The 144,179-nt window shown below is 38.2% G+C and overlaps 1 protein-coding gene and 1 long non-coding RNA gene across 5 annotated transcripts; one reads left to right on the top strand and one right to left on the bottom strand.

Moving 5' to 3' along the window:
* Positions 1 to 65,334: 65,334 nt before the first annotated feature.
* FOXG1 (forkhead box G1) lies at positions 65,335 to 91,351 on the bottom strand. Of its 3 annotated transcripts, none has more exons than XM_045450586.1 (5): positions 90,983 to 91,351; positions 83,983 to 89,837; positions 83,429 to 83,499; positions 75,681 to 75,824; positions 65,335 to 65,682 (listed from the first exon to the last, which is right to left on the bottom strand). In XM_045450586.1, the coding sequence occupies exon 2, from the start codon at positions 89,662 to 89,664 to the stop codon at positions 88,198 to 88,200; it is 1,467 nt and encodes a 488-aa protein (XP_045306542.1). In that variant the 5' UTR covers positions 89,665 to 89,837; positions 90,983 to 91,351; the 3' UTR covers positions 65,335 to 65,682; positions 75,681 to 75,824; positions 83,429 to 83,499; positions 83,983 to 88,197. The 3 variants fall into 3 exon arrangements, with proteins under 3 accessions (XP_045306542.1, XP_045306543.1, XP_045306544.1); XM_045450587.1 differs by lacking the exon at positions 90,983 to 91,351 and adding an exon at positions 82,782 to 82,906 and having other exon boundaries at positions 83,983 to 90,329; XM_045450588.1 differs by lacking the exons at positions 75,681 to 75,824; positions 90,983 to 91,351 and having other exon boundaries at positions 83,983 to 90,329.
* A 620-nt stretch (positions 91,352 to 91,971) lies between these two features.
* LOC123583494 lies at positions 91,972 to 141,361 on the top strand. 2 transcript variants are annotated; one of them, XR_006704901.1, is made up of 5 exons: positions 91,972 to 92,676; positions 94,534 to 94,648; positions 106,660 to 106,784; positions 118,640 to 118,680; positions 140,796 to 141,361. It is a non-coding gene; the product is annotated as an uncharacterized LOC123583494 (long non-coding RNA). The 2 variants fall into 2 exon arrangements; XR_006704902.1 differs by lacking the exons at positions 91,972 to 92,676; positions 94,534 to 94,648 and adding an exon at positions 105,180 to 105,660.
* The last annotated feature ends 2,818 nt before the right edge of the window (positions 141,362 to 144,179 follow it).

Below are 144,179 nucleotides of genomic sequence, written 5' to 3'. Positions count from 1 at the left end.
GGAAACGTAGCCTATGCGGGAATGTAGTGGTGTGCCCTGCAAGGGACGTGGAAAATAGCACATGTCACTGCTGCACAGCACACAACAGACAATTATGATTCAACTGTCCAAATTATAATCAGGTTGACAAATGTCCACAAGCGTCTTCATTCTATTTTATATTTTCCCTAAGACAAGGCAATCACACAACCAGACAATTCCATCAGGGAAGCTTGTTAGCTGCTTAGTCTGTTAAACCCTGGTTGCCATAGCATCTAGAGTTGAAAAAGCTGCAGATTGGCATGAAAAAGCATGTCGACAATTGCCCTGTCACAGCATGCAAGCCAGGTCTGCTCAAAGGCAGCACACTACAAGTTTTCTTTCCCAGTTTGCACTACCCCATGCTGTTTAATAATATCCATTTACTGGTATTGGGATTGATCTAGCACAGTGTAAAATTCACATCTAGTGAGACTTTGCTTTTCACGTGGAGTGAAATTCTTTAACAAATGGGACTATGGCAATTAATTTAGAAATGTAATACTGTATATACTATAAGAAGTATATTTAGATTTAATAGAGAAAGTGTCCAAAATTTTAATGCACAGTTCTTTAAAGAGCCAAACAGTTTTACTTGGCAATTTTTCAGTTGACTTTCTAGTCATTTCTTAAGCCTAGTTAGTCATACTTTGGGGATGACAGACAGCATGCAAAATTCAGTGGTACATTTTTAAACATGTTTTAATAGTGCCATAGTCATTTCTTCCTTAAGTGCATGGTGTAATTTAATTAAAGATATAGATTTCTAAAATAACTGTAATTTAATTAAAGATTAATATCATGAACACTGAAATTATAGTCTAGAGAGCAATGTGCATCAATTTTTTTTTCCAGAGGGATCATATACTTAATGGTGATAAATTACCATGTATTAAGAAAAAGTGGGTTTGTACCAAAGGGTATTCAAACCCTTGCCAACTTTCAGATTCGTACAGTGCGTGGACTTGAAATAAAGTAAAGCATGTTTACAAAACAACCATTTGTTAGCTTATTGGAACTACAAAGATGTGAAAATATCTACAGAAACTGTGAGACTTAGAAAATAATTTTTGCTCAGAAGTTTATACTTGCATCATTCAGTCTGTCCATTATCTCCTGCTCTTCTGTCACTTCAATGTAGTTTTCCTTCACTGCCACCAGGAAAGAAAAATCTTAAAATACATACTCAAGGGCACAATCAACCTAGCATACCGATATGTGTAGCAAACACAAGTATTGTTCTATATTTTCTAAAATACTTGCTCTTTCTACTGGTACCCATTGCTTTATTCTCCCAATGTCACAAAATCATGATTATTTAAGTAGAAATGATCTCTGCTTTTGATACTGACTTGTGAAACAAGTTGACCACTTCCCACAATACGAAAAAAGTAAGTTAATGTTTACATTACAGTGACGATACTGAAATAATGATTATTTTTCATACTCCTGAAATCCTGATGGCCCCTTTTTTTTCCTAAGCAAGATTACCAAAGATTTTTAAATAGAATAATCAAAATATGACACCTTGAGTTTTATATATACATATAAATCAGTATGAGTCAGTATAAGTCATACACATATATCAGTATGAAAATAGTGTCACTGAGTGAGCCTCTTCAGACTATAAATTTAAATCTCTCATTTTCTAGGAATTCTCAAAAATCTCAAAATCTTGGGATGGAACTTGGTTCACATATGGTGTCCATGAATGTGTTTTCTTATACCACATCTTCCAGTTAAAAAAAAAAAAAAAGAGAAAAGCTGTTTACTTGTTAAAGGTCTTTTTATAAGCTTTGATGACTCAAAAACACCTTCATTTTAACACATGGGATTTGGCAAAGAACTTAACCATGTTACCATTTGAAAGACTTTGATATTTTGAAAAAGAGAGAATTAAAAACAACAGAGATTGAAACTTAAGTTGGCTTTTGTGTATGGAACATAATTTTCTCGAGTATATTTTTCAGTATAAGGATTTACTACTGAAATTTATCTGCCAGGATACCATAACATATCAAAGCTATAGGTTTCCTGAATGAACAATAGTAAGGGGAGGCATAAATTCTACCCTAGTTTATCTATTTGGAAAAGAAAAAAACATCTTGCAATAGCATCACAATACTCTAAATAGATAAATGTGTATGCCAAGTAAAAAAGCATAACAAGAGGTTGAAACAAAATTTCTTCTATGACACTCTCTCAGAAAGATTGTATTTAAACTTTTGTTTGTTTGTTTCTCATTTCCTTACTTTACATGCGGTACGGTACAGCGTGTACTTCTTCAAGTTGGATTAAAGTAGGTACCACCTCTTACGCAGTCTTTGGGATAAGCTTATTATCCTACAGTCTTCAAAGTATTTGGTTTGCAGAGCCCAAGAATTGGATAGCATGGAAATGAAAGTTTATGCTTTAACCCAGGGTACCTTTGCCTTCGCCAGGATACCTTAGTTCTTCCCTGTAACCCTAATGCTGCCTTTGTGACGTACAAACAACTGTTGGCCTTTCCAACTATGTTGTGTTAAGATTATCTATTCCCAACACATTAAGAAAATTAATTATGTATGAACTGAATCCCCTGTTTATGCCTGATTTATTTCATGTTTATTCTTCTACTCTAAAATTGGAAATTAGGTGATTCTTTTTGAATTGCTTAGAATATTTTCATCGGAGATCATTGCTACTTTGGACAACCTCTACAAAGAATCCACCTTTCAGTCATTTCTATTGTTGTCGAATTGAAAATTACGCAAGAAAACATTGATTAAAACCTACTATTTCATAAAAAGAAAAACCAAATATTTGACTTGTAGCTAATAGGTGGTATCTTGCAATGGCATTAGGTCTTTTCGTAACACAAAGGGTAAATGTCATAATATAGATGCCACACTGCTTTATTTCACAAAATAAATATGTCCTCTTTATTCCTCAAGTGAAATACTACTTGACACAAAATGTAGGTTTCATATAAGCACACACATTCTTGTGTTAGGTAGTTCTTGTTTTTCTGAGTGATTTTGCCTTATTCTGAAATTTTCTTCACCTGACTGAAAGCACATTAACTGCTAGATAGGCATCACACTGATGTCTCCATGCTGTAGCATACAGCCGTGAATTTGCTACGATCTGTTTAATCAGCAGTGTATTGATTTTCCGCAGCTTTCCTTCATTTTAGCCCCATAGCAGGCTTCTGTAATTTCCTTTGGACAAAGTGTAACCAAACTGTGCTAAGTGATGTTGATTTGCAGGCAAAAGTAAAGGGGTAAATATAAATTAACAAGCTATAAACATTTTACAAGTGGGGAGTCAATAAAAACAGTGTCTGCAGTTTCTTTTAAAAAAATGATCTGAAGCAGATTGTTAACAAACGTGTCCAAAGAAACTGACATGAGTCTGAGAATAATTTTTGCGCTTTGTGATTAAGAATTGATCAGTCTAAAAGCCTCGGATGCAACTGAATCACCCATAAGCTGCTGGCCTGAAAAGGCTCAGCAGGGGCTGGTATTTGTTTGTTAAACTCCCATGATTCCAAGTAGATAATTGGTCTGTGAAGTTCATGGCAGAATCTGAATTTGCTTTCTTGCTTCCCAGCTGGCTGAGCACTGGTTTATAGACTTCTGTGTACAAATTTAGCCAGCAGCAAACCTCACATCTTTAATATAAAAGGTGTTTTGTTGTGTTTTTCAGGTGCTGAGTGGAAAGCCCACACTCCAGAAGCTCATTAAAAGGGCCAAGTTACAGTACAGGTTTATTTCTGTCACAGCGTTTCTGAAAACAGTGACAAGGATTAATATGTTTCTTTAGTACTGGAAAAAGCCTGACACAATCCCTTGTGAATTTGATCATCTGTTTCATTGCCTGTATAAGATTCAATCTCTTATTATATCCTGAAGTTACAGCTGTAAACTAATGCTGGTAAGAATTCATAAGCTATTGCAGAAGCCTGGGGCAAAACTAATTGTTTTATTCAGCAGTCACTTATTTATTTATTATTTATTTCATACCCCTCTCTATCATCTTTTCTACTCTTCCTCTTCAAAGTCAAAATTGTCTTGCTTTGTCTGAAAGTACAGAGCAAATATACAGACATGGGGAATTCATGTTTCCGGGAGCTTTCAAAAAAGTTGTTACAGGTCGGTGGATCGTGAAAATAAGGTCCACTCTAAATCTTTTATAAAACTATTCTTGCTTTCCTTTCCTTGACATGGAGATTCTTTATTAAAAAGCATTATCTGCACAAACATTAGAACCTTTGTGTTCTGTGTAATCATGTGACATTAGGCTTTCTCCGCTAGTGGTTGCTATGTTTCTAGGACATGATTTGACATGTGGTACATGCAAATCCTAGTAAAGTGTAAACTATATCATAAAATGATTCCATTTTGCATCACATTCGATAGGCAAATAGCTATTTGCTGTTTAAAAAAATTAAAAGTTGTAACAATATGCTGTATGGATTCCATAACACAAATCATCATTTAAACTAAGGAATCGCTCTCTTCTTCTCTTTCTCAAGTTAGTTGTAGATGAATATTCATTTCTTAACTACCAGTTTTTGTCATTATGGCAAATTTTATGCTATATTAGAATTTTAGATACAAAAATATATGTTCAAAATTTCAAACATTGTGCAAGTATGAAATAATCCATTTGTGTTCACTTTATAAGAGTTGGTGGAAATTATTACAAGATTAGGTAGAAGCAGTATGTTCATGCAATGTCTGAAATTAGATCGTAAGCTTCCCTCGTTCTTAACAGAAGTTGTGTGCCTAATTCCCTATGCACTACAGACATTTTAACCCACAATAACTGATTGTAAATACAGTATGAAACTAGCTACAGCCTTATTTACACCTGCCAATTTGCTGCCCTCCAGCACTAAAAACAAAAACAAAATGGTAGCAAAAGAACTGCCAAGCAAAACACACTCTGCCCCTCATGTACATTCCTTTCCATTTCCGCAAACAGAACCTTTTGCTTCTTGGTTTTCATCAACAAATTCAATTGGGGAATTTAAAATAAAGTTACAGAACAAGGCATTTGCATGACATGGCCATAACAAAATAATTTTTAAAATGGCCAGCTCTTCCAAATGTGTGTCCCCTTAAAATAATGTAAATGCTGTAAGTGCTTCATGGCACTTTTAATTAAGAATAACACATGGAGGGGCGCCTGGGTGGCGCAGTCGGTTAAGCGTCCGACTTCAGCCAGGTCACGATCTCGCGGTCCGTGAGTTCGAGCCCCGCGTCGGGCTCTGGGCTGATGGCTCAGAGCCTGGAGCCTGTTTCCGATTCTGTGTCTCCCTCTCTCTCTGCCCCTCCCCCATTCATGCTCTGTCTCTCTCTGTCCCAAAAATAAATAAACGTTGAAAAAAAAAAAAAGAATAACACATGGAAAAAGAAAATAAGGAAATCACACATGTGCCACTCAATGTATATGTTGCAATGGCAGCCACCTATTTTTACTCAATAACTACAAGATTTGCACTCAGTTTTGTTCATATAATAAAACTCCATGTTATTCATTAGAAAGAATGTATCACAGATATTTGGTTGATAAGGTTGCATTCCCTGTTGCTTTTTTGTGCTTCCCTGTCATATCTCATTTACATAATGGCAGCCCAATTATTTCCATTTCTATTTTTTCGGAAACTTAAAGCGTTTGTCAACATTTTTGTGAAGATTCCCTACAAACTTGATTCAATGAAAATAACTACTGCTAAATGCTAGACAGTGGTTTACCCTTCCAGTGTGGATAGCAATGATTTGCATTATTGCATATATTACTTGACTTGCATGTATTAAAATAGTAACATAAGGCATACAATAATATTGCATACATAATGATATGAATAATTTGTGTATCAATATTCTCTTTTTCCTGTGAGTCGATTCATGTTATTTGATGTTGAACTCTATCCTTAAACATTCAATACATTGATTAACTTTTTTAAGGATGTTGAGGACAAATATTATGTTTATTACATGCAAGAAAATTGAATATTACTTTTTAGACAAATAATTGATGACTGAGCCAAAGTTAGAACTCAATACTCTTTAGACTAGATCTTAACGTTTCATTTTAAAAGAGTATTCTTTACAGGGCTTGTAAACACATATGTGGGGATCTATGTTTGATTGGCTAGATCGTGGGATCCTGAAAACAAGATAAATGTCTCATTTAACCTTTAACCAACATTAAACATATATTTGGTATTCAGTAAATATTCATTAAATTAAATAAACTGACACTTTCAGTATATAAATTGCCAATACATGGTATAACAACATACCAATTCTTGTCATTTATGGTAATGATATTTATTGGTTTTTCAGGTCAGTGTATTGCAATTACAAATTGTTGCACATGGGGGCACCTGGGTGGCTCAGTCAGTTAAGCGTCCAACTCTTGATTTCAGCTCAGGTCATGATCTCACAGTTGGTAATATCGAGCCCCTCTTTGGGCACTGAGCTGACTACACAGAGCCTGCTTGGAATTCTCTCTCTTCCTCTCTCTCTCTCTTCCCCTCCCCCACTAGCACTCACACTCTCACTCTCTCGCTCCCTCAAAATAATTTTTTTCATTTTAAAAATCTTAAAAAAACACAAATTGTTGCACGTGGTATATTTATTATGCCTTTTAATGGGAAATGAGGTGAATAGGAATAAAAAACAAAACAAAACCTTAACCGGCATTGGATGCCAGATATTTGGATGTTGCATGCTGCTGTTCTTAAAAAGAGATTTGATATTTTAGGAGAGAAAAAAAGGTAAAATCCCAAGAATTGCCTTTTTCTTTTTTGGTAAGCCTATGAAGGATAGAATTCTATGAAACATTAGGAAACATGAAAATAAATATAAGAAGAATGCTATAAAAGGCATGATTGCTATAAATTTATGGGAGAGTACTAATCAACTCATGTCATTCAGAAATTGCCTAAAATATAAAGTTTCAATTCTGTGACTGATTTGAGTAAGCAAATAGCATGCCCTTATATTTACCATGGAAATCTATACTAAGAAATAGGCTAAGATATAATTTGTTAAAACAAACTTTGAAACTAATTATATGTAGCATTAGTTAAAAATAACCAAATATTTCAAATTTCTAGGAACTCATTAATAGATTAAAAAAAAATTCACACTGAAACTAGGAGAAAGTCCACACATGGCTGCTTTGGTCTCTTCTTAGATTCAGAATCTGTTTTTACCAATGTCTGTTCTCATTTTAAATCCTAGAGTGGTCAGGCATTGAATTAAGCTATGTAGGTATATGGTAGAAATCTGAGGCGTATTTCTAAGGACAGAATGTATGCCTACAATGCCAATCAGACACTTTAAAAGTACTGTTTATTTAGGATGATTAATGACTATCTAATGTCTTGTTGACTTTTCTTTGCAGTTAAGTGGTCATCTCAAGTTTATTTTGGTAAGAAGGCACTGTTCTGGGAAGTGAATTCAAATCTTTAGTTCTCATCTATTTAACCTTTAGATTTTCGTTAAGTGGAAATTATGTTTTGTTCCCTCAATTTCCTTTTTTCTGCATTATACTGCACCTTTTTCTTTAAAAATGTTCAAACCAGTGAATTAGATGTATCCTGTACTGTGCTGAAATTTGTATCTGCCCTTAGTTCAAGTGACTTCAGAAAATTGAAGTAAGTTAATGATCAATTGTCTGTGAATAAAGAGTATTACAGACCATAATGTATTTGTGATCATACTGAGCAAAGTGAATGATTTGTGCCTTTTCAGCTTATTCTCATTCATTCAATAATGTTTTCAAAAATGATTTTATTCCTGAATATCAAACACATAATTCTATTTAGTTGTTTTAGTCTTCATGCAAAGAATATACCTTCCAATTAATATAGGTGTCATCAGTGTGGGTGATGTATCCTACAGAATTTTATAACAAACTAACGAGAATAATAAATATTTACATAGGGTATACATATATTTATCTCATTCAAAGCATAATAATACCATAGTTGTCACTTAGAATGAAATTAATTCTTAATTCCCAAGTCATATTGAGCTAGTTGTTTGTAAATTTTAATTACGGTATCTGATTCTAGACGTATCTGATTCTTTTTATAGGAAGCTATTCCTTTGGATGGGGACAGATTTATAATACCTGGGAGGAGATTGGCCCAAGTGAATTTCCAGTTTAGTCAACACTTTTTATTAGGTTCTGTATAACAGAACACAAATCAGATTTTATATGGGAATAGTCCAAATGGGAAGGGAGAGTACAAGATTCCTGTCCACAGAGCACTTTAGTATATATTGGAAAACCAGGACATACATCGAGAAGGCTCGGGTATACACTTTTATCAGCCAGAGTTGCATATGTACCAAGAAAATTCCAAGTGGAGGTGTAATCACAATCAGGTGGGATTAATCATGAAAACCTTTCCAGAGAAAATTAGTTTTAAGCCAGACTTTTAAGTAATTGAGAATTATTTAATAGAAAGAAGAGGGACTAAATAAGCTCACCAGAAGGGAATTAAATGTCATTCAACACATATTGAATGCCTTCTGTGTGCAAGGCACTATACACAGTACAGAACTCTGTTGATATGCAAAGGATTCCAACCCTGTGCCTGCCCTTATGAGGTCTCCATCCAACGTTGGCTACATAGATGCAAACAACAATGGCATGTGCCGAGACTCAGGAACAGACACAAACATAAAATGTGCAGCGAATAGAAAGACTTGTTTTCCTACAGTAAAGATTCCACACAGAAGAATAAAAGTTTGTTTATGAGAAGAGCTGGAGGAGATCATCAGGTGGCAGGTGATCTTGAAGGCATATGTATCAGCTAGAAAGAGTTACAGTCCTGAGAGCTATGAATCTGAAACTCCAAAACATCATTGATGTATCAGGTCTTCCTTCTTTCTACTCCATGATTTGTAATCTGAAACTCTAGAACTCATAATCACAATGTATCTTCAGCCAAAGGTATTGGGACTGTATTCCAAGCCAAAAGAAACAGAAATAATTGGTTGGGCCATTTTCCCTGTCCCTTTGGAGGAACTTTTAAGAAAGACTCACCCTATGACTTCCATTTATACCTTTTTGAACCATACTGTGCTCCTAACTATAAGAAGGTCCACTCCTGTAGTCTTTTACTAATCACATCACCACACACAACTAGTCAGATATCAATAAAGAAGGTGAGAATGATTATGGCATAGGCAATCAATAGTCCTAATAGTCAATCAAGAGTGAGGTTGAGACATTCTTGTTTGGAAAGCCCTGAACACGAGCAGGAAAGTGCTGAGGAAGTATTGTGGAAACAAATGACAGAGATTGTGTTAACAATTATATGTAAGATGAGCGTTTATTTAAAAAAAAAAAAAGGAATAGACACCTTATTCTAGGCTATTGAATTAAAGAACTGAGGTATCTTCAATTCAAATAGTTTAAATAGACTTTGGAAATGGTAAACATAAGGGATTATCTGAGCAAATAATCCTGAACATTTGTTAATAAAAAATATGAGTCAAAAGATTCTGTGTGGGGGGGGGGGGTGTGCATGAGGGAGAAAGAGAGAGAAAGAGAGACTAGATTTGCATTGAGTTAGCAATTATTTAGCTGTTCAAATTTCAAAGACTGTGGTGCAATTGTAAAAAATGAAGAAATTCCAAATCTTTGAAACAGGATGCCGGCAAAGTTGCTTATGAGGGAAAGACATGTGGATGGTAGTTTCTTCTTTTTTATATATAATAAGTTTTGTAACAGAGATTAGAATGGGTACATCTCCTCTAAGTCTACAAAGATAGATGCAGAAGTGGAAACATAGTAGGCCTGGATTTCCCTCTAGTGTGAGCACATGTGCTTGTTCACACACACACACACACACACACACACGCACGCTTCCCTGTCTTAGTTAACTGGCATTTCATTCACCCATACTGAAAATGTAGCTGTCATCTTTCCTTCCACTTCTCACCACTTGTACCTGTAAGCATTACATCCAAAATATTTCCTCAATTGGGCCATTTTTACCATCTTCATTACTACCATCCTAGTTTAAACTTCCAATCTCTTACTAGGGTTACTACATAGTAGGTTTTTTTTTTTAACATTTTATTTTATGAGAAAGAGCGTGAGCAGGGGAGGGGCAGAGAGAGAGGGAGACACAGAATCCAGAAAGGCTCCAGGTTCTAAGCTGTCAGCACAGAGCCCACCATGGGGCTCAAATCCACAAACACGAGATCATGACCTGAGCTAAAGTCAGACGCTCAACTGACTGAGCCACCCAGTACTTTTTTTCAAGTATAATTAACATACAGTGTGATGTTAGTTTCAGGTGTGCAATATGATTCAACAATTCTGTACATTACTCAGTGCTCATCAGGTTAAGTGTACTCCTTAATCCCCATCACCCATCCTCCCCCAACCCCCTCCCCTCCTGGCAACCCATGGTTTGTTTTCTGTCTGTATTTAAGAGTCTGTATTTTACCTGATCACCCTGAACTTTTATGTCTCACAATGTATCTCTTCCTGAAAACCAGAGTGATCTTTCAAAGAGTAAAACCAGATAATGCCACTCACATGCTTAAAACTTTTCAATAGTTTTTTTGTTTTTGGTTTTTTTTTTTCAACTGAAATTAGAACAAAGACCTCAAATCCGGGGCTCCTGGGTGGCTCGGTTGGTTAAGTGTCCAACTTCAGCTCAGGTCATAATCTCACAGCTCATGGGTTCGAGCTCCACATTGGGCACTGTGCTGAGCTCAGAGCCTGGAGCCTGCTTCCAGTTCTGTGTCTCCCTCTCTCTCTGCCCCTCCCCCGCTAGTTCTCTCTCTCTCTCTCTCTCTCTCTCTCTCTCTCAAAAATAAATAAATAAACATTAAACAATTTTTTTTAAGACCTCAGAACCTATAACCTGGCCTGCCTACATAGCCAGAAATTATCTGACCCTCAGCATTCTTCTACTCACTCTCTTTACCTTGACATACTGATCGCCGTAGCACATTTTAAGATTATGCTTACTTGGGTATGTTTACACTTACTGTTCGTTTTTCCTCTAGATGATTCCTCTTCCCTCTATATGATTGCATCTGTATACCTGGCTCCTTATCTTTCAGGTCTCAGAGGCCCTCAGAGTTCAACCTATCTAAAATGGTCTCCTTTCACACAGATAACCCTATCTGTTTTATGTTCTTCATTGTAATTTTCACTACCTAAAATATGTATCTTATTACTGGTCATGTATTGTGTCTGTCCAATTGAACGTACACTCTATAAGGCAGGCACTTTATCACTCCTGTGCATTATTTCCCTACACGTTAAATAGCCCCTACTTCAAAATCAGCACTCAATAAAATACCTGTGAAATGAACAAATACATGTCTATTGGAAGATATCCAAAGCATTGTCTTTGAAATGAGGCAAGTTTTGGGTAAGCTGATGAGAACCAAGGAGAAATATTAATACTCTCTTGCAGTAGCAAAAGCAATACTGTAGCAGGGAAACAAAAACTAGTTACAAGCTATTTGGGGACATTCTTCCACAGTTCACAGCAGGCAGAGGAACAGGGCTATTCAGGTTTGGAACTGAACTAAAAAAGAACAGGATCAGAGACTGTGGAGTCCAACAGAGTGTCCACACAACACCATTCACTCAGAATAGGCCCGTTTTACATTTGTTGTCCCATCTTAATTATTAACTGTGTCCCCTTTCACTCTCAAGAGTGTTCCTTGGATGAAAAATTATATGGTCAACCTAAGTCTAGGATGCTAAAGAACTTTCTGTGGGGTTCCTAAAAGCCAATGAAGAACAAATGGAGAGTCCCTGGTAGTTTTGTACCATGTTACTTGCTCCGTGAAATGCAGAACAACTTAGAATGTTTTCCAAAGGCACAGGTCTCAAAGGGATCGACATGGACTTTTCCACCAGCTGCTTCAGTGACTCTGCAATAAGCAATCATACAGGGAAGTCAGGCTGAGCTACTGTGAAAGTATTTGGCATAATAGAATTAACACTGCTACTTCTGATGCAAGAACAGTATGTACTTCACTGAATCATCAAGTCAAACCAAAGATGGAAGGAGTCCCAGAATGCCAGCTGGGCTAGGTTGCTGCTTTAAGAAGATAAATGCAAAAATTTGATCTGGTCTTTAAGAGCCTTTCTTTCACATACAGGTAAAATAAACCATATAGAGACTATATTACCTGAAAAAACCACATAACTCTACAGCAGCTCTTCTATTGGATTTGTAGATATGGGTGTAACAATTGTTCATTCAGTTTTGTATAGTTATCTTCCAGCTCTGAGTTTAGAGATAAGTTTTTAAAAACAGATTTAACAGGTTTTCTCTGATAAACTCTGTTACAATTTTTGTCATTAGCTGAATTAGTGTAGTAGTTGACACACAGCTACTTGGTTGGAACTTTACATATGTTATATAAATTCCTATAAAGAATCCAGGAAGTTGATTCTGTTACTAATCCTCTTTTATAGATGAGAAACACAGGTCTTCGTGAGGTGAAACAACTCATCCCAAATTACCTAAATTTTAGAATTTTTTTAATGTTTTATTTATTTTTGAGAAGGGAGGAGGGGCAGAGAGAGAGAGACAGACAGAATCTGAAGCAGGCTCCAGGTTCCACACTGTCAACACAGAGCCCTACACGGGGCTCAAATCGCAAATTGTGAGATCATGACCTGAGCCGAGTCGGATGCTTAACCACCTGAGCCACCCAGATGCCCCTTTAAATTTTAAAATTTAAGTAGAATTAAAATCCAGGCCTGCAAACTACAAAGCCTATACTGAATCACTGTACTGTACTCTTTAAATAATGCTATTATTTAGTATAGGATGGTATAATCATATTATGTGCAGTCTGTTCTAAGTGCTTCACAGAGATTCACTCAAACTAATTTAATCCTCTTAAATTATCCCCATTTTTCAGATGAGAAAATTGAGGTACAAATAAATAACTGGTTTGAGATCATACATATTGTGAGTGGCATACCTTCTATGTCCTGAATGTGCCATAACCACTAGACTTCTCTCATTCTATATAAATCGATTAATGATTTTTCTCCACTTTCAGAGTTGATTCTTAAGACAAATTGATTAGAAAAGCCTTACATTTTTTTTTCTCGCACAAAGTATGATGGGTCACATTGAGCTGATGTAAATCTATGTAAGTCAATAAAAATTATTGGTTCTCAGACTTAAAATATATGGTGACATGACCAAAACTTCTTTTCCCTCCATCCTGGCTATAAAGACTAGAGGGCTAATAATATCCAGGGAACATAAACTTTAGTATTTTGTCTAAATGACAGTGATATTTTTAAAAATTACTTTCAAGTATTCTCTTTTGTACTTTTCTGCAGATGATCTCTTTCCAGGAGAACCAAGGCAATCATCTGCAGGAAGTATGGAAGGGGGGGGATGAATAGAAAAAGAGGAATGAGGAATAAGAACTGTAATTTTCAGCTAAGATATCCAAAATAAAATTAACTCCAAATCATCTGAAAACTGTTTTAAAGTATTGAAGTTGGTTTGAAACCAAGACTTTAAAAGAAAGAAAAGCTTTTTCTTAACTATTCCATTTTATCTTTTGATTTTTCAAGAGACAATCCTGCCAGTTTGACCACAGAGTTCACTATAAGGTACAAGGAAACTCTGAATATATCTGCACCTTCTGGCAAAGATAGAGTATGGAGTGAAGAAGGTGAATTAAGCAAGACAAAGGAGGTCATCAGACCTGTGTCTTCTTTTATCTTTGGGCAAGGGTCCAAATATTAGATGAACTGAGAAAAGTATATTAAACTTTTAAAAATATTATAACTCTGTGATATTAGCATACAAAATACTGAAATACAGTTCTATGGATGTTATCAGCTAACCAAACTCTCTGGGGTTTCTACCTATCATCCATCTTGGGAACAAATGGAATGAAAGGCTGTCCTCATGCCAGTATGGAGATGTCCATATCAAAGAAAACTTGATAGCACTGCTTGGAAATAGAGAAAGGGTCTCAGAGTCATTTTCAGTGACTGTGTAATATGGAAAGTACTCAGGACTTACCATAACTTTTGGATAAGGACAAAGAAGTTAAATGGATTTTTTTAATTTTTTTTTAACATTTATTTATTTTTGAGACAGAGAGAGACAGAGCATGAACAAGGGAGGGGCCGAGAGAGAGGGAGACACAGAATCTGAAGCGGGCTCCAGACTCTGAGCTGTCAGCACAGAGCCTGACGCAGGGCTCGAACTCACGGACCATGAGATCATGACCTGAGCCGAAGTCGGACACTTAACCGACTGAGCCACCCAGGCGCCCCATTTTTTTTTACATTTTTTTTAACGTTTATTTATTTTTGAGACAGAGACAGAGCATGAACAGGGGATAAATGGATATTTAGAAACCTACAAGTAAGTCTCTGTAATAAGATTCAATATACCCCCACAATATAGGGTATGGTGTAGTCATCATAGACCAGAAGCTGAATGGAAGATGTGACATAGAATTAGAGAGGTCTACACCACTAGCAAAAGCTGAGGTGGAACTTGGTTTGTCCAGGGAGAAATGGTAGGTCTTTATCAAGCACAAAGACCAGGTCATGAGTTATACCAGTGGCAAGATTCATTAACATAGGGCTGAAGGAATACCCAGGAATGGAACCACCTGGACTCAGAAGGCCCTCATCTAAAGAGAAGATTAGACTAACTATTCCCAGCCAATCCAGGGAAGATTCAGAGAATACCAAGACAGAAGGGTCTCACTACACTAGTTTTAAAAATCCTAGGCTCCATCATAACAATGAAAATTTGCCTGCCCCCCCCCCCTTGGTAAAAAAAAAAATTGAAAAAAAAGAGTATTTACTGATACAACAGAGTAGAAATAAAACATACACTTAAAGAAATTCATTTAATTATTGGAATAGATTAAGCTCACGGATTTTTAAATTTTGTTTTTAATTTTTTTGTTGTTCAACACCCAGCAAAGTTTGGACCATGTATAAAAATCAGATCAGCTCTAGAAATAGAAGTTTGTGAAAAAGGAAAAAAAAGAGTCTACATTTCTCAGCATATATGAGTATAGTAAAATTAAATTAAAAATTAAAAATAGAACTTGGAAAATTTGGTGGAATGCAGCCAAAGCAGGGCTCAGAGGAAAATGCATAGCACTGAATGCATAGATTAGAAGAAAAGAAAAATCTAAAACCAATAATTTAAGCTTCCATATAAGGAAACTAGAAAAAGGAGAGCAAATAAAATCCAAACCAATAGAAGAGCAATAATGAAAATTAGAGCATAAATCAATGAAGTTGAAAACAGGAAATTAATGCAGAAAATCAATAAATGCTAATTATTTGAAAAATATTAATAAAATGTGTCTTTAGCCAGGCTAACCAAGAAAAAAGGAGATAAAACACAAATTACTAATATCAGAAATGAAATGATCCAGTAATTCCACTACTGGGTATTCACCAAAAGAAAATGAAAACACTAATTCAAAAAGATATATGCACTGCTGTTTTTATTGCAGCATCATTTACAGTAGCCAAGATATGGAACCCAAGTGTCCATCCATAGATGAATGGATAAAGAAGATACATTACATACACACACACAATGGAATATTACTCAGCCATAAAAAAGAGTGAAATCTTGCAGAAGTTTTATATTTTGATCCTAAGAATGACAATATCTGAAATCTCTGGGAACAAATCTATTATTGGTTATTTCTACTGACTTATGCACAATGGCTTGTTTTCTTCCATGCTTGGGGATATTTTAAAATTTTATGTTTGTTCTATCTTAATTTGTGAGAATTGTAGATACCTCTGTGAAACTATAACATGTCATGAGCATTCAGCTTTTCCTGTTAGATTGTATTTCTTTCTTTATACTATTGAAGCTTAAGTTTCTTCACAGTACCAACCCTATCTTCTCTCCTTCATCAAATTAGCATTTAATTTTTAAGCAGGAGATTCATTTTAAGTTTCAAATTTGAAAGTTAGCTCCTATTGACAAGGAGTCTAACCCCCTGGAACCACGTAAATTTCTTTTGAGAGCCACTAGATAATGCAAGGGCCTAGGCTTCAGCAATGCTTCCTTGAGGCTTGTTCAAGACTTTCCTAATGACAGAGCTAATACTCGTATTTACCTACAGGGAAGTTTCATGGTTCTCATTGGCTTGCTGCTCATTGACTCCACTTCAGATTCAGCAAACAGACTATTTTCCCACCTGTAAGAGATGCCCTAAGCAATTCCCTTATTTCCTATGACCTCAGCAATAGATAGTAAACTAAGATTTTTATCAAGTAAGTTGTTGTTTTGTAGCAGCAAGGTCCTCTGGACCATTCTAGGTCACAATGCAGTACAGAAACTTGGAATCTGCATTTTAATAAGCTCTTCTCCATAGTCTATAATGCACACGGAGTATGAGAATCAGTGGTATAGACTAAGCAAGCAAATGAATGACATATTCCAGCAGTGGTAAGTGCTCCAGTCTGAACCCCAGACTGTGCAAGAGAACATATTAAACTGAAAGCACTGATTAAATTCAGAAGCTTGAAGATTTTAAATATAATTTTTAAGCGTTGGGAATTTTTTTGGCTATTGAAAGTAATATAAATTCTTTAAACAGAATAATTATATTTAAAAATCAGTGTGTTAGAAAGGTAAATCATTATTGGGAAACAGGGTTTAAAGAAGGTAGAGGCGAGAGGCAAAGAAGACAACTAACAATGTTTCTCAACTTTGCGCTTTGGAGTTACCTTGGGAACTTTAAAAAATACTAATGTGTGAGAACACCACTAAATCAATGACTGCGTTGTGCCAAAAAAGGTTGTGAACGACTGAGCTAAAGGCTTTAGCTACATGAGATTTAATGAGGAAAGTGGCAGCAAGAATGAAGAGAGGCAAACTGAGGAAGCATTGACAGGATTTGGTAACCACAAAGGTGAGGTGCCAGAGAAGTCAAAGATGAACCCAAAGTCATACACAAAAGCTATTTTCAAGATTCTCTTCTGCTTGACCTACATTTAACATTTCATATGCCATGGTTGAGTTATCTTGGGGAGAACTTTGTGAGCGCTCTCTCACTCGCACTCTCTCTCTCTCTCTCTCCATAGATATATAGGTAGATAGATAGATATGTGTATAGATATGTGTATTTACATATCTATATATAATTTATATAAGCCCCTGATAGAGTGCATATGTTGCAATCTGAAGGATGGCACTCTAACTTCTATAGTGTTGCTTCCAAACTGGTGCATAAGCTATGCATTTATAAGGCCAATTTAGTAATCTCTGAGACCAACTGCTTCTGGATAATGGAATGTACAATATAACCAATGGATCTCATGGTCATGAGCCTACTCCCACATTTCTGATATAAAGTAGCTTTCCTAGTCAAATGTTTTACTGTGTGATTCCATGTCTATGGATTAAGCATTCAATTGTCCTTGTATAGTGGTATTGACTGAGGCTCTGAAGGCAGGAAAAGCACATATTCCTAGATTAGATATGGATCCCTGGAAGATGAACTCTTGGCCTTTCAAGATGGAAGGAGCCCAATGTAGTTGACTTGCCATCATGTGACTACTTAGTCTCCTCAAAGAATAGAGACATATGGAGAGCTTAGCACTGGTCCCTGTTACTGACATACTGGATATTCAGAGACAATAACAGCATAGATTGTCTTTAGTAAGTGGAAGTACGTGCTTTTGTACCAGTATTATGTAGCCTCACTTCTGTCACTGTGACTGCTCTATTCATTTGCCTATCACACCAGTTCTGGAGCATCTAGTGACAAAGCCTGTTTTTCAGTAGATGAGTCATTTTGTCTACTGCTCAGTGTCTACTTCATGTTAGATGCTTTCTGATAGTCATTAACATAAGATTCAAGAATCTTCACACTCCATACCCCTAATTATATATCCATCCACATGCTTCTCCCCCAGACTTGTCTCCAGTTTTTTAATTAGTCCACAAGGTGAGGTCACTTCCCCAAATCTCTAGATTCTCATCCCATCTAATTTATTCCACACACAGTGAATGGCAAGGTACGTGGCTTGTAGCTCTGCCCACTGAGTAGGTGTTGCTTTTTCACTCTTTTTCAAGGCTACTTCTGAATGTGACTTTACTACTTATTTTCAACTTATACTCACATATCAAATCAACCCATCTGAAAACTACATACTCTGGCTTTTTGTTTTTTCAGTCAGGCAACAAATTTTATTAAAAATGAACTATTTATTCAAAAGTGATCATGGAACAATTCAAAACACAGAGCAATAAGGATGCAAACCACCCCCACTAGACAACAGATTGTTTCAATTCTCTCACTATAGGAAACTCAAACTTTTCATTTTTAGGAAAGGTTAAGTGTAACTTCAGTAGATAGCAATACAGAAAGATTTTGTCATGTGGGCGGGTTTCCTTGGTCAATTGCTTCTAGCTGTCTCCATTGGGGTAGATACATTTTCAGAACCGGCTGTGCTGGAGTCCTCTCTGCCAGCTGCTGTAGATCTGCAATATGCTTAACAATTGTCTCCTTTTCCTGCTGTGTATAGGTGCTCTGCACCACATGCTTCTCCCCCCAGTTTGTCATGTGCTCTCGTTCCTTTTGACAGATCATGTTCTGCACAGAGGTATGATAGTTTAGGCAATTCTTTCCTTCCTTGTTTACTCTATGCAGCCATTCTTCATAAGTAAGGTCCAATGCCATAGCAGATTATTTTTCCCCCTGGACATCAAAAAGGTAATGGTGCTTTTGAGCCAGGGTCTGCTGTGACTTCTCCAGCTCAATTGCATCCTGGATGTGTTTGATGGAAACCTATCACTAGGACATGAAGACTGAAGACTGCTGCATGGACCTTCACTGACCGTACTATCCTGGGTGGTGCTTACTGTGGCTGCCACAGTGGCCCCTGTTTGAAGAAAACAGCATTCGCTGGTCCCGGGTTTTGCAGGCAACAAGGATCTTTCACACAGGGCAGCCAAATCATGTCCCTCTATAACTTTTTCCTAAAAAAGGAGGAAAAGTTCATTTGTGCTGATCCCTCGGAATTCTTCCAGTTCCTCTGCCCAAAACTGGTGCAACAGCACCCTGTGTGCTTGGAACTGAGCTTATCTTGTTTTCTTTCCAAAGAAATATACGTGATTACTGCAGAGACCTTCTCTGCTGTATCAACAATAGGGTTGCTTATCTATGTAGTTAAAAAATATGGTGCTTCTATGGAAGAATTTGCTGATAAACTCAACGAGCAAAATAATCCCTCTGACTTTTTTTCTCCTCTTCAGCTGGTGGTATGAACACCTTCTCCCCATGTAGCCATAAGTAAAGGCTGGGAGATGGACAACTATGGTGGTTAGTGTGAAAATCTGCTCATTCATGCAGCTTTCTTGTGCCCCCTAGTCCTGCTCAGGCTCAATTCCAGATTCACCATTGCCAGTTTATAATGAACTGATTCTAGGCTCATCTTACTTTATGACTTGATGGGCCCAACTCATATTGGGCAGTTCCAGATGCATAGTCATTTAATGCCCCATGGTCAAATGTTCTGTTTCTACCAGGACTCAGTAACATGACAACAAATGTTTCCCCAAAGTCATATAATTTTCTGTGGTGAATGGCAAGATCTTAGCCCATAGCAGTATGATTTTTTCTACTGGGGCTTTCCATAAAGTCCATACTGCATAGTATACCTCCAAAAGTATAGAGTCTGTCTGCCAGATCATATGATCTGAGTGGCAGGGGAGATTGTACCACAGTTCGGACTCATTTGACAACCCTTAATGCACCAGACCCCACTCAAAGGTGATAGCCTTCTGTGTCACCCAGTATATAGACCAGGAAAATATACCAATATGTGAAATCTATTGCCCATAGAACCAAAAGAGGCCTGCGAGGTGATGTACTTCCTACCTTGTGGTAGGCATTGGAATATTCAGGAATTTTTCTTTCTCTTCAGAGGGCAATTGTGACATGCTCCTGACCACTCTGAAGTGGTCCCTGAATCTTCATAAGATTTCACCCTCTGAAACATAAGTGTCTTACCAATGTCTCCTGTTATTAGTCATCTTGTATATATCTGGACCAATCATTATGATGTAACTGATGTAATTCAACCATGGTCTGTGAGATGTCCAAGCAGTCAAGGTGTTTTTGGACTATTTCATGTCATTGGGTGGGAGCATTAACAGTCTCAGCATTACTGAGACAAAACAATAAATCAGTATTACTGCCCATCACATATGAATGCAAACTACGTATGATTTTCTTTGCAAAGTAAGGCAGGAAAGGATGCCTTTGGTAAATTTTTAGCCATGCACCATGTACTTGAGACCTTATTCATCTATTCTAATAATCATACCAACCCTAGCATGGAAACTACAATTGAGATTTACAGTCATTTTCTAGCACCCATCTGATTTCTATAAGAGTCAACCTGGCTAGTTAAATAATGACAGGGACAATTACACGTGCATCTTTTAGGTCTTTAATTGTTGCACTAATCTCTACCATCTCCCACAAAGTATGATATTGTTTTTAGTTTACTATTTTGGTGGAGAGGAGACAGCATAGAATGTTTCAGAGGTTTCTACTTGGCCTTCTCCACTGTTACAGCTCTTATCCAACAGACCAGAGAACAAACATAGAGATTATTCCAACTGCCAAGGATAGTATATCAATTCAAATTATACATTAAGAGACTTGGGAAATGAGTCCTGGATGGGTCCACAAGCATAGTGAAAACATTATGAGTTTGACTTTAGGCCAGGATCTCATTTATTACATGCCACCCTTAAGTCTCCATCCTAAAGGAGGAAACTTGATGGAACTTTAAGTTTCCAAATATCAATGTCAACTCATACCCTGTATCTAAAATTCCTAAAAATGTATGCATATTCCCCTTTCTCCTGTGTACAGTCACCAAAATAACATGTGGAACATGTTATAAAAAATTAGTAGATATAAAAAAATGACCAAAAGTGAGTGGCAAAAATAGTCAAACATAGGAATCAACAAACAACGACTTTGAAGCACCTATTATTAATAGGTTCAAGAAGTTAAGGAAAAAAAATATGCTCAGAAGTCAACAGATGGAGAATCTCAGGAGAGAAATAGAAATTATAAGAAATGAAAATTCTAGAGGCACCTGAGTTGCTCAGTTAGTTGAGCGTCTGACTCTTGATTTCACCTCAAGTCATGATCCCAGGGTCATGGGATCTAGCCCCGTGTCAGGCTCCATGCTGAGTGTGGAGCCTCCTTGAGATTCACTCTCTCTCTCTCTCTCTCTCTCTCTCTCTCTCTTTCTGTCTCCCTCCCTCCCCTTCCCCCTCTCCCCTTCTTGGTCACTTGCATACTCCCTCTCTCTCTCTAAAATAAAATTTAAAATAAATAAATAAAATACAAAATAAAAGGCTGATTCTCTTTAAAAAAACAGAAAGAAACAAAGAAACAAAGAAAGAAACAAAGAAACAAAGGAAGAAATGAAAACTCTGAAGCTAAACAGGACAGCACCTGAAATTTTAAAATTCCCTGCTTGAGGTTGAAGACTGCAGATGGCAGGAGAGAGATTCACTGAACTTTAAGATAAAACAATAGTAATTATAGGACACCTGGCTGGCTCAGTTGGTATAGCATGCGACTCTTGATCTCAAGGTTGAAAGTTTGAGCCCCACATTGGGTGTAGAGATTACTTAAAAATAAAAAAAAAAATCTTAAAAAAGAGCAATAATAATTACTTCAATATTATTTTTTTTTCTATTTCTATTTATCTAAATAAGAATATTTTATAATGTTAAAAATACATTTTCCAGTAGACACACAAAAAATGCAGAAAGAGAAAGAGAAGAAAATAAATGTCACCACTAAGAGATAATTCCAATTAACATGTTATGTTTTGATAGATTTATTTCTACTCTTTTGTCTGAATAAATGCAATCATTTTATTTTCACTAAATAGGATCATAGTGTAAATAATGTAGTCAACTGCTTTATCGTTTACATTTTTTATGATCATTTTCCTATGTCATTAAGCATTCCTTTAAAATTATCCTTTTAGGTTTATTTATTTATTTTGAGAGAGGGGGAGAGAGAGAATCCCAAGCAGGCTTCATGCTGCCAGAACACAGCCCTATGTGGGGCTCAGTCTTACAAACCATGATATCATGACCTGAGCCAAAAGTCAAGACTGGGATGCTTAATCAACTGAGCCACCCAGGCGCCTCATCTTTTAAAATATTTTAATGGTGTTAGAAGTTTGTATCAGAAATCATATAACCATTACTTTATTGAGTTAATTTCACTTTTCAGTATTCTAAATAGCACTGTAATAAATTTTGTTAACATAAAATCCTGGAGGCATCTGTCTGGTTCAGTCGGTTAAGTGACCAACTTTTGATTGTGGCTCAGGTCGTGAACTCATGGTTTGTAAGATCGAGCTCCGCATAAGGCTGTACAGGCTCGCTCTCTCTCTCTCTCGCTGTCTCTTACACACACACACACACACACACACAATAAATAAATAAACAAACAAACAGACGTTTAAAAAAAACATAAACTTCTGTTTGATTCCCTTCATATTTATTTAGAAATTTTAGAATTGGGATTAGTTATAGAATTCTATTACTTTTCTAGGGCTGCCAAAACAAACACCACAGACCAGATGGCTTAAACAACAGAAGTGTATTGTCTCACAATATGGGAAGCTGGAAATCTGCGAATCAAAGTGTCTACAGGGTTCGTTCCTCCTGAGGGCTGTGAGGGAGGGATCTGTTCCAGGTCCATCTCTTTGGCTTGTAGATGGCCATCTTCTTCCTATATCTTCATTTTACCGTTCCTTTATATATGTGACCAAATTTCCTCTTTTTATAAAGACACCAGTCATATTGTATTAGGGCTTACCCTAATGACCTCACTTTAACTTAATTGCCCTTTAAAGAACCTATCTATGGGGTGCCTGATTGGCTCAGTCAGTTAATTGCCCAACTCTTGATTTTGGCTCAGGTCATGATCCCGGGGTCACGGGATCGAGCCCCAAGTTGGGTTCCACACTGAGCATTGGGCCTGCTTAAGATTCTCTCTCTTCTCTCTCTCTCTCCCTTGCCTCTCTCCCTCACTCATCCTTTATCTCTCTAAAGTTAAAAAAAAAAGTCCTATCTCTGAATATAGTCAAATTATAGGTACTGTGGATTAGGACTTCAACAATGAACTTTTGAGGGTACACAATTCACCCCATACCAATAGTTGTAAACATTTTCAAAGGTGCAAATACATTTAATCAAATAGACCTCCATAAATTGTATTCCTATCCAGACTCAGAAAAGTCATTTCCAAAATTGTGAGGAGGACTCAAGTAAAGCAAAATTATTCCTATGGTATTTCCCTATAAATGAATACATGGAAAGTAATTCAAGAAATTTCACTGCTTTGAAATGGAAAAGAGGTCTATATCAGGCACCTGCTCAATGTTTGGAGCATATTTGAGAACATAATTTATTTATTATACATGTAATTTAAGAAGAAATTTCGCAGAAACACTGACTGGGGTACCTCTTTATTCTGAGGGACATAGATTATAATCAGATTATTCAAATGTTTAATTTGTCTTAAAATAAAATATATATATACAATATATTTTACCAGTATGTTATGGCTTTTTACAGATGAGACATTTTAGATCAACTTCCCATATGTTTCTTCTGCCATATTTTAAAATGTTACTTGCAATCAGGCAATAAACTGAAAGGCAACTAAAGAAGTCCAACACAGCTGCTAGAATAATCTTCTATAAGTGTTGTTTGGATAACATCATTCCCTCTCTTAGAAAGCCACAGTGGTTTTCAACTTCTTTTTGTTTCAAATATGAACTTCTAAATATTTTCTAAAAGGTGTGGAAAACTTCAAACCTACCTACCAAAAATTATTGTTTTCTTTGCTTGATTATTCCCAAGTTTTCCATTCTATCAGGTAACTGCCATTTAACTTCCAGCATATGTGTGTCTCACTCTCATGTCTGGCTTTTAGTTCAGCTATTACTAGCAACCAAAACCTCTTTTCTATAAGCCAAAACTGTCTTTCCACTAAAATTCTTTTCTAAAATTTGCCTACACCGCAATATTTTTTTTCTAAAGCACAAAAACAGCAGTACCTGGCTGGCTCGGTTGGTAGAGCATACAACTCTTAAGTTCAGGGTCGTGAGTTCAAGCCCCAAGTTGGGTATGGAGCCTACTTAAAATAAAATTTTTTTAAAAAGAGAAATTTATTTTATTAAAACACTCCAACAGATACCAGCACAGGTATTTAAGGTCTATAAGTAAAACATCCATCCAGCTTTCATCTGCCTTTTCAAAAATAAAATCCTTATTAAAGTCAAGTTGCTGGATGGCAAGTTGGCCAGGAGCATGCAGGAACTTTAAAGACGACCTGAGAATATTAGGCACTAAGAAGGGAGGGAAGGGAGTCAGACCAGCTTCACCAGACCAACAGAGAACAAAGCAGAGACCTCCTCAGCCACATGCCTCCCACTAGAGACTCTGGAGGCTTCCAGACATGTGTGCTGCAACCCCCATGATATACTACATAACTCTCATAACACCATCTTACTTAGTTGGGCTAGTAGAGTTGTTTAAAGCAAAAAAAAAAAAAAAAAAAAAAAAAAAAAAATTCTGTCTCTCTCTCTCTCTCTCTCTCTCTCTCTCAGTGCATAATAGTCTCTGCATAAGTATTAAAGGGAGAGATGTTTAATGTGTCACCTGAAGAATATAGACTATCTGAAGACTTAATATGTTTTTGAAATAATATATCATCGTATAATTGGAGTAACTTCAATTTGTAAGCATTTTTTTTTCCATTTAACTCTTTAAATGCTGAACACTTAAAAGGTCAAGTTATTTGAAGACAGTCTAATTGTCTACAAAGAAACTTCAAAGAATTTACATATCATATAATTTGGCTGAATTAAATATCTTAATCCTCTGTATTTTTTTTCTTCAAACACAGTAAAGCATAGACACTTTAATAGACAAAGTCATTTGGAGACAGCTAAATACTTTAAAGAGAAATTTCAAAGGCACCCACAAAAATTCATGGTAAGAGGAAGGAGGGTATCATGGATGGGGCTTTATTTAACTCTATACTAACAGCAGTTCTGGATAACCTGTGTATGTCAACAAAAGGCATACCATCTTTTGGAAAGATAAACTATTTCTCTTTATCTCGAACTCACATACCCGTTATTCTTTGCTTCACCAATTTGAAGCTGGTTTCTGCATGCTGCATACAATTATCGGCTCCCCCATCTCTTCTCTCAGTCTTCTGTCCTCTTCTTTACTGGCCCCATTCTCTCAATTTCCTCTCCCTACGTACATTTGTCTACATATGCTTCAGGAAAAGCAAAACCTTGCTTGTCACACAAATGGAAACACAAGAATTGGTTTTAGCCTATACTTGGTTAACAAAAGGATACGAGAGTTCATATTTAGAAAAAGAAAACAAACAACTCATGAGGCAAGAAATAAGGAAAGGAGGGATTTTTTTTTTTAATTTTTTTTTCAACGTTTATTTATTTTTAGGACAGAGAGAGACAGAGCATGAACGGGGGAGGGGCAGAGAGAGAGGGAGACACAGAATCGGAAACAGGCTCCAGGCTCTGAGCCATCAGCCCAGAGCCCGACGCGGGGCTCGAACTCACGGACCGCGAGATCGTGACCTGGCTGAAGTCGGACGCTTAACCGACTGCGCCACCGAGGCGCCCCATGGGAGGGATTATTTTTAGAAGGTATTTTATCTAAATATATTTGTATATTAAAACTAAAAGTTTCATTTTTTATATATTTGTATATAGAAAATAAAACTATTACTTTCTTTAAAAAATTCGAAAGGAATAAAAAATTAGAAGACCATGTTGTCCCAGTGTGCTAAATAAAACACACACGCATACCTCCAAAAAAAGAAAGAAAAAGAAAAATCACCTCAACTGGTTTTTTTTCACTTCAAAACCTTGCTCTTGTGCTTGTTATAGAGATTTTGGAAAGCTTATGGTTGGAGCATTTTTTAATAAAAATGACTTGGAAAGGTAAAGCATCATTTGCTAGCCTTGAGAATGTGAAGGTCCAAGCAGGTAATAATTGTTCTGAATTATCTTTGGCTAGTCAAGAGCCTTAGGACTTTCTTTTGTCAAAACCTTGAAAATATTTATTATTTAAAAAGACAAACAACAAAGAGAGAGAAAAATAATGAGGTGTCAGATTTCCACAGGGTATGTACACCAAGATTTTTTTTTTTTTTTTGCGTTAAAACATGACATTGCATTGATTTGTATGTACATATCGTTGTACCAACAGACTGATATCAGTTTCCTCTATTGCAAAAAAAAATGTTATGAATTAATATTAGTCTCATCATAGAGAAGTCATAAGCAAAAAAAAAAAAAAAAACAGGCAAAGTGGTTAATATTGTAAAAACCTGCAAGATAATTAAGGGGATGGTTTGTTTTTTTTTTTTTTTTTATGAAATTCATTGTCAAATTGGTTTCCATACAATACCCAGTGCTCATCCCAACAGGTGCCTCCTCAATGTCCATCACCCACTTTCCCCTCCTCCCCACACCCCATCAACCCTCAGTTTGTTCTCAGTATCTGAGAGTCTCCCATGGTTTGCCTCCTTCCCTCTCTGTAACTTTTTTTACCCCCTTGTCCTTCCCCCTGGTCTTCTGTTGAGTTTCTCAGGATCCACATATGGGTGAAAATATATGGTATCTGTCTTTCTCTGCCTGACTTATTTCACTTGGCATAACACTCTCCAGGTCCATCCACATTGCTACAAATGGCCATATTTCAGTCTTTCTCATTGTCAAGTAGTATTCCATTGTATATATATAAACCACATCTTCTTTATCCATTCGTCAGTTGATGGACATTTAGGATCTTTCTGTAATTTGGCTATTGTTAAAAGTGCTGCTATAAACATTGGGGTACAAGTGCCCCTATGCATCAGCACTCCTGTATCCCTTGGGTAAATTCATAGCAGTGTTATTTCTGGGTCGTAGGATAGATCTATTTTTTAATTTTTTGAGGAACCTCCACACTGTTTTCCAGGGCAGCTGCACCAATTTGTCTTCCCACCAACAGTGCAGGAGGTTTCCCGTTTCTCAACATCCTTTCCAGCATCTATAGTCTCCTGATTTGTTCATTTTAGCCATTCTGTCTGGCGTGAGGTGGTATTTCTGTGTGGTTTTGATTTGTATTTCCCTGATGAGGAGTGACGTTGACCATCTTTTCGTGTGTCTGTTGGCCATCTGGATGTCTTCTTTAGAAAAGTGTCTATTCATGTTTTCTGCCCATTTCTTCACTGGATTATTTGTTTTTCGGGTGTGGAATTGTGGTTAGTTCTTTATAGATTTTGGATTTTTTTAATGTTTATTTATTTTTGAGACAGAGACAGAGCATGAAGGGGGTGGGGGGGGTGGGGGTCAAAGAGAGGGAGACACAGAATCTGAAGCAGGCTCCAGGCTCTGAGCTGTCAGCACAGAGCCCGACACAGGGCTTGAACTCACGGACTGTGAGATCACGACCTGAGCCAAAGTTGGATGCCTAACAGACTGAGCCACACAGACGCCCCTAGATATTGGATACTAGCCCTTTATCTGATATATCATTTGCAAATATCTTTTCCCATTCCATCGGTTGCCTTTTAGTTTTGTTGATTGTTTCCTTTGCAGTGTAGAAGCTTTTTATCTTGATGAAGTCCCAATAGTTCATTTTTGCTTTTAATTCCCTTGCCTTTGGAGATGTGTCAAGTAAGAAACTGCTGCGACTGAGGTCAGAGAGGTTTTTTCCTGCTTCCTCTTCTAGGGTTTTGATGTTTTCCTGCCTCACATTCAGGTCCTTCATCCATTTTGAGTTTGTTTTTGTGAATGGTGTAAGAAAGTGGTCTAGTTTCATTCTTCTGCATGCTGCTGTCCAGTTCTCCCAGCACCATTTGTTAAAGAGACTGTCTTTTTTCCATTGGATGCTCTTTCCTTCTTTGTCAAAGATTAGTTGGCCATACTTTTGTGGGTCCAATTCTGGAGTCTCTATTCTATTCTATTCCATTGGTCTATGTGTCTGTTTTTGTGCCAATACCATGCTGTCTTGATGATTACAGCTTTGTAATAGAGGTTAAAGTCTGGGATTGTGATGCCTCCCGCTTTAATCTTCATCTTCCAAATTACTTAGGCTATTCGGGGACTTATGTGGTTCCATACAAATTTTAGGATTGCTTGTTCTAGCTTCAAGAGGAATGCTGGTGCAATTTTGATTGGGATTGCATTGAATGTGTGGATTGCTTTGGGTAGTATTGACATTTTAGCAATATTCTTCCAATCTGTGAGGATGGAATGTTTTTCCATTTCTTTGCATCTTCTTCAATTTCCTTCATAAGCTTTCTATAGTTTCCAGCATACAGATCTTTTTACATCTTTGGTTAGGTTTATTCCTAGGTATTTTATGATTCTTGGTGCAATTGTGAGTGGGATCAGTTTCTTTATTTGTCTTTCTGTTGCTTCATTATTAGTGTATAAGGATTTTGTATCCTGTGACTTTGCTGAATTCATGTATCAGTTCTAGCAGAATTTTGGTGGAGTCTGTCAGGTTTTCCATGTATAGTAAGTATCATGTCATCTGCAAAAAGTGCAAGCTTGACTTCATCTTTGCCAATTTTAATGCCTTTGATTTCCTTTTGTTGTCTGATTGCTGATGGTAGAACTTCCAACACTATGTTAAACAACAGCGGTGAGAGTGGACATCCTTGTTGTGTTCCTGATCTCAGGGGGAAAGCTCTCAGTTTTTCCCCATTGAGGATGACATTATCTGTGGGCTTTTCATAAATGGCTTTTGAGATGTTTAAGTATGTTCCTTCTATCCCGACTCTCTCAAGGGTTTTTATTAAGAAAGGATGCTGAATTTTGTCAGATACTTTTTCTGCATCGATTGACAGGATCATATGGTTCTTATCTTTTCTTTTATTAATGTAATGTATCACATTGATTGATTTGTGAATATTGAAACAGCCCTGCATCCCAGGAATGAATCCCACTTGATCATGGTGAATAATTCTTTTATATGCTGTTGAATTCGATTTGCTAGTATCTTGTTGAGAATTTTTGCATCCATATTCATCAGGGATATTGGCCTGTAGTTCTCTTTTCTTGCTAGGTCTCTGTTTGGTTAGGGAATCAAAGTAATGCTGACTTCATAGAATGAGTCTGGAAGTTTTCCTTCTCTTTCTATTTTTGGAACAGCTTGAGAAGGATAGGTATTATCTCTGCTTTAAATGTCTGGTAGAATTCCCCGGGAAGGCATCTGGTCCTGGCCTCTTATTTGTTGGGAGATTTTTGATAACTGACTCAATTTCTTTGCTGGTTATGGGTCTGTTCAAATTTTCTGCTTCTTCCTGTTTGAGTTTTGGAAGTGTGTGGGAGCTTAGGAAATCATTTCTTCCAGGTTGTCCAGTTTGTTGGCATATAATTTTTCATAGTATTCCCTGATAATTCCTTGTATTTCTGAGGGATCGTTTGTAACAATTCCATTTTTATTTATGATTTTATCTATTTGGGTCCTCTCCCTTTTCTTTTTTCAGAAGCTGGCTAGAGGCTTACCAATTTTTTTTAATTTTTTTTCAAAAAACCAACTCTTGGTTTCATTGATCTGCTCTACTGTTTTTTTAGATTCTATATTGATTATTTTTGCTCTGATCTTTATTATTCCTCTTCTTCTGCTGGGTTTGGGGTATCTTTGATGTTCTGCTTCTATTTCCTTTAGGTGTGCTATTAGATTTTGTATTTGGGATTTTTCTTGTTTCTTGAGATAGGCCTGGCTTGCAATGTATTTTCCTCTCAGGATTGCCTTTGCTGCATCCCAAAGCATTTGGATTGTTGTATTTTAATTTTCATTTGTTTCCATATATTTTTTTAATTTCTTCTGGGGATGGTTTGATTTTGAATACATTTCAAATGGGCATTTGCCTCAGAGAATTGAATATATTTTTCCTTCCCCCCCCCCTCAAATCTATTGTTTATCTCATTCACTGACATGATCAGTTCCTAAACTTCAACTTCTGCTGATGTGAATGAACTTGCACTTTTCTTGACTTCCTTCATCCCATGCATTCGCATTCCAAGTGGCATATGTTATCATCCACTGAAAGTTCCTACATAAGCAGCTTCTGCTCTTTTCTGAATCTGATACTGATAAAGGTGTGAGCTTTTTAACCCATACCATAATGTTTTGTTAATTTTATCAACACTTTCTAAGATTAAGCAAAAATTTTCCTTCCCTTAATTGAGGTTTCAAACTAGAAATGAGAAGCTTTCAAAGCAGCAGTCACTACCAGAATTATTATTAAATAAATTCCTTAAGTTATGCCCTCTTTTCTTCCTGTTTCTGATGCTGACACTAGAAACACTCCAAATAATATATTTTCAGTTTATTGATGTTTTTTAAAGTTTATTCATTTCAGTACCCTCTTCAAATTCTCCCAATCTTCCAATAAAGACACTTAAGAAGCAGTAACATACTTAACTTTTATTAAAAGTTTGAAAATCTATTACACAAAAATGTGTATAATCTTATATATATGCAAATATAAGAACAAAACAATATATATGCTATTATATATATTATATATTATTATATATATTATATGCTATTATGTTGTGACACATGTTATTCACTATACCATAGAGTGTGTCTATACCTATGGAAATGTATTCAGGTTACTAAAGCTCTGTTTCTCAAAGTAGAATATTCCAAACACTTGGATCAATCATTTTTTCCCTATGCTTTTATCAATTTCCCCAAATCATAATATATTTTCTTTTGTAGTATATTTAGAAAAGTATTTCTTTTTTTAAAAAACATTAATGTTTATTTATATTTTATAAGAGAGAGAGAGAGTACAGGTGCAGGGAGGTGCAGACGGAGAGGGAGACACAGAATCCAAAGCAGGCTCCAGGCTCTGAGCCTGATGCAGGGCTTGAACCCACAAACCATGAGATCATGACCTGAGCCGAAGTCAGATACTTAACTGACTGAGCCACCCAGGACCCCATAGAAAATTATTTCTCACAGAATATTTTTCTTTCCTGGATTTCCTGGAGGCTCCAATTCTATTCATTTCATTCTTAGAGACTCTGTGATAAATTGGCCACTTGCAAAGATCTGTATGAGAAAATGCACTCTTATTTCTAGGATGCCTTCCTGACCTTTAGCACTTGACATGATCACTTTGTCTTTGACAATGAAGTGTGGCCATTTAGCTTCTGCTATTCTGGAGTCAGTTCATCCCCAATGAAATTGGAGAACCCATCTCATTGTGGGATCCCGTACAGTCGTATCTGGTCTACAAAAGGAGACCAACCTTAGAGTTTTTCAAGGATGCAGGTACTTCTCTTACTAATATTAATGTCTCAGTGAAGCAAATGTCCTCTAGGATTTCTCATGGAACGTATTAGGTGGGTGTATAAATGGTGCATGATAAATCCAGTCCAACTTTCCTGTCTCCATTAACTTTTGGATCCTTCCCTACACATCCTTCCAGAGAGGTTCTAGAATCACAGTCTCTTTAAATGTAGGCCAATATTGAGTCCAAGTTTCAGTCAACCCAAGCAAGTTGTTAGAAACCTCTCCTGCTGCATTAGCTAACACGTTCAATTTTAATTTCTTATAAATAAACCAATAAAATCGGTGTTATATTATGCCTTCCTGGGTCTAATACCTCAGAATGCATTCTCATACATGTATCCTAGGCTTTTGCTGACAGATATTAACAAAGTCTTGTGATTTCTTTGGTATGTAAGCTGTATCTTCCTAGTTCATATTGTGTAACTATTTGCCCTAGAGTGGTGATTCCCAACTAGTGGTAATTTTTCTCCCAGAGACATTTGGCAATTGCTGCAGACATTTTTTTTTATTGTGCAACTGGGTAGATTTTTTTATTGTACAGTCTAGTGGGTAGACACCCACAATATTGCTACATATCCTACAAGGCACAGGACAGCCCACATAAGGCAGAATTATCCAGTTCAAAATGTCAATAGTGCTGAGGATGAGAAAACCCAACATGGAGAATGCTGAGATTTGACATTAGTTCTGGGTTTAATGGCAACAGAGGGTAGTTGAGGTGGATCTTAAGAAGAAGCGTCCCCTTTCAAGGCATCTGTTCAAATATGATTATCACAAGGCTTTGAGAGCAAGCTACTTACACTGACAAGAGAGTCTCAGAATGGCATGTGGATCCAAGATTGTCTGTTCATTTAGATCTAACCAGATGTCCCTATTGCAAGTTTCAGAGTTTTATTCTTTTCCATTTTCACATGAGAAACTTAGCGAGTGTGTGGGTTTACCTGTCGTTATAATTCAGCAACTCACCCAATAACATTTTGCATTTCATTTACATGAATATCAGTCATGTGGCTACAAGAAATAATATATTTTTAGGAGAAACTCTCTGGTTATGAAGTTGTAAGTTAAGTTTAGAAATAATGAAGCTAAGATGGTTATTTTCTCTATATAAGTGCTCAAGTACACACGAAAATATTTCATCCCACATTCTAGTCATTATAGGATTCATTACTTCCATCTGGTCAAGTGTAACAGCCACTCAAGTTCCCAAGAAATGTGCTTCAGTTGGCACTTCATTACAATCAACCACAGTTGGTAGCTTAATTAACTGTGATGCCACGATAAGTCATGGATTACTAGCATCCATTTCCCATTGACAAAAATGCTCAGCACTGTGCTCAAGCTCAAGGGCATAGCCAAACAATCTCAAAATCCCATCTTCAAGGGTCTACCTCCTGAGACCCATCCAAATTCTTATCCCCATTCTGAATCAGTCTGGGTCTAACCAGGAGATAGAAACAACATAGTGGTTCAAGCAGAAGTTTAATATAAATAATTATTAATCTCTGATAAAAGATGTAAGAAAATTCTATAATTCTTCTTAGGGCTATGGGGGGAGTACCTAAAGAATTGCAAACTTGGACTGAGGGCTTCTTCCACAAGACTGTGGTAGAAAAAGAAGGTACAGCTGCAGGTTTTGAGGGATGAATTTGGAGCTGAGAGGCAATAAGCTGATTGCAGGTACATATTCTGTCCTCCACTGTCACTTCTTTCCAATCTTCTTTTTCCAATCATTCTTTTACTGAACCAATATTATTGAACACATATTATACCTCAGGTACTCTTCAGTTCTAGAGATAACACGCTAGGCAAGACAAAGCCTCTGCCCTCATGTCTTTCTATGAGAGGAGATAATAAACAAGGGGAAAAAATCAATAATACATTCTCAGATTATAATGTAAAGAAACTAAAGTAAATAAAATATCTTGTTTCTCAATAATTTTTTTAAAAAAAGAAAGCAGAGTAGGATGGTGAATGTGATTTAAGAGATATGATTATTTTATTTGAAACGGTCAGCAAAGTCTTTCTGAGCAGGTAACTTTTGAATAGATCTTTTCACCAGCAGCACCTATCCACTAGCACTCTTATAGTTACCAGTCAAAAATCATAGTTGAATCATATCACTTTCTTCTAAAAAATCTTTCATAATTCATATGTAGTTTAAGCAGATCAAGGCTACATTTCAATAATAAAAGTAGTCAGGACAAATCTCTAATTCTAGAAGGGTACACTAAGCAAGAAAGAAAGATGGAGGGGCACGTGGGTGGCTCAGCTGATTAAGCGTCAGGCTCTTGATTTCAGCTCAGTTCATGATTTCACTGTTGGGTTGGTGGGATCGAGTCCTTCATGCTTGGGATTGTTTCTCTCCTCTCTCTCTCTCTGCCCCTCCCCACCACTTGCATGTGTGCTTTCTCTTCCTCTCTCTCAAAAATAAATAAATAAACTTTTTAAAAAAGGTATAAAGATGGAAGTCAAATTGTTTGGACTGAGTAAGCCCAGAGGAGGCTGAGGAAAAGCTCTCTCTTAGTTGAGACTTATGTGCCTAGGGTCTGTACTGTATTAGGGAGACCAGATACAAGATCTATGGAAAGTTGCAAAATTCTAGACATTACAATAATGGCTTCTAATCTACTTCCTTTTAAGACTCATTCAAATTCCGTATTAGATAGGTGGAGCTGAGTTTAAAGGTTTCAAGTGCTCAATCCTCTGATGAGGTATTTGAATGTGTAAAATGGGAAGACGTGTTTGAACACATAAAAAAGGAAGGAAAGGGATCTGACTTTCTGAAAGTAGTCACTGTAGATTATCCCACGTCCTTATTTACTTTTCACAACATGTGATAGGTAGTGTCAACATTTTACAGATGAGGAAACAAGTATTAGAATAAAATGTTTAGTCTCCATTTCTACCTTTCCTTCCTTCCAATGATGTGACACACCAGGCAGAAGACTTTCTTAATTTGATTAACAATTTCAGAAAGCTTACCTAGGCACGCCTTGCAGAGTTTTTTCTTGTTTTCCCCTCTTGGGAGTTCTCTATGCCTTCCCATCTTATGTTTCACTTAGGGTGGGGAATCCTATGGATCATTTCCTCTTGCCACAGATAATATACTTCATTAATGGAAAAACTGTGTGCCTTGAAATGGTCCATCAGTGCCTATGACTGGGATTCACTTCATAGTTTCATTTGTCATTCATATTAAGCTCTATCCTCCTACTGATACCCATTAGAGATAAAATGTTTTAATTTCCATCTGGTACTTCCTTGTTTACTCCTTTTTTACCAGAACCTGGAGAAATAGAAGTTGACTCTTTACTGGTCTCCCACAGAGTCACAAATAGGAGATTATAAGAAATATAAGTATCTTGCCCAAGATCACATAAATTAATTGGTGCCAGCCAGGATTCAAATCCTATTTTTATCCTACCATAACTCTCAAAATATGTGCATGATAAATTAATATGTGCATGATAAATTAGTCCCTCCATGAAAAAAAAATCTATGATCAAATAAATTTGGGAATCATTACATACCACCCTCCTAGAAATTTGAGTTATATATTTGCATACTTAAAGCTTTGAGAGGTCCAGGATTTGAAGGGAAAAGTATTTATTTGTTCATTCATTCGTTCGTTTATTCATTCATTCATTCCTTTAACAAATATATATTGAACCCTGACAAAGTTCAGGGCATTTGAGGCAAAAGAAAGAGCATATCCAAGGACCCCAGGGCAAGAAAAAAAAAAACTGGCTTGTTAGAAGAACTTACATTAGGCTGGTATGGCTGACATGTAGCAATGACATGAAAGCCATTAAGAGGCAAAGGGCCAGAAGCCAGCAAGGGCCAGATTGTGCAGGAATTAATGGGCTACCAAAAGAAATTTGGATTTTTGCTCCCAATAGAATCAGAATCCACTGAAATGTTAGCCCAACATTAAACTTATTTGGTCACAATCCTCTTTATTCACATAATGTTTTGATAAACATGTGCTTCTTTACACTTCTTGACCCCCTTTCACTCCTAGAAATGGATAGTGACCGAGATAAGCTCTTTCAAGGTTGAGACCAACTGATAGTCACTGTAAGGCATCTAGCATGGACTCTTCAAATAGTTAACACCTCGATACATGATTTGTAGAGTGAATCAAAACCCTGAAAAGATGGAAAGCTATGGGATTTATAAATGCTCGAAAGAACTTCACATGTTTTACCCAGACATCTAGAAAATTTATGATTAGAAAACAAGACACAACACTTCACATGTTTGCAGTGGTACCAGAAAATGAATTAGACTTACTCTGTAAGGCTCAGGAAGGTGTAACTAGGAGCAAAGGAATGGTAGTGACAGGAAAGCAGACAATAAAACGGACTTGTTAGGAGGTAGGAAGTTTCTTATCTGTTTTCAAGCAGGGATTGTAAAACAATTATGGAGAATACCACAGCAAAGTCTGGATTGCATATGTTAAAGGTCTCTTTCAATCCTACGATTGTAGGGTTCCATTTGAAAAAATTGGAGGAAGGAAAATGATTAAATGAAGAAGTAGGTATAGCAAGAAAGAACTTTTGTATGACAAAAAAAATAATTTTGCAATCAAGGCAGAATAAGGACAATCATGTAAAAGAATAGGAAGCAAAGTAACTTTCAATAAAAGATGTCAGCATAAAGATATTATACTTCTCATTCTGACTCTAATATGAAATTTAAAAAAGAATAAAAACTAAAGGAAAAAATTTTATCACCAAAAAGGCTTTAAAATTCCCAGAATTCCAAGTCAAAACCTACAAAATCTGTCAATAAAACTAAAGAAACTCCCTTATAATTCATAGAATTTTACATTTTTTTAATACACAAGAAAGCCCTAAAAATAGAAAATTTTAACAAGTGAGGACTCGGTTTGTGGAAAGGTAGGAGGGGACTTCTGTTTTTTACTTTGTACATTTCCCCACTCTTTGAGCTTTTTTAGGTAAAAATGTACATACATTTTTGAATTGTTTAAAAGCAATTTCAGTAGGATAAAAGTGGGGGAAGTGAATTTTTACTGAATGTTTTCAAGAGGACATATCTTTGGTGTTACACATGTGAGTATATGAACAAATCAAGAGGTCCCTGAAGGGAAAGAAAAGGGTTAGCCAACATACAATGTATTTTACCTCTACACCCTGCAATCCTATAAAAAACAAGTTCCTGGAAACCTGAACTTCCAATGTGATGCATACCACTCTGTAGAGACAGCTGGCAGACACAGGTGCTCATTAATAAAAGTACAATCCCCTCAACAATAAGAATAACTCCATGTTCAAGGTTGTTGGAATAGGCTGAACAGTAGCTGAGATTCTAATCTAATTATATCCTCGTTTTAGCCTCTAGAGTTTACGTACACAGCCTATGAGTATCACCTTAACATGCTAATTTCAATGGAAAAAAAAACATGAGTGAGTGGGGAGATACTTTCCCCAAATTCCAAGTTTCAAGTAGACTTCGCTGAGAATACATTTTGTATTCTGTGAAATGTATTTCGTTGGAAATATCCTGAATGTTAGGCCATGTTTTAAAGGGAAAATTTTCTTTTAATGCCACTTACAAGAATTGACCTGGAGCTATACAGAAGTAATTCCATTCGCCTTTCTTTTTTAAGAAATCTACATTCTACCCAAAGCATCTGTAGGCTACAGAATATTATCAGACAACTAATACATCCCAATCAGACTGAATTTATTTATAGACAACGTTCTTTTTGCAATGTTAGATGCCTCATTAACTTGATTCAGCTTGTGCATAGCAAAAATATTCCCTCCCTCTTCAGATTTTTGATAGAGTGAATTATAATTTCTTGTCTCACTCATTATAAACCTTTAGTTTGGAGGGCATTTCAGAAATGTGTAGTGCCACTTATGTGAATCCTGGATTACTTGTCCTGGATTAATTAGGTGCTTTATTTATTTTTCTTCGGGAGGAATATGAAGTGGTATAGCGACCATTCTTACTTTTTTACTTTGAAAGGAAAATAAGTTAAAATTTAATTCTGCTATAAACCTCCTCCCAGGAAAAAGGAAAAGTGGATTTGTGTCAGAGTAGATGCCATTATATACATTATTGTCAAGTTAGTGGGATATAGATGGGATAGCTGGGGGTGTAAATCTCCTTATTTTTAGATATATTCGTCTGAGAACAAAATTAAGGAGATACTATAAAAAACCAGTACATGTAACCCCCATATAATGTTACACACCTTCAGAATTTGAAATTTCCATTTGAATATCACTAGGTTCTTTTAGTTGGTTTGCACTTCAATAAGCATGGGGAGAAAGGATGTTTCTTTCCGAATTTTTCGCTACACCTGTTTCAGATTTATCATTTTTTAAAGCAGATTTAGTAGGTCAAATTGAGCTCAGAAAAAAAGATAATAATTTGAAAAACTAACTTCTGTTTCTCTTAAATTCAACCTGTCATGCTTTCAATGAATTTTCACACAATTAAATAAGAATACTTCATGTTTGGTGTCAAGTGGCCACAAATGATACTGGGAAATATTTCCACATTTTGTTTTAAATAAAACAGTAATTCTGTGAAGAAGCAAAAACAACTTTTCTTAAATTATAGCCTGCAACGCTCTGTGATTTGAATAACCTGTTCTATGTGCCGGAATGTAGAATGTCCAATGTCTGTTGTTTTCATCGTCTTCCACATGGCAGAGAACGTACTATCTTGTGGCTCTGATACACTCACAATTGTTTTAATCAAAGTTGGTCATGTAGCTTCAACAGCAGGAAAGGTAGTTTCACTGCTGAGTCTCAGTGCTTGAAAATATGTAGCAGAAATGAGAACACCTCAAGCAAGTTTCAGGACTTCTGTTTTCAGTTAAGGGAAAATGTAGAGAGTCTTTTCATTCTGCAAAGCAGACTTCTTTCTTTCTTCTTTCTGTTTTAATCCTTTATTGTGTGTATTCTAAGTGAGCTGTTCAGAAAGGATTAAAAGGAGATCTGTAAGTATGAGATCCCGTTTGCAATTAGGAAAGAAAAAAAATATTTTTGTAATGTTTTTAAAAGCATCCCCATGCAGTGTTTTGTCACTAAAGACAATGACATCAACTAGAAAGTTTTCTCCCCTCCTAGACCATAAGAGTCCTGGATCCATACTGTTCGGTACAAATTCTGATTCTCACACAAAACTGGGAATTTGTGTAGAACAGTATGATCCACATCCATCAGAAGCAATACTGTTCTTCGTGATGGCAATAAGGATGGAGAGTTGAAAGGGTTTGAAATTACAATGGAATTCCTAAACTTTTGAAATTGGTCTAGAATGTCAAGTGGATGCCAAATAGTATTGGTCATGGTTTAAGCATATATGGTTAGCCAGTTGACGAGCTGTCTTTTACAGAATATGTTGATGGAAAGTTATTGGTAAGCCAATGTTTTAGTCCAAGAGAAACTGAGTTTACCTGACTATCGGGCTTTGAGGCTTCAGAGTACATATGGTATGCCCAAACTAGCCACCATCTTCTATTCTAATCACGGTTAAAGTCAGCTGTGGGAGGCTGCCGCCCTTGAATGGTTTATAATCAGCTTGAGACATGAAACTGACTCACTTCTGGAAGTGTGGGGGCTGTTCTTTCACTCTTTTCAGTACATGAATGCCACCATAAAATAAGATTAAATGCCCTGGGGTTTCCCCCGCTGCTTCTCTTCCCTATTTGTTAACTTTTCATGGTATGTGGGCTCATACTGTATTTATATTTTCTCAGCTTCAAATGATCTCACTCACAATTTTGCATTGGGCAGCCTGCTTTGCTGTACTTCTAAAATAGGACGTATTTTCCTATTATGCTATACTTTTATCACATTACTTTAAAGAGGTGAATACTTTAAACATAAATAGATGTAATACTTAAACTCATTAAAGTTATAATATCTGTCTTGGTGCCCCACTCCCTTCAATGTCATCTCTTGGGAGGTTACTTGTGAGCTTTTTTCACAGTGTCTAAAGGTAGCTGTAAACTCATCCTCTAAAATACCATTCTTAGGGAATCACACTGCAATTACAGACTTTCTTCCTAAAGCTTCTAAACTTCAACTATAATATTTTGTTTCCTTCTTCTAAAAGTGTACTCATCTTCTAAATTATGGACATATCTTCTAGGATCTTATAGATGTTTCTCTTATTTGGGTTACTGTTCCCGTGAATTTTGAAAAATCTTATAAAGATCTTCCCCACGTAGGATGTTCTTGCCATGAATTTCAAATAATCTTCCTGAGCAGTTTCACAAAGGTAAAAATCCCGTATGACTGTGTTAGTCTGGGAATTATGCATAAAGGCAGTTAACATATCCATAATCTAGAAGTATAAAGCTTATTGGTACCATGGAACAGCAAAATATAGAGAGAGAGAGAAATAAAAAGATACTGTCAAACCTTTCTCCACCATGGACACAGGTATAGGCAAACTCTTTGAAACCCCCAGTGTGCTTAGCACAGCACTATTGCCCAGGAGTGTTAGCCATATATCAATACACACCTGTGTTGGCCCCACACTGGCTAAGGTGCTGTTAGTTTTTACGATGGTGGGAAAAGATAAGAGGCTTTCTCCAAGTTCTGAGATTCTCTTGTCATTGGCATGGTATGTTTGCCCCTTACCTGGCCTGGGTTAGTTGTGTCATGTGGATAACTGTCTTCTGCATGCTTCTGAGTTTCCAAGTAGTCACTCAACTCTAACATCTCAGTTCCCTCTTCAATACCATCCTTGACACTTTCCTTCATTTTTGACAGGGTATTCATCCTGATTATGTACTACATTACCAACATCCCTTTGGAGTCTTTGATCCCATAATTTTATAATCTCATACCACTGATCATAGAGCATCCACAATACATTCAAGATGTATGTTCCATTTTGTAAAGTGCAACTGCATAAAGGTATTAAAGCATGACATTTAAGAAACATTAAACAATCAACAAATTGACTCTTACCTCTGGTATTAATATAGCTGTAGGAATCAGGATTCTCCACCTCTTTCCTGGAAAATAATTGAAACTCAATTCAAAAAAAATTAAAACTCTCACCTTTCCAATTTTGCTAAATTGGGAAACACTCAGAGTCTAGAGTTTCCAAATCGATGAATAAGATTACCAAAGCCATGTGAGATTAAAAGGAAAAAAAAAGAAAAGAAATGAAATGAAATGAAAAGTTATGGAATATCCGTAGGAAGATGACCCTGTAACATTAAATCTCAAAAAGTTCCACCAAAAAAATAGAAGCCCTAAAGGAAAGAGATAGCCACCATTAAAGACAGAATTCAGACGACTGTAGGGGTTTATGTTTCTACCATGATGGAGGAAACAGTACAGGACTTACCACCTACCATTATCAACTAGAAAAATGGGAAAATACAAATAAAGGGTTTTTAGACATTGTACAACAGGCTTTCATCACCAACAGTAGAGAAAAAGGTGAGCTTTATAATCAATGATTTCTGCTTGGAAGAACTTGCTGGGCCCTGTTGTGAGGAGGTAGCTCCCAAGCAGAGTTCAGTCATACTTTCATAGCTCAAGGCAAATAAGAACAGGGACCTATATGTCAAACAATTCCCAGAAATCACAAAGGGGTGTGAAAGCTCAAGTTCCCAAAAGTCAGAATGTAGATTCCTCACCGACCACCTAGAACATTCAATAGAGACACCAAGAGAGCTAAACTAGGCCTAATGCAAAGACTGTCCCAAACTAACCCTACCGCAGCTTCCAAGGAAGCCCTAATTGGATAACACTGAACTGTAAGTAACTTAACTGCTTGGCAGAATAAAGTTAGATAACAAATAACAACTTGAAAGAAAATTTAAAAATACAACGCTCAGCAACATGAAATTTATAATGTACAGCATTTCAATAAAATATTGTTACACATGTGAGAAGAAAAGAAAATTAAATCCATAGTTAAAACATAAATCAGTTAGGGGCACCCAGGTGGCTCAGTCGGTTAAGCATCTGACTTTGGCTTTGATCATGATCTCGCGGTTCGTGGCTTCGAGCCCGGCGTCTGGCTCTGGGCTGACAGCTTGGATCCTGGAGGCCTGCTTTGGATTCTGTGTCTCCCTCTCTCTCTGCCACTCCCCCACTCCTGCTCCGTCTCTCTCTCTCTCTCTCTCTCTCTCTCTCAAAAGTAAATAAACATTTTTTTAAAAAGATAAATTGATCAACACAAAAAAAACCCATAAATGATAAAGATGAAAAAATTAGCATAAATTAACTTTAAAATAGGTATCAAAAAGTATACTCAAGAATTTGAAGAGTAACATGAACATAATGAGACAAAGCATGAAATACATAACAAAAATATAAAACTTCTAGACAAATACAATATCTGCAAAGATAAATTCCCTAGATGAAATTAACAATGGGTTAGGCATAAAACATTTAATTTCTGTAAAGGAAAAGAGTGTTTAAGACAAATGTTAAAAACTCATTTAAAATTTTAGGTAGAAATAAAATTTTATGTACCATAAAAATTATAGGAGGGAAATAGCATATTATTTGAAGATACACTGCAATAAAAGTGTGTCAGTCAGAATCTATACAGGATAGAGAAAACACACAGTACATTGAACAGGGTAAATATAATAGAAAACATATTAAAATCTGTTTGTTTTTGGAAAATAAAAACATGAAATATAAACCAGAGAACAATAAAACTGATTATCTATATGCAGAGTGGAAAGAATCAGATGGAAGGGATTTGGGATAGAGTGACACTGTTCTGAGTATACCTTTTTAAAATAGTTTCTATTTGGAAGTATTCTACATAATCAAAATTTTAAATCAAATTAACATTTAACAAGAATGGGAGGAAACACCTAAAACTAAATGCAACCCCCCCCCCAACAAAATTAACCCAACAGTATTTCAAATAAAGGACATAAATACACTAAGGAAGGAAAATATAATAATACAAGTAATTTTTGAACACAATACTTTGACTATATACTGTCAATCTAGGGAAAGCAAAGAACTAACAGATTTTGAATTCTTAGTACATTTGTTATTCTGTGTATAGATAATTGAACAAATGAGTTAATGTTGTTGTGAGTCAGGGTTTTCCCTGTGAAAGAACAGAGATACAAATATAGAAAAACCCTGTAGGTTTGGTTTGCAATTGAAGGCATCAGTATGCACTCTTAATTTCATGTATATATGCATATTATAGCTCTGTTGAAAGGGTCTGGAGGCAATAATACACCAATAATGAGCATGTCTACTGCCACAAAAAAATCACCAAAGGTGAGTCAAGAAAAGTACAAAATGAGTCTAGAACATCTTACTGTGTAAGGGGGATAGTATTCAAAAAAATAAATAAATAAAGGATAAGAACAAATATCAAGAAGACACAGAAGTTAAGCTATAGGGTCTCCTGTTGGGCAAATTTGGAACAATTTGAAAATCAAAATAAATAACGTAGTAATGGAGTATAACCCAATGATTAGAATAGAATCTGTAAGTCCATACTGATGAAAGATGCGAAATAGATAGATGATAGATTCATAAATAGATGATAGATGGAGAGAGAGAGAGAGAGAGAGAGATAAGATGATAGAAAAAGAAGGAAAGAAGGAAGGAAGGAAGGAAGGAAGGAAGGAAGGAAGGAAGGAAGGAAGGAAAAGTAGAGACAAGCAGACAGGAAGAAAGTTATCTCCATTACAGTAAGATGACACCACAAATACAGATAGTGATAGAGTTGGAAATTTGTTACTTTGCAGCCCTCATAGTGTACTTGCATAGTGGCTTCAGAGTGTACTTGAGCTCATACCTTTATGGAAAACAAATATTAACTGAAGTTATATTTGCTTATGTGCAGTTCCTTTGCCTTTGGTCTTACAGAATCCACTCATTCCCAAACTTACTTAGGCCAGAACCTTTTCTCCCTATCCCTGCAGTGAGGTTGTTTTGTTAATGTCATATAGTCAGATTCCTGTGTGACAGTATGTCTTATATTCTGAGCTCTCCCAATCTTCTAAATTGTTTTTTTATTTGCACACAATAAAATTCATTCTGGTGCTATAAAAAGTCTTATGGGTTTTGACAAAGGCAAAATGTTGTATATCCATCACTCCGGTATCGTATGTAAACTTATCTCCACAAATCCCTGCTTCTTGACCTAAACCAGCCTGCCTGCAAACATCATCAATGACCATGCCCTTAAAAAGAATAATTATCCTTTAAAAAATTCCTAGGGGACACAATCCCCCTCCTTTCAGTTTGCCACACTCCCCAGCCCAAATCTCCTTGGCTTCTTTTTTTTTTTTTTTTTCCTATTCCCTCAACCCCCACTCCCAGCTGCCTGTATTTCTTTAAGGAAGTTTTTTTTTTTTTTCCCCCTCTCCTCATCCCACACTGTAGGACTGGATGAACAGGCCAGATGAGCAGTTGAATTTTCCAAGGAATAACTTCACCAAGATGTCCAGTGATAGGCAACGATCCAATGATGAAAGCCCCAGCACTGGCAATGGTAGTTCAGAGGCACATCAGAGAGATCTAGCTGTTCCAGAGCCTGAAGCACAACAAGAAGGAATATCTTCTGTCACCCAGCAGGAAAAACAAAACAAAACAAGACAAGACAAAACACAAAACCACCAAACTGTCTAGGAAAACCACTGCTAAATTACCCACCAGTTGTGTGAAAAGACTTCAGAAGGAGCTAACTGAAGTCATCCATGTTTCTCCTCCCAACTGCCATGCTGGTCCTAAAGCAGACATTTATGAGTGGAAGTTAACTATACTTGGTCCACCAGCCTCTGTGTGTGAAGGTGGTGTGGTTTTTCTGGATATCACATTTTCATCGGATTATCCATGTAAGCCACCAAAAGTTACTTTCCACACCAGAATCTATCACTACAACATCAACAGTTAAGGACTCATCTGCCTCTACATCCTTAAAGACAACTGGAGTCCCACTTGGACAATTTCAAAGATCTTGCTGCTGACTTGTTCCCTTTGACAGTCTGTAACTCTGCAGATACTCCAGGTGGAAGCATAGCTTCTCTGTATTTGAGGAACAGAACAGAACGTGACAAGAGTTGGGCAACACAATTCACATACTTTCTATACAATGAGAAGGGACAGAGACACCTTCTCACTGTGCTGCAAATCTTGGGGTTTTTTTTAAGATTTTATTTTTGACTAATCTCTGCATGCAACGTGGGGCTCGAGCCTACAACCGTGAGACCCAAGAGTCATATGCTCTACCGACTGAGCTAGCCAGGAGCCCCTGTGCTGCAAATTTTTATGGCCTTTACATTATGGATTTCTGTGTTGTTGGGGACAAAAAAATTTTTCTTCTACCGTTCTATCTTTTTGGCTGGTCTAATAATCAAATTAACATAAAAGAGATTAATGGGAGAAAAACAAATTTAATTACATACAAATGGAGATCCCAGAAAATTTTGAGACTGGGAACAGGTCAGGCGGTTGAGGCTTACATGCCATCTTGAGTAAAGGGATGAGATAGAGGCTGGGGGCTTCAAAGGGTAGGAGGATGATTCACAGAATAAGAAGAGCAGATATGTAATAATTAGATGTCTGTCCTGCCATACGGTTAGGTCATTTAGACATGTTATCCCTTGGTAATAGATCTTTCTCTGGGCCAGACCCCTTATATAAATATTTTTGGGGGTAGTTTAAGGGAAAAGGAAAAAGTTTTCTTGAGTTTTTGGGTCTTGATTGCCTTTAGCTCAAAATAATCCACATGCCAAAGTGGCGTATTTTGGGGAGACTTGTTCTGAACCCCTTCAGCGTATATAATTCTATTCTCTGCTTTTATCCTTTGAAGATTAAAAGACTTCCCCAAAGGGTAAATGCTATCAAGAGTCAAATTTTGTAGGGATGCCTGGGTGGCTCAGTCAGTTAGGCATTCGATTCTTGATCTCACCTCAGGTCTTGATCTCAAAGTCATGAGCTCAAGCCCTGCAGTGGGCTCCCCACTGGGCATGAAGCCTACTTAAAAAAAAAAAAAAGTAGAACTTTGTAGCTGTGTTTTTGTTTGAAATTTCTACTTGCAAGTCTTCCTTCTTTTGGATATTAGAATGAAGATGTGCACTCAGTTAAGTGACCAACTCTTGATTTCAGCGCAGTTTCTTGAGATCAAACCCTGGGTCAGGCTCTGCACTGACAGTATGGGGTCCACTCAGGATTCTCTCTCTCCTCTCTGCTGCCCTCCCCTTGAATGTACTCTCTTTCTCCTCTCCCTCTCTCTCTCCCTCAAAATAAATGAATAAACAATTTTTTTTAAAAATAGTAAAATAAATGATAAAATGTATATTATGGGGTACTAAGAATACTGGTCCTGAAATTTACCAAATATTATAGTGCATTTTATATTTTATCTTATATGCTAGATATGTAAGTGTGTATATAATAGTGCATTTTAACTTAATTCATTATCTGTATAAAGTTATAAAAGTAGCCATAGGGGACTGGGAATGAGGTTATTTATAGCAAACCCATATCTCTTTCTGAGTATGTGGTTCATGCTGTTGTGAAAAATGTTTTACCTTTTACTTTTATCAGCTTGTAATAAGAGAATGTTCTTTTACCTTTTGTAGCTCAGGGACTACCTGATGTAGCATCTCAAATAAATACGCTACTAAAGGCCCCCCAAAAAAATCCCAAGGGATTTTGCAACAGCTTTATAAAATACAGGATCTGAAAGACTATATTGTAATTGCTTCTTGCATATTTCTAACCTTATGAGAGCTTACCTATATTACCATGAACACCCACGCCCAGCACACATCTAGCACATGATAGAAACCCAGGGACCATTTCTGAATAAAGATAGCAACCCCAGTTTATCAGAATTGAAATAATCCATACATAGTTTTCATTCTAAAATTTTTCTGAAATTCAAGTTTTTTAATTGGAAAATGTGGAAAGGTAACCAAAGCCTTGAGATTCAATATCAGCTCTATAGGTATATTTATGATTTAACACATTCATTACTAACTAGCTCTATATAGTCCTACTAACTCAGCAGGAATTCTGCATACACATAATGAATATTTCATCATGTCTTTGCCTATACATTGAAAATGTGAACTTTTTTTTTAATGGCCTACATTTCCTCTTTTAAAATGTTAGAAGAAATTCTCAATAAGGAAATTATACGTTTAAAAAAATTTTTTAATGTTTATTTATTTTTGAGTGTGAGCTGGGGAGGGGTAGAGAGCGAGAGGGAGACACAGAATCCGAAGCAGGCTCCAGGCTCTGAGCCGTCAGCGCCGAGTCCAACATGGGGCTCGAACTCACGAACTGCAAGAGCATGACCTGAGCCAAAATCGGACGCTTAACCGACTGAACCACCTAGGCGTTCCAGGAAATTACACATTTTTATATTCAAAACAGAAAATGTTCACAAATTTATTTTCTACAATTTGGCACATGTTGTATCTATAGGCAAACAAGGTCAAGCTTATAATTTTCATAAATGTAATTTTGCAAATTTCATAAAAGCTAAAACTCCTTTTACTTAATGTAATGAACAGGTGATGGTGACATGCATAATGCAATTTTCACAAATGAAGGTAAATGTAAGTTCATATTTCTGTATTCGAGAAAAATATGAACTAACTCAATAAAGATGAGCGGTATTAACCTTAAGGAGTTAATCATCAGAGTGAATGAGGGAAAATAGTATAATTAGCAATATATGAAGGTAGTCATTAAGGTGAACCAAGGCACATAATATAGTTTGCAATATAATGTAAACAAAGCCAAAGTTCCCATAGCAACACAAACTTTTCTTCAATGTACACATACTCTATTTTGGATTACCAGTTAGAGTTCTAAATTTATAGTTTCTTATGCACATGTATAATAAGGGTATATCAACATTATTCTAAGCACAATAAGTTTTATATATTCAGATTCAAATATGTGTAAATTTGCGAGCCTCACACTTAATTTTCTATATAGTTGACATCTCGTAAAATTATTCTGGCATTTCAAGTTGATGCTATGAAATTACACTTCTATCATGCATTGCAATGTTTGTAAGTATCTTTATTGCTTAAGCTTGTATGTTTTAGAATACATATATATGCAGCATATGAAATTCAATTTTTTAAAAATTTGATGATTACATCTAGAGACAATAAAAGATTATGTAAATATTAGGATATCTACTAGCCAGCCCTAAATTATTTCACTTAACAATAAAATAGTAACTACCATAAAACGATATTCTTTGCTCATCATGGACAATTGTACTGAGTAATTCTTTCTGCAGGGAAATTTTCTTTTCTTCTGCAATTCTAGCTCAGATAATCCCCTCTGTTAGAGTTGTATCTTTATTTTTCTTCTTTATAAAACAGAGCTGCTCAAACATTTATATCTACAAAGTGCTTTTCAATCATTTGTATACTAATCCTCATAGGACTTTTGTGAATGTGTCAGAGGGGGATAGCTACAATTTATATTTTACATATGGAGAAACAGGCAAACCTAAGGTCACATAACAGTAAGAAGTGGACAAAACAGTTACTCAGCCTACCAACTCTAAGTCTTATATTATTTATGTAGGCAGAAAAATAAGGGGAAATCTTGTGTTTTATTTCATATTCATATATTTTATTCACCTAAATACAAGCCCTTACTCATTTTTAGAAAGAACTGATAATCAAATGTTTAACATATTCTGGAGAATCCTAGTGACTAGTTCAAAGAGAAGTTCAACTCCTCGAGGTTTACATTACTGACAGATTTTACTCAAAGTAAAATGGAAAGAGTTTAAAAGAGGCTTGGTTTTACTAATCTATCTTTCCTTAATTCCAAGGCCCTCAAACAAATTTATGTGTTTTGAATTATATTATGATAGGGACAGAAGGATCAATCTTTAACTGAAGATTAATGTGAAGTCTCAAAATTAACCATTTGCACTTCAAACTCTCAGTGGTGCATAATGAGCATCTGACCTACGGGAGATAATATTTTTTTCTTATAATTTGAATAGGTAGAATGAAAATATAAAAATATCACCATGCTTTCCAGAAAGCATATATTCGCACTCTTCTGCTATTAGTGAAAATGTGTTTGTTTGGTCAATACATGTGTAAGAACTCCAAGAAGCTGAAAACCAGGACAAGGGTTAAAAGTTCTCTTCAGTTAAAAATGAGGCAAAATAAATAATAGTAAGAAGAATCATAGATAGCATTAATATTTTAACATTTTCTATCACCCAGACGTGTTCTCATTGTGGTACAATATAAATGGTATCCTTCACTTGTCAAGATATAATTTTTAAAACAAAGATGTCCAGTTTCAGGGAGAAAAAGTCATCCCTTTTGAAGATCATGCTAAATATTCAAGTTTTCCTTCATGAAGGTAATATTTTTTATCTAAGTCAACATACTTTACCATTTTTAAACTTTCCTCATCATATTTTTGACAGCAGGTTTTCCAATTTTGACAGCTCTTTAAAAGTAATTTTAACAGCCGAGTGATTTCTCTTCTAAGCAAAGTCAGATTATGTGAAATGTCAATGTAAAAACTATACACTCTGACACATAATCATTTTTCGTTGAATTTACTTATTAATTTTGCTTGCTATTACTAATAAAACATAAGTGCTTAGCTAATTGTATTGCTTTTTGAAATGTTTTAAAGGTAGTAAAACTGTATCCTGTTCACCACAAAATGTCTCACTTTATCACAATTCGTTTCCCTTCCGAAAATGGAGAGAAGGGGGAAGTAATAGCGGGACTAGGTAGATAAAAGGCAATTGAGAGACTGAGTGAAGTGGCTACTGTAAAGTGGAAATACAAGCTTGCACTGGTTAAACCAGCGTGGAGGTGTATCTGAATCCCCTAGGGACCTCTTACAAACTATACGCACATCCCTTCTCCCCTTCCGAACGCAGCCCTATATTCTCAACTGCCATTGCTGAGATTCTGACATCCTCCCAGGGCAGAAGGATAGAGAGTATCTTTTCACCTACCCACCTGACTGAAAATCTCTGGAAACAATTTAAATAAAAACTGACACTTTTGTTGACTGAATTAATCCACTTAATTTCCTCCATCCTTTATTTCATAATCAAAGTGTTGCAGGAGGTGAAGTAATTATCTGGTAAATATAAATAAATGGGTTGTCAGTTCACAAATTATCTTCCCTTTTTAGTATTTGCTCTAATCTCCTGTTCCCTGATCACTTTACTTTGGCAGTTGAAAGCTTTTTTTTTTTTTTTTTTTTTTTTTTTTTTTTCTCCATAGAATGACTTTGTCAGAACTTTAAAGAAAAACATGTTTTACAGAAAAGGATTTCATTTTAGTTAATGATACCCCACCATGTGTTAAGTGCCATCTGACCACCATTCTAAGTGGAATTAAGATGTCATCTAAGGTGTATCAAAAGAAATTCCAATAAAGCTAGCAAAAATTAGAAAAGTCGAGTTAATTTTATTGGACAAATCCATTGAGCAATATACATTGTCTAGACGATTAAGTTGGAGTTTAAACTATCCCGCATTCTCCATCATTGTAGAATTCGTTCCACTTCACTTGGAATAAGTAGACCTGCCTGAAAGGAACTAGGAGAATTAATTATATTTTGTAGTATAAACAAGTAAACAAACAACAGCCAAAGTCATAAACAGGATTCAACAGCTCAATAGCATCACTGAATAGAAAGTGGATAAACGAGGGGAAAATAACAAAAATACCGAGAAAAACTTATTTCCTACCAGCCTATCAATCGAGTGTGAGAACAGAGTATAGTCTTTCCAGGTCATGTCTCAAATAACTTACCTTCTAGTTGGTCTTTCTCAGGAAGCTATTGAAGGAACTGCTTTTCACCAACTCCAGGACAGTGCCTCAAGGAAGTGGCCTCTAGCAATCCACAGCCAGGGAATCAAACTCAGGAAAGAGACAAAGGTCACATTTTGAAGAGTTGCCAAATTGCTTTACAAAGTGACTGTACCATTTTACCATTCCCCCAGCAATGTATCAGAGTCCCGATTTCTCCTCACGCTCATCCACACTTGTTATTGTCCACCTTTTGTATTTGAGCCACCTTCATAGGTGTGAAGTGGTATCTCATAGTGGTTTTGATTTGCGTTTCCCTAGTGACTAATGTTGCCGGGCATCTTTCCAGAGGATCATTGGCCTTTCGAATACTCCTTTAGAGAAGCATCTATTCAAATCTTTTGTCTATCTTTAAATTGAGTTACTTTGTATTGTTGAATCGTAAGAGCTTTTTACATATTGCAGACACACGTCCTTTATTATATATATGTGATTTACAGATATTTTCAGTCAGTGGGTCAGAATATTCTTTCAATAAAATTTACTATATTTTTAGGATAGAGATATGGGAAGTGATTGTTGGGGGTGGGGAGGAATTTTGATTCACTTGGCAATTCTCTTGCACTTGAGACTAGAACAAGATGCAATCCAGTTCTTGTATTTGAGTAATATGCTTGTTTTTGTATCGTGCAAATAATACGAAGTTGGTGAAATATGAAGTTTGAGTGCTCCTCAGTTTCTCCACACTCTCTACTCGGTGTCCTCCACTTTCTGCCCCTTAGTCTACATATGCAAATAGGAAGCTGACATAAAAGCAATTGGACATTACTTAAAATGCTATTATGATGACAAAACAAAAACTTGACTGCTAACACTGAAGAGTTAAAAGAAACAAACTCCAAATCAGCCTTCTGCAAATTGACTTTTGGGAAAAAGATCTTCTTCAAAATGTCCTAGAGGAACACAACTTTGTCATGAAAGATATTCTCAAGTTTTTAAAAGAAAACAAGAATCTAAAAAGATAAAGATTTTTGTAAAGGAAACTACCCAAAACCTAGGTCAATGTGATATGCTTTTTCTGTGTTAACAGAGTACATTTATCAGGTGATGGTTCTTGAAGACCAAAACAGGCAGTAGAAAGCAATGATATGTTGGGGCGCCTGAGTGACTCAGTTAGTTAAGTGTCCAGTTCTTGTTTTGGCTCAGGTCACAATCTCACCGTTCAGTCTGTGAGGTCGAGCCCCGTGAGTTAGAGCCCCATGAGTTCAAGCCCCATGAGTTCCAGCCCTGTGAGTTTGAGCCCTGCATCGTACTGACAGTGTGGAGCCTGCTTAGGATTCTCTTTCTCTCCCTCTGCTCTTTCCCTGCTTGCATACTCTCTCTCTCAAAATAAATAAATAAATAAACTTTAAAAAAATTAAAAAAAAAACATTTTAAAAAACAAAGCAATGATATGTATATCTGTGCCTATATTCGTTATTAATTCCACTACATAGAATAGCTTTCAATACCATGTGTTAAATACTTATAATGCACAGACACGAAATGCAAACATGAACAAAACAGACACGGCACCTGTTTCATACTCTCAGGAGTCTCAGTGGAACTGATTATGTCCCATCTCTAGAGGGCAGAAGTACCTAGAATACTAGATCATTGTTAAATGTTTGTTCATATTTTAGGCCTTGAGTTTTGCGAGATATATGCATAACAAAATAAGACAAGCACCCTGCCTTTAATTCATTTGAAGTCTATTTATTATAAGAGACTGAAAAATAAACATTTTCACCAATGTGTGGTGTCATGATAGAGGAAAGTAAGTATGGCCCTTAACCCCATTTACAGAGATGGAAGTGATTAAGAGAAGATTTTATCAAGAAAGTGACATCTAAGCTGAGACTTCAAGGACAGAAATTGAAAAGTTGAAGAAGGAGTAAAAACATACTGGGCCAAAGGAAAAGTCGATACAAAGAACCAGAAGGGAAGGAGATCATCACACATTCCTTCTGATTGTAATTTTTAAAATTCCAGAATAGGTAACTTTAAGTTACTCTCATTCATCCATAATGAATTTTATAAATAGCCACTAACTAGCATTCTTTTTCAAGTGGGACATCTAGGAGATAGAAGATTAAACTTTCATATGCCTGATAGCAGAGCCTTTGAAATTAACAGGTGCAATGACAGAGCTGGCAGGTCAGATCAGAAGACTCAGAGAATAAACATACAGTATTAATTGTTTCCTCAATTCATCAGACATCATACAATTTATAAGTAATTACAAAAAATTAAAATTTAAGAAAATATTTTCTTTACACAGCCTTCCCTAAATCATTCATTCATTCATTAAACAGATACTACTCATCAACCTTATCTCGGGGCATGTTTTAAGCATTGGAGATTTATCATAGACAAAATAAGATGAAGAAGACAAAATCCCTGACATGATGGAACTTGCATTCTAGTGGGAAAGATGGACAATAAACAAGTTACATAAGTAAAATATATAGTATGTTAGCTAAATGGTAAGGAGAAAAACAAAGCAGGGAGAAGTCATGGGAATCATGGGAGAAGGATCAAATTTTTGGTAATATAGTCTGGGAAGGACTCATTGAAATCTGTGTTCAGGAGGTGGGGCATAGATGTGCCATATAACACATTTTTTGTATGTGTGTACGGTGGGGGCAGGGAAAGCTTTCCCAACAAAGGGAACAGGAAATGCAAAGGTCCTGTGACAGGAGCAATTTTGATACCTTTGAGGAACAGCTAGTAAGCTAGAGAGGTCAGAGTGCTTGAGGAAGAGAGGAAGTGATTATGAAGTCAGAAAGATAAGGAAGAGCACAGGTCATGCAAGGCCTTATAATCTTTGCAAGGATTTTGGCTTTTAGCCTGACTAAAATAGTAAAACAGTAGGAAGTTGAACAGAAAAATGAGATTGCCTGAGTTAGAGTTGAACATTTCCCGGCTACTGGTTGAGTGCAATCAATGAGAGACAAGGGCAGAAGCAGAGGCAGAAGAGAGTTATAATAATTCAGGTGAGATATGATGAATGGATTGGACCCAAGTTGTGCCAGTGAGGGTGGCAAGGAATGGATGACTTTGGATACATTCTGAGAATAGCACCTACATAAATTACTGACAGATTGAATGTCGTATGTGAAAGAGAGGTAACAGCCAAAGGCTAGGCTAAGGAATTTTATTTCGTGTAATTAGTAGAATGGAGTTGCCTTTCCCTGAACAGGAAAAGAGTGGGTGAGGAGTAGGTTATGGGAAAAGACCACGTTTGGACATGTTAAACTGAAGATGTATATTTGCAATCCAAGTGGACATACCTTGTGGGTAGCTGTGAATAATGTAATTCACAAAAGAAATCTGAATCACTCGTATCTATATGCGATTTGTTTTTAAATTTTTTTTTAATTTTTTTAATGTTTATTTATTTTTGAGAGAGAGAAAGACAGCATGAGAGGGGGTGGAGCAGAGAGAGAGGGAGGCACAGAAACAGAAGCAGGTTCCAGGCTCTGAGCTGTCAGCACAGAGCCTGATGTAGGGCTCCAACCCACAACTGTGAGATCATGACCTGAGCTGAAGTCTGACACTTAACCAACTGAGCCACCCAGGCGCCCCTATGCCAATTTATATATAATATGTTTATAGGCCTATATACAATGTATTTATATATTTTACATACAAATATATTTTATATGATATATTTGTACGTTTTTGTATTGTTATATCAAACATAGATCTGTATATTAAACCAGCATATCAATGGCAATTAAAGCCTTGAGATGGATGAGTTCAACGAAGTAATTACTAAAGATCAAAAAAAGCATTGATGTGAGTTCTGAGCCCAGAGGCACCGCGATGTTTACAAGTCAGGGGAACTGGGAGGAAATAACAGCAAATCTGAGATGGAACTGTTACTGGGCTGCTGGAGTCTTGTCCCAGATGCTAAAGATTTGGAGACCCGAGACAAGAACAAGGAGATAGGGGTTACTGAGTATCTTATGTGTAAGTACAGTACACTTTCCAGACTGAAACCAGGCTCCTGCCAGAACAACAGAGGGAATGGAGGAGAGAAGCACTAGCTGCATCTCTTTGCGCCCGCTTTCTGCATATGTAAATTTGGCTACGATTGACATTTTTGATTGACAGCTGGTGGTTACCTAACAGTTTGGCTCCCGCGCATGTGCCTACCCATGATGCATTGTGCTATAACCGTATTTCTGCGTGTGTTGTATATTTAGGAGTTTCTTTTTTATTTTTTATTTTTTTTTTTTAATTTTTTTTCAATGTTTATTTATTTTTGGGACAGAGAGAGACAGAGCATGAATGGGGGAGGGGCAGAGAGAGAGGGAGACACAGAATTGGAAACAGGCTCCAGGCTCTGAGCCATCAGCCCCGAGCCTGACGCGGGGCTCGAACTCACGGACCGCAAGATCGTGACCTGGCTGAAGTCGGACGCTTAACCGACTGCGCCACCCAGGTGCCCCTATTTAGGAGTTTCGAATGAGCTTTGGCTGTGGCCTTAAGGGCAAGCTGCACCTTTTAGATGCATGCTCAGCTCTTACAAGTCCCCTTGCGGCTTTTGAGCCAGCTCGGTGCCTAGGCCTCTCCTGGTGTCTCGGCTCTTAGAGGTGGCTCTGAAGGTGTGGCTGTTAACGCGGGAGGGTGTGGTCAGCATCTGCTTTAGGCCTCCTCGCTCTGGTCAAACCGCCTAACAGAACATCCAGAAGTGGGAAAACAAAACAAACATAAAGCAAAACAACATGGTAAGTTTGGAAGCCAAATAAAGCCCAATGTGGGAAGAAGGAGATGGTGATCGATTTTGTCAAATGTTAATGAGAGTTTAAGTTAGATGAAGCCTGGGAATTGGCCATTTGATTTAGCCACGTGGAATTCCCGGCGACTTGATCAAAGCCGTTTCAGGGAAGTTCTGACGCCAACAGTCTGTTTAGGTTTAAAGAAAGGATGGGAGAGAGAAGTTGGAAACTGCATATGGAAACTCTTTTTCAAGGAGTTTTGTTTTAAAAGGAATGAGAGAAGAGGAAAGATCGTAAAGAGGATGAGACAGAAAGTGAAACGGAGGCAAGAGTGAGTTTATTTAGAAGCGCGAGAAATAACGTGTGTGTGTACTGGTGTGAACCATCGGGTATGGAGGGAAGTGTGTGCGGGTCCAAGGAAGCACAAAGAGAATTGCTAGATTCACGTTATAGGGTAGGGAACAGAAGGATGCGATCTGGTACCCAAGTAGAGTGGGCTAGCCTTTTTCTAGGTGTATGGCAATAAAAAGTTCAAGTATATTTGCACAAATACAGTCAAATGTAGTTAGGTCAGTAGATGCAGAAGTAGGAGCTCATGGAAATGAGCTGTTTGCTCCATTCTTAGTGGGGTAAAAATTATGGACAGCAGTTTAGGATGACGATGAGGAAAGACATGCTGGAGATCTGAGGAGAAACGATGTAAAACCATCATCTGCATCTTATGAATGAAGTAGGCAAATGTAGTACGAGTGCCACACAGAATTAAAGACCTGCTTGAGGAAAGCAATCCCAGGGGCGCTTGGGTGGTGCAATTGGTTAAGCATCTGACTTTGGCTCAGGTCATGATCTCCCAGTCGGTGAGTTCAAGCTCCAGGTCATGATCTGCCAGTCCGAAAGTTCAAGTCTCGCGTCAGGCCCTGTGCTGACAGCTTGGAACCTGGAACCTGCTTTGGATTCTGTCCCTCCCTTCCACTCTCTCTGCCCCCTCCTCCACTTGCACTGTGTCTCTCTCAGAAAAATAAATAAGCATTAAGAAAAAAAAAAATTAAAAAGAAAAGTGATCCCAAACTTAGGGTGAGATCAGTCAGCATTGTTTCATGTTTTGTTTTGTTTTTTTTTTTCTCCAGCCACATTCAGTTAAGTGGGCGAAGCTTGCATAACTGAAGGGTTTGACTTAACAAAGGTGGTGCTTTATCCTAGTGAGCTGTAATGAAGCAAGGGTAGGGCGAGGGAGTGGATGATATTTGCTGGTTACTGATTATCACTGATAGAAGCAGCATTAGTAGAAAGTTATTCCAGTTTAAAGCCAAGATATATTTTAAACATTTTCATATTTCATTAGTTGCTAGGTTTTATGGTCTTCCTGGACAGCACAGAAAAGTCACAAAGTTTTACATGGATCTTTTCATTTTGTGGTTCTCAAAAAGATGACTTCATTCTCTGCTGGTCTTTACACTGTATCATTTGAAAACCAGAGTGCTCCATTGTCAGTATAAGCATTAGGATGTGGGCTTCTCTAGAACAGCAAAAAAGTTAAAAAAAAAAAAAAAAAACTCTTAAAATCAAACAAGTAATATTAAATTATCCCTGAGTGCACATTATTTAGTTCCTCATTAACTTAATTGTTTTCCAGTAAAAAGTGAAATGTGCAATATGCAAATTAAATAATATTACATGTCAGAGTTTGAAAGAAATATTCATTTAACATTGGAAGAGTTTTTTTTTTTCCCCAGGAAATCTTGTTCATTTATTTTGTGAGAATTTTTGTTTGTCGCTATTTGTTCAAAACATAATACAATTGTGAGATACAGTGCCTGCTGGCAAAGTTGGAATAGCTGTCAGCAGGAAATGGCAAACTAATAATAAGTGCTGGTAAAATATTTATATTATAGTTTACTGGGAAGCTGAATGTAGTTTTGTATTTCATTAGTGCTTGAGGCAGTACATAGTAACATAGTTGTGCTCCAAAAAATGGATAGAATTCTAAATACTGTAGTGGCTTATCTTTCAACTATCTGTTGAGGAAAAAAAGAATTAATAATAATAAAGCCTTTTACAGGCTGAAATTTAAGAAATTTTAAACGAGGTCCATAGGGCAGTAATTAGTAGCATCTCACATTCGGTGTTATTGGACACTAGGCTGTGGATCAACCTCTTCTGTATGAGGCCTCGTAATTTAGCTCTGGTTCATAATTTTCAATAACAGAGCTATTCAAGAGGGAGGGGTGGTCCTAAACCACCAGAGGACTCAGAAGTATGGTGATGTTCAAGTACAACACTGTGTTTATGTACTCCCCAAAGTGTATCAAAGCTCAGATCCAGAGAAATAAAAGAAAAGTCAAACAAAACAAGCATTAGACTGCGTAAAATAAGGTATGGACAAGGCAAACAGGTGAGGCATTGTTTAGGTGGCTAAGGTAGATCAATATCTATTCTTGCAAGCCAGGAATCCTGCCTGCTTTCCTCTGGCGCTCTGCAGATCATCTTACGGCTTGCAGACAGACTGTCGCCTAAATCCAACTGACAGACAACCTATTTCACCCCTGTAAAAATCATACCCATCTTCTTTCTTTGTGGTTCACCGAGGAGAGAAAAAAACATAACTGCCAACATAAAATAGTACCAGATTGGTTTTACCACATGTTAACATCCCTTTTTGTTAACTTAATTGTAAAAGACTGGTTCCTAATTTCTCTTTCATATACAATTTTAATCTATTCAATAAAATTTAAGTATATTGTGGGCATAACAATGTGTGTGTGTGTGTGTGTGTGTGTGTGTGTGTGTGTATGGAGAGATGACTAAATGTATCCAAATAGTAAACATATGTAAAGTGTCTTGTACATAATAATCACTCAATAAATATTGGTTAATATCAATATTCCTATCATAATAATTCTAAAAACCTAACAGAAGGATGTAGAGATTCATTTAGAAAATGAAGAAATGTCTGTTTATATTTGCCTTGAATTCATAAAATAAAGAGACAAAATTTCAGTAATTTTGAAAACGTAGTTAAAAAGTTCATAACTGAAATTTGAATAAAGAACAGAAAATCAGATTGTTTATGTTTTGTAACAGTACTATCAATTTTCCTTGTTCTGATGACCTACATATTCATTCATAACTATTAGCAATATTTTAGTTTTCCCATATAATGTTTTCATTTCAATGAGAAAATAAAAACCAGAAATATTTTCTCAAAAACAGTCATTATACTCTAGTTATACAAAAGATAACCAAAATATAAAACCTGTCCTCTAGTTCCATAAGGCTTGACAAAATTATCCAAATGTCTTTGCAAATTAAGCATTATATAAAATTTTTACTTTGCACACATAATTTTTATTGGCTTTTTTTTCATTTCATAAGTTTAACTAAAAGTTAGGAGGATGCCTTTTACTATAGTGAAAGCAATGGTAATTGCTATAACAACAAACATTCTAGGCAAAGGAGAAATTACAACAAAGGCTACTTAACAAAATATAAATTGTAAAAAATGTAAACAGTTCTTCCCAGCCTGCTTTGGCAAATGGGAGACATTGTGAATGTTTTCACTTGAGATGGCATTGACTGAGGCTTCTCATTCTTCATGTGTCCAATAATTCATGGATTTCATTTTATCCAGAGTTTCCCATCAAAATCCATCCGCTATTTTTTTTTTTGCCTTTTGAGTTGGCTAATAAAAGGAATGACAATTTTAATATAACATTTAAAATGCTAAAAGTATTTGAATAAATTTATAATATTTTAAATAGTAAAAGCTGAGGTTTTGTTTTCATCTTGAAGTTTGGAAAAGCTCCTATTTTGTAGACTGCATATCATATCTCTGAGTAATAAGAATATGTCTTTTCATCACTGCTATGGTTTTCTGCTTACCTATTTATGGTGGAAGAAATGTAATTTACTTGTCAGATTGAAATGTTTGATAGAAGTCCTTATCCTATCTTTTGAACTAGCATTTCTGAAACACTACAGTGTAAACAAATGACATGTTTAATTAAACAACTACTTTACTACTACCTGAACAAGAGAGTATGATTATATTAATTCAAAATTGATCGGAATATAAACAAAATATTTTAATTTCCTGTCTTAGGAATATCAAAATAGGTCTTTTTAAGAGTTAAAATGAATACAATTTAGAACGTATTAGCTTACGTTAAAATTTCTTCTTTAACTTAATAATGTACATACAAAGCTAAATTTAAAAGTCAAGTAACCTCTTACTATGATGCTAAAAACTTATTTTAAATGTAAACAATTGTGACTTTTCTGAGGGATTCATTTTCCTTTTGTGTGTGACTGATTTTTCACAGCCACAGGTTTGCAACTCTGAAATATATTAGCTCTATTCTAATAAGAGTGAAAGTATGGTGAGGTAAATTTAGCTGAATAATTAGGCATACTATAATGTACATGATCATATATGTGCGTATGCATGTGTTTATGTGTATAGGTATATAAATATGTATATTTAAGTATATTATATATATGTGTGTGTGTATATATATATATATATATATATGATGGTTGAAAGCCAAGAATTAATTTTACTGTCAAATTTCAAAATATGAAATAATAGATTGGCTGTAATCCTTCAAAAGCACTCATTGTTGAAGGTCAATCCATTTTGACTCACATGTGGGAACAAAGACAAATTTTAAAAATCACTGGGTTCTGACCTAATCAAAGCCATAAGTTGTTTTTCAAAACATGCTTTGTTAGGATCTTAATTATCTTATTTGTGTTTGTTTAGATAGATAAACAGATGAGACATTTCTGATCCAGATGTGACAATCTCAGCGCTGTCACTTACCTTTCAAGGATCATAGAATTTTTGCTTTTAACACATTCCCTCGAGTACCTACATGTTTTCATTATAAACCAGTAGTTGAGAAAACATGTCAGATGCTAAATTCAAAATCCACCATGCAGGAAACAGGGGAAATGTAACAACTGTTTTGGAAAAAAATGTCTTGAAGTCCATGTACATAAAATCTTAAATGGTTTGGCAATAAACTATAATTAGCATTTATGGTACCACTGCAAATGCTGAACAATTTGTGCTTAACTACTATAGGACTAAAGTTATTTTTGTCAAATGTGCATAAAACCTTAAGCTCAAATGTCTGTGGTCTACAATGTAAAAGTTTGGTAATGCAAATGTAGAATTTTTAAATAACAGTTCAAGTTTTGAAACAAAAGGAACAAAATAGTTTCAAGTCTAGAGCACTTAAACCTTTTCAATCCTTACTATATTATATGAGATCTCATAAAGAATATGCAGCATTCAAAGTGATAATTTCTTAAATGAATATTCAATAACTTCTATGTCCAAGTACACTGAAACTTAGAAACTTGTCTAGAGGTTCATATTTACTAGAGTAAATGAAATTAAAGTTTTAGAATGCTTGTATAAAGGTTAAAATAACTGAAATTATTTTCTCAGTAAATGCTTCCTCATCTTCAACAATCATTATTTTAAAATATAAAGCTATTTATATAATACAAACAATATAATTAATAAAAGGCTGTATACAATGATGCATAATGCAAGACAACTGAATTTATAATGCATAACATCTAAAATATTTAATCATAGTTCTTAGAGAACTCCACACTTAATAACTTATTTCTACTGAATAAAATAAGAAAAATGCCATTTTCTTCTTTTTTAATGTATATTTTCAAACATTTTCTCTCACAGAATTGTTCAATTAAAAAATATGCTTTTCCAGAGAACTAATGTAGTTATGGGTATTAGTTTTTCTACATTTATTTCTTTAATAAAGGCTAAAGTTGCTTAGGCTATCATAGAAACAAAAATTATGATGTTATTTTCAATTCTACAACCTCTTAATTTGCAAACAGGTAATTATATGAAAAATTATAGAATGCATTAAAAAAGCAATTCAAAAACAATAAATATTTCATGTAAGAATTACTAATTAATGTAATAACCATTAAAAACAGAAGTTTGTGCAAAAATATATAATCATCCAAAGAATGTCAGTCTTTGACGTTTGAGTCTTTGACATTATTAAACTCCACTTAATTACTAAAATGGCCATTTAAGGGCACCTGGCTAGCTCAGTCGAGCATGCCTCTCTTGATCTCAGGGTCTTGAATCTGAGTCCCACATTGGGCATGGAGCCTTCTTAAAAATAAATAAAATAAAATCTTTAAGGGGTGCCTAAGTGGCTCAGTCAGTTAAGCAGCTAACTTCAGCTCAGGTCATGGGCTCCTGGTTCTGAGTTCGAGTCCCACACCAGGCTCTCTGCTGTCAGCACAGAGCCCACTTCAGATCCTCTGTCTCCCTCTCTCCCCACCCCTCCTCTGCTCTCACTAGCTCTCAAAAATAAATACACTTAAAAAAATACAGTTATTTAAAAAAAATGTTTAAAAAGATAAAAAGAAAGTTTTTTTTAAATAAAATGGCCACTTAAGAATGTACCTAAATGAGTTTCACAAAAATATCTTTTGATTAAACAAGAATAATAAGGGATAGTTTGATTTCTTTTCTGTAAGTTTTTATTTTGATTTCTAATAAAATATCAAAAATATCAAAACATAAGACCAATTACATATTAATCATGAGAAAGTAATTAAAATATTTATACCTTCAAAATAGTATTAATACTTAGTGGCAATGAAACCATTTAATATACACAGCCAGTCTCCAACAGATTATTAGTATTACTAAAATGTGAGTGTTGAGTGCTAGTTGCTGTCATTTGTGATTTGTTGGATAAAGTGTAAAATAAATAGGGAGTTTGACTCTCTTTCTTTTGCCATGAAGAATAAGCACCATCAAGAAAACATTAAAAGTCTGTCTTTTGGAGAGTGCCTGGGAATCTGTGTGCTACATAGGTTTTAACATAAGGAATTCTTTCATCAGTAAAGTGAAACTTTAGAAGTCATATTTTGAAGTATCATAGCAAAGCTTGTACTATGTGTAAAGTTTACTGTCACAGCAACTCTTCATAGAAAAAAAATTCTTAAATGTAAGGTTGTCAATCTACTTACTGGAGTATTGTAGTCGCTTAGAATTAGCAGTTAACTATGAAAAAGAACTCTTAAAAGCATTGACTTTTACACTTCATTCTAACAAAACAGTTTGTTATTTACTTACTTTACAGTTAATCTCCATGCTAAATCTGCAAGTATGCTCTCAATAACAACTATAATAAAAGAATGTTGAGATAATGACACAAGATGATAAAAGCAAGGAAAATGCTCATTTGAGGATATAATCTCTTTCACATATATGAGCTTTAAGTAGAAATGAAGTAGGAGAAATGTTCCACGAGGTTACCCAGAGAATTCCTGTAGAACAAAAAACTTAGCAAAAGGTATAGAAAGCCTTCCGAGATTCCAATCCTTGTTGATAAAGCCTTTCTAATAGGAGATATTTTGCTCTATAGAATTATGTGCAAATAAACTTTGTAAGCAAAAGTTCCTTACCATCTTTAATTAATGAAAAGTTAGAGAAGAATCATAAGACTTAGTTTTGTTGGTGGAAGTGTTTGGATGGTTGGCAAAGCAGAGATAGTGCTGAATGTTCAGCAAACCCATTTATACTCTTCCTTAATGCACAACTAAATTACATTCCCAAACCTCCCTTGCAATTAGCTTGGGCCATGTGACTGACTTTGGGCCAGGGGATAAGGTATTATTGTTCAAAATCCTCAACAAGCTTTCTTCCTGCCCTATCTAGTACAGCGTGTCCAGTGGAGGACTCCAGGCCTCTGGAAGAAGACGGGAGAGCCACCACTGGGTCCCTGAGTGACTGGATGGAACAAAGACCCACCCCCACTATCTTTCTGACCCACACTAGAATGTGACATAAAGGAGTAATAATTTTTTTTTTAAGCGTGGAGCCCAACGTGGCACTTGAACACATAATGCTGAAATCAAGACCCGAGCAGAGATCAACAGTCAGATGCTTAAATGACTGAGGCACCTAGGCGTCCCAAAGGAATAAATCTTTATAGTATTAAGCCACTGCAACTTGGGAAAGGCTAGAAAGTTACTCATTAATTTATCTGTTTCTCATATATTATGAATGATAAGAATTACAGGGGACAAAATAAAATTTGGTACTTTGGAGGAGGGAAAAGATGGCAATTGTATTGGATGTAAATATTAGATTAGGAATAGTTTTTAGAAACTACAGTTCACCCTCGAACAACACAGATTTGAACTACACAGGTCCACTTATATGTGGGTTTTTTTTTTTTTTGATAAATACAGTACAGTGCTATAAATGTATTTTCTCTTCCCTATGATTTTAACATTTTTTCTCTAGCTTATTATAAGAATAGAGTATATATAACACATATAACATATAAAACATGTGTTAATTGACTGTTTATGTTATCAGTAAGGCATCCACCCCATCAACAGTAGGGTATTTAGTCAAGTTTTAGGGGAGTCAAAAGTTACACACAGATTTTCGACTGCACTGGGTGGGGTTGGTGCCCCTGACCCCTGCATTGTTCAAGGGTCAATGTATATGATCTCAAGTACTCTGCAGTCGGTCCCTGCCAAACTCTTACTTCCCCAGTCGTATGCTGAATTTATATCAGCTTAGTATAATATTAATATTAGTGATAAATGCTTAAAGCATTAGCTGCCATTCATTTCATACCATACTGAACATAGTGCTTAGCATTTTATATGAATTATCTCATTTAATTTCAAAGTAACCCTATGAAGGAATTTTGATAATATACTCATTTTATAGAGGCAACTGATGTCGGTGAAAGTTAAGATGATCTCATGGCTAACCACTGGTGAAGCCAGCATTCAAAAGTTCTTTTTGACTCCAGGGCTACCCTATTAACATACAATATTGCATTCAGGGTAATATTTGATTTCAAAAAAACTACTGTTTGAGCAATGATAATTTCCTTCAACTACTTTCGTACCCACAAACAGAATCATATAGTTGTATATTCATTTTGTACATCGCAGAAAAGGCCAACAGAGTTGACTTTAGCCAAAACATTGTAATCCTGGATCTGCCCCTCATAGTGAAAATCTTATACCCTGATTTGATCAACATGCTAAAAAAATCCATCTATTAAAGGTAGAGGCACAGTAATCATTACTGTTTTGACCCATAAATCAAGTTATTCATTTATGATGAATAATTTAAATTAAAAAAAAACTTCACTGAAGGCCTGGGATATAGTAATTACTCACCTAAAGTTAAACTGCCATTATAAATGATATATATGAAATTAATGTGATTAGTATATATCCTTGGAGCAGAGATACTTTGGAAGCTAAATAATAATCGTAATATTGCTTGAAAAACATGGATTCAAGAATGAAAATATTTTTGTGGATAGAATGTTTAATAGCATCAAGTATAAATAGCCTGATAGTCATTCACAGTATGAGTGGCCTGGTCTTTGGGACTGAGGCTCAATGGAATTAAGCGCCAGTCCCTCATCTCTGAACCATATTTGGGTAGGCTTTGTCCATATTGCTTCTGACTTCTCTGTTATCTGATTTCATGGCTAAAATTCTTCCTGTGGATATGTCAATACCTTCAATTAGTTTATGTCAAACCCTGCTGCACAGGAATTTATGTGTACTTTTAAGAGAATTTTGCACATCCTTGAACTGATCTATTTTGTGTTGATCTTGAAATGCAACCATCCAAAGGCAACCTCATCTTGCGTCCTTTATTTCAATTTTTTTTTTTTTGCCAATACCTCTCTCATAATTGTCTATAATTTTTTTAAATGACAAGAATTGAAAGAATTCATTCCAGGATGAGATAATGCACACTGAAAACTCCTTCCTATTGATGAGAAATTATGAGGATAAGTAATAGCAGCTGTTCTTTTTTTTTTTTTTTTTTTTTTTCACTTGGTGTAGAAGCAGTGTATCCACAGGATTCAGTTAATCATATTAACACACATCTTGATTGCTGGGGTAAAGCTCTCCAAACTCCTCCTACAGGAGGCACTGTGTTTCTCTTTATGATGGTACCAAACCCCATGCTAAGCTAGAACTGTTATTCTGGAAGGAGGTATGGCCCAGAATTCATCAAAGCTGCCATACGATGGCAGGGAAAGGTGGTGCTATGCCAGTTGCTCCCCATCAGTGAAAAACTAAGCTTGTTCAGGCTTCATGCTGCCACCACGCCATGCACTTCAAGAGCAAAGTCTAGTGCCACCGTCCTGGAGTTCTTTTTTCCAAAGAGGCAAATGCCAAGAAGAGCACTTTCCCACAAACAAGTATGTGGGAGATAGTAAAGGCAATAACAAAGTTGATTAACCCACCAGGGTGCTGCAAGACTAGAATGATTCAGTCACACAGAAACGAACAATTTTTATTCCTTTACTGTTGTTTCTTTTTTATCTGTGAGCCAGGGGGTGGGAAAGAGGATTAAGAATTCAGACATGGGAAAGAGCTGGATGGACTTGGGAACTATTCTATTACTTTAGAGTCTGGAGACTCCTGTAGAAAGAGGTATTCCAAAAACAAAAACCAAGAAAAATGCTGAAGCAGCTTTCTCTGAAGATGCCTGGATCCAGCTACTTTTCTTTGAGTTGGAGAACACATATTTGGAAACCTCGGATTGACAACAGCACACGGATGAGTAGATATGCTTTGATGTGTAGGGGGCTATCAGACTGTCAACCTCCGTGGTACTGACCAATGAGAAACCTCTGAAAAAAACCACATGAAGAGGACAAGAAAATAAGTGATCAATACAGAAAAGGCAAAACTTCTTCATAGTAAGAGATAAATAGACAAATATAAAAATGAAGTTACAAAAGCAAAAACAACTTTAAACGATATTAATACCAGCCTTCTAATTTGTATAAGTGTTGTGGCGGCATCGAATGTTGTTACATTTACCAAAATTTATTTTTACTAGAACTAATTGATAATAAAATGAGGGGAATTCCATTAAAGTAAGCATCGTCTGTGGTGTCACTGTAAAAGTTTGGTAAGATCTGAATACTCTAAACTATTTTGGTAAAGTAAAAAAAAAAAAAAAAAAAAGAAGAACATATGAAAAATTGTGTATAATTGAGCATATGCAAAATTACCCTCCCCAAAAATTATGAACAAAGAAATTTAAAGAATTTGAAAGAAAAAAATGCCAAGAATAATTTTTCAAAAAAATGTGGCAGATCCTAAAATTCCAATTATCTTACTCTACTTTTAGCAACTGTAAAAGATAAGACACAGCATAAAAAACTCACCAACTATCATGGTTTCACTTGATTCTTCTTAACAGTTTCCTATAGTCAACAACAAACTGAACCATATCAGTGGACAGAAATCAGAACATAAAACTCTAAAAGAAAAAAAATATATATATATACACGCCAAAGAAAAAGCTGAAGAAAATAAAAATCTAATAAAACACCCAAAATAAGAGCTAATTACAGTCTGGCAGAACTAATGAATGAAAAAAAAAATGAAAGCTTTATTACATCTCCATTACTACTGAATAGCAGCTTGAGGTGCTTGTACAACAGCTGGGTTTGGGGGAACAATGACTTTAGGTTTGTGTTTCTTCTTCAAATACTATGACTTAATAGTATATGCATAATAAACAATGGACCATGAAGCTTTTCCTAAGACTCTCAACAATTATCTTCAAGAAAGAATCTCAAACTCAATTATAACCATGGAGGAAACTTTCATTTTTGAGAATAATGTGTTAGTCCTATGTAGCTATACTCCAAGGGGCGGGATTTGACTAAAAAGTCATTATCAAGAGGCTCTACTTTAATCAAGTAACTGCAAATCTGATCCATGGTTTCCTTTTCTTTTTTTTTTAAGTGTATTTATGTATTTTGAATGAAAGAGAGACAGAGAATGCATGTGCTTACAAGTGGGGAGGGGCAGAGAGGGGAAAAGAGAGGATCCTAAGCAGACTCCAAGCATGAACTGTGAGATCATGACCTGGGCCAAGATCAAGAGTCAGACACTTAACCAACTGAACCACCCAGTTGTCTCTCAGGTTCCCTTTTCTAAAAAGGGGATATCAAAAAGAATAAAGAACCAGCCATACAATCTTTTCTTTAAATGTATGGGAAACATGGTACCCATGTATAGTTCACTATCTGATTGGGGCATTTGGTTTGTCTTGTCTACAAAAATTAAATGGGGCAATACACAAAAATGAAAGCCCATTCAAACTTTTATATTTTCAATCAGCAAAAGAAGGTGCTCAGATCTCGTGAATTACCTGTCCTGTTTCATAGGTGGCACCTGTATTGCTGTTACACATCTGTGGAAGCACAATATCAGCCAACTGTTAATCAAGGATCACTTCCCTTCAAAGTGACTGATGATCCACTGTTAAAACAGCTTATAAAAATAACTTCTCCTTCGAAAAGGTGCTTCAGGGTTTTCAGACACATCTCACCATTCCTGCTAGCTTAATGCATGTTTGAAAGTTAATTTCTCATTAATATTTAAAGAAGAAATAGCTTCAGAACAAATTTTAAATGATCCATTATATTTTAGAAATAAAATATTATTGGCATTATTTTCATCTCGATTACAAGGAATAATAATGTCCAAGATTGGCTTTTAAAACTGTTAATGAGCCCTGGCAATGTGAAAAAGATATGGATTAGGTAGATGTAATGAGATATGATTAAAGGGTGCAGGCACTGAAGGGTGTTGGAGAAATTCTTTTCTGAAAGAGTATAATTAGTGTCTGATAAAAGTACTTAGTAGATAAGATTTTTGAAGAAGAAAGGTTACGATAAACACATACTTTATGACAAACCTGCTTAATTTTTCCCCTTTGGTTCCCTTACATACTCAATATTATGTTGAAGTTTCATACATAAATAATGTTTGTCAAATACTTCACGCAATTCTACCAGACAATTAGTGTTTTAATTGCCAGACACGGAGAGCAGAAAATGTGTTGAAACATCTTATTCCATTTTCAGTGTACATTTCTTTGTTGATTTATGTAATGTAGCTAATAATATGCAACCTACCCTAGTTTTAAACAAACAAATGAACTTCTAAAAAGCAAGCTTTCCATAAGTTGCTAAGCAACTCCAAAGGCACATTTTATCAATTTAATAAAGAACATTTAGATGACAAATCCTTGAGGAAGATTTCTAACTCCGTTTTATAAAAAGTAAAAAATCCAAGCAGGTACCCTTCTGATTTTCCTATTTCTAAGGCTTCGGGGCTAGACAGAAGCACTGCCATTTTCAGAGGCACATTTGACTCACTAAACAACATAGTTTGTCATCTGAAATTGTTATGTAATAGAAGTTAGGTTCTGGGACTCAGGGTGTAGCTTTCCAGAGTTAGAGCTCATGCTTCATTCCCATAACGGACGGTTTCTCAACATCAGCCCTATTGACACTTTGGACCAGATAATTCGTTGCTGGGTGGGGGGAGGAGGGGGGCTCTCCCATGCTTCGTAAAAGGTTTAGCAGTATCTATCCCTGGTTTCTAGTTACCCATGCCAGTAGTGGCCCCCTAGTTGTTAAAACTAAAAATGTCTTCAGACATTGCCAAATGTGCCGGGGGTGGGGTGGGGGGTGTCAAAATCACACCCAATTGAGACAGTCGAGAACCGCCACAGCTGAATAATGAGTAAATATGCTGTAAGAAAGATATCTTGAGCTTAATTGGTGATGAAGGCACCGTGATATTAGTTGCCATCAGTCAACACCTAGTATCTCCTAGTGCCACCAACAATGAAGAATAAAGGGGTAAGAATGATTCCAGGGGTACTGTGGCTCTTGTTCCATTCAAGGCTCATTACTGACTTTATCATTTCACTGTAATTTCCATTGTATAAAAATTGGGGAGGAAGGGCCTAGCCATAACTCTGTCTCTCTAGTAATATCCCATTCCAGAACTGCATTAAATTCTTTTCTCCTACTCGTTCTCCCTCAGTTTTCCCTATACTGGGTTGCTGGCTAGAATCATCCTAAATATAACTCTCAACTTTAATAATGCCACTCTCTGCTCATAGGGCCACAATAGGTCTGTATCACTTCTGTTACCAAATACAAACTCCTCTGCATGGTCTTGAAGGTTTCCTACAAATTACCACCAAACTCCATCTCACCAAATATCTTTATTCTTCTCCATTTATGCCACCTTTACCCCCACAAACGCAAACGGCTTGCATACACCCATCTCCCTATGTGACACAAAAAGGACAAATTCATTTCCGCCATGACTGTTTTCCTAATTAATCCTTCCTTAATTTCTTATCAGTATCATTATCCCTGTTAGAAGAATGACATGACTGCAAGTTAATATGTGAGGCAACTGTTTACTGAATGTCTTCAATATGCCAGACACTGAATATTGCATAGTAGCTATTTCTACCAATTTATGCTCACATTACTTATGCTCAACTAGATTGTAAGTTCCCAGAGGATAAGAACAGGTCTTATTTGTATCCCTCTGAGGCCTCTTAATAATGATGCTAATAAATATGCTTTAAATTTGATTAGCAGTTATAACCTTTCAAATTACTTTCATGGTTATTAACTTATTGATTATATATTTTCACTACTTTATAGCCAATGAAAGTGGGACATTAAATACTCTAGGTACTAGTCTATGGGTTACACAACTGGTGCTCACTAGAACATGCATTTAATATATGCTGACTGACCGCAGTCTCACAACTTCACAACTATAACATTTCTCTCCTGTTTCTAAAGCTCTTATGGCATTTAAAAACAAATGTTACTGTAAAGAACAATTGCAGTTCAATGATGCAGCAGACACAATGCAGGAGTGAATCAAGGGTTAAACTATGGCATAGCAGGAAAGCAAAAGATAAATTACTTAGCTACTGCCTCAAATTGGGTAGAAGAGATTAACTTCAGGGGCACCTGGGAGGCTCAGTTCGTGAAGCGACCCACTCTTGGTTTCGGGCTCAGGTTAGGATCTCCTGGTTCATGAGTTCGGATCCCTCATCAGGCTCTGTGCTGACAGCACGGAGCCTGCTTGGGATTCTCTCTCTCCCCCTCTTTCTCTGCCCCTCCCCTGCTCACGCTCCCTCTCTTGCTCTGTCTCTCTCCAAAAGAAATAAATCAACTAAGAAAATAAAGAGATTGACTGTATAAGACCTTGACCTCTCACCGCAGAAAGTAAAACTTTAAAAAGAAAGCAGACTGGAAAGGAAGAGCTGCAGCAGGGTTGAAAATCCCCCAAATTCTAAAAATCACAGCATTTTAACTTCGTACATATGACTTAGTCCAAGAAAACATTTTCAACAAGTCTCCATTGATATCCTTCCTTCCAAAACGTCTGTAAAAACCATTTATCTATCAAGCTCTCAACTGACTTCAACAAAACATCACAAGTCAGAGGTCAGCTGATTTCTGAGGCTACCCACTAACTCTAAGCACCGTGTGCCCAAAGAAACGGTGTATTTATTCAGGAATTCTTTCAACATTTATGGCAGGCCTACTAAGTACAAATACTGCCGTAGGCCCTGGCGGTAAAGATGCCTAAGTCTTAGTTGCTGATGTGAATTTGTCCAGGGAACTCAGAAAGGGGTAGGCGATCTGAAAAGGCAAAAAAAAAATGGTTATCTTCAATGGGCCTTTTCTCTCCACCTCTAGCCCTCCTCCACTGCACTCCCCACCTCCTGCTAGGTTTAAGGAAGCAATGCAATGAAAGGAAGTGCGGACTTTAGAGAAACGACGGGAGCAAGCGAGGACCCCAGTAGCTACAGAAATATAGCCAGGACAGCCCTCCAAAGATTCCTCAGCCACGTGACTGGGCGGAAGTGCCCGGGTTGCGGAGGTTCAGGGCCCCACAGGGGGACCGGAAGTGCAGGCTCCGGTGTGCGCGGGGGAAACTGCCTTGAGGAGGGTTTGACCGTAGAACCGAGGGCGTTCGAGAACGCTCCGGGGTTTCTCTGACCACAAGGTGCCATCCCATCATAGCAGCCTTTCTGCAAAATGGGGATTTTTTTTTTTTTTTTTTGAGCTTTTCCGAAGAGGTTCCTAAAACGTGGCTGTAACCTTGGCGTGAGTTGCGCAGGGAAGGGGCCGCGCTCCCCTCCCCGCGTTTTTCTGGCCGAATCTGCGCCCCGCACCCCCGTACGGGGAGGGGAACGGGCACTCGGCCTCGAGTCACGCGAGCGGCGTGGGGGATGCTGACCTGCCTGGCGCTTGCCGAGCGGCGCCCCCTTCCTGAGAGCGGAAGCCGGGAGTGGGAGGCGGGACGCGGTCCCGGCGGACGGGCGGTTGAAAAGCGGGCACTCTGGGGCACCGGGGCTCCGACGGGGGCCCTGAAGATGCGGGGGAGGGGGGGAGGGGAGGGGAGGGGCTTCGTTCTCGCCGCCCTCCTTCTCCGAGGCCCGGGCCGGGAGCGGCGGGGCTGGAGGTGACCCGGCCCGAAGCGCTCCGGCTCCGCGGACGTCCGGGCTCGGGCGGCGCCGTGCGGGCGGCTGAGGGAGCCTGGGGCGGGGGTGGGGGGGGGGGGAAGTGGGAGTGGGGAGTGAGTGCCCCACGGGGCTCTTTTCAAATTAAATTGTTAAGAATGACGTTGGCTCCAGGAGTTTTATTCAGAGGGTAGAAAAGAAGGTGGAAACTCTGAGTCTCAGTATGTCACCCCCCACCCACCCACCCACCCGGTCCCCGAATGGATTCTGAAGCTCTCAGCGTGGCCTGCCACTGCGGGAGCCGGAGGAAAGACCGCACCTGTCGTTTCCTCTCTCTCTCAAGCTCTCCCTCTCCCGCTCCCTCTTTCTCTCCCCTTGGACCGCATCGCCCCCGCCCCTACCTGCACCCCACGCGGTTCGTTGAACCATCTCAGGAGTCCCTTCTACATTCCACACAACGACCGCAGCGTTCCACTTGACTTCATCTCAGCATTAGGCGACTAACATCAGAATAGGCTGGCCAGGGAGTTGCTTGCTGGTCTTAACATAATTGGAATGCACCAGCACTGTTTGTTCCCAAAGGCCGGAGAGGGAAAATGTTTCGACTTGGCGCTGAAGGTCAACCGATCTTCACAACTTGATTTATAAGATCGCTTTTAAGCTCTCCTCAACCCAGTTTCACTGAGAATTCAGTCGTGAGAGGAAATAGCTTTTGAGATGAATTTTCATCACATTAAAGGCACGACTCCTCACTCTCTACTGTCTTTGAATGTCCAAAGGCGGAAGGGAAGCTCCTAAGTTAATTTCCAAAGGTCTAGGGGCCCAGGGAAGCCCTAACCCCCCCCCCCCCCGTACTTCTTGCACCCTAACATCCTGGAATGGGGAGAAACTCTGGGATCTGTGGCGACAGAACCGAGAGGACCTTAACAAGTTATGGTTGTTGAAAGGGGGAGGAGGGATGGAGGAGAGAAATGGAAAGGAGAAAAAAAAAATAACATTTGTGTTCATTTACACATTTCCTGTGCGGAACAAAAAAGTCCCACCATCAGCAAAAGAAGTCTCTTCCTCCAAAATAGCAGCCAAAGAGGGAAAATTAGAATATGCATAAATTCCTTCATTTTCATTCGCACAGAGCATGATTTCCGGCAGATTTGTATTTAAACTGCTCGATTAATCCCAATTTCTGAACAGCATTTTACTTAGCATCTTCCCAAAACTCACCTAAAGAGTACCGCTCTCCTCCCACCACCCCGTTTTGAATCCTCCCTCTTCCCTGTTCTCCAACTGTCAATGAGAATTTCATTGATAAGACTGTACCTTTATTTTTCCTGTCTGTTGTTTTCTTTTCAAAACTGGATTGATGCATTGGACTACACTTTAATACAAACTGGCTGCTGTCTGTGAGCCATAACTGCAGATGAGACCCTAGTGGAAAGGATATGTTTTTGAAGTGTGTACCTGAAAGAGACTAAACGTGACAGGACCAATAGACTTTTGCAGCTTCTCTCAGGGCATGGAATCCTTTCCTGTTCTACACAGGTCATATCCTTTCACCATTAGCAATAGTCAGGATGCTTGAACATGTCCTCCCCCAAACCTCCCTCTCTTGTTTCTCTCCATTTATAAGGAGCATGATAGACAATCACAACCCTCTTCAAAGGAATATTACTCTTCATAAATATTCAAAGTGTGTCAGTCCATTAAATCCCCCCAACAGCCCATTTCTAAAATATTTGCTTTGCCACTGGTGCAACAGATCTGGCTGTATCTGCCTTGAAAAGTTCTTTGTTGGGGGGAAAAAAAACTGTTAGCATCATTTGAAACCATTCCTTTCAAAATATCATCAGTTGACTTGGGCTTACCTCTCCTATCTTCGAAACTGTATATATTTCTTTTAATAGTAGGATGTTAATGTTTAAAGGAGGAAATGACTACATCTTGGTTTATTGAAAACCTATATAGATCGTAATTCCATTCATCCCTAAATTCCTTATTCTTGTACACTCCTAGACAGAAAGAAACCTTTATTTGCTTCTTAATACAGTCTAAGCAGAATGCAGTGGTTCTGGCTTTCCTTCATTGTTTACAGATCATAAATAAAACCCAACTATTGGTGGTCAAGAAGTTATAAATGCTAATAGTTGTTTAGTTCTTAGTTGTTATAAAAAATGAACATACATATTTGAACTACACGCAACATGGTATATATAACGTATATATATATGTATATGCATTTAAATATCTGGTTTATGTTGGTTAAAGAGTTTTCAAGATATCGGAATGTGGAAGCCTATTAATTTTGTTAAATAAGTGCATAAAGTGAGTGCATGCAAATGTCTGCGTGACTTTTACCACTCTGTAAAATAACTGCTTTTATTGTATTTTTACTTTCAGATATTCCCATTATAAAAGTATTAACTTAGTTTCTTTTAGTTAGGCATGTCTCCAATGACTCAGAGGCTCTCAGTTATATACAGGGAAAACCAAAGTGTTTGGAAATAAATTCTTAAAAGCCATACTTTGGGGATGTATACAACAGGATTGAGGGCCTTTTCACTGAAATATTGATTTCTTTTAATTTTCTTACTGAAGCAAATAACACTTGTCTCTGAATCACAGGAAAATTTTAAAATAAAAATCCCAGTAACTGAGACTATTTTCCTTAAAATATGACTTGAATTAGAATTGGATTTTCTATGGAAAACTCCAGTTTGATTTCAAGTTGCAGAGCTGTACTTCCGGAAGAGTTGGAGTGAACTTAGCAGTTATGGGTTCTGATTAGTGCACGGAGAAAGCCTGGGGTACCACTGAAGAGCAGAGCGATACACAGCCAAAGTTGCCTTACTCCCGTTGCAGAGTAAGCATCACCCCAGTGAATTTATCCCTAGAAATGAAAGCCCCTCCTTCATTGCCGATTTTTAGTGACACAGTATTCTTGTGACCCGGAATATTTTCATACTTTTTAAAATGACAAGACCAGACAGACACGGAAAAGGATTGTTCAGCCTCCCTGCTGTGAAGGGTGAGGAGATAGATGCAGACGGTACTACCAGCAGGGAAGCCGGCCCTTCTTTGCTGTCCCCTCCCTTTCTTCAGCTACCGTTTGGTTTAGTTATGAACTGTGCATATACGTGAGGTTGAAGACAGTAACTAAAGAAAAAAAGTTTTCTAGAGGACAAAACTGGCGATTGACAGTTATGCTTTTCTTTTGTAACGTGTTTTTTTGTTTTTTTTTTTTTTTGTTTTTTTTTTTTAACAAGGCATGCAGATCTTGTTCTCTCATACATTTTCAGGGCTACGTTAATTTGCAGGGAAACAGAACAAAGCAAAAACATTGAACCACCACCCTTCCTTGCTCCCAAACTGTTCTTCTGTAACTGAGATCTGTTTCCATTTGGCCTTAGCTGCTGGGCTGCTAAGGAATTTCTCTCTCAGTCTCTGCTTTCCTGTCCTATAACCCACCCTTCATCTCCTAACCAGCTTTCTTTCCCCTCCACGAATGAAGGCAATTATCAAACAACCTGCTTTAACCCCAACATCTGCCTGACAAACACTAAGTCTCATTCCCTCCACACCCGATTTTTTTTTTCCTTTCATTTCCTTTTTCTTGAGGCTGGGGGAGAAACTGAGACTTAGGAGACAAGGAGAACATTTGGCTGAGAGGAGAGTTAGATTCCTGCAGGTACAAACTCACTGGCAGATTCTTTACAGCCTAGACTCAGGAACTGGTGGTAGGTGTTCTTGCCCGTTGAACGGTGAACCTTGGCAGGTTTACAGTTGGCAAAAGCACCTGTACCTACCTCCTCCGTGGGAGACAGGCTTAGTTTACTAGCCCGATAACCACTGGTTACTAACATCTTCAACCTGGTCTCCTTTCACTTCTACTCCCCTTACTTTATTGTCCCCTTTCTGTCCCTTCAGCCCCAAGGAGTCAAAAGAGTTCATGGCGGGGGGGGGGGGGGGGGGGGGGGGGGGGGGGGGGGGGGGGGGGACCTAATTCCTAATTTCTGTGTCTTGCCCTTTGGGCTGAGTTCCTCAGGGCCAGTGTTCTCCTTAGACTCAGTTACTTTGTCCTTCTCAAACTCCTCAGCTCTGTAAACATGATTCCCCAATATGACAACTTGCCCATTTATCAGCTTAACTCCAGCCAGGAGGCACCGGGTCTTTCTACCCAAGAATCCCTTCACATGTCTGCCTCTGTTCCCAGTCTCCATCCCCGACTGATTTACTTGGGAATGGTGTCCAAGGGAGACCTGCCTATAGGAACGAGGAGGAATGGGTACGAAAGTACTTAGAGCTATTAAAAAGACCTACCATATTAGACCAAGGGAGCTTTATTAGAATACTTGAGTTGGGCCGGAATGGATCGTCCATCTAACCAGTGAAACAAGAAATCAGAGGAATGCCCGACTGCAGCCATGAAACACATTTCAGACTGAAATGGATTCCATCTTCATCCTGTCGACCAGAGAGATTATTTTAAAATTGTTTCTGCTATTATTGTTTGCCTTATTATTGTTAACATTTTATTTCTGTCATTATTGCTGCAGTGTATGTTATTTTATTTTTGTTGTTGTTGCAGCTATTACACTATTCAACAGAAGTTTAGAAAGATTAGTCAGATTAATTAGTTTATTGGTAATTTAAAGCTGAAAACTGGTAATTAAGCCAAAAAACTAAAAATGATCAGGGATGATTCATAGCAATGTAGGATTTGGGAGGAAGAGAAGCTAAATTTTGGATATAAAATTTGGCAGCTGTGAAATAAACAGGACTTGGGGATCAGAAATATGATAATTGAAATATTCTGAGTCACTCAACCTCTCCCCCCTCCTCCAAATCCAGCTCAGATCATTCTGTGATTTGCTTGATAGAGGAAAAATACTATATTTGCTTTTGTTGACAGAGAACAAAGACCCCATGCTTATTCTTCATGTGATTTGCATTTGCACGTGGATTTCCTTGCTGAGGACCATCCAAATGCCTAAGCTCACTCCCCTCCAAGTTTGCCTCTCTTTGCTCTTGTTATGCACCTCACTGAAGAGGGTGCATCATATAAGACAGGTATACAATTTCAGCCCTCTCCACAGACAGATCCCACGGAATATAAATTCAATAATGCAATTCTCTCCACAACAAGCTCTCTGCTCTCTTTCAAATATAATTAATGTTTTGATAGTGTAGTTCTTTAACTACGTATATACACACAAAAACAGACGCACCCTCTAGCTTCACTGTTTGTGCATTTAAAACAGAAATGGATGTGGCTCTTTCAGTGACTCCTAAAATTCCTCAACTCAGTCAGCCCACAGAGAAGAAATCTGTTTAGGTAATAACTGCACAGTCTGTTGTGTGCCCAGAAATATTTAAAACAATAAAAAATGCAAGCCCCTAGTTTTTGATAGTCATTTTTTGTCAAATTTCCTAGAAAATAAAGGATATTCTGAATTGATTTTCGGAAACAGACATTCACTAGATGACAGTCAAAATCAACAAAAACACTGTCCTAAACTACTGGTTGTCTTTTCCAAGTTTTGATGATGGAAATACCTTCTATTTTATCCAACTGGTGTGAAATTAACACAGGTATATAAAAACTAGCAACTATAATGGACAAAACTACAATAACTTCTATAGAAATTGCTTACTCCATCCAACACCTCAGGTACATGTTTTAGGTGGATTCTTTCATTTAGTTGCCGTCAGTTGTATATTAACATATTCACATGTGAAGTAGGTGGTCAGAAAGGAAGGTATGTAGATGACAACATGACTAGCGGGAGTTAAGTGAGCGGGTGCTGCTGAATTTCCATCCTCAAGCGTACCATATCCCTAACATTTCATTTCTACAAGCCGATTACAATTCTGAGGACACATAACCTTTCAGACTGTAGGACATGATATATTTTCAGTCTTTAATAAGGAAGAATACATACGCTATAATACTTAATCCAATGAAAATACAAACCTTAATCTTCCTATATTGTTACCGAGTTAAAGAAGCTGGTTATTTGGAACTAATACACTGATTTCCAAGCATCTTGGCCATTTTGTTTGACTCCTGGATGTATACCAGGGGCTGTCAGGGGAAGCATTTTACACATTTCTCTTCACAAAATTTTTAGAGAGGATATGTAAAAGGGATTTCTTTCACATCTTTTGAGATTTAGCTTTTGTACTCTTCACGTAGCATTGGGGGTTTGGAATTGTGAAAGAAGATAAAAGAATGAACAAGGAAAGGAGAACGTGTGGCTGATTCCAAGTAGTTCTTTTAGCTGGATGGGAAAGAAACAAAAATATTTCCCCAGTGCAGTGGTGCAAAGAAAGGGAAGAGTGTGTGATCCCTCAAGAGCTCACTTGTGCTTTTTGTTATTGTTTTAGATGGTGGCCCATCAGGGTTCCTTTCCCATTACTTTCCTCCAAACTGTTTTCCTTGAGAGCATAAATGTGGAAACTACTTATCCCTTCATTCTCTCAGAGGCCAATATATAAACAGCAAATATTTTAGTTAAATATTCAATAGAAAAAGTTTTCACAGGTTCAGAGATTCAGTCTTAGTACAGAACCAAATTACCAATCCCACTTGGTTAGATAACAGTTAATTTGAAATATGCTTGTAGTGAGCTATAAAGTTTTTTTTTTTATATATGTAAGGTTTTTTACAGTATTGATCAGCAATGACATGTGAGCTATCAAAAAGAAATCCTCCCTCAGACTTTTTATATTTGTTCTGATTTCTTCTTCCTTTCCCCTTTTGGTTTGTTTTTGAAGCAATGACAGGACTGCTTCTCTGACTCTCAAATGAGGTTTCCTTTGGCTCAGATTAATATTAAAGAAGATCACATACACGGTTGGAAAATATTGTTATTTTTCTTTAATGGGGAAAATTGGACTCCCGCGTGTCAGATCTGTGGTTTTCCGAAGGGCAGTGGAAATGGTACTGACATCACTTTGCACTTTAACAATCGGATTTGGTCAGGGTACAAGTTGTTTGTTTAACCCGACAGCTCGGTGCACTCCGTCGCACGCTTTGCACACTCATTAAAACGATTATTCACGACCTGTCGAGTGTTTTCGGGTTCATTCACAGGAAAGGCTTGGAGCAAGCGAGAGCAATTCAAGTCAACACTGTCCACTACCCCGTGCACGTGAGGACGAGCTGGTGCGTGCGTAAAAAGACGGAGGGAGGGGTGGGTGAGCACGCCTTAGCTATAAGTCCTGTTCATCCGATGCTCTGGAATCTCAATCTCGAAAGAATGCCAAGAGTGCTTGGTCTTAAAAAGGCTATGTCGCCGTGTTAACTTCAAGGGCTTGGCACAGGACAGAAACACAAAATAAACCAAATAAACAAACTCAAATCTCTCTTTCCACTCCTCCTTTCAACCTTCTGCAAAGCTTGAGGTCCCCAGGCTCGCCCACCTTCTGCCTGCAGCCGCTGGACTGCCAGGCTCCACCTCTCACATCGCAGAAGCTACAGATAAGTAGTTTCAGGAAAATTCGCCAGGGTGAAGAGATTAAGTCCCTTTCCATCTCCCAAGGCCCTTTCGTTCTCAAGAAAGAACTCGGTTACTTTTACTCTCTATATTCCTCTCAAATACTGGAGGGGGTGGCAGGAGTAGGGGGTGCAAGAAACGAATAATATGACTGTTAACCATATTTGGTAGGTGTATTCCAAATTACTAGGAAAAGAAGATTGGTTGTCCAAATTGCAAGCAAAATCCTATAAAATGAGGAGTAAATAGCCCTGGATAAATAAGGCTACTCTCCCCCACCCCCCAATTTCCAAGTCATCTTTCAACATTTTGTGTTGATGAGAATAAGAACAAACACGACTGCATCTCAATCTCCCACAATTGTCTTGTACCTACAAAAGACACACCCCACCCGTGATCTTTAGTTGTTGCATTTGCTCAAATGAGACGTGATATATAACAATCACATGTGAGCTATTAGTTCAAGAGAAATGCCTATATTCCTAAGGTATAATCACACATATACACTAAATGATAGAATATATGAGTGTATACATGCATTTAATACATACCGAAGAACTCTGGAATATCATGAGTAAGCCCCTCCAATAACTTAAAGTTAATAGATATTTTTAAACAATACCATTTCTTTATTCAAATCCTGCTACTCCTTGATTTTTCATCTACATCCTTAGTAAACCCAAGCGGCCACCTTATTGTTATGAGAAAAACCGAGTCGTGCCAACAGAAGAAAGACGAGGCTCATTCATCGGTTTCACTCTATCATATCTGACATCATAAAATCATCTGTTTTTCCATTTTACTGAAAGATATCAATACAATATGTGAAGAGGGGAGGAGAATGAACATGTTCTGGTAGCGTGAGGTTTTAATCAGAAACAGGTTTCTCATCGCTAAAAAGCAAGTACGCATAAGAAATTTTGTAAACTCTTTGGGTTGCCATAATTCACTATGAAGTTTGCTTAAAATCGATCTGTCAAATGTGTTTCCTAGGTAAGCTGTTTCATTAAAACCAACCTGCAAAAATAATCAAGAGGCAGATGCTGAAATATGTAGGTAAATAACTGAAAATCTCTGCATAAATAAACACAAATCAATGCAGTCATAGACAACACTATCGATGTAGGAAGGATCGATTTTAGCCTTCCAACCTGCAATCAGAGCTTGCAACGTATAATTAAAAGTAAAATTCTCAACTCTACTACTCTTACTATTGCTACTACTATTACTACTCCTGGAAAAATAAATAAATAAATAAATAAATAAATAAACAAACAAGTCCTGCTGCCAGTTCTATCAGATTCTACTTTATTCCATCTAGAGTACGGTGTGGGAGAAGTACTCCACTTTTTCTAAGAAGGCTCGGTCACACTTTAAAACTACATTATTAATGATAAAAGTATCGAATAATAAAATGACTTCCTTGTTCTTGCTCTGCATTTTTCAACCTTTATAATAGCCTCTTGTTATTCATTCAGCACATTTTAATAGGCAAAACACAGTAGTGCTTATTATTTTAAAAGTGCTTATTTTTCCAACTACTGTGATACTTTTGGGTTTAAAGATTCTTTGGGCCTTTTGTTAAAACAAATAAGAAAAATTTAATTTCCTCAATATACTCTGAGGCTCTCACACCTATGCCTGTATATATAAGCAATCTGAAACAAGAAAGGGGAAAAAGCATCTGCGTTATTCCAAAATTGTTTCATACAATGATTGCAAAACAGTGTCTGACTCAAAGAAATAAATATGCCTTGGATTTCTAGAAATTCACATCTAGAATGGCTCAGATTTTGCTTAACGCTAAATTTCCTTTTTGAGACTATTTATCCTTGGAGGGCAGAATTCATTTAGATTAGCAAGAACCAGCGTATGATGATTTTGAGTATTTAGGTTCTATAGAGTAATGAAAATACGGCGTTCATATTTTTCTCTTAATCAACAAAGATGCTTATTTACATTCATTCTTGAATTAGTGTTGCCCTTCTAGAGCACAGGCCTTTAAAAGAATTTCTTAGTTATGAAATTCAGCTTCTTTGAAAGTGATTTTTCTTACATAATAGCACCAAAATATGGGTGTTGATTATATTACTATGTGATCAAGGATTCTCTGACTCCTCTCCTTCCCATCCAGGGGCAACCAGACCCAAATGGAAAATATCATCAGTTATTGTTTAGGGCTAATTTAACAGATAATTTAACTTCAAACAACAATGATCAGGTCATTAAATTTCAGAGCAGTGAGAAAATGAAAGGGCTGAGAAACAACTCTCTCTAACTCCACTACAGTTTTTGGTCCTTCTGCCCAATCAATGAAATCAACAACGTCTTGCCATACGGACTGACGGACTGACCGGACGTGGAGTAAGATAGGTTTGCACCTTAAACCGATTCTGATTCAAAGAATGAGACACTAAGGGGAGCAGAACGGGGGGGCGGGGGGGGGGCGGAAATAAAACTGAAGAAGACAACCCCAATTCAGGGAGTGCTAGCCGTGTAGGAAAATTCAACCTAAGGCGAAAATGAATCCCCAAACACGTCTGGCAACGGAACGCTTTCTTTCATTCGGATACAAATCTCCAAATCTCGCAATGTGCAAAGTGCTCTCCTCCCGTGCAGCTTTTCTGCGAGGCCAAAGACCGGGGAGAGGACTGTGGGTGTCAAGCAACAGACCCCCCAAAGGTCGTGGGACCTTTGGGACTCACCCCCACAGCCATAATTTTGAGAGTTATTTGATATTATTTTAAATGCCTTTTCTGATCACAACAGTTTCGAGATTTCTGCCTACCTCAAGTTTTGACAGAGGGGCAGGTGAGGATGGCGTTAAAGCACCGAAATGGAGTCTTATGGGGTTTGGGGGACAGTCGGAAGTGGACGAGCTCTATTCTGCCTGTCCTTTTCTTCCCGTCCTCTTTCCAAGGCTGAAGATCACCGCCAGAGAATCTTCCGCACACTTGGGATGCCCTCTGTCCACCCAAACCCCTGCCTCCCTCTCTCCAACCCAGGACCACCCTTGGTGTTACGGGAACTCCTATCCCCAGGCTAGCTCTTTTCCTTTAAGAACCCTTCACCTTGGACCGCAGGCTTGGACAGAAGGGAAAATGGGGTAGAAAGCGAAATAGAAGAGGAGTAGGGAGTGGAGAAGAGAAAAGATGTCTATTACAAAGAAAACAGTTTTATCAACTAGCAGATACGTGCTGAGATCTGAAACCGCACCAGGTAAACAAAAAGAAACAACTTTGAGGGGGAAAGGGGGTGGGGAGGGAGGGACAAGAATAAAGAGAGAAAAGGTGGGGAAGCGCGCCAGCCAAGGCTGTGGAGTCGATTTCCCTGGCACCAGCCTGTGTGAGCTACCAGACTCCCAGCTCTCCTTGTCCTGGGCAAGAGCGCCCTCACCTTGTTGCTCCCCGCTCAGCGTCGGGCTTCCCCTCCGCCGGAATCGCGGCCGCCGCCACTCCCCGAAGCGCCTCTCCTCCCCGGCTACCGGCCGCCAGCGCCGCCCGGACTCAGCAGCCTAGAGCGCTTTGCTTCTCGATTCCAAAGCCCGAGACGGCCACGCCGCTGGGTCCCTGCCGCGACTGCTTCTACTCCCGCCACCGCGCCCTTCTCCGACTTCAGCCGGGGGTCCCGGAGGCGCGGGGAAGGCAAGTAGGAAGCCGCGGCCAGGGCCCCGGATTCGCGGCGAAGGAAGCCAACCTGTGTCTGGCGCGCTCGCAGGCACTCTCGGGACAGCCGGGCTCTCGAGCTTACGCGGCCGTCTCCTAAGTGTGCATTAAGAATCAATTATTTGCCTGAGATTCCCAAAGCCGGGAACTGGGATATTCCCAGCAGGGACCAAGTCAAGCCCAGAACGGTGCTCTTTTCCTTCGTCCTTCGAACGCGCGGAGGGGAAGCCTCCCACCCCCGGCCCGCCGCTCAGTACCTGAAGCAGCTCCGCTAAATCCCGCGGGGACCCTCGCCTGACCCAGGCCAAGGAGCTGGGGGCGGAGGGCCAGATCTGGGAGAGCTTGGCAAAGTTAGTGTGAAAATAGGGGGAGGAGGGGCGATCTACCAAAAAAACAAGGGGCAGGGGGTGGAGAAGAAGAAGAAGCAAAGAAAAAAGAACTTTAGAATTAGGCAAGTCCTTGGCTTTGGAGCAAAGAGCTTTGTCTCAAATAGGGAGAACAAATAACCCAGGAGTTTGAACGTTAAGAAAGGTCCGTTAGGGTATTCTCGAAGCTGCGGCAAGACTCAGAAATCCTATCTCCACGGTTTGAACTACTCTGCACTTTGGGACCGATTTCAGGCTCCCACTACCCCTCCCCTCCCTATAAATTCGTCTCGTTTTCTCTTCATCCCTCTTTGCCACGTCTTCATCCTCTTTACTTAGGGATCCTTGGTGACTTTCTGCCGACGTGGAAAAACCATGCATTCTCTCAGCTACTTCTGTTGATAGCGCGCCCGCTAAGGAAATTTTTTCCAAGAAAAGAGGAGGAGCACTTTAGCCCCCGACCTCAAAGTCGCGGTTTAAGCGTTAGTCAAAAGCAGTCTGGCATAGCTCTCCTCCCTCCGAAAAGCACTTGCACTTACCAATCTTGGGGTAAGAGCGTCCCAGTCCTTAAATCTTTTTCTTCAGCATCCTTCGGCCAACACCAGGCAGTCTTAGGTTAAGGGGGGAAAAAAAAAATAGAAATCGGAAGGGAGAAAAGAGACTCAAACATAGCAATACATCATATATTCCCTGGAGCCACCTTGGCCTACATCCTCAGGACAAGGTCTGGGCGAACTGACCGCTGGAGTGGGGAAAAGGTCGGTTTGGGGGCCAAAAACTAAGAGGTGGATTATTTCAACTGCTGGTGGTTGGGGGGAGGGGAGGCCCTAGAGGGAGGGAAGGGAAAGGGGGATGATTGGAATGAGAACACGCAAAAGGAAAACACGGAACAGAAAATCTAGAATGAAAGCGCCTTTGAACTCTTACAGGTAGGTAGTTCTTAGGAAGAGTGCAGACGTGTGTACGCGCGAAAGGAAAATCTAGATGACCCCTATTCTTTCCATATCTCCAGGATCTGGCCTCAATTGGCTTCAAGTAGGGGGGAAAAAAAAAAAAAAAAAGAGGGGAAAATCTTAATTCAAGTTTCACCTACCCTGCTTGGTGGAATGGCTGCGCAGATTTTCACGCTGGAGAGTTCCATCTGTCTGGCAGAAGCTGCAGTGGTGTTGGGGGCAGGTTATCTGGTGAAGTAGGAATGTACAGGAACCCCGCCCTCCAGGCACAGTTATACAACCCCAGCAACCCGTCTCAGCCAGCTCTAAAACCTCTAATGATCTTCACCTTCACCCTTTGTTAGCCTATTTCTCCAACAGGCATTTACTTCCAAACACAACTAGCCACTTCAGCTATTTATAAAATTAGTTTCTCAAAAGCAAAATTATTTCAACACAAATTCCTCAACAATGTTGGAGGAAACACAGTTTTTAAAAACCACATTTATATATTTAGAGCTCTAAATATATTTGATTTATCCACCTATTTGGGTGAAATACCCACCAACTTAAATATATACAACTATACCAATATGCTACATGACTCATTTTCTTTTTGTCTCTCTACACTTGATTTTATGCAAGTCATATAAACCACACGAAATCTTCCATGGCCATAAAGATACTTGTGCTCAATCTTGCTAGTTCTGGACTCCATGTTCACTTGATTCCCAATTTTGTAACAAGCTGAAGAAACATATTTGGAAGAATTCTCTCCCTGCTCTAGTTTAAATCCTTTTCTCAATGCTTTATATATTAATGATTTGTATTAACTTTATACCAGACAAATTCAAGCAAAATATCTGAAACTTGGAGATAAACTGCAATTTGGGGTTTCGAGTTTTAAGTTATGATCATTTTCAGTTCCAAAATCTCAAAAGGAGCAACCTTCATCTCATTAAAAATAATTATAAGTCTGAAAGAAGAAAAGCTTCAAAAAGTTTTGAAGTGTTTTTCTGGCATAAGCCAATTTTAACTGGCAAAGGTTGGTGACAACAAATATCAACACAATATTACAACCAACTTTTTGCAAAAAAAAATCTATTAAATGACATGCTAGAATACTGTATGCTTTTCAAAAAGATAAATTGAGAGATGATAGGACAGACGGAGATAAATGTTCATACTAGGCTTCAGGAGGCCTTCACAAATTTCTCTCTCTGTATATCCCCCTCCCTATCTTGTAAGCGTATTCAACAAGCTATTCTTCTAGTCACATCCATTATATATGTAACTTGGAGATGTATCCGAATAGAACTTCCACTCCAGTCCTTAGCTCCTATGAGTTCAAAGAAGTCAATTTTATGCTTGACCTCAAAATGAAAGGTTTGCCATTGAAATTCTATTTCTCAATCATGCAAATGAACATTTATCACAGATAAGTATACTTATTTAATGTGGCCAGAAGAAAAAAAAAAAAAACTCGTGGAGGAACTTTTCTATGTCTATGTCCCTTTGCCTCAATAGAAGAATTCAACTTTCTTTTTAACTTTTGATAGGCCAAAGACTATTTCTTCTGTGCCAGTACATTCTCACTTCCACAAATAAAATCCATGGTAAAAGCAAACAATACATCATCACCTTTTTCAGTCTAAACACATGCTTTTCTTTGAGCTGTTTTGGTTCACAAATATGTAAGGGGGATTTCCCTTGCCTAACCTCATTCACTTGCACTCTACTACTATTTTTAATATCAGCCACAAATTTGGTTTCTAAAACAATTTATTTGTGGAATTTTCTTTCATGCTTCATTCTGAAGAAATGTTACATTTCAAGAAAGTTGGACCTCTGGTGAAACTGCTCTCATAACTAACAAAATAAAATCATCTCCAGTCTGCTTTAAGGAGATAATTAAACTAGCTGTCTTGGTCTATTTTAGTCGATTTCCCATTTGTGTATATTTGGTTCCAGCTCTTTTAATTTTCCTGGACTTTAACTTTCTTTCTTAAATAGCATTTCTCTCTTTCTCCTTTCTTTTTGGTAGTGGGAGATGCTCCCGCCCCCACTAAAGATCCTCTTTCCCTTTCTTGTCTTTTTCTCTCCCTCTGTCTCTCCCTTCCACAACCCACCCATCCCTATGCCCTAATATTAACTATTCTGCATTCCTATTTCAATCTATTTGAGTCAGCTTGCTTCTCTCCTAGGCTTTTTTTTTTTTTTTTTTCCTTCTTCTTCTTCTTTTTCCCTGAGCAACTCTCTAAGTGTTTGCCGATAACATCTTGGGGACAGATTATTTTTCATTGGGCCCATTGTAAGAAGTAGCCAGCTTATTGCATTACTGCAGAACACATTTCAGACTATACAATTGTAACAAATGAACAACTTGTCCTCCACAGACTCTCCACAGGATCCAATTAGTTACTAAATCTTTTACTTAGGTTTTCTAATTATTTTCTGGAGTCATAGCAATTGGGATACTGAAACAATTCAAAAAATGTTTTCATTTTTGTTTCAGATTGATATATATGCATATATGCATGCATATGTATATTATAAGTTAAAACAAAATTATGACTGTAAGCAAAAGGAACAAATCTCTAGATTAAATTATACAGACATATTTAAAAGGGAATCAAATAAATACCTCTATGTTGTAAAAATGAAAGAAAAGGAGAGAGAGGCATTTTACGTCTTCTGAACATCTAGAATTTTAAGTTGTTATAATTAAAAATAAAATATAAACATTGATCTGCAAGTCATTACAACAGGTGATCACTTCAGCAAATCTATATTGCAACTTCAGCACATCTTTATTAGAACTCTTTCATTGTGGGTAAACAGCCACAAAAATAAATGCTGACTTAGAAAGTATAAATACAAATATTTAAACAAAAATATTTGCAGCATTCATAGCGCAAATTGTACCTGAACTGAAGGGCTCTGTGTGTCTATATATATATTACATATGTGTGCATTATATTTACTTCTATCTAGCCATATACATATATTTATTTATAATTTGCCAAATGCTATAAACAAGATACCTGAAACAAAATATATAAAAAGTAAGCATTCTATCAACTGATTTGAAAATAAACACAAGGTAAATAGCTATGCACATAAAAGTAAATTATTGGTTGTTTTTTCTTTTTTTTGCTGTATATCTACAGAAACTTGAAGATTATCAGCTGCAAAGCCTATACTTTCTTTAAAGCTAGTGTTTATTAAATAGGCCTGCTCCTTGTAAAATTTGATTCCACAATGGAAAAAAAATACTATTTTCATTTTTAAAGTCTCGGTTCAAATGAAAGGAGCAGTTAAATTTTAGTTGGCTGAAAAAGCCTTTTGAATTCCCTAGAACTTTAATGGTCTTTTAAAAATTAGCTCTACTTAATAAAAGAGACAAAAGTATCAAGATATATATGAATTTAGCCTATTTTTTATTTCTGTGTGTTCATAGTAAACATTTTTGTAAGTGACAAACACGGGCATATGACCACAGTATCACAATCAAGAAATTTTAAGACAACATTAACAATCACTCAAATTGATGCGGCATTTGCGCAACACAGGTTACATATTTGCAAGGTTTTACCTATAAGTACAATAGGTATTAACATTTCACTACATTTAGAAAAAATAAAAGTGACCTGTTAGTGACCACATACATCAAAATATACACAACACAAACTGAAGGCAATCATTAATTTTGTCCCCTTCCGATTCATTTGAATGGGCAGTGCTGCCAACTGAAACAACTTTCCTTTTTTTTTTTTTTGTTTTTTTGTTTTTTTTTTTTTGCTTTGTTTTTTAATACTTAGCATACCAAGTGCATTTTAGAACCCAATCTTTGGTCTAAAAGTAAACAAAAGAAAAAAAAACAGTTTTTTAAAGAAAAGGACAAAACAATAAATGGCCAAAATAATTTCTTGGGCACCTTTACTACGAATGCTTCTTAAATACAAATTACAGTTTAACATTTTAAAACTCTCCCCATAATTTAGGTTGTTCTCAAGGTCTGCGTCCACCATAAAGATCCATGATAACTTATAATACTGCACACATGGAAATCTGGCGGCTCTTAGAGATAGACTTGTCAGGTTTGAATGAAATGGCAAAGCAGTCACTATTTAGATACACATTCTACTATAATTTTGACTTCCAAACCTTATATTCTACAATGTATTCTCCCCACATTGCACCTCGCTGACACTCCACACCTTGTTAGAATAATAAACAATCCTAAAGACTGAACAAACGTACAGAAATGGGGGGGGGGTGGGGGCTTAATAAAAAATACCTGGACTTATTTTTTAATTATCATTTACAATGCAAATGTGTGTAAAACGTTCACTTACAGTCTGGTCCCAGGGATGTTAATGTATTAAAGGGTTGGAAGAAGACCCCTGATTTTGATGTGTGAAATAATCAGACAGTCCCCCGGACAGTCCCGTCGTGAAACTTGGCAAAGAGGGTCTTAAAGACTCACAGGGCAGGGTCGAGGGGGCCTGCGGAGATGTGGAGGACGACGCGGCCCGGGCGCTCATGGACGTGCTGCTCTGCGAAGTCATTGACGGGTGCGGGACGTGGGGGAAAAAGTAACTGGTCTGGCCCGCGAGCAGGTTGACGGAGCAAGGGTTGAGGGAGTAGGTCCCGGAGCAGGGCACCGACAGGCCGCAGGGCACCGAGGCAGCGAGGGCGGCGGCCGTGAGGTGGTGCGTGGCGTACGGGATCTCCCCGTTGACCAGCCGGTCCACGCTCAGGCCGTTGGCCGTGGAGAACGAGTGGTTGTTGCCCAGCGAGTTCTGAGTCAACACGGAGCTGTAGGGCATGGGGTGGCTGGGGTAGGCCGACGTGGTGCCATTGTAACTCAAAGTGCTGCTGGCGCGGGGGTGGTGCAGGGACAGGAAGGGCGACATGGGCCAGTAGAGGGAGCCGGCGCGGTCCATGAAGGTGAGGCCGGTGGAGGTGAGGCGCGCCCCGCGCTTGAAGGCCAGCTTGGCCCGCGACGTGGTGGAGCGGCGCCGCAGCTTGCCCGTGGTGCCGCCGATGAACACGTCGTCGCTCGACGGGTCCAGCATCCAGTAGTTGCCCTTGCCCGGGTCGTCGTAGTGGCGGGGCACCTTCACGAAGCACTTGTTGAGGGACAGGTTGTGGCGGATGGAGTTCTGCCAGCCCTGCTTGTTCTCGCGGTAGTAGGGGAAGTTCTTCATGATGAACTCGTAGATGCCGTTGAGCGTGAGCCGCTTCTCCGGGCTCTGCCGGATGGCCATCATGATGAGCGCGTTGTAGCTGAACGGCGGCTTCTCGTACTTGCCGTTCTTCTTCTCGCCCTCCTTGCCCCCCTCCCCGTCCTTGCCGCCCTCGCCCGCCCCCTTCTTCTCCTCCCCCCCGTTGCCGGCGCCCTTCTCCTTCTCGTCCGGCCCGACGGGCGCCAGCTCCCCGGGCCCGCCGCCCGGCTCGCCCTTGCCGCCCAGCCCGTCCGCTTTGGCCCCGTCCAGGGCGGCGGCCGGCGGCGGCGGCGGCGGCGGGAGCAGCAGCTGCTGGGGGCCCTTGTCGTCGTCGGCTGCCGGGGCGCCCCGCGCCTGGGGGGGCTGCGGTGCCTGGGGCGGCGGCGGCGGCGGCGGCTGCTGCTGCTGCGGCGGCGGCGGTTGCGGGGCGGGCGGCGGCGGGTGGTGGTGGTGATGGTGGTGATGGTGGTGGTGCTGGGGGTGGTGGCTGTTGTGGTGGCCGTGGCTCGCGTGGTGGTTGTCGTTCTGGACCGCCTCTGGCACCAGGCTGTTGATGCTGAACGAGGACTTGGGGATCATTTTCACCTCTTTCCTATCTCCCATGTCCAGCATCACCCAGTCGTCGGGGGGGAAACGGCGGCGGCGGCGGCGCGGGAGCGGGAGCGGGACAGCGGCGCGGCGGGCGGCTGCGACCGGTGGGTGCCGAGCGGGGCGCGGGCGGCGCGGGCGGCGGCGGTGGCACTGAGCGCTCCGGCAGCAGCGCAGTTGGACCGCAGGCTCCGGCGCTGGCAAGTCATGTAGCAAAAGCAGCAACCACCCCTCAGGAATTAGAAGAAAAAAAAAAAAAAAAAAAAAAGGAAAAGAAAAAAAGAAAGAAAGAGGAAAAAAAAAAAAAAAAAGAAACAACCACCGCCCCGGGGGTGAAGCTCCCTCGCTCCCAACTCTACTTCTTGGTCTCCCCCCCACCCCCCGCTCCCCCCCCCTTCTGCTGCTTCCTCCTCCTCCTCCTCTCGCAGCAGCAGTCACAGCAGCAGCAGCAGCAGCCCAAAGGGGGGGAGAGCCGGGCGGCGGGCGGGCGCGTCCCGGAGCGGCCGCGGCGAGGCTGGGGAGACAGCGATCGAGGCGGCTATAGCCACAATTAATTTTCCGAGCTACAGGCGCACACTAGGGCTGTAAAAAAATTTTTGGTTTAACCTTTCCTACCGCTGGGCCAATCAGAGCCGGCGGCGTGCGGGAGCGTCTCTCCTGCCGTCGACCAATCGGCGGACCCGGGCCCACCCACCCCCGCCCCGCCCGCAGGCTCCCGCCCCCTCGGCGCTCGCCTCCCCCTCGCCGCGGGCCTGGGCCTCGCGGCCGCGCGAAGCCGCGTAGGGATACGCCGCCGGGAGCACGCTGCGCCGCGGCCCTTCGCTGCGCCCCCTCCACCCGCTCCACCCCGCGGGTCGGCTCAGCCGAAATCCCCCCCGTCTTAGGGCAAATAGCTCCCGTTTCCGGCCGTCTTCTCACTGTATTGGGTCGTTTTCGTTTGAGCGTCAATATGGGTCGTTATTGATTAAAGTTTGTATTCAATGTTATTTTTAAAAGCGGGGGGCGGCGGCGGCAGCGGTGGTGGAGGGAAGAGTGGGAGTGCAGGGAGAGGATGCAAGGAGAGGGCAGGAAATGGAGGAGGAGGAGGCGGCGAGGCGCCACTTTCCCGAGTCGGCCCTGCAGGCCCGGCTCCGGCATTTCTGAGTCCGTAGGAAAACTGTGCCCCTTGTAGGTAACACTGCAGCGAGGCTTGGGATGGCTGGGGAGGGAAGGCCCACCCCTGGCGTGGGGAGGGGGGGTGCCCTACACCTTGGGGGAGGAGGGTCTGGAGGAGGTTTGGGAACGGAGGGCCGAGGAGGAGGAAGTGCGCTGGCGAGCGCGGGGCCACACAGGGGTTACTTACTCGGTTCTGCGGCCGGGCGGCGGCGAGCTCGGAGCTCGGGCGCCGCCGGGAAGCCGGGCCTGGGGCTCCTGGCGCTGCGGCGGCGGCGGCGGGCGGGGGCGGCTCAGTGGTGGGCGCCTATGATAGCCTTCCGAAATGAGGGGTGCTCAGAGAGAAAACAATACCAAACAATCTCGAAATAAACCAGGTAACACATGCTATGTCTATGTGCCTCTTCCTTCCCCTTCTCTCCTGCTCCAGATCGTCGCTCACACGCTGGGTGACTCGGTGTCGTTTTCTCCTTGCCGCCGCTCCAGCGTCTCCTCAGCTTCTAATCCGAATTGGAAGCGAGTAGCCGCGAGCGATCACCCTGGAAATGTTTCATTTTGCTTGTTGACATTGGAGGGAAAATAAGGGTGGGCGGCTTATTTCTTTCCGTTGTTTTTTTTTTTTTTTTTTTTTTTTTTTTTTTTTTTAAGCCTTCCTGTTTTCACTCCCCTCTTTTCTTTTTTTCTTTCCGTTTCTCAAATGCTTTTGATTTGTGCGGGCCTCACTGCTGAAATAACCGCATGCTGAAGCCAGCCCTTTCCCACCCTGAATGCAGATGGAAGGCAACTAGAAGCCTTGGGTGCGTGGGTCCCACACTCCCAGCTTCTTGGGCTTTAGAACTGGGAAGGTTCGGTTGAGGGCTGAAGTGAGTGGGGAGATTGTGATTCGGGGGCTTTAAAAGGATCCCGTGGCCAGGGGCAGGGCTAAGGCCCAGCATTTCCCAGGGATTGGAATTTGGTGCGGAGCACACTGATCAAAGGCTGTTTCATCCCACATGGGTACGAAACATACCACATTTTACGGAGGATGTAGCCCTACAGAAGAGGGAGGTGGAGGAGAAGCATAAATGAGACGCACTTTTCCCCCTCCTCTGTAAAATAAATAATCATACAATACAAACATTTACTCACTTTGATAAACTCTCAAACTGGCAGATTTAGTATTTAAGAAAAGGAAGGAAGAAAAAACGATGCCTACGTGTGGTGTTAAAGTTCGGTTCTAAAACGAAGAATGCAATTGATGAAAACAAGAATGCTCAGGTTAATGTGGAGTTATTCCACTCTCCCCACCCCACTCCCTACCTTGAAACCCCGAGGAAGAGAGAGAGAGAATAAGCTCTGAAGAGAAGAACAGACCATTACAAACAGCTAGTGATTTTTAAAATATCTCTTACGAATACCAAAAAGAAACCTGGAACATTGGATTAACCTCATCTACCCTTCTACTATATGTATCCCACCCCTATTTCTACATATTTCCTTCCTTAAGCTCTATTTACATGTGGGAAAGTTCAAGGGTCCCAGCTATCAACGTTGGTAGTGGCATGGCCCCAAACATTGACTTCTAAGCTCCAATTTCTTAGAGCCGGGTGAGCTAATGGGCTTTGTGGACCGTTTGGAGAGCTCTGTGAGCCTTCCTCCTTCTGCCTGCTTTCCTCCTTTCACTCCCCTCCTCAGGCCTGTTATTCCTACTTTTCCTCAACTCACTTTCCTCCCTCCTCCCCTCTTCCTCCCTCCTGCTGCTCGCACCCCCCCCCTCCTCCTCCATCTATTCCTCTCCCTCACTCCATTCCTCCACCTACTCCTCCCCGTTTCTCCCCCCACAACCCCCCTTCGCATCACCACTTATAATGGCACACAAGGGCTCCCTCTGAGGTGGACGGCCCGGTACGTTTTCGTAGTCGGTCTAGCGTGAAATGATTCGGTGTAACCGGATTCTTGGGAAAGGACAGGTTACGTAAACATTTACTGATGTGGAGTAACTATACTATTTGTACTCTGATATGCAGGAAGGAAAGTGTTGATTAACACAGAAGAAAAAAAAGCGAAATTAGCTGATTGCATGCTCATAAGTGCAAGCTGTCATTGAACTGCTTTTAAAATAGACACAGCTGGGTGTTTGTGTTGAAAAATTTCTTGTGTTTTTGCTAATACTGAAATAAGCATGATTTTGTATACCAAACATTTTCAGATCATTAAAATTTGTAATCTGTGCTGGTTTTAAACACAAAGAAAAGAAACAGAATCATTTCGATGTAAAATTTGCTGATATTATATTAACTCAATCAGGTCTGTACAAATTGTGCATTGTGCCTCCTAAAATCTGTTTGATCAATTTAATACACAAAGTGCCAAACGTGGGTATTGTTTGTTAACATTGGACATTTTATTCAAATCTGAGCTCAGCAGCAAACTGGAGGGGCATTCCTTGAATACAACACCAGCACTGACTGATGAATTTTTAATGTTTTAAGGTGTTTCTTAGGTCAAAGCTGAGTGTGCATTGTTTTGTAATCTTGCATAAAAATTTAGCAGGTGAAAATAAGTTTTTCTTTTGTTTACTTTCCAAAAGCAAAAACTGGGGTCTGCTAATGAGAGCTGTAGTAATCTGGTCTATGTGCCATGAGCTGATATTGACTGGGAAAATATTGTGCATGCAAATTAAGAATGTGTTATATTATTTTAAGGGTTGCATGGATGCAAGTTTCAAAATAGGATATTTGTGTAGGAATAGATTACAGTTTAATATAATCACTCTAAAGATCTAGTCTCCCTAATGACAGAGGTCATTTGCAATTTGGGGGGAAGTGATTTTTATGATTCTTTTAATAATTTTAATTGGACTTTATGGTGAGATAGAGTACTGTATAATATATAGGTGTGGGGGTAGGCTTGTTCAACAAAACATGCAGTATTTACTCAGCAGCCCACATTTGTCTCAGCAATGGCTTCTTTTTAGAACTGCTACTAGATGAAATGGAGGGGGAGGGGGTTCTTGGGCAGAGCATTGTGCAAGTTGAAAGTCCCTGGATGGAGCTTTGTAAATCCTACTGGTCAATTTGGGTGCAAATTGGATTTGAAGGGCTGCCCAAGTCCACCTCGGGACCTCGGTCCTAAACACATGAAGCCCCAATTCTGTATTTCCACCTCAGTCTCTGTGATTACTTTCAGAAGACAGAGGGCATCCAGTGGTCTGAGATCTGAAACAAATTCTGTATCATTCTACTAGTTTCTCATCATTAGCTTAATCTTGATCTCTCACACACAAACATCTGTAAATGTGCACTGCTGATGAATCAAAGAGAAGTCAGAGCAAATGTAATTTTCTGGTATATACAGGGGTAAATATCTTTCTTTCTCTGTCTGCAGTCCCTACCCCACCACGTCCCCCGAAAAGAGGACAGGCCTCAAAAAGAGTGAGCAGTCCCAACAGAAGCCTTGCTTGGGATATGAACTAGATGATTTCATCTCTACTTTTAATTAATAACCAAGGCACCACAGCCTATTGCATCTGAGTAGGGAGCAGCACATTTAGTTTTTCCATTTGGCGGTGTTACATTAAGTCTTCTTTAAGGGCTTTCCCCCCGCTTTCTGTCGGTTTTTTCACTTCTTTTTTTTCCCCTTAGTATCTGCTGGCTAAAGGAGGGAGGGCCATTTTTACCTAAAATCCACTTTGCTTTTGGCTCCCTGGACAGAGTGTCCTTGGAGTGGCACCAAGCTCTGGCTAAAGCTCTCTTCCTGCAGATGCATAGGGAGTCCCTGACCCCGTGACGTTTGGGAACAAGTGGAACTCGTGCAGAGGCATCCAGGTATTTCCAGAGACTGACGAGCGAGGTCTGCAGTCGCTTCCTAACAGCAGGTAATGGTGCTAACATTTAGTGATTATAAGTTACTCTTTAGCGTCTTGTATCCTTGTTCTGTGGGTTTTGGTTACAGGTTACACGATTAGGTTTGCGAGAACAGTAGTGAACTAAACTTCTCAGTAAGAGGTCTTCACACCAGGGAAGTGTTACTTTTCTGCAGCAGCCCTGCCTCGTCACTCATTAGGGAGCTGCAGGTTGTCAAGCGGCTGCTGTCAGCACGCACGCGCGCACCCCCAATACCTCCGGGGGCGCGCACATGTGTGCGAGCCTGTGTGTGTGCGTGCGCGCGCACACACACACACACACACACGCGCGCGCGCGCGCACACACACACTGCACTAAAACTAAATTAAGAAGCCGATGATTAAGACAAGCGTCTACTAGGCCTGTCATTTCAGCATCCTTCCATCATAACATTGTGGCACAGGCAATTTTGCTTGAGAACCTCGAGAAAAAAAAAAAAAAAAAACTATGGGAGAGCCTCATATTTGAGAGTCGAAATGTTAAACTGGCATAAGCTATCGAAGCTTTGGAAGTGAGAAAGTCCAAGGTAAAGGAAGAAGAAGAAGGCCTGAACAGAGACCCCTGGGACTCCCCAGGCAGGTTTTGTTTTTGTTTTTGTTTTTTTTTGCCCTGTCAGAGGTTTCAGGCTCTCTGAAGGCAAGTGCATATTCATCCAAAGGAACTGCAGGAGATCTGCGACAAAATACACTTCGGGAGTAGCTTCTTCCTAATATTACCCTGTGGAGAGCGAGACACAGAGATCGACAATGCAATAGTGTCACCCTAGGGTCGAAGGACTTTTAGAAAGTCTCTCTGAACCTTTGAAATATTCTACACATTTTTCATAAATATGAAATGCCCACGACCCCTTACTTGTTTCCCATTATTTGCCAGCCTGGTCAAGACCTTCGAGGGTAGACACTTTTCAGGAGTTGAGTCCCTGGTAGTGTGAGGTGAGGGCAAGCATGTTCCATTTCTTGACCTGATCCAATTGGGAGAAATGATCCCACACCTTTTTGGGTAAACCTGCTGAGAGGTCCCTTTTCTCCTCTAGTTGCCCTAGGAAATGGCACGGCTCATCCTTCAAAGGGGTCAGGAAATGCTAAAGAGAAAGACAAAGAGTTGGAGGGGGGATGGTAAACGAGTATGATGGAGGTCTTTAGCTTTCACTCTGGAGTCTATCTGAAAAGGGAGGAATTGAGATTGGTCAAAAGTCGGCACACAAGATAATGGATTTTCCATCAGTGGGACACCAAAAGAGGGAGAAAAAGAAAGATTTCATAAATATATATCAGGCTGAAAGAAGAACTTCCAGGCCTCAAAATGCTGAGTTCCTAACTATCCTGTCACTGTTCTCCTTAATTAGTTGGAGCTTCAGTTTGATTTCCCGTAGAAGCCTGAATAATCTACTTTGGGAAGTGTTCTAGAGTCTTCCGAGAATGTGGTGCATCCACTCTGCTCTATTTTGAAGCACCCTTCTAAAGGCCCTCCATACTCCAGTCGTTGTGAGGGAAGACGGATGGGTGTTTGTTACTCAGTCTCGGGTTTTAGGTGGTCAACTCTCAAAGGTACACGAGGAGCACTGAACAGCCCAAAGTCCGTGTTGGAGAGTGACGAGTGTGTTTGCGAAAACACACTCGGACCTACTAACAGTCTGTGAAGGAATGGGGGAAGAGAAAAAACTGCAAGCGCTGGGGTGGGCAGGCCAGGAGGCACGCAGAGAGCCCTCCCGTCACAAAGTCCCTCTTCTCCTGGGGAAAGTCAAATGGGAGAAAGCGAACTATTTGCCAATCCAATACATCACCTCCCTTTCTAAAACCCCAAATGGACAAACCAATGAGCCCGTTTTGACTTCCTGCCTACCTCATACCCACCTGCCTCCTCGCTCTCGAACTGCGGTTCCCGGAGATCTTCCTCCTCCCCCCTCCTAACAGCGGTGGAGAATCTATTGGAGCTGCGTTTCCCCAAAGGTCCGGATCTTCCCCCTCCCCCGCTCACGCCCCTAGAGGCTGTACTACCCTGGCAGTTCCCGGAGAGGACGGTCGCCGAGTCCCGGCTCCCGGGCCCGCGCACCGCTCCTCCCAGCGCACACCCGCGCGCCTGCCCCGCGCTCCTTTGTCGCTGGAGCCTGCCGAGCACAGTCAAGCTTAGAGGACCTGCTTTTAGGTTTCATTTCCGGATTTTCCCCCCTTACAGTTACCTTTCCAGACGAGATGTCTCGTGTTTGCACATCATACCGGAAGCACACACACAGATCAGTATTTTTGGGCTAAGAGGTCACCTGCTACGGTGAACGCGGAAAAAAAAAAAAAAAAAAAAAAAAGAGAGAGCGAGCGAGAGACCAGTTGATGGTTTTAAGCCTATTATTTGTATAAAGCACAGATCCGACTTAAAAGACTAGGGTTCGTGTAGGCGAAGTTAATTCGCATATTCAGTTACGTGTACGGGATGTTGAACCCAGTCGGGGAGGGCAGTTGTACCCCTATTTGTCTCCTGACCTTTGGAAGAAGCCGCGCGCAGGGAGGAAAGGAGCGGCCAGGGTAAGCTAAAGGCAGAATGGCGTCAGGAGCAAGTTCCCGTTAGCAGGGGGAACAAACCCACCAGACCCCCCGTTTCAGAATCTACAACAAAGGTAGTGCGGGGGGGGGGGTCACTTTTCTTTTAAAAACAATCCTAGATTCTTGTTTACCAATTTCAGTATCTTCCTCCTGGGTTTGTCCTAAGGCACGAAGGAGATCAAGTACTGTTCATGAAAAAAGCCCGGCCGGCAAGTTTGCCTGGTGAGCGTGTGAACTACGAATCGCCACGGCGAAGAGGTTTCTTTCTTTCTTTTCCTTTTTCTTTCTTTTTTTTCCCTCTCACTCTTTTCTTTTCTCCTTGGGGCACGAACTTGTTCGATAAGACAGAGGAGGCCACGAAGCAGCGGAAACGCTGCAAAAGCCCCAGCTCCTTTGGAGAGCAGCCTGTGAAGCTGGCAGGCGGCGGCTGCGCGCTGTCTAGGAGCGGAGCGACGCCGCACTCGCTCCGAAGCTGTCCCAACTCCTGCCGCGGCGGCCGCCGGCGACACCCAACGCTGCGCTGGGATCGCTGCCCAAGCGGCCTACCCTTTGGCCTTGGAGTAAACAGCCCAGGAGATGAGAGAAACGGCCCCTAATTGGGCTGAGCGTCTGCTCTCCAGCTCGGAACACTAAACTGGGCCCGCGGGTTTTCCCGGAGGAAGTTGCAAGCCCGACCACAAAGCAAAGGATGGGAGACACTAGATTTTAAACAAGTCCGGAGTCACACACGAAACGTTATTTTTCTCATTAATTAGGAGTAGTTCCCTTTGCCTGTTTATATGCACGCGCACGCAATTGATCACACACCGCGATTTACTCGAAGAATGCTTAGGTATCTTTAGCACACACTCTCCATTCTTTGTCTCCTTGAACATTTTCAGCTGATAGTGTGGCTGGTTGGGATCAATTAGCACTGGATTTTGCCCCAAGATTGCTCCCCAGGGCGGACAAATGGAGCCAACTCATCTCCCGCGATGTTTTTCGCCCACGTGCGTATCCACGCCAGGGCTTTAGAAGCAGTTCAAAATCCCCAGCCTTGGTTTCACTTGATTTTGTTGTTGTTGTTGTTATTGATAAATATTGGGTCATACACAAGGCACTTGTCAGAGCCTTTGGCTCATTCTCGCAGCTGCAGCTCCTAGCGGGGCGTTTGAGTCGTGTCCTAGGAACTGGAGGGATTTATTGGGAGAAGAATTGCACATTCTCTGCTCCTTCACTTGCAGAGATGGTCTCTTAAAATCCTGTGTCCTGTCTGCGTGCTGTCACGTTTGTTTCTTGGTTTGTTCAGATATGTCAACACTGGGTGGATGCTTGTGTCTTTTAAATGTATTTTTTTTTTAATTGAACTTGTCTTTAAAAAAAGGAGGAAGAAACTATCGATCCCAGTTCTCTAGGTGTATCTGAAACGAAGGAGAACGTAGGCCAGTAGACAGATAATTGCAATTAGGGCTGGGTCGGGGTTGCCGGGTGGTGGCGGTTGGGTAGATTGGACATTTGGGGGTTGTGTAATTGGAGTAATGTATACAGTTTATCTTTTGGCTGTGCTGTGCCTCCTCTTTCCCTTGATACATATTCCACATAAACTGAACCCATGGTCGGCTTGTCTTGGCATGTTTAAAGCTCCAGACACCCAACAGTATCATTACAGGAAAGAGACAAAACCCCAAAGACTCCAGGCAGGGAGACGGCTGCCTTTGGGGTGAATGGGGAATTTGCCTTGGCGTTGGACTTTTCGGGTAAGCGAACCCACTGGCTCAGACTGCCTGGCAGCCAGAGTTCAGGTCTTCCCCGCGCTGAAGTGCAGGGAGGGGGTGGGGATAGGGGTGGGGAAAGAAACAGCTGATTTTTGACATTTCAAAGGGACTCTTTCTATTTATCAGTGTTACCGAAGTGTACGTTACTGGAGAAACAACAAAACAAGCATAGAGCTGCAATTTTCAAGAAAATAGGATCCCCAAATATAAAAATAAAAAAGTAGCAGATAAGATGTATAATTCAATCAAATTACACAAAATTGCTTGAAAATCCAGAACAGTAGCGATCCATTATGCCTCTGTTTTATTAGTGACAAGTACAATTACTCTAAAATAAAGAACACTGGTGAATATATAATTGGCTGTAATCATGTTAGTGTTTGAATAAAAATGACGGGAACATTTAACACTTTGACAACAAAATGTTCAGAAATAACTTATTTATTCAAACAGTTTTTATTTTCCACCAAGTGAAGGAGAAACACAGTTTGCCTAGGAAAATCAATGACTTTTCCCTACAATAAATAAATACCCAAAAGGGGGAAAAACAGCCCCACACCTCTATATTATTACTATTATTATTTTTTAAAGCCAGCAAGAAGCTTAATCCTGTGTTTGGAGTCAGCACCCGCCTGTGGTTGCGTACCAACATCCGCCACCTAGAGGAAGAGGTCTGCAGCTCACCCAACGCCAACCCGTTTTCCCGTGGTGACCTCGGGAATCAAACTTAATATTCCTTTGCAAATCGCTCCCCAAACTACCTCCCCCTCCCACACCCCCTCACATCCCCTTCCGCCCTACAACATCGTCACAATATTTTCTTAGTAATTGCTCCGTGCAGTTGACAGAAGCGCCAAGTCTCCGGCGGCGCGGTGCTCTCCCAGCAAAGCGCCAGAGCGCGTTGGGAAACAGGTCAGGGAATATTTGGGTCTGGAGCGATAATCCATTTTTTATCCAAAATTCGTCTAGAGCAGCCTGAATTCGGGGCTCCTAAAGCAACGCCTGATGCCGGCACCACCACATGCCAATGCTTTTTTAGGGCTTTCTCGGAGAGACCAGCCCGGATTCCTCTCTCGGCCAGTTGCTTACCGCGGGGTTTTTCCCGACTTTTCCTCAGTCCACGCTCCCCTGCACCCCCAAACACGAAGATCTGAGATCCTGGTTCTCTCTAATCAGTTCTTCGAGCCCAACGGGTCCTTTGATTTTCCAAACGGGTTGCTTGAGGTGCTGAGGTAAAGGCATTAGAGGGGAGACTAGGTTTGGATGGGTGACCCCTGTGGCCTGGGGGGAGCAGCCCGGGAGTAACCCCAGGCCTTGACACCGAGTCCCGGAGTTTCGAGAAACTTCCACAGTGTGCGGGGAAATTTGAGGCTGGGCCCGCAGGGACTAGGGGCCTTTCCGCATTTTAGTCTCGGTGGATCCTATCGGCTTCTTGCGCAGAAAAAGCCAACCTCACTCCCGGTCCTTGCCCGGCTGCTTCCGACTCCTGTCTTGGAGAAAGGAGATGCTAAGGGAGGGCGAAGGGTTTAGGGAAAGAAAAGTAACGAGGGTGATCCGTGCGCTCCACGGCTGGTTGATCCCCGAGCAAGCAAACTGTGGATATCGGCGCGCCGGCTTGCAGGCATTTCTAACCCCCAACCCGTCCAAAGTTTTGTTTTGCTTTGTTTTAAGGTATCCAGAACACTGTTCAAGCTGAAAGTTTGCTAGAAAGGCAGGGAAGGAACAAGCAAGGCTAATTCGTTTGGGGGGAGAAAGAAAACTCATAAATAATTGGAATTCAATTGGGTTTAATTTCATCAGTTTCCCCTTCCCCCCTTTTCTTCTCCTTTTTTTTTTTTTTTCTTCCTCGATTTCTCTCACCTTTGCCTTCCGCCTTCTCCCCGCCCCCCCACCCCATCCCTTCTCCCTATCCCTATTCCTGTCGTTATCCCTCTCCCGGTCTCTCTGGGTGTCAGAGAAAAGAGGCGGCTCGAAAGGGGTGGAGGTGACCGTTTTTATGCAGAGTTTCAGAACCGCCTCGTCTGTTGTCCGTCCCAACGCTGGAGCTTAAAGGAGACATCCCAGGGATGACTCTTCCTTTCCCCTCTCCCAGAGGCGACCTGAGAACCTCGGACTAAGAAGCTTTATCATCATTATTATTATTTTTTAAAGATAGTTGAAATAAGCCTGTACACTATATAAAACAACCAGCCTCTAAAACTGGTCACCCAGTACATGCCTGGCCCCAGGGAACGAGGCTCGCCCTAAAACTCACTCCACCCAATCCCCAAGAACTGAAACCCTCAGAAATGTTTCATTTGGTTTTTGGTGAAAAGTGGCGCTTCCACTCTCAAATGCCAGGTCTAGCGTTGCTCTCCCGCATCATATTAACAGGCGATGTTAGCCTTCCCCTACGTGTTTAGGCTGCTAATGCGGGCCACTTAACGCACAAAAATGCTCATCTGTGGAGATTTTCCCAAGGCTGTTCGCGATGCTGGCTCCTTTTTCTTTTCTTTTCAGGGCACGTCCATTCCTCCCTCCCCCTCTGGGGGCTCAACAAGGGGGTTCAACAAGTTTCAGCGAGAGTGTGAGAGCCCTCTCCTCTATCTCCTGCCTGTCAACCCACCCAAGGGGTTGTACGTTTTTGGTTTTCCCTCAGGAGCAGGAATAAATGGATGCTTCAGCCACGGCACTGGGTTGCCTCCGTCAGTTAACTTGCCTTCATCTTTCCTTTCTGCCTCCTCACTTCAGTCTGTGAAAGCAGCTCAGGACTGCATTCACAGCTGCCTCTGTATCCTTCTTAGCCCTAGCCTTCTGAAGAAAACTCTACTGGTTTTCTTTTCTGATGGCTGGAAAGCTGGGTTGGAGATGCTCTCTGTATAGGATTGTTTATGTGTCGTGGACGTTTGTCTACTTTTAATAACTTTATGGAGGAGACTGTCTGGAGGAAGGAATCACCTGAACCTAGATGACGGCTTTTGTCATATTCTCTTACTCTTTTAAAGTCTGGCCTGGGAAAATCATGTGTTCTCATGATTCACATGTATCAAGTTTCCAAGGAGAAGGCCATCGGGGAGAAAATAAAACAAAACTAACTTTATATGTAGTAAGTATTACTCACTGGGTTTTGGTTTTAAAAGATTATTGTCTTCATGGCTCCCATCGGGAACATTTTTGCTTTTTAAAAACCTATATAGACACGAGAGTAGAGTTTTACACCTCTGGTTCTACCAGTCTCTTCCTATGGATCCTTAGGCAAGTTACTTCAGCTTTCCGGTTCTTTCTCTCTTCATCTAAGACGTAAGTGATCTGCATTCATTAATATATAAAATAGCATCCACTTACCAAAATATCAACAACAATAAAAACAATTCCCAAAACCATAAGATTTTTTTTTTTTTTTTTTCTGGAAAGCTGGAAGAAAATCTGATTCAAACGACAGCAGCGACATCTAGTGACCATAACGCTCAATAGTAGTGATGAAGGTGTGGGATAGTTTACTGAGGAATGGATTTTCACAGGAGAGAGACCTGTGGTTTTTCTAATTAATCTTGATTATCTGGAAAACAGTACTCTCTTGATATCAAAGGATGTTTTACTGAGTTTATATTATGGTAGTAATATATAGAGAGAGGAAAAGACGTTTACCTCGGGTGTCTGCACACAGGGCAATTGCAAGAAGATTCTTCAAAATGTTTTAAATTCCGTGTCAGGAGACGTTCTAAAAAATACTTTTGGGCAGTGTACTTTATTGAACCAATTTTCCAAATTATAATCAAATGTATTAATACATAAATACTTAGTAAAATTGGAAAAGGAAGAAATTCCTGAGATTTCCTTTGGTCTGGACCAACCATTTAGTTGATTCGAGATTGCTGTTTAGTCAATATCAGGAAACATACTAAAGATAACCCCTCCTTTAAGTTACCACATATATTCTCTGCCTATATCATATTTGCTCAAAGATGTTTCGAAGTTCGAAGAAATGGGATTCCCGTTCCCAGATGGACGCCATCTCCTTAAATGGAATATTTGGGCACTGGTGAGGTCTTAACAATGGCAGAGACTTAGCAATGGCCCAGGACTTTTCAGAATAACAATTTTAGCATTTGCTTGGCATTTAACAATTTAAACAGAGGTAACAGAAGAATTCATCTCATTCCCTATGACTTTATAAATTGGCCATGTGTGTGGGTGTAGTTTGTGCACGTACTCACTGAAGCATAAGTGTGTTTAATTTCGTATTAGCAAAGCAGCTGATGACTACTGGAATATAGAGATCCATGTTTTGTAACTTTAATGGGGGCCAATTTTTTAATTCCATTTTATTTTTGAACAACAATTTCTGTGCCTTTACTATGGGGTTTGGTCATCGAGTGGCATACTAGCTATTTAGCTATATAGTATTTTAAACTAATAAGATAACTGGACTTGTTGTTAATACTTTGGAGAATCTGAACTGGTCACCCAACTTCTCTTGGCCTTAGTTTCCTCCTAGAGAAATGAGAAGGTTGAACTCTCTGTTGTTCCTTATAGCTGGAAAGAGCTATAAGTCAATAAACCAGGAACCCTCATTCGGGAAGACTCTCTGTTTTTGCCCCTGTTGTCATTTGTGACCCTTCAGTGTCAGTTCTGAATTTTCCAGTTAGGCATCTCATCAGAAGTAAGAATTAAAAGAACTGATGAAATCTTCTTCGTCATGTCCCTCCCATCTTCTCCTTTGTTTGATTTAAAAGTATGACACAAATTGGGGCACCTGGGTGGCTCGGTCAGTTAAGCGTCCGACTCTTGGCTTCAGCTCAGGGCATGATCCCATGGTTCGTGAGTTAGAGCCTCTCAGCAGGCTCTGTGCTGATGGCACGGATCCTGCTTGGGATTCTCTCTCTCCCTCTCTGTGTTCCTCCCCTGCTCTCTCTCTCTTTCCAAATAAATAAACTTAAAAAAATTAAAATAAACGACAAAACTCATAGATTTTCCAGTTAATGTTCATTCAGGCGTTGGTATGCACTCAGCTCTCTCTTGCTGTCCATCCAGAAAAATCACAGCATAGGAATGGGACTAAACTAACACAAAGCTGAGGCAGCTGTATTTGAGTTTCTCTAACACGTTCCCATATCCTTAGAGTAATGATTATTATTGCTATTAATTTTGGGGGGAAGGGGGACCAGAGCCAAAGTATTCTGGCGGCAAACAGCCCACATTTCCTCCCGGCTTCTGTGACCCTATGAATAAATTCCTTCAGGAGGTGGCAGTAAAATATCTCCCACTTGTATCTGGCTTGGAACATCATTATACACATTTAGCAAGGAGAAGACTGTGAACAGGAGGCAAATATTACTCCATAATGCAAATACACTCATCATTTAACATGAGTTCCAGTGAGGAGGAACTCTCCTGACCTGGTCTGATAGAAAGAACAAGGTTCATTACAAAGAAAATTCTGAATCTGCCAAAGGTTTAGTTTTTAGATGCTTTTCTTTTGTTCTCTAGGTTATCTTCCTGCTTTTCCTACTACTCAGACTGATGATAAAAATACTGCATATTTGTATAAAATTAACAAGGCTTGCTTTTTTCTGTGAATTCCTTTAGACCCAAGAGATAGATATTCTTTTTTATTTTAGAGGTGAGGAAACTGGGGCTCCTGGGTGGCTCAGTCAGTTGAGCGGCCAACTCTTGGTTTCAGCTCAGGTCATGATCCCAGGGTCGAGGATCGAGCTCCGTGTCAGGCTCCTGCTAAGCATGGAGCCTGTTTTAGATTCTCTCTCTCTCTCTCTCTCTCTCTCTCTCTCTCTCTCTTCTTTTGCCTCTCTTCCCCCTCCCCCCCCCCCCGTTCACGTGTTCTCTCTCTCTCAAACTAAAAAACAAATAAAATAGAAGTGAGGAAACTGACCTAGAGAGGTCACCTAGCTGACCTAAACTCACATCACTAGGAAGACACAGAAAAGGAGTATGGATCCTGGCCTTGGAGGGGGTACATGTTACTCCTGGTCGTCCTTAGGGTGGGGGCCCTCACGGTGAGACCCGGGTAACTGATTGAACCTGCTACTGTTTGTTAGGCCTCACAAAGTTTCCGCCACACATATGTGAGAAGTTTCAACTTTTGGAGGATTCTAGGGACCGCTTGTAACAAGAGAGACTCTGTGCTTGCTAATCTTCCTTCACGTATGATTTTATCCTCTTAATGCTAACAATGTTATATTCTTAATATATTATTTCTATTTCCTACAGGAGAGGTCTTCTTTGCAAAAATATTGTACTTAAAACATGCTCGTTAACGATCTTGGGGATGTAAGATTTTGGAGTTGGAATGAATGAGAGACATCATCTGTTTCAGCAGCTCTGGAGAGAGATCGCTATCTGAATCAATGGCTCCAATGAGTTGTGCTTAGCTGGAGTCCAGATTATCCTCAGTATCCTGGCGTTGTTTCCTGCCCATCTCCTTTGCTTCTTGGCTTCATATGTTAACGTATTTGGGAACTCCATTTTTGCTGGCTACCCTGTGGTCAGGTTTTCCAAGCGGGCTGCCTCGTCAATAGTGCGGTGTAGATCTGGCCAAGGAGCTTATTCTCAGCTGGGAGCTGTTAAATCTTCCTCTTGAAGGTATTTTCACTCAAGTAGCTCTCTGCTGCCCTCCACTGGCACTCAGCCACAAGAGCTAGCTAGCCTTCTGCGTCCGTGCTAACTCAGTGCATCCCATCCCTGGCTTCAAAGGAGGTATGGGAACTTTATTAACCACCCTATAGAGGGCCTTTGTAGCCCTGAGAAATAGAACCCAAGTCCCTCCGTGTCTACTTATAGTCCATGCCCTCACGTCCTACGGGTTTGCTGATGGGCTGTGAAGGAGTATATCTGACTTTATTTAAGTATTTGCGCTGGCGTATTTGGAAGGGCTTCTTGAAAGTATAAACCTTCTCTTTAATTATCAAGCTGAAATACCCTTCAGCTGACAGAAGACTAGGCCGTAAATTTCTGAACTTGCTGTATTACTCAGTCTTACGGAAAATGAAATATTTTATTTTTAATGTTATCAAGATACGATTAATTTTATGAAGCTCCTAAATAATATGTACCCTTTTCATTTATTCCACAAACATCTATCAGCCACTATGTATATTATGATATATGCCAGGCACTATTGTTGGTGCTGAGAATACAGCATTGAAAAAAGGAGACAAAAAAACCTCTGAAAATCACAAAACAATGCTCTGCCTTTCTTGAGCTCACTTCTTAGTTAGGAAAGTTAAACATTAAAACAAATTAATAAGCAAAATGCTCTTTAAAGAAATATAGTATTACCATATCTCTTTCCTACCATAAACACACTGTAATGATCTCATGTATTTAAGAATGCTGGCATTAAGATTAAGAGAGGCATAATCAGAGGTTAGATAGGGTCTGTGTAGGCTACAAATATTCAGTGTTTTTCTTTCACTTATTCATAAATTTACTATGAGTATAGTAAGGGCCTATAAAAATAATTGATGCAGATGACTGTTTGGATCTCTCAGCTGCAAAGATGTTTCATCTTTTGATTCCATTACAGTCTTCTCTCCTGTTAAAATGTCTGGTGATTGCCACCTTGTCACCCCCTGTAATAGCTGTCTCGGAAGTCCCTGCTATTGCTGGCCTTGATGATGGGCTCTGTTACAGTCTTTCTTTTTCCCTTTGTTTTTATTACGTTTTCTTTCTATGTCTTTTACTTTTTTCCCACAGATTAGCTCTAAAAGATACAACTGGCCAAATGGAATACGTTTGTCCTTTCCTATAGGGCAGAACTATCAATCACAATGAAGCAAGTATAATCCCCTGGCCTTCTCTTCTCTACCGGTCTGTTTGAAGTAACTGTTTGTCCCAGGTGAAACACAGTTTGTTTGGAACCAAAATAAAACAAAAACAAAATAAAAAAGTAGGATTGGCATTAATTACACATAGAATTTTTTAAATATTTATCTTTGAGACAGAGAGAGAGCACAAGTAGGGGAGGGGCAGAGAGACAGGGGACAGAGGATCTGAAGTGGGCTCCATTCTGACAGCAGAGGTCCTGAGGCAGGGCTTGAACTTGCAAACTGCGAGGTCATGACCTGAGCCAAAGTTGGACACTGAACCAACTGAGCCACCCAGGCACCCCTAATTACAAATATAATTTTTAAGAAAGCTGTATTGGTTGAAGAGTGCTTCTCAGTGCGTTATCAGGAACCCAGGGTTGCGACAAGTTGCCTCTCCTTCCTCAGGAAAAATGCCATAGCCCTCACCCAGGTCTGCCAGGTCTGAGCCGTCTGCCAGAGATGTATAAACTCGTTGTCAGGAAAGCAGCTTGTAGCTCTCTTAATTGAATAGGAAGTTTAGTTGGTTTCATACTCTTATATTTCTTATGGAGCTTAGCTGTTCAGTTGCAGTCTAAGCCAGAGCTGGCCCTGACACATGCAAAATATTTTGGCCATAGGCATCAATAGCCTTTCTATATCATTCATGGCCAACTTGTAAAGGTCACATAACATGTCTATATAGCTGCATAGGTACTTTCCTTGCCCAGACTCTATGAAACTGGTATGTGTCCTTCTTGTTCTTTGCACTAGAAACCGATTCTTTTTGGTCAAGTTAAGTAGTTTATTATCTTTGTGAGAAGAGCTCTGAACTTAGAAGATGTTCTTAAATTTTAGACAGTTTGGCAGTTTGGTGTTTAGATAATCAGGGCTTTATATAATTAATTTGAAGTGATTGAATGGAAGAAGTGAAGGGTTAGTTTGTTTAATTGAATTGAATACATTGTCCATTGTAATGTGCACCATTGTTTCATAGATCATAAAGACAGAAAAACAAGTGCTGCAAATTATCTGTGACATGCCATAAATTGTGAGATGCATCCATACTTTATTGCTATTAAAATGTTTACATCTCATAATTGCATGCGGTGTGGTACTTCTTTATCTGCTTTGAGATGGATTCAGGTATAGTGACGGTATAGCTTCTTGGGAAGATACATCTAGTAAAAATGCATACTGACTACAGCATTGTAAAGAACCAAAAACGATGATATCAAAAAATCTTTGTAATATGACGATTATAAATTTCAGCATGTTCTCAGACATCTAAAAAATAATTGCTGGAAAATCTTGAATTCTTCTTTTTTAAAAACTTATTTATTTTGAGAGAGGGAAAGAGTGAGCGTGAGCTGGGTGAGGGGTAGAGAGAGAGGGAGAGAGAATCCCAAGCTGTGAGCACGGAGCTTGACGGGGGCCGATCCCACAAGCTGTAAGATCATGACCTAAGTCGAAATCAAGAGTCGGGCACTTAACCCACTGAGCCACCCAGGTGCCCCCAAAATCTTTAATTCTTAATAGGAATTGTGAGAAATCTCAGGGTATCTAAGTAATATGTTTGTATGAAAAGAAAAAAAAATTGTCCGTGTTTTGGAAAAAAGCTTCATAATATAAAACTGATTCTGGGTTGTTGTGCAAGAAGTTTTATCCTTCCCTTGGAGGATTTTTCTGAGTTGAACTTTCTAGTCTTGTTATTATGGTGCAGTCTTATGGTCTGGTCTTCTACTAGGCAGACATGCCATTATCTGCAACTTGTGGACTTGGGCAGCTTATAAGAATCTAAAGTCTCTTCTGTCCTTGTATGTGAGTTAGAAATGTATATTTTTAAATAAATTATTTTATAAAATTTACAAGTTTTGCTTCCTTCTGATTGTGGCTTAACACAGACTCGCTATACAAAATTTCCCAGTGTATTATAAAGAAGAAAATCAGTATAAATTACCTATTGAAACAAACCCAGTGGTGACTTCAGTTATCATTTTACATAATTTTTAAAAACCAGGACTTCTCCTGTGTATAAAGGTACAATACTATATGGTACAATTTAAATAATTTGGAACATCCTGTGAGGATGCTTTGTGTTCTGACTTTTTTCATCCAATGTTTTACCATGGGCATTTCCTCATCACTATTTGATTTTTGAAAACCACTATTAACTTATAGACTAACATGTTTATATAATTTATGGATTGACAATGAATAGTATAACCATTGATTCACATTTAGGTTGTTTCTAATTTTTCATCATTAAAGTGACTTGAGATGTCTCTACAACTCTGATTATTTCCTCTTAATAGAGTTTTTTTTTTAGGGGATAAATTTTTTGGATCTCACAGTATGAGTTTTTTTTTAAATATAATTTATTGTCACATTTATTGTATGGTTTCCATACAACACCCAGTGCTCATCCCAACAAGTGCCCTCCTCAATGCCCATCATCCACTTTCCCCTCTCCCTCACCCTCCATCAACCCTCACAGTATGAGTTTTTAAAAGACAGTGCCACATATTATTCAATTATACTTCATTAGGGTTCCACTAATGTATCTCACACTGGCAATCTATGAAAGTATCTGTCTTATTGAACCATTTTTAAATGTGAACTTTTGCCAGTTTAAGAGGAAAAAGAATAATATTTAAAACTTGTTTTAATGTGTTTTTTTAAATCTCCCATCAAGGTTGAATAAATTTTTTCAAGTATTATTCACATTTTTTTTTTTTGCTTCTTCTGTGGGTTATCTTTATGTCTTTTGTCTGTTTTTATGCTGTTTTGTCTTTTTTATTGCAATATAGTGCCTTTGTTATTAACTTATAAGGCTTTTCTATGAAAGTCTATTAACCCTTTGTCATCTGGCTCAAATATGTTTTGCAATTTTTAATTGGTCTTTTCAATTTATTTATGCTTTTGTCCACAGAAAAATATAAATGTTGTGTGTATTCAGATGCTCAAAACGTAATGAAGTTTAAACCTCAAAGTTTAAATGCATGGTGGCTGAAAAACTCAAGCTCTAAAGTTACACTGCCATACTTTGAGTCTGATTCCATCACTTTCTAGGTATGTGACCTTGAATGAATGATTAAACCTTTCCGTGCTTTAGTTTCACTAAGTGTAAAATGAGAATAATAATGGTAACTATCTCATGATGTCTTTATGAGGATAAAATATTTTAAATTCATAGAGAAGATACTTATACAAGTAATAGGGAAATAGTAAGCCCAAAATAAACATTTGCCATTTGCATTATTGCTTTTAGTAGTTAACTTTATGAATTTAAGGATTTTTCATTGTTCTTAATAATAAAAAATAACATACACATCCAGAGGTAAATTGAATACTAACATGTTGTATTAACTAAACTTCAAATTTAGCTAAAGTTTGGGATACATAGTCTCATAAATTAAATGAATGATTAATTTGATTATTCTGGGGGAAATACTATTATGTCTTTTTGTTCATGTATCTAACAATTTTATTCATTTTTTCAACACATATCTTCTACTATGTGCCAGGAACTGTAGTTGAACAAATGGTAAATAAGACAGTTAAACAACTTTGCTTTTGTGGAGCTTACATTCCATTTGGAGAGGCAATAAACAAAATAAATCGGTGTCATGAAAAATGTAATGGAGAATAGAGGGCATAAGGAATGTAAAAGAGAGTGGTTAGAATTTTCAGTAGATTAGCCAGGAGAAACCACTGATTGTATTAGATTTCTATTGCTGTCAAAAATTATCACAAACTTAGTGGCTTAAAACTTCACAAGTTTATTACTTTGTATTTTCTGTGGGTCAGGTCAAGAGTTCAGGCACAAGCTACCTGGGACCTTGGCTCATAGCCTCACAAGGTTGAAATCAATGTTTTGACTGTGTTCTCATTCTCATGGTCCTCATCTACAACTCAGGGTCTTCTTCCGAAGTTATTCAGGTTGTTGGGAGAATTCAGTTCCTGGTGGTTGTAGGACTGAAGTTCCTGTTTTCTTGCTAGCTTGTGACTGAATTCACTCTCAACTCCTTGAAGCCACCTGCATTTTATAGGCATGTGACACTGATGGGCAATTATTCACAACACAGTGGTTTGTGTCTTCCTTGAGGCCAGCTAGAGTGTCTATTTGACACTTCAATTTCTTTAAAAGGCTTGTTAGAACAGGCCCACATATCATAATCTGAATAACAACTCTTGATTAACTGACAGTCAACTGCTTAAAAACTTAATCATGAGTGATATTCCTTTATATTCACAAATCCACCCACAATCAAGGGAAGTGAGTTATATAGTGTGTGTATTCCAGGGGGCAGAAGTCTTGGGGACTTCTTAGAATCTTGCCTATCATATAAAAAGCGATGTTTGGACAAACATCAAGGGATTTAGAGAGTGAGCCATGTGGGTAACTGGGAAAAGTATATTCTAGGCAGAAAGAATACCCCGTGCAAGACCATGAAATTCAAGCATGTGGTATGTTTAAATAACAGCAAGATTGGAGGGAGGGTCTGTGTAGCTGAAAAGAAACACTGAATGGATGGGAGACAACAGAAGTCATGGTATTATGTAGACTGTTGTAGGTTATTGTAAGGACTTCAACTTTAATATGAGTAAAATTGATGCATGGATAGACCATGGTGGAGGGTTTTCAGCAGATGAATAATATAGGCTAACACTTTAAAATAATTCCCCCTGCTACCCTACTGAGAATAAACTATGGAGGGTCAGTGTGGGAAACAGTAGACAAGTTAGAAGATATTGAAAAAATTCAGGTGAGAGTCATGGGGTTCTTGGACTAAGTCAGTAGCAGTGAAGGTGATAAAAAAAAGATTGAATTTTGTAGATATTTTGCAGGTAGAGCCTATAGATTTGCCTGATGGGATAAACGTGAGATGTGAAAGAAAGATAGGCACCAACATTGATTAGAAAACTTTTGGCTTGAACAATGGGAAAGCTAGAGTTTCTGTTTACTGAGAATGGGGAAGCTTTGGGGACGTCAGGTTTGGACATGACATCAGATTATTGCTTTTGGTTATGTTAAGTTTAAGATGTGTAGTTGACATCCAAATGGAAATGTCAAATGAAGGTTGAATATGTGAGTCTTCAGAATTAGGTTCAGAATTAGGTCTGGAATGGAAATACAAATTGTGAGTTTTTAGCATGAATAGGAGATATTTAAAGCCAGTAAGGCCAGATTATTGCTTTTGGTTATGTTAAGTTTAAGATGTGTAGTTGACATCCAAATGGAAATGTCAAATGAAAGTTGAATATGTGAGTCTTCAGAATTAGTGTTCAGAATTAGGTCTGGAATGGAGATACAAATTGTGAGTTTTTAGCATGAATAGGAGACATTTAAAGCCAGTAAGGCTGGATGAGAGACATTTTTTTTTTTTTTTTTAATTTTTTTTTTCAACGTTTATTTATTTTTGGGACAGAGAGAGACAGAGCATGAACGGGGGAGGGGCAGAGAGAGAGGGAGACACAGAATCAGAAACAGGCTCCAGGCTCTGAGCCATCAGCCCAGAGCCCGACGCGGGGCTCGAACTCCCGGACCGCGAGATCGTGACCTGGCTGAAGTCGGACGCTCAACCGACTGCGCCACCCAGGCGCCCCGAGAGACATTTTTCTAAAGAAGACATTCAGATGGCCAACAGACACATGAAAAGATGCTTAATGTCACTCCTCATCAGGGAAATACAAATCAAAACCACACTCAGATATCACCTCATGCCGGTCAGATTGGCTAAAATGAACAAATCAGGAGACTAGATGCTGGAAATGATGTGGAGAAACGGGAACCCTCTTGCACTGTTGGTGGGAATGCAAACTGGTGCAGCCACTCTGGAAAACAGTGTGGAGGCTCCTCAAAAAATTAAAAATAGATCTACCCTATGACCCAGCAATAGCGCTGCTATGAATTTACCCAAAGGATGCAGGAGTGCTGATGCATAGGGGAACCTGTACTCCAATGTTTATAGCAGCACTTTCAACAATAGCCAAATTATGGAAAGAGCCTAAATGTCCATCAACTGACAAATGGATAAAGAAGATGTGGTTTATATATACAATGGAATACTACTTGGCAATGAGAAAGAATGAAATCTGGCCATTTGTAGCAACATGGATGGAACTGGAGGGTATTATGCTAAGTGAAAGAGGTCATACAGAGAAAGACAGATACCATATGTTTTCACTCTTATGTGGATCCTGAGAAACTTAACAGAAGACCATGGGTTAGGGGAAGGGGGAAATAAAGTTACGGAGAGGGAGGGAAGCAAACCATAAGAGACTCTTAAATACTGAGAACAAGCTGAGGGTTGATGGGGGGTGTGGGAGAGGGGAAAGTGGGTGATGGGCATTGAGGAGGGCACCTGTTGGGATGAGCACTGGGTGTTTTATGGAAACCAATTCGACAATAAATTATATTTAATATAAAAAAAGTAGTATATAGAGAAGACCAAGGACTGAGTTCAGCAGACTCTAATATTAAGAGGTTGGGAAGAAGAAAAGGAATGAACAAGAGAGTGAGAAAAAGCAGTAGCTGAGGTTAGACAAAAATCAAGAGTACATAGTGACTTGAAAGCCAAGGAAAGGAGTGTGTGTGGTCAACTGTATTAACACTGCTGGTGGGCCCAGTAAGATAAAGACAGAAAATTAGTTTGACTTAGCAAAATGGAGGTCATTGGTGGCCATGAGGGGAGCAGATTCATTACAATGGTAGAGATGAAAGTCTCTTGAGTGATGATTAAAAATGAATGAAGGGATGCCTGGGTGTTTCAGTTGGTTAAACCTCTGACTCTTGATTTTGGCTTAGGTCATCATGATCTTGTGGTTCATGACTTCGAGACCTGCATCGGGCTCTGCACTGACATTGTGGGGCCTGCTTGGGATTTTCTGTCTTCTCTCTCTCTCTCTCTCTCTCTCTCTGCCATTCCCCTTCTTGCTCTCTCTCTCTCAAAAATAAATAAATAAACATTAAAAATATGAATGGATAGAGAAGAATTCAAGAGACTGTAGACAATTTATTGAGCAGTTTTGCTAAAAGAGAAACAGAAGAGGCATTAGTTAGGAGAACATGGATCCAAGAGAGAGTTTTTGGTTTGTTTGTTTTTCTAAAGGGAGAAAAAATATGTTTAATTGTTTATAGAAGTGGTCCAGTAGAGAGAGAGAATTTGATGATACAGGAGAAAAAGGAAAGGCTTTGCTCAAGGCATGGTTTTGAATGGGGAAATGAGATGGGACCAAGAGCCCAAGATGGGAGGGGTCGCATGGGTACAGAAAGTTGTGGATGTTCTCCTTTGATTGCTTCAGTTCTCTCAATGAACTAAGAAGCAAGGTCAGCTAAGACTGAGGACGATAACGGAAGTGCATGAAGTGTGAGGAGGAAGGATAAGGTATGAAATCCTTCTGCAGATGAGCCGGAGAGCAAACTGATTAGGCCCATGTAACGTGATTGTTGGGCAGCACTATGAACTACTTGAGATTCATGTTCATGACTTAATATAATAAGACTAGTTTATATTCTGTGTGCTTTTTTCCAGTCATGTTAGTTGCAGAGGTTCCAGAAAAGTGTATATAGAATAAAGAAAAAGTGATTGTAACGATGGGTCATGGAATTTAAGCTGGTAAGAAGGGAAAGGAGTATATGATGGAGGAGAGAAAAGTGAAAAGCACACATTGATGACCTGCTATGTACTGTGGTAAATTCTTAGAATAGATTAGTAGATTACTAGTCTTTCTTTAAAACCGGCTTGGTGATGATCTCAATGTTGTATCATATAAAGTGTTAGGGGGAGGTCAAGTGGTCATAATCTCTGGCTCCTGGTGGGCCGAAGGTAACTCATCACAGTGATTTATTTTGATTTCAGAGTATATCCATAGTTGCTGTATCTACTGGCCCACCAATGAGGGAGGAAAGGGCAAGAATTAATATCTTTGCTTTATATCTAGATGTATACAGGTAGGCATGGAGAAAGGATCCCTGGACAAAGTTGTAAAACAAAGTTGAAATTTATTATTCACTCCAGTCAGTATTTCTCTTTGGGACCATTGGCTTCCTCAATTCAGCTCAGCACCCCGTGCTGCCATATGGTTGTTCCATGTTGCCCAATTAGTCTCCCTCCCAATTTCACGGGGAACACCCATGCTTCATAATTTCCTCTTAGGTTTCCTTTGTTAAAAACTGCACGTGAAGGGTTCATTCCTACTGAGTCATACATTAACCACTTTGGTTAACTAATTCCAGTTTGGTTAAGTTTTCAATATTATTCTCTCTCAGAAAGAATGCTATTCCCATAGTAAGAACCACATATATACTACAACCTGGAAAAAATGTATAAATGCCTGGAAACATATAACTTACCAGTTTTGGAAGAAATAGAAGATTTAAATGGACTGATTACCAGCAATGAAATAGAATCTGTGATCAAAAAACTCCCCAATAAAGAAAAGTCCAGGACTAGATGGCTTCACAGATGAATTATACCAAATACTTAAGGAAAGATTAATTCCTATTCTCAAACTTTTCCAAAAAAAAAATAGAAGAGGAAGGAAAACTTCCAAATTCATTTTATGAGGCCAGTATAGTAAAAAACACAGTTTACATCATGAACCAGATCACAAATACATGTATCTACATAAACACCCCTACGCAGCTGAAAAGATTTATGAACTCATGCCCCTACTACTTGTGATGCGCTCTGATGCTTTCTGTTATTGTATTCAATTTAAAAACTTACTGGTTGGGACCCTCTAAGTGATGTACCAACCACCAATGGGTTGACAGACTGCAGTTTGACAGTAAGAGGAATTTTGATACTTATAATGCAGGCCAGTTATAATCATGGAGGAGATTTAAGGCAGGTTCCAGCAGAGCACAGTTTGAAAATGAAAGACCTATTGGTTTGTCTTAAATTATTTATAGTAATTCAAAAAATAAAAAATAAAAAAGAGGTCGGGGTGTCTGGCTGGGTCCACTGGAAGAACATGCAATTCTTGATCTCAGGGTTGTGAGTTCAGGTCCCATGCTGAGTGTAGAGATTGCTTAAATTACTTACTTATTTAATTTTTTTTAAAAAAAGATTTTATGTTATATGCTAGTGAAATATACTGGTATACTTAGGAGAAATAGATTATGGTCTTAGTTCTACCAAAAATAATGGCAAAGATACTAAAAATAAATAAATCACACTGTGTCGAATCTTTAAAAATAAATTCATGGAGTATGCTAAATAAGGATAACAACTAAGAACATATTCATTAATTTTGATCACCAATTTCTCTTCCTGAAGGCATTGATATGCTTTACTTATTTGTTCAAGACAATAAATGCCAGTCACTATTCTAAAAGACCGATTTACTCTACCCCCATGATAATTCCATGTTGTTGTTGTTGTTGTTGTTTTATAATTCTTAGTCTACAGATGAGGAAACGGGCACAGAGATTAAGGAATTTGCCATAAGTTCCCTGGTAAGTAAGAGCGTCAGGCAGTTTGGTTCCTAAGTCCATGCTCTCAACCACTACCATATGGCTACGACCACTACTTAGGGGTGGCTAAGTCAATGTTTTGTCCGCTTTGGGTTTCTTGTATCATATTTCTCATTATGCTACAAGGGACTCAATGATTTCTGGCTATGTTAATAATGCTAATAGCTGCCTTTGTGCTGTTATCTCTTTTTAAACTTATGGCACCCATGAAGTAAATGTTTTTATTATTTCTTTGATTATTTTTCACCTTAGACTACAGGTGAGAAAACTGAGGCTGTGTAACTAATTTGAGAGCATGCAGGGTGGTGGAGATAGGTGTTAAATCCAGGTCTCTGTACTGTAGGACTGGGATAAGATTTGATTACTATTAAATCTTGATGCTCACTCTATTCCCCCCACTTCTCTGTGAACTCCATATTTACAATGTAGTTTTTTGATTTTCTTTGTGTTGATTTTCTTTGTGTGCCAGCTGCCTTTCTATCACATTTGCTCTCCTGCTCTGCTTCCTCCTCTAAACCTTGAGCAACCACTGACTTTCCATAGTTGCTTCTCTTCCACCGTGGAACTCACGCTGTCACTGACACTGTAGTGTCTGTACTGACTACTGAGGGAGTCATGTTGTCTGCTTTTTAATTATTACATAGCTTGTTCTTTTGAAACTGTCTTCTGACATGAATGAAGGGGCTATTTATTTCCAATAGGAAATTTCATTGTTTGGGGTCAGAAGTCTTTTTTTTTTTTTTTTTTAATCAAATTGCTTTACTCTGGGAAACAAGAACACTCTTTCCCTGTACTGGTTTCTGTTTTTCTATTATCAACCGTTCTCCGAATACAGAAGAGCGTCTGGTTTTACTGTTCACCATATGAGGGTTACGTGTTTATGATTTTGGAATGCCTTGATGGATCTGAGGTATTAATATTAAAGTCCACAGTAGTGAGAAAACATAGTGTAGATGTTTGCCTGCTTGATGGCATGGGTTATGTGGATCTTAAGGTACCTAAATGGCTTGAATCAAAGATGCTAGATAACTTACAGTTAGTTCAAAATACTAATTTTGTTTTCTAATATTCCTAGAATGTAGTTAGAAAAAATGTTCTAGGTAAAAATAAAATATATTATTTCAAGGAGATATAACTGTAACCAAGTCAAGTAAATACAACCAAAAGATATACACACATACACACACTTGCTAAATTGCTAAATTTTAAAATAACACACAGAGTTTCATTTGTGCTTCTTCAAATTGATCAAAAAGATCATTTTAAACATAAAGATATTGTAGGTAGCCTTCTAAATAAAGCTTATAAAAATGTGTTTCTTAAACTCCTTTCATAACCTATTAGAACTCACCATCCCTCCTAACTGCTTTATTGGGCAGGTGTAGATTATTGCCGTAGGTGTTATATGAGGCTTCTATCATTTCTCCCATTTACTCACAGCCATTTCTTGGGATAGGGGAGTGGGAGAGGCTTTAAAAGTTACTTAGGGCAGCTCTTTCTGCCCACTGGTCCTATCCCTGTGCTTTAATAAAATCACGTTTTGCACACACACACACACACACACACACACACACACACATAAATAAAAAAATTACTTAGGTTGAAAATGGCTCATCACAGGTTTCAGTATTTTCCAAAATGGCTCTTAATTGATTCCTGATAGGATACATATGTTTTAGTAGCAAACAAGGACTGGAAACCAGCATTTAGTGGAAAGACCATTGAGTACCAGAAGATTCAAATCCTAGCATCCATTCTGTTACTTAATAATTGTGTGAGGTAGGGCTTCTCATTCTAATCTCTTTCATGTTCCTTTTATCTGAAATGGAGTTCAAAACACCTGCTGGGTCTAACTCAGAAATTTATTCCCCAGAGCAAGGGAGATGTAAGTGAGGAAAGTATATGAATAGCAAAGGCAGTGCTCTGATTTTATTTCTGGATTTTATTTATGTTAAGTCACACAAACCCCCCAAAAGATAAGAATATTCATTGTTATCAACTACTTACCTCTGATTGATCTAAAGTCCTCATATATTCTACAAGTATGCTGAATTAATTGTTTGGATATTATACTGTTCCTTAAGTTTTCAAAATAAATATCACCAGAAAATCCTGACAACTTAAAATAGATTACATGCTTTATATGGTGTCTAAAACTTTTCATGCATTTTAGTAAAAAATTAGTCATATGTTTTATATGACGTTCTGATATAAATCCACACATCAACTTGGAGTTTTCTTCATAGCTTATTTGTAATACGTTAGTCATTGTTGGGTCTATTAGTCAGAAGTTTCAAATCTATAATGTGGTTGTCATTTTTAGTAATTATTTTTAAAATGCTAACATACAATTTAGTTTGTTGAAATTCAGCTTTATTCACAGATTTCTCCTTCTGTTCTTTTGCAGATCAATGTGGATAATCTCAAAATAACAGTGCCTCTCTTACTGTAAGCATTTTAGATGTGTCATCATATTAATCTTTTGCCCTTTACTATTTCCGTTAATTAATTTTGCCCTTTAACTTTTGCTGATCAATGTGGACTAAATTGTAATTGCAACATTTCTATGAAATAATACAAAATTAAGGCTGATAGTAGCATGCTGTGAGTTAGTGAGAGATATTAACATTTTTGAACTTGGTAAGTTGATTTAAAACCAGTTAGACTTAGAATCAACTTTTGATTTATTTTAAATTGTAGGTGTGAGAATTTTGAATATTATATTGTGATTAAAGTTTTCTTGCAGTGTCTGATAAATACTGATGGTGTGGAAACATGTGGCTTTACATCTCTATTACATTCATTGTCATTACAAAGTTAAAATATGCAGTGAGGTAAGGAAAGGATTAAATATCTCATGAGTGTCTATATTAATTCCCATAAATGAATTGAAATATTGACTTTAATATAGATTACCCAATATGGGGCACCTAGCTGGCTCAGTCAGTAGAGCATGGGAGTCTTGAACTTGGATTCATGTGTTCAAGTCCCATGTTGGGTATAGAGCCTCCTTAAAAAAATTGATTATCCATCACAGTTGATAGTATATTCACTAAGTGAACATATAATTATGACTTACCCTGTACCAGATAATGTATGAGGTGATGAGGGTAGAGTGATGAATAAAATTTAATTCCTCCTCCAAAAGAACTCAGATTCTAGTGGAAAAGATGAACACATAGTCATAGGTGTGTGTTAAAATTAGTGCCACATTGGAGCTATGTGTTGGGTACTATGGAAACACACAGGAAAGCCACTTGGATCTTCAGATTGAGGGAAGGCTTTCTGGAAAGCCTAATGCCACCTAAGCTCTCTCTTCAAAACATTTAGAAAAAAATTATAAATGGAACACAAGAACATGTAACAATAATAAAATGATTTAGAAGATCTTGTAATCAAAGAAACAGAACCATTTCTATTCAGTGGCTAATTGGTTTCCTAGGGGTAAGCTCTTTTAAATATTTTTGCTTGCATTTCTTTTGGTGATTTCTCCGTATCACTAAATTATATGATTAGACCTCCTTGGTGTCTTTTAGAGTTACTTATCATTTTATTACTACTACAGGTTACTTTTGTGTTCATAAATAATGACCCAACACATTGTTAAGAGATGATATTATCACTTCTGCTGTTTCCTCCATCTTTTTACCTTTGTCATTCTCCACCACTTATCAGCTCTCCTATTATTTTTATTTTGTTGAGATTGTTATCATTGTGACTTGATAGGAAACAGCAAACAAGTTTTTCACTTTTTCTGCGTTAATAGACTGTGTACATTTATGTTTTTATGACTATGCTGGGTCATGTACTGTGCTCTGATGAAATGGATTCTCTTTTCTTAACTATCACTTACTGAAAATCATGCCAAAGGTGTATATTTTCCACATTGGAATCATGACTTTTTACACAACTTTACTTCCCTCTGCCCTACTGTACTTTTGGTTAGAAATTGACTTTTCTTTCTTGTTTAAAAAAAAGGTAAGCCTCCTATGCTTTCAGTTAGCAATTGACTTTTCTGTTTTAAAGACTTTGTTTTCTAGGCCTTACCTTTTAATTGCACTTAGTTAAATTTCTATTCTGCACTTTCTAGCCTCTAGCAATTTGTTGCTCTCTCTCATTTGCTCATATTTCTCTTACCTTCTTCTTGGTTACATATTAATTCTATTTTTATGGATTTTTGTTTTTATTTTAGAAGAGTCTCAGGGGAGTTGAAAAATAGAGATGTATCACTGAGACCTAGTATGAGTTTATAGGAAACTACAGTCACAGGTTGTTTAAGGTTGAAGTGTTAAACAGCAGGACACATGACTGAAATATTGCTAGGCATCATATCATGAGGACCTTACAGATACATTTACTGAGGACTTTAGACATTATCTTATGGGAACTGAGTGTTTTAATTGTGAAAGTAGTATGATTATGTGAGGGAGGTATATTTAAAGACTAGAGGCAGGGAGCAAATTTAGAAAGCCGTTGAAAGAGTCCATATTGATAATGAAGATCTGATCTAAAGGGAAATGATCAGAGTGAAGATGGGAAGGAAGTAATAAAGAGATGGTGCAGCAGAAATTTCCGACATTGATTAAAATATCAAAGCAAGAAATGCTGAGTCCAAATAGGATAAATGCAAAACCGAACAAAACTGGCAAATGAGGATAAAACTTCTGAACACTACAGATAAAAAGAAAAAGCAGCTAGAAAAAAAAAAGATGTATTACTTTGCAAGGAGCTAATAAAGGCAAGATAAGGGTATTAGCTATTCTTTTTCTAAAAAAATACAGTGGACGCCAGAGGATAATGGAGTGATAATCTTTAAAATGCTAAAATAAAATAAGATGAGTCATAGGTTATAATTAAAGTCTAGTCTATTTCTACTTTTGTTTGATTTGCTATGTGATAAGGAATGCCACTGTTCATTAAGACAATATTTTTCTGGAAAAAAACACTGACTTAAATTCAGGAGATTTGGAGATCACCATAAAAAAGCGTAATTTAAATAATTAATTTTGGAAGATAATGTGCTGGTAGAACCACTAAGAGATTTAAACACTCACCATTTAATATGTTCTGAATGGTTACAAGTCCTACACAATCTAGAAGCAAGACTTAGCTTTTTAAAAACTCCCTTCAGGGGCACCTGGGTGGCTCAGTTGGTTAAGCATCTGACTCTTGGTTTTGGCTCAGGTCATGATCTCATGGTTTGTGGGTTTAAATCCTACATTGGGCTCTGTGCTGAAAGCATGGAGCCTGCTTTCCATGAAGGGATTCTCCCTCTCCCTCTCTCTGCCCCTCCCCCACCCGTTCTCTCTGTGTCTCTCTCAAAATAAATAAATTTAAAAAAACTTAAAAAAAATAAAATTTCCCTTGGGCTCTAATGTTTAATAATTTCTAAATCTCTTTTTCATTATACTTAAAAGAAACTTGATTCAGATTAACTATGGCAATATTTGTAAAACATATTAAGGTCAATAATATAAATGAAATGAAAATTATAAGAAGGCCATGTACAATAGAGCGTTTATAAAGAGACAGGTCAGAGTGGGTATTTTCAAGAACGATTAGACAGTAAATATGAAAATAAGACTATGCGATGTTATGTCCAGGCAGGTATTATGAAAACAAAAGTGAGAGGCAGTACAACATAGTGATTAAAGGTATGGGCTTGAGAACTCAATTTCCCAAGTGAAAATGCCATCTTTTCAAATTATTAGCTGTGTAACCTTCAGAAGTTTCCTAACCCATCTGAATTTTAGTTTCTGCATCTATAAAACCTTTTGAAGATTGTGGCATAAAATCATAAGCATTCTTCACATGTTAACTGTTACTATAATGAAAAGTTGGCAAAGTAAGGTTAGTACATTCATAGTAATTGTGTGATATATTTTGCCGGATTCTGGTATTTGGCTTAGGCAAAGGAAGTACCTGAGGAACTTCACATTTTATATAATAATGAAAGAGTGAAAACAGAAAACAAAAAATTATTGAATTCCCGCTGAATGGTACGAATTGTGTTGGCACTCCACAGATATAATTTTCTTTAACCTTAAAATGAGTCTATAACATAGTATTATTTTGTTATTTTACAGATGAGGAAGCTGGCTTAGAGATGTGAAGGATCCTAGATCACTGTCAATTTAACAAAATGATTTCTTTTATCAGTGAGAAAGTGGGGTGAATTTCAGGGAGGAGACTGATTTCCTTATATGAATCATAGAAAAAAACACAATAGGTGGTTAACTGCTGACACATAAAACTGATTCATACCTGTGGATATAGCACATCTCCTGTTAACAATGCTGTGTCCCTGCCATCTATGGATGATTATTCGGTCCATCTGTTGATTTCTTTTCTTTTTACTATCACTTTATTTGCAGTAGAGTCAATCAATTCTAGATGGAACTGAAAAGTAGATGAGTTATATCTTTTCACCTGAAGACGTACCTCTTTCCTTTCTACTTTTCATGTACCCTATCTTTCAGTAAAAACCATTTTTCTTTTTTTTCTTTTTCTTTTTAATTTTTTTTTTAAGATTTTATTTTGAAGTAATCTCTACACCCAAGATGGGGCTTGAACTTACAAACCTGAGATCAAGAGTCATTCATTTTACCAAACAAGCCAGCCAGACACCTCAATAAAAACTATTTTTAGAAGAACGTCTGAAGTCAATCATTTATACCTGGATGTAAATTCAATTTGTTTTACCTTCTCCTCAGAAGATTATCTCAAATCTTATCTTCCCTTTATTAGACATTTCACTCTATTAAAGGAAATCTGGGCATTTTTGAGTAAGCAAGGCATACTTTGGGAAGTTGGGAAGTGATCTTTTCAGGATTTCCTGAAATATAATAAATTAAGTTGGAAATAATTTACCTGTATATCAAATAAACCCTAAAATAAAACAGAAGCCTAAACTGGTTATTAACTTTTCAAGCAGTTGTTGAAAATTATTTAAATGATAAAAAAAAAAAAAAAACAAACATCACTTTGTAATATGTCTTCTCTTTATTGGTCTCCAGACTGTGCCCTAAAGTAATGCAGAAGTTCCAAGTTTTTATATAAAGTCAAATCATGAAACATGGTTATATACAGCTGAATTTAGGTATTATTACTATATTTGGATTATATTGGTGGGGTTGCCTTTTTGCTTGTACTTAGATATATGAATGCCTTGCCACTCTCAATTAGGCTTATATTGATCAAGAATAATTGGAGGGCACGTGGGTGCCTCAGTTGGTTAAATGTCTGACTTTGGCTTAGGTCATGATCTCATAGTTTGTGAATTCCAGCCCCGTGTCGGGCTCTGTGCTGACAGCTCAGATCCTTGGAACTTGCTTGGGTTCTGTGTCTCCTTCTCTCTCTCTCTGCCCCTCCCCATCTTGTGCTCGCTCTGTCTCTCAACAATAAATAAATATTTAAAAGAAAAAAGAAGAAGATCTTGAGGTCATGAGTTTGAGCTCCAATTTGGGTGTTGAGATTACTTTAAAAAAATAACGAGGAAAAGTACTCATGCTGGTAATTCTTGAATAGCTTCTGTGGTTAGGAAATACTGCTCTCTATTAGTTAGAGTTAGAGTAGGATGCTATACTAAAGAGAACAATGTTTCAGTAAGTTAAATGAGATGAGATGATTTCTCCTTTACATAAAAGTTCAAACTGAGTGGTTCAACTCTGCTCTATGAGGTTATTCAGAGATACAGGTTCTTTCCCCACTGGTTGCCCTGTCATCCCCTAGAGCTGTCATCCTCTGCATGGCAGAGACCAAGTCTCTGTAAATCCCAGCTGATGATTAGGAGAAAGACAACATAGTGGGTGTATAGTCATGGTCCCAAGACTCAGGTCCATAACAGGCATATATCACATTATATTCTATGGAGAAAAACAGTCACATGACTTCATTATAAAAAGGAGGCTAGAAAATTCCATTTAGTTTTGTGTCTAGGAATAAAGGGAAAATACATTTGGTAGACAAACTAACAGACTGCCTTATGCTGTGTGCTATTTCTATTGATCATGGTAAGGCTTCCTGATTATATACAGTTTTTTTTTTTTTCTGAAAAGGGTAAGAATTGGTATAATTTCTGGATGGACCCTTAAACTGGAGAAATAATAATGACTTTTATTTTTCTGCAGACTGTGTGCAGTATTACACTGTGACTATAATGGTGAGAAATTATAATCTTTCTTTGAATAAGATCCTCCCTAGTCTTTTTAAAAAACTGATTTGATCTCAGAAGGATAGGAAGCAATATTAAAAAATGTGATTTGCCTATGTCTTGTGAATTTGTTCCTAGTTCCTTTTATTGAGAGGGGAAAAAACCAGCTTCTACTACCAATGCTGCAATGAAAAACATAGTTCTTAGCAGATCAAAATGTTTTAATCTCCTTTCTTCCTGAATCAGTGCTTAATTTAAGCATTGCTTAGTAGATATTTTCTAATGTGTCCTCTTTTAAGATGATCTAGAGTACAGGTAACCTTTAAGGGGAGATTTACTGTAAAGGCTTTCTTTATGATTAATAACTCATTCTTCAACTGGGATTGAATATTAGATACCTTACAGTTAGAAAGAAAAGACAATGGTGTCCATTTGTGTAGGATAGTAATTATTCTCTAGTTTTATATTCTGACCAAATATATTGTTGATGTAACATGATTTCTGTGTGTGTAACAAGACCCAAGAAGTTCCTTATCACGTATTATCATCCCTACTTACTAGCATATGCCTCAATTTCTCAATTACAGATTATTTGTTTTGGTGTAAGGGTTTGCCTTTCTGAAACTCAACTACCTCTTGGAAACTGACTCTTTAAACTTTATAATCATTGTATTCTATTTGGCTGAATTTGTTCTTGAGTTTCTTGAGGTTTCATTTTGATAGGAGCAAGTAAGTTGCTTGAAGTAGCGGTGAGCAGGTCCACTGATGAGGGAAATGGACACAAAAATATTTTTTTGCTTGAACGATGAGGTTGATTTGTGGAACTGTTCTTCATGGAGGGTCGCTTTCAATTCTAACTGATTTAAAGAGGATAAATTAGAGTTGATCGTGTCCACTGAAAGAATTTTTTTATGTGCAAAAGGTATGCAACATTCCCTGAATTTTTGGTATTCATTTTTAAGTTAGAAAATTACCATTGGTGATTTAATGAAAAAAGAATAAAAAAACAGCCTCATTTGCAAAATCATAGTTAATTGAAAACACCAAGATTTCATTTTCATTAATTATGCTAAAAGTTTTGATGAAGAAATTTTTAAATTTATATAGTACCTTAATGATAAAATATATTGGTGATACATCCAAAGGATTGGTGAAATAGGATTTAAGTAACATACTTTTGTTAATAAAGGTATTGATCTATTGCCGATATTATAGAGATATTAGTACAGGGGTGCCTGGGTGGCTCAGTCGGTTAAACGTCCGATTTCGGCTCAGGTCATGATCTCACGGTCCGTGAGTTTGAGCCCCGCGTCGGGCTCTGTGCTGACAGCTCTGAGCCTGGAGCCCGTTTCAGATTCTGTGTCTCCTTCACTCTCTGACCCTCCCCTGTTCATGCTCTGTCTCTCTCTGTCTCAAAAATAAATAAACGTTAAAAAAAATAAAAAAAAAGATATTAGTACAATGTTAGCATTTATTTTCAGCCCCGAGCTTTAAAAAAAATTGCAGATAACATGGCTTGGTGATGAGAAGAGCTTTTCCCCTAATTGGACAAAAAATATGTACTGTCCGTTTTAATATTATCTTAATGTTTAGGCCTTTGTAACTTGTAAAAAAATAAAAGTTTAAAATTTGTGTTAGGTAAATCTCTCAGTTTAAATTGAATTCAAGACATTGTTGTGGTTTTCAATAACTGTACTCGTGTGAATCCTTGAACTCTAAGTTTTAGATTTAGATTTAACAGATAACTACATTGTCAACTCTTGTAAGTGCATCGGCCCTGTTTTGTTCTTTGTTTGTTTTTACAATTCTTTTTTTTTAATTTCAAGTTTGTGTTTAAATTCTAGTTAGCATATATGGTAAAATTGGTGTCAGGTGAAGAATTTAGTGATTCATCACTTACATATAACACCCAGTGCTCATCACAACAAGTGCCCTCCTTAATGCTCGTAACCCATTTAGCCCATGCCCCACCCACCTCCCTCTATCAACCCTGTTTGTTTTCTATGGTTAGGAGTCTCTTAGGGTTTGCCTCCCCCCTCTCTTTCTCTCTCTCTCTCTTTTTTTTTACCCCTCTCCTATGTTCATCTGTTTTGTTTAATTCCACATATGAGTGAAATCATATGGTATTTGTCTTTCTTGGACTGACTTATTTTGCTTAGCATAATACACTCTAGCTCCATCCATGTGACTGCAAATATGGATTTCATTTTTTGATGGTTGTGTAATATTCTGTTATGTGTGTGTGTGTGTGTGTGTGTGTGTGTACCACTTCTTTATCCATTCATCAGTTGATGGACATTTGGGCTCTTTCCACAATTAGGCTATTATTGATAATGCTGCCATAAATATTGGGTTGCATGTACCCCTTTCAATCTGTATGTTTGTATCCTTCAGTAAATGCCCAGTAGTGCAATTGTTGGGTAATTGGGTAATTCTATTTTTAACTTTTTGAAGAACCTCCATATTGTTTTCCAGAGTGACCGTACCAGTTTGCATTCCCACCAGTAGTGCAAAAGAGTTCCCCTTTCTCTGCATCCTCGGCATTGGCCATGTTTTATTAACCTTTCTGTACCTAGTTTCTGGCATATACTAAACATCTGTAAATATTAAATGGCTATTCAATACATCCTTACTAGATTTACATTTAACATAATTCACAAGTAATTATTGATTCATTTTTAAAATTCAGTGTACTAAAGAAGGGACAAAGATGAGTAGAACAAATGGTCTGGTTAACAGAGGAGAGCCTAGACAAGTGCAAACATAACTAATATAAAGTAGGGTGAGCTGAGTATCCTGAGATAAATGTAAACAATGTATAATAGAGGTTCAAAGGGCAGAGAGCTTGCACAGAGTTTGAAAATTGAGGATTGTCTTCAGGAGGATGTGACATTCAAGTTTGAACTTAAAGGTGGTCATGCACCTGCACAGCGGATTGGAAGGACAGTCATGGCAGAGAGCATATTCTATATAAAGAATCAGTGCAAATCAGACTATTTGCTACCTCTGAATGGCTATAACTATTCTACAGGGATCACTTCACAATATGTAGTAACAACTTTGTACCAAGGTTGTTATCCTCATTCTCTCCACTAAAACGTAAACTTTTTATTGGTTATAGGTTGGTACATTTTGTATCCTCTGCTACATCTATGAACGCTCTGTATGTAAAAATATTTTAAAAATTTACTTGGCACCTTTCAAATTACCAAAGATTTTACGGTGTTACTATTTATGTTAGATCTACTGATTGACAGCCAAAATAGCTCCTCAAATGTGATACATAATCAACCATTTCTAGAACAGCAGCTAAGGGCTCAGGCACTGGAGTTAGGACCGCCATGTTTTAATTACTGGTTTAACTACTTACCAACAATGCGATCCTGGCAATTTATCAACCACAGAGGACTCAGTTTTGTCATCTATGAAAGGGAATGATAATCATATTTATTGTATAGAGCTCTGTGATAGATTAAAGATGTCTATAAATACTTGCTACCCTTCTCTTTGAGGGTGATGTTCAATTTTCATCTCTTTGACTCTAAGTTGGCCTTTGTGATGCCCTTAATGAATCAATTGCAATGGGAGTGGGATTCTGGGACTTTTGGAGTGAGATCTGAAGCTCTGCAGTGTTTGCTCATCCCTTTTTGAATTCTTGCTCTTGAAAAACTGTCTCTCAGAGTCCTTAGCCAATCATATAAGAAATTTGACTACCCTTAGACAACCATGCTGGAGACACCACATGTAGGTGCTTGGGTTACCAATACTAGCTGAACTCAGCTTTCCAGCCATTCCAGCCAAGGCACCTGACATGTGTGTTAAACCTCTGGGACTCTTCTGAATAGCCCATCCACCAGCTGAATAACATATAGTGACATCAGCTAACTCATTGTGGAGTAACAGTATCACCAATTCTAACCGTATATGATTTTTTAAACGGATTTCATTCATCATGAAATATAATAAATGGCTCTTTTAAAACACCAAGTTTAGGTTTAGTTTATTAATGGCAACAAATAACTAGAACAGACTATTATGAAGATTAAGTGATTTAATGTATATAAAACACTTAGCACAGTGTCTGGCACAGAGTAAATATTTCATAAACATTTTTTTCTATTATGGTATTATTGCACCATAACCACAATTATGAAATCTGCATGTGTGTGTGTGTGTGTGTGTGTGTGTGTGATTTGCAAGTACTGAGAAAATAAACTCAAGATGAAAGGCAATAATGTGATGCACTTTCATATAAAATAGTCTTTGTTAAATTGTCATTCTATAAGGAATTCTTGCTTTTGTCTGGCTAAGCATTAAATAATGAATTTTTAAAAATTTTATTTTAAAGTTTATTTATTTTTGAGAGAGTAAGAAAGAGAGAGCACGAGAGAGAGAGAGAGAGGGAGACTCAGAATCCAAAGCAGGTTCCAGGCTCCCAGCTCAGTACATAGCCTTCCACAGGGCTGGAACTCACAAGCCATGAGATCATGACCTGAGCTGAAGTCGGACACTCAACCAACTAAGCCATTCAGGCGCCCCGTGAGTTTTTTTTCTTTAAGGTGTTTTTTCTCCTTAGATGTTTTCTCATATTACTATATATTGTCCATCTGAATGATTTTCACTACTTTGTTGGCTTCAGTTTCTATCATTTGTTAATCGCAAATCTTTACCTTTAGTTCAACTTATTTTTGAACGTCAGACGTGAAAGTTCAGTTGCTTACTGAAAATCTTCACCTAAATGTACCATGTGGCAAAACTGAACTCATCAGCTCCTCATCCTTTCTCCTCAAATTTCCATTGTTCATCACCCACTCAGGTGTTTATGTAAAAATCTGAGTTGTAAGGAAAAAATCTGGCCTAAGACCACAATTAATATTGGTTATATATATTATTAAAAATAGGATCCTGTCTGTAGGTGGTAATTGCAAAGTTTGAAGCTTTTATAATGTAGTTCACGTACTATGATATAGGAATTTCTATGTTGTATGAAGCAGCAATGTATATAAATAGTAAAGAACACTCTCCAAAGTATCTGATATTTTGGATATGCTAAGGAAGCTACAAAGATACTTGGGATGTAGACCTTTTCTATTGTTTCTTTTTCATGCTCAAGCCTACAGAAGCTTGTGACTATATACATTCATCCAAATTTTAATCTGAAGGATGTCAAATAGCCGTATAGAATTCATTTGTCTATATATTTCTTTTTTCCCCTCAGTTCAGGTTTAATAGAAACAACAAATAATCTAAAGTGATGCCCCACTACTATACACATCAGTTGTTCTGCCCCATAGCACAGCTCAGGCCACTCTCTCTAGAGGAAGAAAGGGTGGCCTTCCCAACACCTGCAGGAAAGGCCTGTTCTGTTCCACACCACATCAGCACTGAGCCTAAAGTCTTATGTTTTAAGCATGACAATTGTACAAATGAAATCTTGTCTTCATGGTTACCCACTGCAGCCTGGCCCTAAAATGGCCCAGCACTCACTTCTGCTTGGAGAAATATTCTTTGCTCTTCTGGATATCAGGCTTGATGATATCACTGCCAGTCTTGCAGCCTTGGGCACAATTCCCCATGCGTGTCAGTAAACTTGAAGGCCTGAATTAGTCTCAGAATCTTATCCAGAATCTTCTCTTTGAGTGTTCCAGAAGGAAGTCATTCACAGTGATCTGCCAAAGGATGCCTTTATCATCAATGATAGAGAGGCCCTGAACAAGTTACATTCATCAGCTTTAAGATTCCATAGTCCTAAAGGCCATATACAAAAGACCCCCTCAGTGGGGAAAAACAGAACTTTGCCTCTAGGGTCAGGAACAAGATAGGAATGTCCATTCTCACATTGTTATATAACATAGTACTGGAAGTCCTAGCCTCAGCAATCAGACAACAAAAAAGAAATAAAAGACACCCAAGTCAGCAAGGAAGAAGTCAAACTTTCACTATTTGCAGATGACATGATACGGTAGGTTGAAAACTCAAAAGTCTCTACCACAAAATTGCTAGAACTAATACATGAATTCAGCAAAGTCACAGGATATAAAATCAATGTAAAGAAATCTGTTGCATTTCTATACACAATAATGAAGCAACAGAAAAAGAAGTCAAGGAATCAATCCCATTTACAATTGGATCACAAATAATAAGATACCTAAAAATAAACCTTACCAAAGAGGTAAAAGATGTGTACTCTGAAAACTATAGAACACTTATGAAAGAAACTGAAGAGAACACAAAGAAATGGAAAAACATTCCATGCTCATGGATTGGATGGAAAAATATTGTTAAAATGTCTATACTACCCAAAGCAGCCTACACATTTAACGCATTCCCTATAAAAATACCACCAGCAGTTTTGACAGAGCTACACATCCTAAAATTTGTATGGAGCCACAAATGACCCTGAATAGCCAAAGCAATCCTGAAAAAGCAAAGCAAAGGTGGAGGCATCATGATTCTGGACTTCAATTATATTATAAAGTTGTAGTTATCAAGACAGTATGGTACTGGCACAAAAATAGACACATAGATCAATGGAACAGAATAGAAAATCCAGAAATGGACTCACAACTATATGGTCAACTAATCTTCAACAAAGCAGGAAAGAATATCCAGTAGGGAAAAAAGATACTCTCTTCAACAAATGGTGTTGGGAAAACTGGGTGACAACATACAGAAGAATGAAACACGACCACTTTCTTACACCATACACAAAAATAAATTCAAAGTGAATGAGAGACCTAATTATGAGACAGGAAACCATCAAAATCCTAGGAAAGAACACAGGAAGCAACCTCTTTGACCTTAACTGCAGTAACTTCTTACTAGACACATTTCCGGAGGCAAGGGAAACAGAAGCAAAATGAACTGTTGGGACTTCATCAAGATAAAAAGCTTCTGCACAGAAAAAATGGACAGAAGACATGAACAGACATTTTTCCAAGGAAGACATACAAATGGCCAACAGACAGATGCAAAGGAAATAAGCATCATCTGATATCTGATGAATATCAGAGAAATGCAAAACAAAAGCACAATGAGATATCACCTCATACTTGTCAGAATGGCTATTACTAAAAAGATAATGGCAGGTTTTGGCAAGGATGTGGAAAAAAAGAGAACCCTTGTGCACTGTTGGTAGGAATGTAAATTCATGTAGCTACTATGACAACAGTATGGAAGTTTCTCGAAAAATTGAAAATAGAAATTCCATACCATCCAGCAATTCCCCTTCTGGTATGTGTCCAAAGAAAATGAAACACTAATTCAAAAAGATACATGCACCCCTCTGTTCTTTGCAGCATTATTTATGAGTGCCAAGACATAGAATCAACCTAAATATCCACTGATGGATAAATGGATAAAGAAGATGTAGCACAGCTAAGGAAACAACAAAACCAAAAAGCAGCCTACAGAATGGAGAAGGTATTTGCAAATGACATATCTGGAAAAGGGTTAGTATTCAAATCTATAAAGGAGTTATCAAACCCAACAGGCAACAGCCAAACAATCCAGTTAAGAAATGGGCAGAAGACACGAATAGACGTTTTTCCAAAGAAGACATTCAGATGGCCAACAGACACAGGAAAAGATGCTCAATATTACTCATCATCAGGGAAAAACAAATCAAAACTGCAATGAGATTCCACCTCACACCTGTCAGAATGGCTAAAATTAACAACACACAAAATGAGATGTTGACAAGGATGTGGGAAAAGAGGAACCCTCTTATGATTTGGTGGGAATGCAAACTGTGCAGCCATTCTGAAAAACAGTATGGAGGTTCCTCAAAACATTAAAAATAGAGCTGCCCTACAAATCAGCAATTGCATTACTAGGTATTTACCTAAGGGATACAAATTACAGATTTGAAGGGGCATATGCACCCCAGGGTTTATAGCGGCATTATCAAGAATAGCCCAACTACAGAAAGATCCCAAATGTCCATTGACCAATGAATGGATAAAGAAGAGGGGATATATATGTATATATATGTATATGTATATGTACATGTATATATATGTATACGTATATATGTATATATACACATACACACAATGGAATATTAGTCATTAAAAAAAATGAAACTTTGGCATTTGCAACGATGTGGATGGAGCTAGAATGTATTATGCTAAGTGAAATAAGAGTCAGAGAAAGACAAATACCATATGATTTCACTCATATGTGGAATTTAACAAACAAAACAGATGAACATAAGGGAAGGGAAAAAAAAGAGAGGGAAGCAAACCATAGAGACTCTTAACTATAGAGAACAAGTACTGGCAGGGGATGGGCTAAATGGAAGGCACTTGTGATGAGCACTGGGTGTTGTATGTAAGTAATGATCCAGTAAATTCTTCACCTGAAACCAATTTTACTAAATTAAACTAGATTCTTCACCTTAAACCAATCTTACCTTGTATGCTAACAAACTAGAATCTAAATAAAAACATGAAAAGAAAAGCAAAAAAAAAAAAAAAAAAAAAAAAAAAAAGATTCCATTGTCCATTGGCATGCTTGGCTTCTGATACCAAGGGAATGTTCCTGGGTCCCAGTTCTCTTTGTTTCTTGGGTGTGATGATCCACGCCAGGCAATAGAAATGAGAGCCACAGACGCACCAGTCATTTAGCAGCTGAGTTTCTTAAATTCTCCTGCCCTGTAACTGAAAGCAATGATCTCTGCAGGACACACAAAGGTGAAGCCAAGAGTGTAAAAGAACACAACGTATTTTCCTTTGTAGTCAGATAGGCTGATGTCTTTTTCTAAGTTTATTTATTTTGAGAGAGAAAGAGTGCGAGCAGGGAAGGAGCTGGGAGAGAGACAGAGAGAAAATCCCAAGCAGCCTCTGTGCTGTCAGCGGTACTCGATCTCTGGAACCTGGAACGGTGAGATCATGACCTGAGCCGAAATCAGGAACCGGATGCTTAACTGACTGAGCCACTGAGGTGCCTCCCCTGATGTCTTTAAACTGGCCATCTGGCATAACAGCCATGGCTTTGAAGTTGGAGGCAGGATGCCCAATTTTGGCCTTTCCTGAAGATATCTTGTCATCAGCAGCTGAGACAGAATGCACCAAGGCCAGTCAGGAAGAAGACACTATCCATACATTTTTCAATGCTTTAAATTTTTAATGCTTTAGCATTAGTAAAGCTAATTTTTTTTTTTTTGGTTGGCACACCAACCAGAACTTTGCTAATGTCATTTTTAATATAATTTTTATTTGTATCTTAGTACAACTTTATGATAACTTATGGTGCTCTAATCTTTAATCCCAGAAAAACTTTCAGCAAAAATTTCTGTGACTTAAATTTGGAAAAAAACCTTTCTGTTGAAGATTTACCATATATTCTAAGATACTTATATTCTGAGGAGTAAAGGTTTGCAGGAAATTTATACTTGTTTAGCTTGTTTAATCCAGTGGTTGCCCTGCAACTTAAAAAAAGTTCACATTTATCATGCTATTTATTCTTTAGTTTGAAAGACTTAGAACTTTAAAATTGATATTCACTTTAGTTAATTTCATGAATGCCTTTTCTGCATTGACTCAGTGAGAGAGAGAATCTTTTATGGGTATACTTTCCACTTGGGTAGACTACATAAGCGTCTTTTTTCTCTTTCTTAAACAGCTTCCCTAATTGTTCACTATTACTTCAGATGACTTCTGAAATTCCTTGACAATCAGTGTTAGGTGAGTTGATTCTGAAGGTGAGACTTTCTCCTTTCACTGCCCGCATTCATACATTGCCAAATCTGTCGTATTTCTTTTGACTCTTTGCCTTTTTCCTTACCTTTTTTTTACAATGCAGTCTTTGTCTTGCCAAGGCTCTTTCAGCTTTACAGAATATTATTTTTGTGTCCCACAATGACTTCAGAAGAAAATTTATCCATTGAGGATAGCTGTATGGCTCAGAATATTTTATTTAACAAATTATTTTGCATAGGCTTCCTTTAGCCTGAAATCTCTGCACCTCAGACAGGTACCAAATATCCTTGACTTTTCAGAAATGCATCAGTTGTATAAAATGAAGCATATCTATAATATGCTTACAAGCATATCTATAATATGCTTACAAGCATATCTATAATATGCTTACAAGCATATAATGTAATAGCACTAAAGGAAAAATAATGTTTTGGCAGAGAAAATTTTAATTAGTTGTTTTAGTAAAAATAGCTACAACTCTCCATCTTCTACTCAGCACAGAAAATGCATTTCAGTCTTTAGGTCAGCTCATGTAAGACAATTAACTGGCAGGAGAGTCCGCACTCTTCACTACATGGATCCAACAATATCAGGGAAGTGTTAGAATAACTTAAACTTCCCTAATGAGCTTCAGGGCTTTAATGAGAATATTTTCTATTCTTGTATGATTAATATTGCTCTTTGATAGAAAGAGGACTCATGTGTGTGAAGGAAATGTAGAACGAAAGAGCTCAAGATAAACCGTTAAGAGGAAGTTAAGAAGTGGTTAATCCCTTAGAGCCCAGAGGGGATTAATTTTTGATAACTAGTAACTGCCACCAGCTTGAGTAGTTTCTCCAAATAATTATAATAGCCTACAATAAAATAGCAAACAACTATTTTTAAACTACCAGCATTTTAACCATTTATTTTCTGAATTTAGTCAACTAAGCGATCTGTCCTGTCTGGCTATATAATTATGTGAAATGGTGAACCTATATCATGTATTTAAAGACACTATTATTATTTATAATAGTCTTATTTTTTTGTGCATAAAAATAGTCGTTGTAAATCACTAAGTCAGAGTGGATGAACCAGTTCTGTGTGTTTGTGTATGTATGTGTTTGTGTGCACGTATGTTTGTGTAGGTACACAGCTCTGTGTGCGTGGGTACGTTTGGAAAGTTAGAAAATTAGAACAGGATAAAGAAGAAAGAATAAGAAAAAGAGACGATCCAAAAGAGTCACTGATATTAAGTAAAACATTATTGGAATATGGGGACATACATAATCAATGGAATTTTTGCACAAACGCAAGTACAGGTTTCCCTTGCTTTCCTAGCGTTCGCGTCTGTGAAAGACCTACATTAATATCTGCTTTCACTAACCCAAAAGAAAGCCAGAGAGAATTTTCACTTTTACGCAATGGTGACTGCTTCTTTGTTTTATGCCATTTCAGCTTATGACAGGTTTCATAGGAGCACTCTACTTTCAGAGAGTGGGGGAAACTTGTAATTTTTAGTTATTGTTTTTCACTATCCACTTATCCACTGAAGCAGACTGTAAGATGTCAAGAAGTAATGAGAATTTAGTGAGAGGAAGTGACTAGAAGTAGTGAGAAGTAGAAGTAATGAGAAGAAGAGAGGATGTTAAGGATGATAAGAAAAGTAAGATACAGGTAGATGGTCATCACAGTATATTTATATTTATTTTTTTAAAGCTAATCAGTGTTTTATTTATTTTTTATCACTATTACTTATTTTGAGAGATAGGGAGCTCAAGTGAGCGAGGGGCAGAGAGAGAGGGAGAGAGAGAGAATCCCATGAGGGGCAGAGAGAGAGAGAGGGGAAGAGAGAGAGAGAGCGGGGCCTACCTGAAGTGGGGGCTCAAGCTCACCCAATGAAGGTCTTGAGCTCAGTGGTCATCACATTGTAATAGAGTTTAGCCACGTACGTTGAACAAACACTGGATAGAAGGTTGATGAAGTGTAGGAGACTAGGATGGCTTTTTAAATTGTAACTGGGGAAACCATGGTGATAGAGAAAAAGGAGTAAGAGCAAATACAGAAGATGGAGGAGGGAACCATTTTGTTGTTGGTGTTGTTAGCTGTCTCTGAATGTGTGTTCAGAAGGTTTTAATTTCAGCAGGAGACGTCATGTGTATTTATTTAAAAAGCACTTAAATTGATGATGTCATGATCTAGCTATACTTGTTGAAACTTGTTAAGAAAGACAGTCTCTTGCATGCAGTCTTTCAGTCCCAGCTTGGCCCAGAAGAATGGGCCTCTGGCCTGGAGTACAGCCCTTACCAAGAGATAGGGAACCCACACTACCTTGCTGGGCTTATTACTTTGTGTGGGAATATCTTTCCCTGTGTCAAACTCAATACACTCCTTTGTTCTGCTGAAAGACACGCTTCAATGACCCTCAGGCACACCTTGAATTTTCTGTATTTCATATCCTCTAGGGGAAAGATTGGGGTCCTTATACTGCAGCAAAAATTGGGATGCGTGCAGTCACGCTGCCTGTGATAGCTATGGAAAGATTTGTTGGCCGAGGGGAACTAGTGCATTGCAAAGGATTGGATTTTGTGTACACGTTCTTCCTTTTCTTGCTACAAATAAATACGGTACCACTTGGACTGGTGTGTGTATTATCTGTTCTCAGCAACCTTTAATATTGCACTAGTGTCTTCCCTGGGTGTCACTTATTTGCCTTTTAAGCTTGGCTGCACTCGTGTTATACTCTATCAAGCACAGCCTGACCACCCAGTGGATGGTGAAACAAAGGTTTTCCATCTCAAGCTTCAATAAGGATTGTGCTATGATTTGGAGGTAGGAAGGGAATTACAATTATTATTCATCCATTAGTACTGATTACCATTAAGAATGGATAGTCTGGCAAATAGCTGGCCTATCAGCTATTCGCTACTTCTATGTTTTGCTTAGGTCACAGAACATTGGTCAATCTAGCATCAGTTCAGTTGACTGATTTGTGCCTTTGGTACAAACTTCTTAGATGGACCACATAGCCATTCCTCTCTTGGGTCTCATACTCTCCCTCTCAAGATTTCCAGGATTAACAGGTGAGTCTCCTCCCTGCTCTGGATCCCCAGACTTCTCCTATTTCACATTTTGAGGAATCTCCAATCTACTTCCTCGCATAAGCTCTACTTTCCCTATATTTTTTCATATGTGACATTGATTACCATTAAAACTAGAATCTGAATCATTACCAACAACTATATTACCTATTTTTCCTTGAACCGAAGGCATAATGTTTAAAACATTCCATGAAGAAAGGGGCAGTATGTCTAGTATGGCAAAGAAGGAGGAGAGTAACAAAAGAGTTGTGCATATTAAAATTATTTAAACGTTCATATTCTGCCAAATTTGTATATAAGTGTGCATATTACTTTCAATAATTACAGAGATATAAATGGGTCTTAAAAATAGCAAAAAACCATTTTGTCAAGTTGGAGTCAAGGAAGTATGGAAATTCTCCCCATTTTAAGTGTTCTTTAATTATTGGCCTTTCTGTGGTTGAATTTATATTAACAAAGATAATTGGATATTAAGGCAATTAATCAGAATGCTCAGCTTAAAAATAGCAGTTGAAAAATAAGTGAAATTTCCTATCGAATTCTACAGTTTTGTCTTAATACAGAAAAGATTGATTAGGTAGATGCTGAACCCTTTTCTTTACTCTTCAGAAAAGATTGTTCTCTAATTGTCACTGTATGTGAAGTAAAATGAAGATGGATAATACAAATATTCTGATTGACCAAAAGATTAAAATTGTGAGTCTTCCAAGAAATACGTGAGGATTCAAGAATATCTTATTGCAGTTTATTTTTTTCTGACTGTTTTTTTTTTTCAGCCACCATCTTCTAATAACGCACAACTACATCTTTTCTTGTTAGAACATGTTATCCAGCACTTTTTGATTACATGTTCTCAGATAATAGCTGGGGCAGATTGACCAAAGGAGAGCAATTTCTTTAATCAGGATAACATAATGATTCTATCACAAACTTTAGATAGGACTATGGATATCACCAATTTTTTTTTTCTGGTCTATTAATAGCGTTGTATCTTTAGTAGAATTGAAGACAGGACCTTCTGTAGGTCTCAATAGAACTTTATAAAAGGCCATAACAATGCCTTTCGAATCAAATCCATTTGCTGTTCTACAGAAAAGCAAGTTTTTTGGTAACTTGGCCATAACCTGAGGACAGGGACCCTGCAAATATTAAACAGTGGAATGTAGCGAACAGGAATCTGAAATTTCTGCCTGGCCAAAGCCAGTGGCCTTTGGCTTCTCTCTGTTCTTGAGTCATTTTATGGGAATCAGTTTCTTCATCAGTGAAAAGAGGGTGCTGTCCAACATATTCTGAGGTCCTTTCAGTTCTAAAGTTCTTTGGCTAATTACCTGGAGTCCAAGTGATGCCCTCAATCTGGCTGGTATGTAATAAATATTTGATGTTTATGAACAATGTTTGACTTATGTATGTGGAGAAACACATGCTATATGGAAATACCATGGTGTCTTCAATACATATTATTTTGGGAGCAGATTAATTTGGGAGCAATGCGATTAAAATGTATGAATTCTTTGTTTACTTAGGTCAAAGAGAAATAGTTGTTTTTTTTTTAAATAATGTAAACTAAGGGAAAATAAAATACTCAGTATACTAGTTTAAAATATTTTTCAACTCGTAGTTGGAATATGTTAAATGTAAATATGTTAAATAACATTATTTATTTTTATCTTTGATAAGGTGCCAAATAAGTGGTTGGAATATGTTAAATGTAATGAATATATTTAAAAGAAAATGTTTAAGATATCTGAGGTGTTTATACTTTGTGAATACAACCAGTATATTGATTATTTAAAAATATATACTGGACGAAATCAATATTTACATAAGAAAACAGACTGCAGGTTTAAATTTTTCTGTCAATAAGACTATCTAATAGAATCACGTGTCATGTATTTGTACGACCATTAAAATTTGAAATAGAAAAACAGAAAAGTATGCTTTTAGTTAACATGTCTTACATGTATAGAATGAATTGACAACTTTCATGTGTATGAATTGCTGATAATAGTTTACATTTTTAATACATGTACTGCTCTAAATAATTACCTATATTTGCTCTTTAATCCTTTTAACAACCCTATAAGGTCTTTACAATTATTATCATTATCCCCATCTTGCAGGTGAGGAAATTGAGGATCAGAGATGTTCATTAATTTGTCTAAAGGCACACAATCAGTAAGTGGTCGGGCCAAGATTTAAACCCCAGTATTCTGGTTTTATGCTCTTAACCAACTGTAATATTGGTTTTTTGTCATGATAATTTCTGAAAGAATTACTAAATCATGTGAAATGCATTACATCATTTATTTACAAGTTTACTGAGGATAAAATTGACCTTTCCATGTGTTCAAAAAAGTGCATCGTTTTCTCCTTTATCCACATTTACAATTTCTGTTTTTTTATCCTTTGCAAAACTAAGAAGCTGTACTATCAACTTTTTCTTTTGTTTTAATATGAGACCATCATTCGGTTATATGATTTGCTAGCATATATAGGATGCTAGGATATATCAATGCTTTTTTTTATCTCTTGCTTTTAATAGGTAGGGAACCAATTTCTGATGAATTGCTGAACCGAGAACTATGTTCTCTGTGAAGTTATAAGTAGCCCATATATGTCTCTTTTTATTCTTTAGGAGGCCTTATTTAGTTATGTTAACATCATCTCAGCCCAGAGTGTGTTCCCTCTAGAAATCATTGATCATCTGTTTTAGTCAAGCAGCCGACATTCAATCAATCACATGTTAATATTACTTCACTTCTTATTCAGAGGTCTCAAACATCTATCTCTTTCACTTTCTTTCAAAACCTTAAATGGGACTGACAATTATAATGATGTATCTTGTGATACAAAGCATAAATTGTAAATAAGTCACGAATAGTAGTTACAGAAAAGAAAGAAGGCTGAGAAAAAACCCCAGATAGTGTGCAATAGTTCCTTCCTTTAGTCAGGGAAATAAATGCTTGTTTGCAATAGAATCTAACTATTATAAGACCCTTTAAGAACAATTCCTGTTGCAAAGTGAGAACATTTGTAATTCTGTTTAAATAATGCAGCACTTCCAGCCTGTGAAAATAGATAAGCTTCCAGGATTCTTTTTGTGGAAAGATAAGCCACATGAAAAATCAAAAACAAAAACAAAAAAACGCCTTAAAAAAGTACATTGGTAGACATATCTTAGCAGGAAAACAATTTTTTAGTGCTGGAAAATAGGCATGTGTGTTTGATTTAACAGCTGTGTTTCTGTACTCAACTGAATTTCACAGGGTCACATTGATACATGGTTAGATGAGAAATTATACAGATTCTAGTGTATTCTTATTAAAATCAAATGCTTTGAAAAATTGCAATATTTTGATTTGATCATCTAAAACTTAAGTTGTATCATTTTAGTCTTATCCAAATTCACTCAGAATATAGATGAAACTGTTTCATGGAAGCTTGACAATTTTTGGTTAAAATTTTGTCTTTCTGAATTGTGTTTATTCTAGAAATCATATTGCTCATTGCTTTTGTAAGTAGTGAAGAGCATTGTTTAGGAATATAAATCAGTTAGGATGCTTTGTGGAGCAAGTGATTGAAAAATTGGCTTAAGCTCGTTTAAAATAAGAAAATTTATTTTTTTATCAGGGATGGCATCGAGGTGGATTGCTTCAACAGCTCAGTCTTCTCATCAAGGATCCAAGTTCTTTGAGCTTCTCCACTCTGCTGCCTACAACATCAGCTTTACACACAGGTTGATTTTCTTTATGATTGTGAGGTAACTGCTATGTGTTTTGTTCTTGTCATGTGTGTGTGTATGTGACACACACACACAGAGGATTTCTCTGTGAATACGTGAATTAAACTGGGATAATTGAGGAAAGAGGAGAAAGGAAGAGAGGATGCTGGGTGATCATCCGTGTCCAACACAGGAAAGCAATGTAACATAATGATAAATATTTTTGGATAGCACATTTTAATAAAGTCTGACTCCACTAAATTAATATTACTTCGAGCAAGATTTAAAACCGTGTTGAAAAAAATTCCCATTTCCTAATTCTTACTTCCTTTTTGAAATTCAGTTATGATCACTTAACATGGAGACTCTAGATTCTGAATTATACAGCTGCAAACTGGAATATTTATTTACTTATTTATTTAGTACATAAGCATGTGTGAAAGTGGGGAAGGGGCAGAGAGAGGGACAGAGAATCTTAAATAGGCTCCACGCTCAGCATAAAGCCATTGTGGGTCGTGATCCCATGACCCTGGGATCAATCATGACCTGAGCTGAAATCAAGAGTCTGATGCTTAACTGAGCCACCTAGGCACCCTAGAATTCTTTTTTAAAATATTTATTTATTTATTTATTTATTTATTTATTTATCTATTTATTTATTTTGAGAATGAGAGAGAGAGAGAGAGAGAGAGAGAGAGAGAGAGAGAGAGAGAGACAGAGCCATCAGGGTAAGGACAGTGACAGAGGGAGAGAGAGAATCCCAAGCAGGCTCTGTGCTCAGCTCAGAGTCTGACATGGGGCTTGATCTCACAACCATGAGATCACTACCTGAGTGGATATCAAGAGTTGTACACTTTACTAACTGAGCCACCCAGGCACACACCCTCCCCCATAAGTTTTAAATGTAAACTAATTTTATGCATTTGTGAGCTTTTATTGTATTCACCTCTTATGGCAGAGATTGCTGCTTCTTCTCTCAAGTTTTCGATGGGCCAGAGTTGCTTAGAATAAACACTGCTTAGCAGACTCCTTTGCAGCTAGATATAGTCATTGATAAAGGTCTTTGACTTGGATGTGAGTGGAAGTCATGTGTGCAACTTCCAGTTTACACTTTAAAGGGAAAGTATAATATTTGATGGGTGGTAAACACAAGAAAGAAGGAACCTAGACAGCTTGTCACTTTAAAGAGAAGATCTAATGTATCAGCCTAGATACTTAGGTCTGCCTTGTAAGCTAGTTTTAATCTAGGCTGAACTTACATATTAATACAATAGATAGCCAATATTAACATACTATCTAGAAATAAGGGGTGATTCCTTGTAACTAGAAGCTGGATTACAATCTTCCTGAGTACAAAATAAAATGTACTTCTTGTTTTTGAATATTATTAGGAAAAAGTAGTGTTGTATGGAGCTCCTGATATTTTTATTTTGATCTTATAGTTTTTTTAATGCACACAGCAGATTTAACTGTTTTGAATGAATTTACTCATTTTAAGGTATCAACATCCAATCACTTCACTTAAAATAATCAAACCGTTTGTGTATACACACACACACACACACACACACACACACACAGCATACATCTCCACTGTTTACTGTCTCAAAGCATTTTAACAAGGTATTGTGCTGGCAGAATTAATTAGATCTGAAAACTGGTATAATAAAAACAATAAAAGCTATAAGAATGCATTAAAATAGAATACCAAAATAATAGAATGTAAGGTTTCTAAAGTTGTATTTGACTAGTCAAATGTTCCTTAATAACTGGATGCATGAGAATACATTGTTCGTTATAATATTAAAGGAATGTAATGAAATGGAAATTGAGGCAATAGAGAATTCAGTATGCACAATTATTTTAAATTTAAAATCTTCCCCATAATGAACATAGCTAAAAACATAGAAGACAAATGATAGAGAAATTAGAAGCAATTATCAAAGGAATTCTCAGCAGAAATTTCTGATTTAAATTAAAGCCTATGATTAAAAATCTGCCTCTTTGTCCTTCTCCACTCTTCCCACAATCCACTACTACAGCACCTTGTAACTTAATTTCTTTTCCTCAAAGGCACTCATGCTCTGATCCATAACAAGAATGAACATATCAAATTTATGTCTTTCTGGCTTCTGCTTCTATATGGGCTAATACTTAATTTTAAAAAGAACAAAGATGGAAATATTATCGAACAGTGGCCATGAAAAACAGAATTATTTTTCGCCTACATAACTCCATTAATTTTGTGAATGAAAAGGAGAAACTTTTCAAATTCTTTTTTATTGATATTTGAAATATAGCACGGTGTATTTTGGTAACTGGAGCTGACTTACAACCATTTAGGTATCCCAAACATTAAAAAGATTATAGTGCATCATCTCCAGATACAATTCATTTATTCATTCAAAACTGATTTTGAACATCTGCTCAGGGATTGTTCTAGGTGCTGGAGACAAACAGTAAAATAATATTACTTGTTCTTATTATGTTTGTATTCTGGTGATTAAAATCAATACTATATCATAAAACAAGTATGGGGCAATTCAACATAGTTGTATTTTTTGATGAAACTTATTATGATTCTTTGGGAAATATAAAGTTCCTTATACATGGTGTTTTTTGTGCCTATAATAAATTTCATATTGCCTATTATACACTGATACCATTATTTGCTGACTGTTTTGTCATTTTTCAGAAATCATTGATAATTAGTTATTTTTAAAGTAGTTATTAAAAACTCTTCATCTAATCTTTTTGTCTTTCCCTTTGGATGGAATTGCATTTTATAAAAGATCCAAAATGACCATATAAAAAACTAGAGAAACTTGAAGTGATTTTAAAAGTCGAAATAATCAGTTGTGGGTTTTTTGTTTTGTTTTGCTTTGTTTTTCTATTTATACCCAAGTTACTTAGCATATACTGCAATAATGATTTCAGGAATAGAATTCAGTGATTTATCCCCTACATATAACACCCACTGCTCAACTCATCCCACGTGTTTTCCTTAATACACCTTGCCCATGTGGTCCATGCCCCCACCCACAACCCCTCTACCAACCCTCATTTTGTTCTCTATTTTTAAGAGTCTCTTATGTTTTGTGACCCTACCTGTTTTTATATTATTTTTGCTTCCCTTCCCTTATGTTCATCTGTTTTGTATCTTAAATTCCACTTATGAGTGAAGTCATATGATATTTCTCTCTCTCTGACTAATTTCATTTAGTGTGATACCCTCTAGTTCCATCCACATAGTTGTAAGTGGCGAGATTTCATTCTTTTTGATTGCTGAGTAA

The sequence above is a fragment of the Leopardus geoffroyi genome, chromosome B3 (assembly GCF_018350155.1).
Source record: "Leopardus geoffroyi isolate Oge1 chromosome B3, O.geoffroyi_Oge1_pat1.0, whole genome shotgun sequence".
In the NCBI taxonomy this organism is placed as follows: Eukaryota; Metazoa; Chordata; class Mammalia; order Carnivora; family Felidae; genus Leopardus; species Leopardus geoffroyi.
Note: the sequence above shows the minus strand (reverse complement) of the source record. Positions and strands in the feature narration are given on the sequence as shown.

Coding starts and splice junctions, on each gene's coding strand:
- FOXG1 (XM_045450586.1), bottom strand. CDS start 89,664: ATGCTGGACATGGGAGATAGGAAAGAGGTGAAAATGATCCCCAAGTCC.